Source organism: Lepisosteus oculatus, chromosome 17, assembly GCF_040954835.1.
Source record: "Lepisosteus oculatus isolate fLepOcu1 chromosome 17, fLepOcu1.hap2, whole genome shotgun sequence".
Taxonomy (NCBI): Eukaryota; Metazoa; Chordata; class Actinopteri; order Semionotiformes; family Lepisosteidae; genus Lepisosteus; species Lepisosteus oculatus.
Genome location: NC_090712.1, coordinates 9,281,637 through 9,386,041, shown reverse-complemented (window position 1 = coordinate 9,386,041; position 104,405 = coordinate 9,281,637). Strand labels below are relative to the sequence as shown.

Below are 104,405 nucleotides of genomic sequence, written 5' to 3'. Positions count from 1 at the left end.
GCTCACTTTTGAGAATATTTCTGAAGATTTAAATAAGGTTTCCTTCAATGAGATGCTCTCTGTTCAAGACAAAAACGATGAATCTGCTTTATTCTGCAAGTGCAGGATATTCTACTTTAAATAGCTGGCTATAAACTTTTTTTCTCTTCACTTTTGTATCAAGTTACATCCTTTACAGAAAAGCTGACCATGTACTTCCCTTTGAGTAAACAGCCGCTAGTGACTCTTGTCAGGGTCTAACACGGCCTTGTTTATACTGATCCAAATTGACTTGGGTATGCAGACAATGGGCATTTCCAGAAGCTCCAGTATCCACTAGGTGTCAGTACAGCGAGATCATAAACTCCAGCCTTTGCAGCAGCCAGTAATACAGCAGCAATCAATTTACAACTTCCAGTAACTGCAATTGAAGCAACTGTGATTGGTCCCATATTGCAAGATATTGTGCAATGCTGCAGTTAACATTCATATGAGTCTCTATTTTTTCTGCTTCAGTACGTTTGTATTGTGCAGCATTTCCTCAGTAGCGCTGTTCTAGATGGCTATACTTACTACTTGTTCTGTCATGATTTCTCGGAGTCTATATCATAGTTTACTATACCACTATAAGCTTTACCATATTTTTCTTAAGGCTTTACTGTGATCTATCATTCTTTCTGAATTGCACATCTACATCACACTGGGAAATGCAGAACAATGCAGCTAGTTACACAGGGTCTGTGTTGATTAACCAGCATCCTTTCTGCTCTGCCATTACCAGTGAAGCGCATGCAGAGTACAGAAACAGTCTCAGTAGGTTAAGGAATGGGATACGTCTCTCCTGAACAAAAAGAAATAGTACACATTTCTGAACAGCTGACAATTCATGTAACAAAAAGTATACCACAGGTTCCTTCCAACTTAAAACAGTAAAAACATTTAGAAAAAAAATGAATAAGTGAAGTGCACATGGTAATAAATATTAAAATAAATGCGAGTGCCCTTTATCATAACACATTCTTGATATTTTCTACTATTAACTTTTCATACTCAGAGTGTGCTGATCAGGCCATTTATATTTTCATCCGATTACAGTATTGGAATATAGAATCCATTCAAAGATGTAAAAATCAATTGGTTCCACCATTAAATAAGGATTTTTGATTATCGATCTTTTTCATACTCACAGAAAGATTGCTCCAAGTTTAAGTTATAACCTAATTTTGCAAAATGCTCAACAAATATTCCTTGAGCTGTAATAGAAAACAATGTCAGCAACAAGTATAACCACATACAAGTTTAATTTAGATTGCTGCAACAGGACACAAAATAAAAATGAAACTGCACTTACCAAGCATAGCGAACAGCCAGTATGCACAAAATTACAAGGATTGTAAAAGGGAAACGTAGGCACAACAGAAGTTTTTTTTAAAATGTTTTTTCATAACATATGAATAAATGTTAACCTACACTTATTCTATATAACTTACATTATACAGAATATCCTAAAGTGATCAACATCACCTACTGTTTACATCTACTATATATATATCTATATACATGTTGGGGTGGTGGTGGTTGAGTGCTGTAGAGTCAGTATCAGCTCATGCCAGGTTTTTATCCCTGTGTACATTTCCACCATCACTATCCATAGAGTTTTCATTACAAGATACGGGAGTAGTTTGCCAGGCATTTATTCCGTGCAGATACCACCTCCCCACACTGCTGCTGCCCAGTATGGGTTATTAGAGAGCCTTGCGCCCAGCCCGGGACACAAACCCACTACCCCGAGATTATGAGTCTCATGCTCTACCAACAGAGCTAGTCGGGGCTATATATACATGTAGTACGATTGATTTTTTTTTATCAGGAATGTAACACTAAACAAAAATCAATATAAAATTAGGCCTGTTGTATTTTGGAGCATTCAGGATTTGAATGTATTTGCACTAGGATCTGGTACTTTGCATAAATAAACAGCTTCATCTGAAAATCCTGCATCCTTGTTCCTAATACTGCATGGGATTTCCACTGCCTCATTTTAAGAGGCCAATAACCTCTCATATAATAAGTCTGGCTCTTCCTTGAGGTTACATCACATGCTTCAGTTTTTAGATTTAGTCAGATCCATTTTAATGAAAAGCAGGAAGGGATGGTAAATGAGTTGGCATATTGAGCATTACTTATTCAGAATTACTCCTGACTTTTTGGCTTGTGGCTTGTAGATGTGAAGCCCCATAACTGATTATGTTCTTAATGTCAACTACCTAAATGGATGAACCACAAAGACAACAGAACTTACTCGACAGGGTTCAAAATACAAACCCTGTGACAGAGAAAACAATATAAATTTGTGAAAAATAACATTTTTGGTACAAATTTCAACTCGCCTGCATTTCAATATAGGCAGAGAGATGGAGACACAGGTGATAGCTGTACTGGGTGCAACTTTTAAATACATTTTAAAAACAATCAAGCAACTTCTCTATAATACAGTTTAATAAGAAATTTAGTTCAGTTGAGTTCATTTCCTGTAAATGAGCTGGGTTTTTTTTTTGCTGGTAGTCTGCGCAATCACAAGATACTTTCGGTGGTGAAAGCGCTACGGGTTTTGAGTTACAGGATGCGATCCAAAACGTATCACCTCGATAGCTGCCTGGTCCATTAATAAACAAACCTATTATTAATAATGTTATTAATAGTATTCTCTTCTGCTTCTCGTCTTGGATTGAAGCTAACGGATTCCCACAGACCGGCTATAATGTTAATCGTTCATTTGAAAAGGCGACTGCCGTCCCCCCCCCCTTCTTCTCAACTATAACCCAGCATTGCATTAAGGAGCTGCCTGGACGTTACATTTAACCTTCACTCACATGACACTGTGTTGCGAAAACGGCTCAAAACGTGCGAGTGGCCTCATTGGTTTCATCGTACAACCCCGGCCTTCCTTGACAGGCACAGAAAGGCGCCCTCATTGGCCCAGACAGAGTCGCTTTCGTCCCGATTGGTGAGAGCGGCCGTTCAGTCCGGGATTTCTGTCGGCGGCGATGGCGGCTCCCCTGTCAGTCAAGTCTGCGCCATACTTCCGTTCCTGCTAGGTGTTTGTAATCCGGCTGTAGCCGCGTCTGTGAATCGTGTTTTATGTCGTGTATTTATTATTAAACCAGAACCGGTTTGGGGGGCTGTGATCTCTTGAGACTGAACTTAACTCATAGGCTGAACGTGCTCGTGTTGAGCTTAAAAAAAAAAAACCTTGCCACTGGACTCCCCAGTTGATGAATATTTACATATATTTATTATAAAGAAGGTGGGTATGGCTGTCTGAGAGCATAAAACTTCTGCGCGAATACTTACTCTGTCCAGGAGGCGGATGATGAGTGGCAGCACTTGTAGTCTTTTTTTTTTTTGTTTGCTTTGCGTCGCTTTCCCTTGCCCTGTGTGCGCTGCGGCTTGCGATAACGTCAGGAACAAAAATAGGCTTTTCTTGTAGTTAAAGAATGACAGGGCCCCGCCTTTGATGTGCTTAGTGCTGGCCCTTTTTATGTGTAACTTCTGCATGTCACGTATTGTTCATTCTCCACATGCCTTCACAATGCCTAACGACATTGGGGGCTTATTTCCCGTTTCGCACTCGCCCCATATACCGCTTCTCTCGCCCGGTGTGTGCAGCAGGGTAGCTGGGGAGCCGGGAGGGTTGGGCAGCATAGTGCAAGGAAGTTAAAAAACGGGATTTACGATAAAAAAAGGGGGCGCGGCAGGTTTCCCTTAGTTACTCGAGGGGGTTTCGCCGGCCGAGCCAACCAAGAAATCGTGACGTGGATTATTTATCTGCAAAAGGGGCCGAACTAGGATGTCATAAAAAAATTGTACGGCATTTTTCGCACTGTTAAAATATTCATACGAAATAGCCCAAGAGGGATTGGATTGTTAACTCAAGAGATTTATACGAGGGCCCCGGGGTTGAGCAAAAATTTACCTAATTGGTTGCTAGCGAATGAAAGTGGGAGGAGAAGAGGTGTCTGATTTAAAAGGGTTTCTGTTTTGTGTTTTTTTTAGGAAAATGAGAGAGACCGCGCTTTGGTCTTTAATGAAACGGCTACATAGTATCTAATTTTTCAAGATTTCTGACACGTAATGGCATATTTAAGCATTTAGGATTTACTATTGGTCGGGAGTAAACAAAAGGTTGTGCTTATCTGTGAATTGTACTATATAAATTATTTTTGTTAATAGACTTTTTAACTCTACTAAAAGGAAGAGCTATACTGCTGGATTAAACAATCTCGAGTTTTTATAGTTCAACTATTATAAATCGTAATATATTAAAGTGTATTATAAAACGTACGGATCTGTGAAGATGTCGATTTACATGGAAGGTAAGTTACATTATCTTCACTACTATTTGAATAAGGGCATTAATACAGTTAGGAGAAAGGTATTAATTATCTCCTGTTAAATTTGATAAAATTCTGTACTGTATTCATATTTCAAGAGAAGCTGGCTAGGATTTGTCTAATAAGTTGCTTGTAAGTTTGATACCGGAATAAGCCGTTTTGTAACGGTCTGGCAATTGACTTTGAGTGTCAGTGTCTGTGTGGATTTTTATCTCGTTTGATTGGTGAAATTATGATTTTCTGACACTGAGCCAATCCTTCATTTACCTGGCCTGTTGCGAAGGCTTTTGCCTTTACATTGAAAGGCTTGCGTGATGTTTGTGGGGGAAAGAAAAAAGAACATTTTAAAAAGGCAAGGTCACAGGCAGAGAATAAGTAGAAGTCAGGGGCCACAGGGATCATAGTATTTCATTTGAAAAGTGTCTTCGGCTCTCTGCCTGTTCAGTTCAATGCTGAGCTACAGTATTGAGTCCACATGGAACACGAGTCTAGTACAGCGATTGTGCTTTTATATTGCGGAGAGGTTTACTTTTAAATATTGTTGTACCCCCTTTCCCGTGTCTTTTACTTTTATAATCTTGCCTACAGTGATTGAACTATTGTACAGAACCATAAGCCGAAGTGGAATGGAGCAACTTCATTTCCTACTGTGTATATATTTTTTGAATTGACAGAATTGTGAAGTGTTCAGATCGATACATTTCTACAGCTGTGTTTGTACGCCGTGTCTGAAGTGAAGATGTCACAAGTTAAAACATTTAGTCTGAACTGCGTGTTTAGTTGAGTTTTTCCGATGTTTCGTTTTCTCACTCCCTTCCAATGTGTTTCTTCAAAACCGAGTGTCAAATACTATTTACTTTTTTAGACTTATGACTTATGATGGCTTATTTAATGTTAAAGTTTAAACCTAATCTAATTATCTCATCCCTCTCAAATAACTGCAAATAAAATGCTGAAGTTGTTGACGGCGTTGAAGGTTTAGTTTTGTTTAAAAAGCGAGCTGTTTTCAAGTGCTGTAAAAAACTGGAACAGTTTCACTAGCTTGAAGACAACCCAAAAGACCTAGTATTTTCAAATACTTTTGGTAAACGTTGACTCAGTTGCATCTCATTATGAGCTGTCAAAGCTAAATTTCAGTCTCAATTGTAGTGCTGTTTTTGCCCATTCTTCACTGTACAGTTTGTGTAGTTCCCTTAAAAAAAATAAAACTATGGCTGAAAAGGTTACCTGAGATCGCCAGGTGCAAACCTGTTTGACACTGTGTCAGCTTCATTTTTAATATTTGTACTCTTTAATCCTTTGTGTTTGGAAAGATTAATAAAAACGGCTTTGATTGTGACTCTATGCATAGGGAGTTGGTAACTGGTCCCTTTTCAGAAGTCGCTCCCAATGTAAGGGTCTGGCTGTGTAAGGAGCAGTGTAGTGACTGTCTCTGTCATTATGCTTTATGGACAGGAGAATAATACACTAAAGCTAGGTAACCTTTGCCTGGATGACAGAACCTTTGTGTCTGACACCACCTAACTCTGTCTGTCACGCCTTTACCATTTCTCATCCATATTGGAGCAGTGCTAGGATTGTCAGCAAATCCTGTCCCTTCCTGCCATCCGGTCAACATCTGGGAGTCTGTTCCCTGTTGGCATGGGCACTCTTCAGATCTGCCCTGGAAGGAATTTCCCGCAACAGCAGTGTTGACGGCTTCCTTCAGAGTCAGAGGTTGGATGAACAAAGGTCACATAGCTTGCCAAAGCGGGCATCAGATCATGATTGCTGTTTTATTTTTACTTTTCTCTTGTCCTTCATCCCTTGAAATACTCAGTGTAAAAGTCAAAGGTCTAGATGTCACATTCTGTAAATTTAAAGCTGGTGTGGATTCTCGTGCTTGATTTTTAAATCCCAAACTTGTATTTAAAAAATGTTTCTGCCAATTTGAGAATGTGATGCACAGACGGTACGTAAATTCAGAAGGTACAAATCCTCTTTTAGGAGTTCAGAGGGGATCAAGACAGTTTAGAATGTGCTATAGACTTCTGTGCTCCTGGGCAGATCTAAAATTCTTCATGGGTGGATTGTTACTATTTAATGCTGTTTAAAATGTAATGATTTGGAAATGAAAAGATTCTGTGCAATCATGGAATATAGCACATCAGCTCACTTTAGAAACTGTGGTTATTATCAGCCAGATTCGCTGATAGTCGCATTAAACCTGTGCCAGTGGGGTGATTGTCCTGAAATATCTTGCTGATCCATTAAATTAACATCTTCTTCCAGATATGTTCATCACTGGCTTTTTTTCACATGGGTTGTGTTTTTTGGTTCTGAGTTCTTTCCACACATGTGAGTTTAAGGAATGTATCCTCAGCTTAAATGAAGCCAGCTAATCATTACTAATTAGGATTCTTGACCAGCAAATCAACTAGGACAAACAAGATTGGTAAAAGGAGCACGGCCTGTAGTTACTGCACATTGGAAATAAAAAAAACTCAAGTATATCAAAATCTGTTGCTCCAGAAAAACTTTTAGATTGGCTTCTGACCAGAAATAATTCTTCAGCTTAATGCGCTCAGATTTCAGGAAAATAATGAAGTACTGTGTCATCAGCTTCAGGGTGTTTTCTTGTAGCCTTCCAAGTCTTACTGATGTTTATGTTTCTTGTGTTTTCACTTTGTTTCTGAATTAGTGCTTCCTCTAGGAAGATATGGCTTAGGATGGAAAGTGACCAGATAATGACATCTCTTCCCTCCTCCCCCCCACCATCCCAGATTTTAGCAAGAGGATTTCCAACGGTGGAATGGCGCAGTTTGAAGAAGTAATCCGGCAGGAGCTGGAAAATTCCATGAAGAAGGAGTTGGAGAATCTGCTGGCAACAGCGAGTGGGGCCGATGCAGAGGTGGGTGTAGTGCAGAGGTTTCTCTTCCTAAGCGTGTGGAGCTGATGAGCATATGAAGTATGAAGCCTCTGAGTTTTCATTTGTTTTTGCTCTCTAGCCTTTCCAGATCTTGAATCCCTATCGATGCTGTGAAGACACCAAGGGTCTTTCCCATGTATATGGAGAATAAAAAGTTGATTACTATATTTATGCATGTATTTTTTTTAAGAAGAATAAAAAAATGGATTTGAAATGTTTTGCATTATTATGATTGACCATTGTGACTGTGCTAGTCAAGTGCATAAGCACCATATTGTCTTGTTAGTGAGTGAGCTGATTGGATACAGGTGATGGGGTGATGGAACCTATTGATTGCCAAGCTAAATGAAAATCAAGAAAGACATACGAATGAACCAATATGCACCACTTGTCAAGAGAGCACCACCTTAAAGACAGTGGTAAAGACAGTGGCTGTATGAAGTCAGAAAACCTGCTTTCTGTCTGGGGTGTTCACAACTAGCAGTTAGTTTTTTTGCCTGGCAAGACATTGCATTCTGGAAACTACAAGTTGTGACATTTTGCCAGATTTACCAAATCCAAGCATGATGGTTTTGGCAGGGGTATTTAGTTTCTGCAGAACTCCGCTAGTAATGATTGATGGCAGCTTGACTGCACAGCTACTTTTATCAGCTTCTGGGACCGCCCTTCCTGCATCATCCTGATGTGATAATGTTCCAGCAGGACGGCTCGTTTTCTCCTGCTGCTTGTGTAAGAACGGCTTTCTTACGACATGGGAATGCGACAATAGTGCCATGGACCGTGGCCACCAAACACAAGCCCCGTTGACGTGGGACATCAGGGCTCAGAGACCAGTGACCAGGCACAGGCTTGGTCAGGCTGTACGAGGGACAGGGGGATGGAATCTCACATTCGTGTATGAATGATAGCATCTGCAACCTGGTGTCAAGCATGAGTCTTCCAGTGGTGATTACACATGCTTCAAGCCTTTGACTCTCACAGTACACCCCCTGTTGATCAGCCTGTTGATGGCAAATCAGCATTTTGTATTTTTGTGTTATATCAGTTCAGAGAAATGTCAGTGCACCTGCTACAAAAATAGTTTTCTTAAAACGGCAAAATATTGCCAAAGTTATAAATCATAAGTGACTTATAATGCTAAGTGTAGCTACATTGTTGCTACTCTGAGCATCATAAGGGAATGAATAATAGTTGCCCCTAGCTCCTGTTAGAATGGTCGTTATCCCTTCATGGGTCTAAATTGAGATCATTTTCTGTTCCGTAAAGATCTTTATCCTATTGGCTGCTCGGAGTTGATCCTGCTGCATGAGGTGTCAGGTGTGGTAGAGGTTTCATGAAGCAGACAGATATCCTATTAATTCTTGGATGAGGCTTTCCTGCCCCGATTTTCCCTTGAAAATCGTCTGTCTCTTGCTAGGTTGCACTTAAGCCCCTGCCTTACATATAAAGGACACATCAAATCCACTTTCTTCAGAAAGGTTTTGTGAAGGACCCATATGCTTATAATTGTGCTTACTGGCTATACGTCACTCAAGGAAATGAGACATACTTTGCACTCAGACTAACCATCTGGTCCGACACCCTCTAGAACACCAATCATTTCAGGCTAGCAGCTGCTGTTAAATGCAGCACGTCCTGACCTTTAACAAAAGCAGCCCTGTCTGCAAGCACGTGTTGGAATTGTAACCCTTTTTATAATTACAGCACGATGTCATTATGCACAGCAATGATGTCATATGTTGAAGATTTATTTTTCTGTTCATTTTTTTCCATATGTCAGGGTGCTGCAGATGCTATCTGGTTCTAGGTCTCCTCACCTTTGCCCCATGGAGGGCCTTATAAACACAAGGGATTCAATTACACAGAAGTGTCAGAAGGAGGTTGTTCGGGAGGCTACAGAATTCCTGCACTGCTAATAGACGGTGATATTGAGCATATTTAAACCTGAATTTTAATCCCTCCAGGGGTGATTAAGTCTTGAATCTGGTTGTAATGGCAAAGTTATTTCTTTAATAGTTGAAAAGGAGAATATCTGTGTCTTAATTATGTGAACTCATGGTGGCTATAAAGAAGGAATAAAAATGGTCAGTAACAGTTCTCTACATACTGTTTGTAGATTTCAAGGAAGGACTTTGAAGGATTTAAGAAGCTCTTCCACAGATTTTTGCAAGAGAAGGGGCCTTCTGTGGACTGGGGGAAGATTCAGAGACCTCCAGAGGATTCGGTGAGTTTTAATGTTTTAATAAGTTGTTATACTTCAGCGAATCTACTGCTCCTTCAGAGAACCAGGCTGTAATTTAAAAACTGAACTTTTATATGCCTAAAACAATATAAAATTGCAGCCTTGGTCCTTTTATCTTCACCAGTGGTTTAATTTTATTTTGATAAATTTGAACAATTTTGATTTTAATAGTTTCAACTTAATTCTAGAATTTACTTAAAGCTTTAATTGTCCATCTACTGCTGGGCTCAGCCAGCCTCTCACTAGCAGCATTGAAATATTCTGCCTCTCTTTTCTTTAAGATTTTCCAGGAGAGAGTGGGTTTTCAGACAGTAGTGTAGATATTGGATAGAAGTATAGAGAAGGAAAAAATGTGGAACATAGATCTGGCATTTAATGTATTATCATGTATGTTTTGCATATGCGGTCTTGAGCAACTGTCATATTTCTTAGTAGATAACTTTGACTTCAATACTCAAGGTGATGACATTTCAAATCCATTGAAATGAAGTACTAAAATAACACATCCACTGTGTTCTTCTAAAATAGTGGTATGGCATCTTGCATCTTTAAAGTTGGCCCAGTGTTGAAATGTCAGCAGCAGATTTAGATCTCCTCCAAGCTCACCGAGCAGGCAGACTGGAGGAGTCCTCCGAACGTCTTGTGTAAATGTCCTCAGACTTAGATGTGACTTTGAGAGTGACTATTGGAATGAGACTACCTTTATAATAAAGTGATGAAACGAACCTCTAAGGTATCGGTGCTCGATACTTCCCCTGCGTGTCCAGTGTCTAAAAGGGTGCACACCCCCCCCTTGGGGCCTGGATCTTGTTAAAACAAACTAGCCAGATATTGACATCCAGCTTGTCTGATGGAATGTGACTCCATTTCTCCATTGCAGCTGGGGATGTTCGTATACTGTACCAGCTCACCCCCCTCCCAGTTGTCTTATTTCTTGTTTCATCACCCACCGCTGACCTATTCTCACACATGCGCTCAGAAATTTTCCTTGTGCTCATTTCCTGCTTAAAACATTCAAGAGCTGTTCTCCGCTGAAGGTCAGTCAGCTCTGTACCTTGCAGTGTTCGGCATTTAATGGTTCCAGCTGCACAAAATTAGACTCTCTGTAGTGAAGGCTTTGACTTTGGGTTTATTTTCCTAGAATTTCGTATTGAATCCTGAACTATTCATAGCTATGGCAAATAGCACAGTTATACACTTGAATGATCGATTTATAAAAGGGACAGTTTTGTTTTCCTTGACACCATGCAAATTGTGACGGCAGTTTTGTTTTCTACATGGTATGCGTATGATGACCACATCCTGCTCTTCACTGCTCCTTTATCTGCATGAGTTGAGATCCAAACAGAGAGGCTTGTGTTCGGTTTTCTTAAGAGGTTTTGGGCCCTAAGCCAACTGCTTTCCTGTTCTGGCCAAGCCTGCTAGTGCTTCAGTATTCAGAGCTGGTTTGAAACACGTCAGGTGACGAGCTTGCATGTGTGCAGTGAGAACGCAGGAGATTTGTGAGGTAGAAACTTAACACTGTGCTGGCTGGTGACTTCTGCTGCTGCGTTCCAGGTACGCAGGGGTCAAGGGTTTGCAGCAGAGGTGGTGTCCTGTGACATTTCCACAGCTGAATCTCCTGCTCTCCCTGTAATGTTTCTACTTGCGGAAGGTCACTCTATAAATAGTGTGACCTCTGCAGTACCCACGTCCCCTCTCCTTTTGAGCAGTACTTGGCTGACATTTGCGTTTTCCCAGCCAGCTAATGAAGCTGTCACAGGTCATTTCTCTCAGTGGTTCTCCTCTTGGGAACAAGAGTTGCGCCACTGGACCTGAACACTGTTAAGGTTTTCTGGGATACGACAAGCTGATGATCCAGGAGGCCCTCTGATATCACGTGGCTCAGGGTTAAGGTGTACCCATCGCTGAGTGCAATTAGAGGTGGCCTGGATCTTTTTTGTTAATGCTCATTACCACAATGAGGCTGGAAAAATATCTTCTTCGTGATGGTGTGTAAATGGTCAACTTTGATTAACCCTGTGTATTAAGATGATATAACAGGAGTAGTGTTTTCAGAATGTCCTTGGATATTTTCAAAATATAAGATCAAGTGAGGCGTGCTCTGGGGAAGGACTGCATGTTTAATGACAAGCTGCATCTAGTGCTAAATGCTGTTCATGCTCAGAATCAATACCCTTTTACCAGCTCTTAGATTTATTTCTTATGTTCCACTTGCAACATCAGGCCTGATTTCTGTCCACCTCATTTCATGTTTTAGGCTTTTCTTAAAATGCTGAAAACTGAGGTTCTGCATTGCTTCACAGAAACACCCTTGAATGACTGTTCTTTTATTTTAACAAAACAGCCCCATTGCAATGGAACTGTTTCTTGATGTGTGACTGGGTGTATGTGTTTGTGGATCCAGGAAATTCATGAAAGGAAAAAATTACAACTATGACTTCATGTGAAGTGTCTGATGAGTAAAAGCATTGTCATGCTTTTCTAGTCTTACTTGATTGAGGTGTGTCTTCTCAGCAAAGGCAGAATTAGATGCAATAAAATAATCACTGGCTTATACTGTACATGCTTACACCTATTTCTCTGATTTACCTTTGCTCCACAGTTCAATACCTTGGATAATTTTAACAGCAACTATAAAAACTGTTTCAGCAACTTCCCAGTTTACAAGCATTTGTTGCATTTGTTGCCTCACATCTGAGTGTTAAGGACTTTGTTCCATGCTGCGCTCCAGAGAACTTTAGGCTGGAGTGACTCTCTGGGTGTGCAGAGGTCAGGGCCGAACATGTACATGTGCAGCTGGAGTGACTCTCTGGGTGTGTTGGAGGGAGCTGAGTGACTCTCCGGGTGTGTCGAAGCCAGCACTGGGACATAGACATGTGCTCCCAGAGTGACTCTCCGGGTGTGTCGGAGCCGAGCGGCTGGAGTGACTCTCCGGGTGTGCTGAAGCCAGGGCTGGTACATGCACGTACGCAGCCAGAGTGACTCTCCAGCCGGGGCCTGGACATGCGTGTGTGCACGTGGGTCCTGAGCAAGGGGAGGGGCCAGTGGACCAACTTCCTCGCCAGGGATCTGTGCTAAAGTAGGGGCTGGGGCACTGGCTGCTAGCGCTCACTGGAGCAGGTTTGGCTGATGCGGGGGTGTCCGTGCCCCCCAGCAGGTGCCAGCCTGCAGCCCGAACCCCAAGGCTTGGCTGGGCGTGCCCGTGTGTCCCAGGCTCTGGCAGCCTGACTCCGGCTGCAGTCCCCGGTCCCTCTGTGGATTTCTCCTGTCTGCCTTTGCACAGCTGGTCATGTGCCTTGACCTTAACCAGGGGAAAGTGAGAGGTGTTGCGGGCCCTGCAGAGACCATCATCTGGGCCTGGTTACCTGATGAAGAGCAAACACTCCAGCTGCAGGTCTCAGTAGAGATTTCCCATCTGTCTATCCAGGAGGACCAGGGGTACTTGGCTTCGGCATGACCACCAGAGGCTGCTGGTCGCGGGATCCAAATACCAGCTTATATATACCTAGAACTCCTGCCTCTAGAGAGCAGTGGTTATGCCTGGCAGGGCCGGGCACTGCTGCAGAGCTCAGACATGTTCAGTAGATCACCCCTGTCTTTGCTCATGGAGCGGGCTGGGGTCACGGGCTCGGAGTGCTTTCAGTACTGGGCTCTGGAACATCGCTGCATAGCAAGTTGGTAAAGGAAATCCGGCACTGTCTTCTGAGCAACTTTGTTCTTTTAAAAACAAATTTAAAAGAAAATAGGAAAAAAAAAGAACTTCAGGCTGGGACGTCAGGGAAATAAATGAAAAGGTAGGCTCAAGTAATAAGTTATACCCTAGCCTTGACCACGCATCTCGGTCAGGTTATCCAGAGGCTGGTCTTTTCGTGTGTCTGGAAACTCTCTGCAGGCTGACATGAGACCATCTCTCTGTTTTAGGCAACGAGATGAACAATTAGCAGTGTGAGAACGTAGTCGTGGATCACTCGAGAAAAAAATCAAATTAAATTAAGCCTGTGCTTCAAAAAGAAAAAGCTGTAACAGTATATAGCCTTAGAGAATTAACTTAACTGGCTTCTGGGAATACGGACCCTGGCATGAGTGTGTGTGCATATGTGTATGTGTCAGTGTGTGTCCAGTGATGGACTGGCGTCAGGTCCAGGGTGTATCCTGTTTTGTGCCTGTTGTGTGCTGGGGTAGGCTCTGACCCCCCCATGACCCTGTATTGGATAAAGCAGTTAGATGAAGGATGGGCATTGATATGCACAGCATTTAAAAAGAAACCCATAGAGTGTACACAAATTCAAGTATATTATATGTTGTACAGTAATAAATGACTTCTTTGGAATAAGAAGAAATTAAATATTTTTCTATTATATATTATTTGTATTGCCTGGGAAATATAACCATACCGAGGAGGAAGTACAGTGGCAAAATGACCTGGAACTGTGTTAAACCTCCAGGCACAGAGGAGGGTTGAGTTCTGTCCTGTCTGGGACCTTACTGCGGAGACCGACACAGTCGCCCCCTCTGGACCCAGCTTGTTTTTTCAGGCCTGCGGTCTCGGGTTCCCATTTTAACAGGGTTCATTCCTGCTTTGTCTCTTCCGGTTCTCCATGTTCACCGCGGTCCTTTGGCAGTGCAAAGAATGGATGGCAGGCCACAGAAAACTAGTGTGAATTAGAAATGGGTACTGTTACTTACCACGATATACAGTGATATATTGTCACTCTATTAATATTCAGCATCTTGCCTCTGACCACTTCTCCTTTTGTCATAAGGTGAGCTGGAAAACCGCAAGAAAATGTGAATTGCTTAACTGCTCTGCAAGTCATAAAAGGCAGGCTGCCAATGAGAGCAGAGTATTAAATGCTGTTTTACAAAAGTTGAACCAGTGTTCCAGAGTACCACATCAGCTACTAACAACAGGAGGAAGAAAAACTGAAAACATTTTTCAAAGTAAATTAAGGAGGCAAAATAGAATTTCTGTAGAGAATTTGTTTTTTTAGTACATTGGTGTACATGTGTGTACTCTACCTTTACTTACAAATTGCATTAACGGCCATCACCAGGTTTACAAAGTGCCAGCTTGTCAGCTCCCTAAGGCTAAATCAGAGGGTTAAGTTGTAAAGCAGATTGAAAACCTTTGCTCTGAAAAAATGAATGGATATTAGGTTATATACTGTAACAGCTTTTTTCTTTACGAAGCACAGGTTTAATTTAATTTGATTTTTTTTTTTCTCGAGTGATCTATGACTACATTCCTCAGTAAAGACACGGAGGAAATGAAGCTTTTTTTAGGCAGATTTCATTGTGTCCCTGAAGTAGGTCATGCTGTAAAAAAAAATAAATACTTGGGCCTCCAAGATATCTGTTTATATTTGAAAAGCGTCTTCGTTTGCCCCGTGAAACCGAACCGAGCTAATTCCGAAACCAGCAGTGGAAAACCTCCCAGTCGGTAGCTCGTGTCCCTCGGAGACAGAGGCTTGCCTTGGGAATGGGACAGTGTGGAAGGACGCAGGGGACGCCGCCTGGTCGTGATGCTGTTGTCCCAGCGATGATGTGTTGGAGTCGAGGCCTGCGGCTGCCGAACAGTTGTTTAAAGCCAGCTTAGTAGTGGGGCCCATCAGGTGACCCTACGCTGGCTCCTTCAAGTATTTCATATCAGGGTAATCCGGCATCCCCTAGGGGACTGGGGATCACTTATTTTTCAGTAGGTGACCTGGACCTAGGACACAGTGGCATGGCAGTTAACACTGTTGCCTCACCACACAGTTCTCTTACAGACTAAGGGGTTTCTGTGAGAGAATGAGTCAACACCACTATTTTCATATGGGGTTTATCTGGGTGCTCCTGTTTTCCCCTCCTCTTAAAGACGTACTAGCCACATTTGATGCTGGTGGAAACTCTCACTTCCTCTGTGGATAGAGGGGACTGTAATGGACTGGTGTCCCATTCAGAGTCATGTGAAGCAGTCAAGTGCCTTTTCCCCTTTGCTGTGGCTTTCACCAGGAGAAGTGGCATTCATCTGATAATGGAAGCAGTTGACTCCTTTTCGAAATATGTCCTAACATGTCGGAGCTCAGATGTTTTATAGGATGATTCGGTTCACTGGTTCACTCAATAGAAATAGATCTGGAGGCGTGCCTTTAACATCACAAAGCCTAGCTGGTGTTAAAAGTCTGCTGTACAGAGCAGGTATTTTCCTTTCCTCTGCAAGAGAAAGGAATATTCAGTGCTTCACTTTTTAAGCTGGTAAAATACAAGAGGGCTGAACTTAAAATAGCCTTCCTGTTGCAGGGGTTGAAAGGGGCGACAGAGATTGATTTGATGTTAAACGGCTCAGGAATAAAGTCCTAGTGGAAGGTTAAAGTTAATGTGGGGCGTTTGCGGAGTGACACTGGGGGAGGTGCGCTGTATGGGGGTGGTTGGGGGTCCCGTGGAACGGATCAGGGTGCCATAACGCAGTGTTCCCGAGCGAGGCTTGGACCCCGGTCTCGCAGGCCCCTGGGCGGTGAAGCAGGAAGGGGCAGCACACACAGGCCAGGTGTTAAAGGCAGCCGTACAGTAAATCCCACGGGCTGTGCAGGAGGAGAAAGGCATGCTGCTGTCTGCCGAAGGGGGGCTTTCTTCTCGCAGTCGGAACAGTGCGATTGCAGGGAGAAGTGGTGACCAATGCATGGCCCTTTTGGTCCTCAGCATCTGACATTCCTTTCCTTTCCTGAGGGCTGTGACCAGATGGAAACTTGGTTTTCTTAGTATCACTCAAAGCACTTTCATGTTTTTGTAATGAGCTGCCGGGTCTTTGACAGGTTATTGTAACCATTGTTTTTGATTTTCTTTTTCACTTTCTGGATAGCCCTCGTTCACTTTCTCTTTCGCCCTTGAAGCTGATTAAACTTAATTTTTCAAATGCTGCTGTGTACTGTTACCTTTAAAAGCTATGTAACACAGCACTACTACATGATCGACAGTGGTGTAGTAGTGATGTGTTTTGTGAAAGTAAATTCTGGATAAATGAAATGGACTATGGAATATATCCTTTGATTTCAGACTTTGTGTTGAAGAAGGGAAGCCTTACATCAGCATTTTGCCAGAACAACAAAGTTCCTATTAACATTTTCCTTTCAATGGGACAAGGATTTAATAAGAATTGCAAACTTTTTTAGCATGAGCATGATCATGTTTAGAAACCACTTTCAGATCCCCAAATTGACTGTCACTCTGCTGTTCTCTTTTGGAGCAATAATTGGCCATCATAAAATGCAAGCGCTAGGCTTTCCCTATTGTTTTCTTTTGAGCTGGGAGCTGTTCTAAAAGCTTAGCCATAGTGAAACGAGTTTGTCCTTTTAGAACCGCTTGGTGTTGTAAAAACGCAATAAATATACTATACAGTTTTATATATCCCATAAAAAGGCCATGTGAGTAGATGTTAATACATTCACAAGTAATCTAGTGACCGTTAATCTAGTATGCTTTCTTTATCTTTGAAAGAGTAATAAAGGATAAATAGAGAATGTTTTTATTGAACTTTCGTATAAAATGAAGTGTTTTTTCTTAAGTTGGTGTTCTATGAAATGGCTCACAGTAATGACAGAAGGGACAGACCCCTTTAAAGTGTACATAGAGTATGAGTGAAAACATAAAAGATGATACAAAATGAACAATGAGTAGACTGTAATAAACCCACCCCTCTTGGGGTTTAGTAATGATACATTCACATTCTAGAAAGGTTTGCTTGTGGCTTTGGTGTGAAGTCAACTGCCTTTTCTTAAAATACTTTCACCAGTAAATCCTTGATCATGAGAGCTTTGTTTTTGCAGTTTTCAAGATTGCTCTGCTAAATGTTACACAAAACGTTTTAGTACAATTTCAAAAGCTGAAATCAGGCCATCAATCTAGTTCATGGCACAAATATAAAGTTGGTCATTTTTTCTGGTTAAAACATATTGACAGTTTTATTGCAATGTATTAGGCTGTATGAATGCTTGACATTGTGAAATGCAGACAAGTCTTTTTCACAGCCTTGCGGCCTGACTGCGTGCTTTGAACTGCAGTGAGGTGCAAATGCAAACTATCACAGAAGCAGAATGTAGCACAATAAGTGAGGATTATTGAAAATGTTTCTTGCATTAGAGATTCAGAAATAAAAAGACCATTTTACGCTGTGGAAAAAAGCTGATGTTTTTGCTTGTATAGAACTCCAGGCTTGGAAACTAAATGCAGAGGCAGGGCAAGCTCAGCTGGCATTCTGTTCTGAGATGGCTGCACAGCACGGACTGCGATTATGTATTTGCTCAACGAATAGGAGAAGGAAATCAAGTTTGACCAAAGGCTTAAAACTGAGGCTACTTTTAAAAGAAACTTGCTTTCTGAGGCAGCAAAGAATGAGTAATTGTTAGTGCTTAGAGCTTTTTTTTATCATGCAACTTACCTTGTCTACATGAGCCTAACTTGGATGAACAGACAAGGAGAAGATCTTCATTATGATCTCTTTATATAACGTACTGGGATAAAGACAAGATATTAAATATTTCGTGTTTACCCAGGTGTATGAATTTGACTTTCTTTCATCTTGTGCGTATTCAAGTGCTTTAGATCTGGCTGGGCCAATGAGCTACAGGGAGATTATTGGCACAAAGAAAACTGTGGCTGTTGAGCAAAAGGTTTGTCTTCTGTAGGTTTGATTCCCAAAGTTTTAAAACTTTGGGGAATTGCTTGAAGGTCTGGATTTCCTGCCTTGAACATAGTGTTTGAAGATTTTCGGAACACAATGCTGATACTGGCCTTTTCTGTGAGTTTGTATGTCTTGTGAGTTGGGCAGGCAGGAAGAGGCTTTGGAATAGCCGCAGTACAGTATGTTCCAAACCAGATGCTTGAAAATCTATCAGCTGTTTTCTGTATACATTCAATTAATCGTCATTTAAAAGACATGATGTAGTATATATGCCGTGTCATATCTTTAGAAGCCAATCTGGCTTGATCTGAAACGGATATAATTGGTTTCATCCTTTTCTCTGTTTTTCCTGTTGTCATTGCATACCCTATATGTCATTGCATAACTGTGCAATTGTTTTTGTATAACAATGTTTAAAGATTAGACACACTGGTGATTCATGAGTTGTTCCACAAGTCATTGATTCTGTTCTCGTCTGGAACAGAGTTAATAGGCACACCTGAGTCTCTTAACGTGTACTGGGCCTTTTATGTCAGTGCTTATTTTACCACTCTGAAGGCAGAAAAATGTTTCTGTGAGATGACATGAAAATTGTAGACTTTTATCAACCCAGTGTATTAAGGTTGCATTACAGCAGTTTATGGGAGTACCAGTCTTGGTTATTGTAGTTGCAGATACAAATCTAAAATAAGAGTACAAAAAACATGTGTAATGCATTGTCTTTTCTTTTACCTAACCTCCTTTTGTCTGTTCAGACATTCTTTTTTTTTGCTAAATGGCTACATTCAGTGGTTCTGGTTTGTTTCTAATGCCTCCTTGCTTTTCATGTTCTCATGTGTTCTCGCGTGTATCAGACATTTAAATATCGGAGACCAGATCAATCTGTGCTCCACCTTCTGAGAAGAATCCTGTCTTTCTGCTTTCAGTGATACTACTGCAAAACATTTTAAATGTTGGACTTGGGCCAAAATGTAACTCAATCTGAGGTGGTTCACGTTTTAATGTGCAGCTTGGCATCTTTGTCAAAGAGAGATGAAATAACCACAGTCCAAACCACAGGCTTGGAACAATTTTCTTGTTTGTAGTTTTGGATTAAACAAGTGCAGCGATCATTGTTGCTGACAGTCTTCCCTAAGTCAAATATAATTAAGATTAGGGTTATCGGTCATTTCAGAGCCTCAATGGTAAGTATTTATTCTATTGACAGATTTGTAATCATTTGAAATTCTTTGTGTGAACGTGAAATGTGCTTATTTACTTATTTTTTAAAAAGCTGTAATTGTTTTTTTTAAAAATCTGCAAAAACGGCAAAAAAACAGACATGGAAAACAGTTTGAAAACAGATATGGGTTTTGGTATGGCTGTAGTAATACAACCAAAAAAGGGTTAGATCATCTGAATTGCCTCCTCTGGATTGACAACTCTAACATTCTCCCATTTCCCTGAACCCTCCCTCCTTCAGATCCAGCCCTACGACAAGATCAAGTCCAAGGGCCTGCCAGACAACATCGCCTCCGTGCTGAACAAACTGGTGGTGGTGAAGCTCAATGGCGGCCTGGGAACCAGCATGGGCTGCAAGGGGCCCAAGAGCCTCATCAGCGTGCGGAACGAGAACACGTTCCTGGACCTCACAGTGCAGCAGATTGAGGTACGCGCAATATCTCGCTTCTGTACATTCAGGAAGTTTGTACTTTATTCGTGTGCCTCAGCCCTGTCACACCATGGGTAACAGTGAGTAACAGAGAAGAGGCCTCCAACAACCCTCACTGCTTCAGTCAGGGAAGCCATGTCTCCTGGTTTCTGGACTGGAGTCTAAAATTACAACCACATGCAGTCGTTTCCTTGTGTTCTCAAGGTACAACACAGGCACTGTTCCTGCCAGTGGGAAGTACACAGACTCCTGTGTTTCCAGTAAATGACATCTGCTCATGATTTCACTCGTGAAAGAGAAATTGTTTTTCACTTGCTGGAGGGGCTGCAGGGCTCAATTTAGGCCCCGGAGAAACACTGCTCAGTCTGTTTGGAAGGCACTTTGTTTGCCAGCTAGAAATGCAAATTTTAAGATACTGAACACGCTGATTCAGGCTATGTTCAGATCAAGAATCATGATGTTGCAGCCAACGTACAGTACCTTCGTAATTAGTTCCCCCACCCCACAGTAGAAATAGCTCCCATTGAACTGATGGACTCTGATGCGTACAGAAGCACTAAAATGATCCTGTAACATAAAGAACAAGGTCTTTTCTAAGAGAAATGGAGTGAAATGCTTTCACCTAGTGCAGCAGTATTTAAACCTGGAGTGAATTCTTATTCCGTTTACAATTGCTTCATTTATGTATGTGTTTTGTACGTATAGTCTGGTACAGTCTAGTATAGTCTGTTATAAATATCCTTTTTTTCCTTTCTTCAGCACTTAAATAAAACCTACAACGCAGACGTGCCCTTGGTTTTAATGAACTCTTTCAACACAGACGAAGACACAAAGAAGATTTTACAGAAATACACACACTGCCGGCTGAAAATCCACACCTTTAACCAAAGCAGGTAAAAAAACTGCACAACTCGGCACACTAGCTGAACGATATGACATGGTATTGATTTACCTTTATGCCATGACAATGAAATACCCGCTGAATCGAAGACGCGCTGGTTGTCATGCTCTTCGTTACACAGAATGTTGTCAATTTCTTTCTTTTGTGCACTCATGGCTGCTCCTTATGGGAACACCACGTTACTATACAGTATGTTTGCTTATGAGACAGCCCTGATTATATGAATTAACCATAAAATGCATCAAGATGGCATACTCTTCAACTGATGCTGGCTGCAAGAATGAACATTAAATGTAAGATGAAGATAGCAGGTTTTTTGTGACATTTTCTAATGTATTAAGAAACCGCAGAACTTGCACTTGTAGTTTACAGTTTACCAGTGTTTGCATTACTCAGTGTGCTGACTCTGCATTGTGAAGCGTTTAGAACATTTCATCATCGGACAAATACGGACCTTGTGTGTCAGTATATTGGGAGCTGAAATGCATTAGTAGAGTTTTAATGTGTTTAACCTTCATGAATCAATGCTCTGCTGTTTGAAGGTTGCATGCATTCCCTTGTACTATTCAGGACTGCCCTTAAGTAGAAACCTTGACTCTTAACCGAGTGTTAAATATTAATGAGTGTCTTGTGATAATGTGATGTTTAAAACTTTGGACGTTTTAAAGCAGAAAAAGCTATCTGTAAGAGTTAATTAGCCTTTGTGTTACCTAATTAAAATGTTTTAATATATATTGTTACAATATCAGTCAAAATGTCCCACAAGGTTTGAAGTTGTGGCTTTTATGAATTTAATGTCAACCTGTACATGTGTATGATATGAGGCCGGGGAGTGCTGTAATAGTCCAGTGGGATGGCTTTTAAGAGCACTTACTCTTTTTGTCCTAAGGTAATCTTTGACAGTGTTTCCCACTTTTTTGCACAAGATTCAAAATATACCACAGTATTTCACTAATATTTGGGTATAATTACAGAGGTTTAGGCATTGGTTGACCATTCTGAGGTAGTCATCTAGCTATAGCAATAGATGACACACTGTGCACTTCATAATTCCAAACAAAAACAATGCAAATTATTTCAAGAAGGGCAAAGTGGACATTATAAAATTGAACTTGCTCAGGCTGCAAATAAAACCAGGAAAATATATTATTAGCTCAGTCAGCCTCATTTAAAGATTAATTTGAAAAGGTGTTGCAGACACCTTGCAGTACCAGATCCTGTTGGAGCAGGCAGTTTGGGCCTTAAGTAGCTGTTATTTCTCTTGTGCTTACTGAGAAATCCCTTGAAGTTCCCTTAATCCATTAAAATGCAAGAAATCTAATGGTCTGGTTTTTCCAGTCAGTTTGTTATCATTTCTCCCGAATAGGAGATGGGCAAGCTTTGTAATTCTTCACATACTCCACATACTTGTTCATGAACAGACAGCTCATATAATGGATGTAATGCCAATCAGTAATTGTGGGTGGGGTGGGGGAAGAAGCAAGTGTAATTGTCAGTTTCTCAGTTTGATTGCCTCCCTTTTTTAAGGGTGTGTATAGTGTGAGTACAGTTACAGTTTTAAGTAACCCTTCTTGCATTCACCATGAATTCAAAATCATCATATAGGCTGGATCTCCGCTCTGGTCATGTGTTCTGCTGCCATCTTGAATGGGTTAACTTGCCAAACACTAGCTTTGATCTCAGAGCTCAGTAATTGGATTGGGTAATCATCTTAAGACCTCTGCTAGCTCACCCAGTGCAGATTTATGCTGGGCATTAATTCCTTGGTTTGTATATGAGCCAGAAAACATTAATCCTGAGATAAACTGAAAATCTCCTCGTTTACTTTATTAATCTCATTTACCTTTTGCTGTTTTGTGCTCAAACTTTACGGATCATGCTCAGTTGTCTAATACACTTCGTACACCAGATTTTGTTTTTTAGCAATTTCTCAATATTTACTAGTGGAACAGTGGACTTTGTTTTTCACAAATAATGCCAAGACCTTTCATAAAGCATTTATCTTCTCCACTTCCTCACAGTAGTGGAGGATCATTCACTACAATGTCTAATAGTCCAGATATTAGTTCACAAGTGGGAGGTAAAGGAACTGGAAGATTGACAGAACCATAGAAAATTAAAAATGAAGTTTCTTTTTTTACTCCTAGATATCCAAGGATTAACAAGGAATCTCTCCTTCCGGTAGCGAAGGATGTGTCCAAGACTGGAGAGAATGCCGATGCCTGGTACCCCCCTGGGCATGGTGACATATATGCTAGCTTCTATAACTCCGGGCTGCTGGATCAGTTGATAAATGAGGGAAAGGAGTATATATTTGTGTCCAATATTGATAATCTGGGAGCAACAGTTGATCTTTATATTCTCAATCACCTGATGAGCCAACCTAATGGAAAACGCTGCGAGTTTGTCATGGAAGTCACTGATAAGACAAGAGCAGATGTGAAGGTAAGCCACCTGAAGTTGGTATTCAAGTGAGCACTGCAATTTCAAAAGTCTGCTGAGCTGCACATCTGAGCAGCAGGTCAGTTTTTGCTAGCATGTCTTGTCTTTGTGATTGATATGATTCTTACCTCTTTTCCTATAGATAGCAAGCCTGTCTACACTCTGTGCCTCAAAGCTCTGGAATTATATCCCTAAGGATATCGGAGAATCGCCTTCCCTGAGCTCTTACACAACTGGACTCAAAACATTCATTCTTCTTTAGAAGGGCCTTTATTTAACTGGTTTTGAGTCTGTCCCTTTGCTTCCTTCTGTGTTCCTAACCCTCACTGTCGGATCTCCCACTGTGTATCTTTTTTTCTATAAAGCCAATTGAGAAGCCACTTCTAAAGGTTCTGTATTAAAATAAAGTTTATGATGTTATTGCATGGAAAAGTAGAGATCTCTGGGACATATCTTTCTTGATTTGGCCCCTGTTTGACTGCCAGGAGCCAATCTGTAAATCTTGGATGTTCCAACTACTCCAGGAGTTGTGCAGGGTTCTATGTTAGGACCTTTACTTTGTAGCATTTACCTGTTGCCTCGTGACCAGATTGTTTTACATGATGGATCTGGGATTCCCTTCTGTGATGATGACACGCAGTTTCACTCACAGACCAAATGGCACCCTACTGCTTTAGGTCTGACACGTCACAAGTGTCTTTTGGATTTTAAGATATGTGTGCACCTCTGAGTTAGTCAAGACTGATGTTATGCTCACAGACACAATTTCTAACGTCAGTGTTGCTGAGATCAAATGTTTGATGGAAGTTGGAATCTCTGGTGTTCCTTTTGACTCGTTGTGAAATTTAGTATGGACTTTAAGGTTCAAGGATATCATTTGGAAATGTATGATTTTAAGTGGAACAATAAGAGCTAAATAGGTTTTGTTTGTTTTATAATGACAATATAAAAAAGTTTTTGAACTAGCTTGAGTGTGACAGAATGTATTCTTTCAGCCCATTAAAACATTATAAACTAAGCCGCCAATATTTGTGATCCATTCAGTTACAGTTATGAATTTAAAACTGTAACACATAATTGGCCTATTCATCAATGTGTCTGGGGGTCCATCCCTCAGTTGAGATACAGAGAATAGTAATTTCTCTTTCTGAGTGTCAGTGAAAGCTCTGTCGTGCAGACCCTTGTAGGCATTGTAATTGGTCTTCCTGATCATATACAGTAGTATACAGTAGCTAGGTGCAACAGCTGCAGTGATAGCAGCTCTTGCTCTTGTGTTGGACTGGTAAGCTACAGTGGTGTAACTTGGTCTGCAGGGTGGCACTCTGACACAATACGGAGGCAAGCTGAGGCTTCTAGAGATCGCTCAGGTGCCCAAGGCCCATGTGGACGAGTTCAAGTCAGTCTCCAAGTTCAAGATCTTCAATACCAACAACCTGTGGATCTCGCTGCCGGCCATCAAGAGGCTGCAGGAGCAGAACGCCCTGGATATGGAGATCATTGTGAACCCAAAGGTAAGTTTGGAAATTATACTGAACGCTCACATTAGAAGTGACCACCTGAGCTTTTTTCTAAACATTGAATAGGTAAATGGTTTCTAACTCTATTTGCTTGTGAAAGAACTGACTGTATCCATCCACAGTAAAATATTGTAAAATACAGTAAAAACAAGCCATATTGTTTGACTCAGACTGTTCTGACATTCCTGTCTAATCCCAACCCTCGTAAAACAATATCACACAAAAGATGTGTCAAGTAGATTTTCAGGATATTGCCTCAGTTTCTCAGTAATGCAGTAGAATTTGTTCATGAAGCAAAAGTCCTGCAGAGAGTCCCTCTGGTATCTCAGCAGAGTGTCTTTCTTTGTCCCCATAGGGTGTTTTCTCTCACGGGGCTGCACAGCAGTTATTAAACACTCTTTCCAAGATGTGGGGGCTGACAAGCTGAATAGTCAAGTTGGTGTATGGAGTTTATCACAACGTTAATTGAGAGAGTCCCTTTTTTTAAAATATAAATGTATTTGTTTTAACTGATTACATTTGCACCCTTTTCTAGAGTTCTATACAGATTCTACAATCTCTCCCTGATCAAAAAATCCAAGCACTCATTCAAGTTCAGAACATACTCTTAAAATAATTTTGAAAGGGCATTGTGTTAGAAGTCTGAAAAGTATAGGATTTAAAAAAATGTGAGTCTGCAGTTAAACCTCTACAGCCATTTCTGTCTGTAAACAGATGTCTAGGAGATATAAGGGTTTACTGTGTTCAGATCAAGACCTAACATTTTCCTTAAAATGGAAAGAATAAAAAGCATACTAGCATAAAGTAGCTAACATTTCATTACTATAATGAATGAGGAAAGTAAACATATTCGAACTCATCCAGTGTTTAGTATTGTGTGCTTCCCCTGTATTCCCTTTCTCTGGGAAATGTGAAAACAGCAGACGGTATCATTGATGCGACTTATTGGCAAAGCCCACGGGACACTCCGTCTCTTTGTTTCTGCGTCTCTTAGGGGAGAGGAAGTGAACATACCTTTACTAGTTACAGCACATTAGGCATAACTCTTGCACAGCACCATCCAAAGTACATCACCATTAATAAAAGATGACTGCTGCTTGCAAACTGCTACATCCGACTGCTGTTCCTTCAGTTATTTATTTGTATGGGTAAAGTAGTATACGTTTATTGAGGAAGCTCCCCTAATTTCTCTAATGGGGAGCTACTGTTGTAAGAACAGTCCTGCTGGTAATATAGCGACACAGTGTTCTAGATGGTTCTTGGGAAAATCGCTATGCAGAGCCTGGAAGACAGATCACTGTTTATTTCCAGTTGACCGTATAGCTGATGAGAGAGCTGCTCCTTCACTGCTGTTATTTCTCCCCTCCCAGACTCTGGATGGGGGCCTGAACGTGATCCAGCTGGAGACGGCGGTGGGCGCCGCCATTAAAAGCTTTGACAACGCCCTCGGCATCAACGTGCCCCGGAGCCGCTTCCTGCCCGTGAAGACCACCTCGGACCTCCTCCTGGTGATGTCCAATCTGTACAGCCTCAACGCCGGCTCCCTCACCATGAGCGAGAAGAGAGAGTTCCCCACCGTGCCCCTGGTCAAGCTGGGCAGCTCCTTCACCAAGGTGCGTGTCCAGGGCACAGCTGCCACTCTGCCGTGCTTGCGCCACGAACGCGCTCACCCTCACACTGAGCGTGCGAGAGGAATGAGTGCGTTAGCTTGTGCTTTCTACAGGGTGCGCTTCCTTGTTATGTCAGGGTTGTCTGTGCTCTTAAAGACGGAAGAGGGGGCTTGTGACTGGCTCATCCAGAGTAGAGAAACTTGCTCTGCAAGCGATGGCGCTGGGACATGCCATGTGCTGTATGCAAGTAAGATTCCCCAATTGGCAGAGAGCGCAGGGTTGAATTTGTTTGCCAGTCAGGGCTGTCTTAGTTTCCAGTGCTCCTACAGGCGATGCCAGTCACTGGTGAAGCAGCCTCTCGGGAGGAGTGCATCTCCAGGATATCATTCTCCCACACACTGCTGGAGTCACAGCTGTGTGCTCAGCCTTGAATCAATAGGTGTTTCAGTGTGGGCGTGCAATGATGGGTGATTCCATTTTGCTTTTTAACACAAAGAAAGAAAGGGCTCCAGTGAGTCTGACAGCAGGTAATACTAAATTAACCCTCAGACAAGATTATCCTGCCATCTCTAAAGACCCTGGCAGACGCCTTTTTTGCTAGAATGGTGACTCAACGCAGCAACTAATCTGGACCGAAAACAATAACGAGGTCAGACTGATCTTGTGTCACAGCTTACAAGGGAGGGAGAGCAGGCAACTGGAAACACTGATGACATAATTTCTTTCTTTCACACCCATTTTCATTGAAATAGGAAACATGGCTTTCAGTGGTTGTTCATTATCTCTGACTGGCTTTGACGTTTCTCATTGCTACCCTGCCTTAAGTATGAATGGCTGTTCAGACAGCCTTATCTCTGATGTGCACAGAAGAGTGGCTGTGCCCATGTTAGTAAAGAAAGACACTGAGGATTTAAGATGAGATATGAGATAACCCCTGTCAGATTACACCAAACTGGACTCTGCAGAGCATGCTCTGAGGGGCCCTGTTAAGTGTAGAATAAACCTGGGAAAGCTAATGAGACTTTAAATGAATAGCAACCCTTTTTACACTGAACCAAGATGGGACTGAAATAGGTAATGTGGTTTTATGTATTGTTCTTATTACCTTTATTTACCACCTTTCCTTTCTGTTTTGAGATAGCCTGCGATACTAGATTGACGGGGTTGAGGTTGACGAGCTTTGAAAGAATGCACAGTAGTTCTATAACAGGTCTGACTTGCACATAAGCATTCTTTAATGACCACTTCTTCAACCTGTTTTTCTTACTGTGAATCAACATCCACCCCTGAGCCATTTTGATGAGCATTAAAGAATAGGCATGAATCACGCTTACATTCTTTTTACGTCGTAACTCAGCTGACGTTTTATTTTGAGAATATTATTTGTCATGCAGGTAGTGGCCACAGTAATGGAAACGCCTGCATAAATGAAGGGCATTTCCAAGTCTCTTGAAAGAGATCGCTTCCACACAGGTGTGGCCCAGGCCTTAGGTTAATCTCATCCCATCACTGTCAGGCGTGTAATAAAATGCTGGCCATTGGAATTATGTCTGGCATGGCTGTAAGAGAAGACCTCAGTGGCTGTAAAAGAAGGGTCAATGGCAGGTTTTGACAAAGTGCAATAGGTCTAGTGACAGAGCCCTATTCCTGTATGAAATTTAGTGGTTGCCCATTACAGGAGTCGGAATGGAGGTTCATTGATTGTGTTACCATGACATCTCCTCTGCGAGTGGGCAATCCATTTTCCCTTGGAATGGATCGTTTGGAACGCATTGCTCATTTTTCTCTGCACCACATTCCAAAATCGTGAAAAAGTTTGAGTTGCCAGGCTACAGTGCAGACTTACTTGCGTTCTGACATTTCTGTAACTGCTGCTTTTTTTTAGGTCCAGGAGTACTTGATGAGGTTTGAGAGTATCCCAGACATGCTAGAACTGGATCATCTGACAGTGTCTGGAGATGTTACCTTTGGAAAGAACGTTTGTCTTAAGGTAAGTGACAGCGACCCTGGCAATCGGGTGTGCAGGATCAGATCAAACAAGCCTTGTAGTGGCTTTTAAGTGAGAGCGAGAGTGGCCCTGCAGTTTTTTATGTGGGCTGGTAAAGTCACAGATTATACAGTTAAAGTTATGCTGAGCTCCCTCTGGTGTTTGTGTGGTTGAAGTTTAAAGGAAAAGATGCAGAGGTACTAGACAAGGTCACAATCAAGCTTGTTAATTTTATTACTCTTCACATAGGTCAAAACCTTAAAATAATTGCAGTGCTCTTTACTTCGTAACTCATGTGAATTGGACAAGTCTCTACTACTTGACCGCATCCAAACCCACTGTCCCATGTCCATATCTGAGATCATTTCATTGAAATTTAAAAACGTCTTCTCCTTGACATTGATTTCAGCAGAAGAAAGATAAAATTGATAAATCATGATTCCATATATACACTTTGTAATCTCTTCCTACCTATACAAAGTCTACACAACCTTTCAAAAATAGTATTTTGTAGCCCGGCAGCCTGAAATCAAGATGTATTAAATCAGAATTTATTTTAGTTATTTTCACATTGTAACTCAACCTACAAGTGAAAAAGAAATGCCCATTCTGAAAAGTTACTACAAATGCATAGCTTAAGAATTCTGATGGACATAAAATTCTTAGAATTCAAATTTCTACAGATGTCTTCTGTCATATTTGTCAATGTGATTAAAAACTATTAAATGTGCTCTCCAGGACCTATAGGTATTTAGTCTTGCTCACAGTAAAACCTTTTTTTATATGGAAAGATACATCAGGAACCTTTTCTGTTAAATAACTGCTGTGCCTCAAAAGCTTAGTTAAATGTTGAAGTTGGTACAGGAATTGTGTAAATTAAATTTGCTGCATGGGTGGTACCGCCTAATCAGTAACTGGATTCAGCATAGATCCTCTTCACAGTCTAGAGAAAAAAACGGATGCCTGTTTACCAAAATCCTGAGAGCCACTTAGCACAGATTGTGGGTGTTAAACATAAATCATTTCTAGATTTCATCAGCTCTGTGCATTTTCATACTATAAGGTTAGTAAATAACAGCATCAGCTAACTGGATTCAGTCTAGTATAATAAAATATTTAAGTTACATTTTTTAAAAGGCTCTGAATGATAAAAATGTGAAAATATAAATGTTACTTTTACCAGGTGTTCTTGGAGATACAAGGAGGGAAAATAAATGTGAAAATTAATTCCTTGTTTATTGCCAGTTTGATGTTTGAGAAATTCCTCAGTTTTGATGGGACTTTTTTTTTCTTTTGCAGGGAACAGTGATTATTATTGCTAATCATGGAGATAGGATTGACATACCTGCTGGAGCTTTACTGGAGAACAAGATTGTGTCAGGAAACCTCCGTATTCTTGATCACTGAGGCCCAGTTGCTCATCTATAATTTAGATAATGGTAATGAAGACTGAATGATTAATTCTGGACTGTTACAGAACCAGAGAGTATGTTCTTTCTTCCCCCTTGTTACATGTAATGAAATTTCACTTACTATTCCATTACAGTATGTCATTCACTGTTCTTTTTAAGAATCTTCCCAGTGTTTTTGAGTGGTGCATCCCTTGGATTTTATCATAACTTAAAGCACATAGTCTGTAACTAGAGGTCAGAAAGCAGTGGCTGTTCCTGAAAAGGTTCCAGCTGAAATGCCTGAGCCTTGTCTGAATTCTAGCTCAGTCCCAGACAGTAATTAAAGTGCAATATGAAAACAAAATATGCTTTCTCTCTTTTTTTTTTAAGGGTAAAGATATTGCAAGTTGTACACCTATAAATTAAATACTGTAATAGGGATTAACATAATCCAAACTGTATTGGTTAAAATGTTTAGCAATTTATGATTTGCAGAGGTTATTTATTCAGAATTTCAAAACCATTTCTTTGAACTATCGAGTTTGTTCAAATGAACTAGAATTTTCTGAGCTGCAATTTGCTGTGGAGTCATGCGGAATTCTTCAGGGCACAGATACTTGCACTCTTGCGAGTCATCTTTGACTTTGTCTTGCTGAGGTGTTGCTGTATGAGATGTGGTGAAATTTGGAGGAGCAAAAACATTCACAGCCATTTCTTTTTCTAAACAGGTTATGAAACTGTTTATTTGCATATTCTGGTTTTTTTGTAGATGCATGGCATTGATTTGCAAGTTTCTTTAAATTTCAGCTGCCATGGCTGGTGTTGTGGTTAAAGGGAAACAATTGAAAAGCTTATTACTTGGAAAATGTTTAGGGAGCTGTGCAAGGGAACTAGATTACTTAAATTCACCCAGCTGTAGGCAAAGTAAAACATCTCTAAACACAGAAAGGTAAAAGTAATACCTTACCATAATTGTACTGGATCTATTTGCACTTTTAAATGAAATGGGAATGTAGGAATGAGATAAAATCAAAATATTAGTTACTGTGCATACCTGAAACATTTTAATGTAACTATGCATTCAACAAAAAACACATTTTGCCAAGCTCTTCTAGCAAAGAAGCACCTATATTCGTTTTTTTTTTAATTGTCATCCCTAATCACTTGGTTTTGAATTTTGCAAAGCAGTATTTTTGAGAATAAGTCAACAAGATCAAATTTCACAATTAACCAGGTGTTTTTCTTTTGATATCAGATTTTCCTTTTCCTGTTGGTACGTGTAGATCTATTTAAATGACCATTACACCCACTTTGCACAACTAACTGGGCAGTGGCTTAAGAGGATGTATCTTAACTTTTAACATGATTTAAAAAAATCTTTTAAGGAATCAGTACCAAAAAAGGTACTGATTCCAAGACTGGGTAATCTGGCATAAATTGTTTCCTAATTGTCAGAACATGCGAGACAAACATGAACCTAAATGCTCAAGTTTCAGAAGTCAAGAAAAACATCCAGGTCAGAGGTCCAAGCATGTGATATTTGGTACCAGAGAAGTAAAGCAGTGCTCAAAAACACTAACATACAGAGCTCTCAGTTGCAGTAGTTTTGGGTTTTGAAATAGCCTACACTTCAGGATATGCAAATTCTAAAAATTGCAAATGCAAAAGGGTGCTATGCATAACATTACTTTGCAGGATTAATTTCTTAGAATTTATTGCATGTTATAAAAACTGTTTTTAGCTTTGAATAGGTATGATTTTATTATGGAAATCAACACAAAACCGTATAGGAAAGATAAATCCAGATATTCTTTATAACCCTGTTGCTAAAATGTGGGAATAACTGAATATGCTCCTTGCACAAAACACTCTAATCACTGGGCATGGTACTCATTTATTTAGTGGTTAAAATTTGAATTGAAAATGAACTTCTATTTGTGTTCAAGACCTCCCCTCTGTTCCATTAAAAATAAGTTACGATGATGCTTGTATTTTTACCTTCATCCAAGTCAGCAGTTTACTTCCACGCAAAACATGTAAAAGACAAATTTCTTTAAGATACAAAACAGGAACAAGGTAATTCCATGTTTTATTTAGAAAGTTGTTGGGTTTCAGGACAGTTAAAACTCAGGCATGCTGTTAAAAGGTTTCGTACCTGCCAGTGCAGCAATTAGGGATCATTCCATACTACAGGGCAAACTGTTAGGCACTCAGACAGGAAATATACTGTTGGAAGAAGTCAATATAGTCTTTGATATTTACTTAAAAGTAGGCACTTTATATTTAGCAATGATTGATTAATTAAACAGCACTGTCACTCAAAGATAATATAAAACCCCTCATACACGATGAGGAATGACATTCTTTTGTCTAATACCAACTTCATTATTCAGAATGACAGTATTCTTAAACCTAGGTGATACTTGTTTCAGGGGGAACTCGTATTTCACTACACTAACATACACATATGACCAAAGGAAATGGGAGAGTAAACAGATGTGCAAAGGTCTGTATTTCACCTAATGATTTACCCTCTCCTATTGTATATCCATCTTTTGGTACTAGTCAAAACATGGAACCATTGATACAAGTTTGCATCTGTACTTATACAGTTAGCATGCCACATGAGCTTTTATAAGTACAACAAATGAGGCTATGATTTTTGTAGAAATGTCCTGTTGTCTCTGGGGCTTAGTGACAGTGGTTAACTGCATGGCCAGTGATGTTGGAAGTGGTACTATCCCACAACAGCAAGGCACCAGTATCTGTTCTCCACTGGAGGCCAGACAGGTCTTTGCTGTCTGGCCTTTTCACTGTTACAGGTCTGTTCGTGTTGTAGACTGCACTGATTGTACTTCAGACACTATGCAATGATCCACTGGGACAGCTTTTTCTGAGGTGAGGGCTTTTGGTCATATGCTATATTCCATACATCTTAAAATTTAAAAATCATTTTTACCTACTAGACAATTTCAAACACCCACCTAAAAAAAGTGGGACAGATATACCAGATATTAAGGTCACAAGTGTCAATGAAAATATACCTGGGCCATGTACAGTATACGGTAGGTTAGAAATTTGGCTACAGGAGTGGATTTTAAAGGATGTGTATTTGATTTGGTTTGAGGATCTAAGTATTTACAGCTGCTCCAATGCAATGTCAGAGTATAAAGAGGGGCAGACAAAGGCAAGCAGAAATTACACTTAAAACTCCATCCTTTAAAATGTCTACTAAATAAGCAGATACTGCAAATAAAAGTCCTTCTGCCAAACCAGAAGGTACATGACCAAATTATCACAGAAAATCTTCAAATAAACTCTAGTATTTATACAAATTTCATATAAGAGTTTCATTTAACAATTTTTACATTTACATCAGGTTATTTTACATGTGCACATAAGTAACCATTTCAGGTGTCTGTCACCTTGTCCGTTTTTAACTTTGCTCAGTTAAACGCATACATCTTAAATGCAACAAAATCTAAAAGTAAGATTTTAGAAAGGTCTGTAAAAAAATAAGTTATGAGATAATCATTTTACTATAGTCATATTGTAGGATTTAAAAGCTTCTGTTAGAAATTGTACCACAATTTTGTTTTGAGTCAGTTGCACATGAGATAAAGTCACAGCAGTACAGATGCACAGTGTCATTTTCTTAATGACAGCTCTTCAGCACATCCTCAGCCATGTCACAGCCATATCCAAGCATGGATTTGGACCAGAGAAACCTGAGTCTTTCTAAAGAGTCTTAACACGTCACAGGATAGCTTAGTTCCCATTGTGACCGTGGAGCACTGCCCCTGTCACTGCACCATCAGCCTTCTCGAACAGGCTCAGCTACAGCAGGGCTCTTGGCTGGGAATCCAGTTGCAGGACACAAAGGTCATGAGATTAAAAGTACATCCTGACATGCAAAGAGCAAGTTTCACTCTTCCACCTGATCACCATCACCTCTTTTGTTCCCATATCTCTGCCATGTTTAAGTCTAGGTTTTCAAGTGTCTTCAGTGCTTGGACATTCCCAGTGTAGAAAGCTATATCTACCATAACCAGCCTGCAGGAGGGGAAAAAACAGTTTCGTTCATAAAACCACACACTGGCAAGATGGCTGCTCGTATTAACTTCATCAATAGAAGTACAAATATTTTCTCAGTTTGGTTGTCCTAATTTAAGGAAACATGAATAATGGCAATTGGTCGATAACAGGTTTTGACACGTGGAAAGCATAGAAAAATAATGGGATTCACATACCCATGTTGAGGTCCTCCATCATTTACTACATTGATCCGTGCTAGCTGCCTCTTCAGATGGAGTTTAAAGCTTGCATTTATCCTCAAGAACAACATCTTAAAAAAAAAAGATCACAATCAATTCCCTTTACCAATATCCTTGTTTCACATCAGAAAAGTGAAAACGGACATCATATTTTAACAAAACATGCTTATGTCCACAATTTTTTTTTCCAATTATGTCTCTTTCAATACCACAAACATTTTAATCAGCGAAAAAAAAATCTTGTTCCAGAAAGTCATCTGCCCCACCTGTGTTTGTTCTTCAGGTAGAAGGTCATATATAGCTTCATGCATTTTGGCCATCTGTTTACACACATTTCGGAAACAGGTTGAAGGCATTGGGGCCTTAACTTCATACTGGGAGGAATTAAAGAAAACTTGCGTTATTTTACAGTCCACTTGAACAGAACCACTACACATATGCTTTTAAACTACTTTTAAATGTGAACTTACAAGCTTTAGCTGTTTTTTTCCTCAATTTACACAATCTTTGTGTAAATACTACCAACATCTAAATATCTGCTAAAATTGTAAAAGGTACAGGAATACCTTCTTACCTTGGACAGAACTTTTTCAAACAGGCTATCCATGATTGCTACAAGTTTTGCTGAAATTTCAGCTATATGGTCATTATAATCCTGTAACAGGAAAAAAAAACAACAAAGCATTTAGAATAAGGTCACATTTACAGTTACAAGCAAAATGAGATTTAGATTCTTCTTTCCCAACAAAAGAAATGCATAATGAAGGTCAGGAATATAAGCATTTGAAAATCCCAAAATCAACATATCCATTCTAATTTTGTGATCACAAAACTAAGTTAAATTAAACAGTCAGCAGACATTCTTTTGTAGTACAATTGCATGCATTCTCATAATTGCCACCACACTAGAATTTACTTTGTGTTGATTGCTGGAAATGGATATTAGAGGTGAAAAAAACTAGCATGAACAATTTAAGTGAATCAAACAAAGCATATGCTTTGTGTTCAAAGCAACCAAGAACACACTTTGAAATATTCTTTATCCACAGAGATCTTAAGAAATATGTTCTCTTGGTTTATACAAAAAACGATGAAAACTGACCATTAGAAATAAATGTTCTTCATCTTAAAGATGATGAGTATAGAACACATCAGCAATTGTGCTGCACCTCACCTTGGTGATGTGGTCAAAGTGCCTGAGAATACTGTACTGTTTGGGCTGCAGCCTGGCTTCAAAATGAGCCCTGATGATGGGAATGTAGTGTACAATTAGCTGCAAACAGCGGGATGCAAGAGCTAGAGAAAAAGAATTAGAAACATGTCAGTATGGGTGCTCATAAATTAAAACAGCTACCTGTCTTGCACTTAAATGATAGTGCAGATCTCCTTAGAGCTTACAAAGACCAAATCAGTAAAAATACGAGGCTCTATCTTGAGGTTACACTTTACCTTGTGCACTGTCCGAAAGCTACCTCACATTAGTTCCAGACAGTCAGCAGTGATGAAGGGGATTTTTAATTATTTTGCTCCCTGAAAACATCTGTAAATATGGTGTTTTGTTTTCAGCTGTGAACATGTGAACTGAAAATGGTTTTGAATTAGAGATAACTCTCTGGCAGACTAAGGGACATTGCACAGCAGCAGCTTGTTCAGAAGAGCAATGACTTCTGCACTGTTAAAAAGTAAACAAGCTACAAACATCTAATACTAGATTTCTACAGGCAAGAAACTGACATCAGTTGTAAAGGGATCCATAATCAGAAACTTTAGCAATAACAGATATGAACAGCATCCTTTACACTTTTGTTGTTCAAGACTGCCAAACCTTACCCAGGTTTTTTGTGGTTATTGTCTTCAAACCCACCACCTGTAAAGCCCCTGCCCCTAGAACCAACTGGCAGCACCGGGAGTTGAAATGCTGGAAAAAAAGCACACAAAAAAAAGGATTATGTATCAGTACTTTAGGTAACCATCTCATTTAAAGATGTTAAAATTGATGCGTTATATGATTGGATACATCTGCAGATTTTCAAAGTATATTATCTACTTCAGTAAAATGAAAATTCGATGTTATTAAAATTTAGTTCAATGACACTCAAGGTACACATACTAATATAAAGAGCTCAACTAAAACGAGTTCCGTCACTGTGCTCTGCAATGATTTCACACAGTAAAACATAAAAACATAACTTAATTCTTTCAACGAACCTTTAGTAAATCTGACAGGCGAATGAGCATGTCTGTAGTAATGGAGGGTATGTCATTCACACACTGGCAGTATTCGAGGAAAATTCTTATCAACAGTAACACAGTCCTGCCCATTGAAAGAAAAGCAACTCATTAGTAGATAAAGCATGTAGTCAAGCCGACTAGCTTTGCGTGAGCGAGAGGAAGGAGCTGACAACAGCAAACCCAGACCAAATAGTGGTTCATCTTTTATATACACTACTTTTTAAAAACAAATTAAAGATGCAGTATACAAAATGAACGAAAGTTAAATCATTTATATTTGCAATTTAACTAAACAAGACAGGTAAGACTTGCCCAACAACGGGATACTTCTGGCCATCAACACTTAAGTAATCACTTGGTTTCCGCTCCTCTGCACCTGTGACAAAAAGAAAGTTATTGCCGGTGGTTGTGACCTGATTACCAAACAAAACATGCAAAGCGACAGACTAAACAATATTCCGGCCTTCCATGCATTAACTAAAGTCAATAAATAGTAAGCTTTTTAGAGATAAGAAAAGCACATAAAATTTTCCCTAACGTTCATTTTACAGAACTACTGGGGTGAAGAGCAAATCCGACCGTGTGATAACACATAGGGGATATAAAAGTGCTGAACAGCCCTCTAAATTAGTGTTGAGATAATAATGAGATCTATAGTCATGTTTTTCTTAGCTCAATGTCTTGGAATAAAGCAGCCCCATCACTCATAGTTTTTATAATGAGATACATAAGATTATTTAATTGGAAAAATGAAATACCTGCTATTGGTGCAATCTCAGGTTTAGGATTAACCAATGGACAGTGTAGTCAATGCATGGAATTTGAGAATTCCAAGGATATTGTGTCTATGTCCATTCTTTTTTAGATCAACATTAACACCTCACATATAATTGTTTAAAAGACAGGCAAGACAGTTTCATTTCACATCTACAACTGGAGTGTCCATGCACATACTGTATGCATGAAAGTCTTAAAAATACCATACCAGTTTGTTTCTTATCTGGTAATGTTATCCGTCCATCTGCAATGGAGTTAACCAGATCCTGAAACTCTGCAGGAACTTCAGCCTGCTTCCACCTTTCATTATCAAGCAGAAGACTGCAGGCAAGAAAATAGAGAACATTAAACCAATGATCTGTGGAGGAGAGACAGGCTCCCATAAGGCTGCTTTTCAGCCGGATCAGCCCCATGCAGTTGTCACATAAAAAAGTTTGGATGCAGGGACTTGAGTGGAGGTAAGATTCATTCTTCATTATAGAGAAAGCCTATAAAACAGACAGAGTGGGATAGTGAAGGTAGCTGCAAAATTAACTGTGCACAGCAGCGACAGCTGACAGACATCTATATCAAACAAACAGTTCGGAAGGCCAATATAATCACTGACTTTCATGACCACCCTTTGCCTAGTGATTGTGAGCTCCTTTTATTCCGGTCGTCAATTAAGAGTACAGAGATTTAAGCACAACAGAACTAAGTTATCCTTTATTTTTATGGCTATTAACCTGCTTAATCTGAGCAACCGATTGAATATTTTACTTTAGATATTGTTTCGTCATGCACAAATCTTCTCTCACATCCTGATGACCCAATTTTTTGTTTTATTCTAATTGGTGAAGATTACTTTAGATGCTCATCTGTTATTCTGATCTTATGCATGTATGTACAATATGTTTCTTATTTGTTAAGGCGTTCATCTTGTGTAAAATGTATTGTGTTGTCTTTTACCTGCCTTCAATGAAACTTTCCCATATGGGACAACAGAGGAAGTAAGCAAGTACAATAATGTACAGAACTGAACTGATGGCTTGTGCTTCCAGGTACTAAGCGCTGCCAAAACCACACTTCTAGACGTTGACAGCGAGTACCTCAGCTTGGTTTTGCGCTCCTCGTGGAACCGATTGACAAAGCGGTTGGCTTGGCTTTGCAGCGCCCCCCTGAGGGACATACTCCTCCTGCCACAGAGCTCCTCTGTCTCCTGCACGAACCTCTCCACAGCCTGCGACAATGCCACAAACTCAGATGAGCTCAGCTTCTCCAACGACCCATCCTGGGGGAGAAAAAAAAAAAGGAAAAGAGTTCAAGAGGGCTTCTTCACTGGCTCCTCAGCTCTGGGACTGATGGCAGTAATCCCACAGTCGGTAGGGTGGGATTAGTCTGACTGGACTCCCATAGCTCTCAGCTAAATGTAAAAAACAAATAAAAAAGTGTTAATCAGAAATCCTAGCCAGGTGAGCATCCAGGCTTAAAAAACACTTGTAACCTGCTGAGGGATCAGAGATAGAAAAAAAAAGATCAAGATCAATACAAAGTTCAGAAATACATACTGTAGGTACATATTGGCCTTCTTCCAGAAACAAAAACTCTGTGGAGGAGTTGTTCCTTCCAGAACATTTAGTTAATTTCATGTCCAGTTTCTAAGAATAAGAAATTAAATGTTTACTTTAAAAATAGGGTCCTAATTTGAATCAGTAACAGAACATACAGGATTCTTATGACTAATCTATAATCACACTGCACTGCCTCAATGAACATATGCAATAGGAAAGTAAGAATGGAGAATTTAATTTTGTCTTATACATAGGACAAAGAACGCCAGTTGAAGAGTCTGTTCGTCGCCATCTCATGTTTTACAACAAAATCATACAGCTAATTAGGAAACCTGAAGAAAGAGAACAATGAGATGATTTTAAGACAATGCTGTAGAAAAATTGGATTGTAAGGCCAACATCTCATCTTCTAGAGCTGGGAAACAGGCAGTTAGCTCTGTTACATTCTGTGGATCAAATACTAGTGTGCTGGAAAAATAAAATTCTAGATGATCCTTTAAAAAGCTTTTCACAATTTTTAAATATCAGGAGAAGTAGCCAATAACTGGATGGATTTGCATTCTTAACTAATATACTTATTTTAGTGCTCATTCTTTTACAAAACAGGGTCACCTAACACCTAGGGGTTGATCCATCCCTCCAATAGGCTTGAGTTATTTATTCTTCACAGTATGGTTCATCTGGCCTTCATCTCATATTACCATACAACATCAATTTTAATAGGAGGAAGTCAAATCTCAACTACCCTGAGGAAAGAAAACTAGAAACCATGGAGCCAAAAGCACAGCATCAAAGCATATGGGCACCAGATCTCATACTCATATCACAGCGGGAGTTTATTACCAAACATGTTTGTACTGCTTTTTTCATGTCTATTAGAAAAAAGAAGGCAGGCACTAATGTTCATCTAAGGAGAATGCAGCATACACAAATGAAAAGATGAAGAAAAAAACTTCTTCACTTCTGTAGAAAAACCTATTTCAGTTCCAAGATCCTCTGAGGTGAACTACACTATTCCAGAAGCATGAGGCAAAAGCTGTTCATGAGCATGTCAACAAGGCCTTTGGTGCAAATCTGGGAACAAAGCACTTGCATTTAATGATGTGAACCTTCAAGGAAGCGTGTGCAGAATTTAAAAAAGACACATTTGAAAAGAAGACATTCAAAATAGCCAACTCTAAAAAAAGTTAACAATTCTTCAAAGGCAACCAGCACATTGTAAGGAAGTCCATAAGCCAGGTTTGCCAGAATTTGGTGTGAGCTAATATTTTTTATCTTACTTACTAAATTAACTGTTGCCTTTCCAGTTAACCTTACAATATGCAGCAGTCTGCAACTATCTATAATAACTGAAACAATGGCTTTGTTCACAGTGACAACGTCTTTAGTGCTTATATGCTTCATGGCTTTGATTGTTTTATAGTTTTAAAGTATAAACATACACCACCCACTAATAAGAATGGATAAATATGTAAAATAATATAGTATATTAATACCAAGATGAAGCACTTTTTACCACCTGTGTGGTGCAGAGACAATGATGCATTCCATTCTATTCATATTGACAGAACTAGACAACTATGTGTGTGGCTGTACCAATGATAAAAATATGAAGAAAAAAATAAGTTTGTGAAAAAACATCTCTTGGTAATAATAAAACTCAAAAATATAATTACAGAAACCTCTGGACATTCATTTTTAAGTAAGCAAACTTATATTTTCTAACTTATTATGTTAGCTTAAAAAACATGGAACAGATATCTACAAAACTCTACAAAAGGCGCCTGGCAACAGCACTTCCAGCAGCTCTTAGCACAACATTAGAGGGCTTTTGCAGTGTCACTGAAATCTGGCTTTGTAATCCCACAGCATGCTGCCATTTATCCTCTAACAAATGTATCCTAACAAGCTTTCCTTTCACCAATGACACAAAAATGCTTGTAGTACTACCCGCCTCATGCTGATTTGTTGTCAAAATTTCATATATGACAAAATACACTGAAGGCAGTTACTTCAAAAAGTTAGCAATGTAAAATGTTAATGAGCTTCAAAATGTAGAAGCACAAAATGGTTCCTGAACACTATATTACTAAAGCCTAAATGGATGAAATCAAGGTATGCCCATTTCTAACCCAACACTCACCCATTACCACCCTCACAAACAAGACAGTGGTGAAAAAGATGACCTCCTGCCTCAACCGAAATGTCAAGCCCTGCACATCAAAGTGAAGAACAAAAGGCTCTGATAAGTATCCATCTGTTTAAGCTCACCTTTGCTCTAGCCATGAGGAACTTGACACAGCGGTCGTGGCACACATCAGAGGCGTTGTACAGCAGCTCCTGAATATTATTGGCCACTCGGCCGAGTTCAAGGTCTGTCAACATCATGTCCTCGTTTACCCTTGAAAAAAAGACAAATACAATAAACAGTGCATGCAAAAACAAAAAACCCTGCTGTCCCTGCCTTTTCAAGTACCAACAACCAAACACACATTTACATTATGTTACATGAAAGAGAAGTTACTACTATCAAGTTAATACTATCATGATGTTTGTATACAGTAGTTGGTTCAAAACAGTTATTCAAAGGACACTTCTGACTGAGACTAAGAACTAACATAAGTATAGAATTTTTACATATCTCATTGAGAAGACCTAAAGTCTTCAGTGAATGACTGAAACTGGTGCACTGTGTTTGTGTAAGACCCACACAAACAAGGGGAGAACTGCAAAATTTATACACATAAATATCGGAGACTGGAAGGGAACCCAAGACCTCCCTGCTGTGACATAGAAGCACTAACTACTATGTCACTGTGCTGCCCAAGCTGCTTTCAGTATGGGAATAAAACATTAAAGTAATCACTCAAAGAAGTAAAAGCTGAAGAGCAGCATTTAGATTTCCTAAGGTGGACTATGTGCAGAACTGTTATTTTTAATATATAAAAATTGACATTCATTTCATGGTATTGCAAAGGCAAGATGTTGTATAGCCATTATGGCATAAACGCGGTTCTAGAGTCTATCTAGAGTGGCGATGAACGTACGGTATCTCCACTCCACCCGCAGTAACTGAGGAGGATGTTTTTTCCCTGCTGGAAGAGGACTCTGTGGTGCACTCCTGCTCTGAAGCAGAGTCACTACCGCACAGCTCATTCCGAAGGCAGGAAGTCCTTTGGTTCTTGGTGTCAACTCCAGTGCTGGGCTGCTCCACTTCAGCGAAAGCATCGCTTATAAACCTGCCTTCATAAGTCAGGTAAGCAACTTCCGGGTCCTTAGAGAAATTTTTTCCTGGGTTTCCCTCTGCCAAAGTGCAGTCAGACAGCCTGCTCTTCTGGTTCCCATCTAATACTTTGAGGACAACATTTCTGATGACACTTAACGTTGCCTAGCGGGACAAAATAAAAGAAGGGAGAATTAATAATTTATTTTCATATATGTCACAATGTATCACTTTTCATGAATATTAAAGTCACCCTACCTTTATTCTTTTCAGAAAAAGTATAAAGTTGGCAAATATGTATTTCAGAAGCTCAAACCACTGTGGAAAAGTCATCAGCCTCATCTGATCTGCAAGCCTTTTAAATGCAAAGCAAAAGAAATATGAGAAATTTAGGATATGCGCTCTGACATGAAAGTCACTATTCACTTATGGACCTCTTGAAAGTCACAATTAATTTATACACTTCTTTAAAGTAATGTAAAACAGAAACTGGGAATAATGTAGTCTGAATTTATTTTTTACTAGACCTATGCTGCATAGAAGTAACATTTTAACTTAAAATTCATATTGGAAGAGATAGTAAAGAAACTGCAGGTTCTAGCTCTAAACAGTCTTTAGCTTAACATGCTAAAATAATTAAGATAGTCATTGTCATGAGAGCATAACCACTTATACATCTCAAAGACCTCTATTTTAAAATGAGTATCAGTGTAAACTCTGAGATACAAAATCTATTTTCCTATCATCTGATAAACATTGTCTTTAATGTTTTTTTGCTTTCAAGTACGTTTACTCACTTTACAACAACTTCTGTGTCTATTTCTTCAATTTGTGATACTGTGCTGACAACACACTGTGGGAGAAAATATTTCAAAGTACAAATTAAATTACATTAATAAAAGTAATTAGCAAGAGCATGGTTATGAGAAATAATTCTGTGTATTACCGCATCGCTCAATACCTCTGAGACCACAAGTAGTTTATCATCCTTACAATAAAATCTTCAGCAAGATATAATAAGTAACAACCACACTCAAGTATAAGCACTACACACAAGAGTATAGAGTCCTACCATTAGGTATATAGATAAAATCAATTTTTATTGAAACTACATAAAATATTACAGGTGCGCAAAAAAAAATGTAATATGTATTAATATTTTCATTGCTGTGGCATAGGGCATTAAGTAAATAAGTACTTAATGGGTGATTAACCATATATTAGGATTTATAAGTACAAGAGCAAAAACTTGCTTTTACAGTATCTGTCATTAATAATTACTATGCCTATTCCAGAATGCTTAAATTCCATGGTATGATTCAGAACCACACCAGAAATGGCCTTGGTTGCACACTAAATTTATTCAAATTTGCCATCTATATTACCCACCTGTTTAACAGTGTTCTTTGCAGCAATAATCATTTCTTCACTGTAGATCTCTAAGAAATCAAGTTTTCTCTGCCTCAGTAGTCCAAACACCAAAGACTCAAGCCTATCCTTTAAAGGACAAATAAAAAGTGTTTGCAAAAACCATAAAAATTAACTTACCATCATGGTTAGGGCTTTATTAAAATCTCAAATATTAAATCGAATCTTAAATGAAAGCAGATCCCTAAAAGCTGAACTCTCCTTCTTTTTATTTCATTCTCCTTAAGATGATGGAGGAAGAAAAAGACAATGCTGTCCTCATACCTTTTCCAACACTTGACCTTCATCTTCGAGTGGTCTGTTGAGGTCACTTCTCGCATAGGTGGTGAAATCAGCTATCATCATCTTATCTATTAGCTTTTCCAGTTCACAGAGCTGGGAGCCTAGATGCCTGTAGCATGAAAATTTAATTTAATGCATAACAATAATGCAACAGTGTTATGGTATGACCCACTCAACAGCTTCTATGCAATATAAAAAATACTTTATTCTAGAAAAAAGAAAGGAAAAGTCTCAGCAATATGAGGGTGGTTATAGAGACTGGAAAAGTTTTTAAGTTCACAAGCCAAAGCGAATTAGCCTTGTTTGCACATGTAATCCTAGATGGCAATGAATCTTCTTTTCAGCATTAAGTACACTTACTGCATTCTGAATGATTTTTATTACCTCTGAAAAAACATCTGGACAGAAAACATTAGCATGCCTGCGATGTCCTGCCTCATCCTCTGAAAATGCTTCAGAGATTACACCTCATACTGCCACCATGTGGCTGTAATATGTACAGCTTTCATACAGCTGAACTGAGTGCCAATTACCACTAAAAAAAGTTTCAAGAAGGTAAGATATTTTGTAAAAAGGATCCATTACTGATCTGACATTGCAGGAAAGGAGAATCCACCAAACTGTGTCAGCAATTTGTTCCACAGCCCAGGCAGTAAGAAGATATTATATTTAAAATGTAATATCTAAAACTATCAAGGGGTTTCACTACTTCACAGCTTTGTAAATCTGTGTCTTTTTTTGTAAACCAATATCTAACCTTCATTATTTTTCACTAAATTCACAATGACAACATTCTCACATTCTTTATTTAGTGTAAAAACATATGAATTAGCCCAGAGACTAAATTCAGTGTCATACAATGAACTACAAATCTTCGTACAGAGTTAATTTTGTGGACGACTACTTTTCCAACTCCCACACATTTAAAAATGACTAATATTTTTAATGAAATCTCTGAGAAAAGAATTCAATGTACAACCCCAGCTTTAAGAAATGAAAATGATTTGGGAGCAAAAAGTTTGGGAACTGTTAGCATGGCCCACCAACCTGAAGCTGTGAATACCCTGGAGCTCCTGCTGCAGCACCTCCTGCGTGGTTGCAATCAGCTCCAGAGCCCCCACAAACTCCGAGGTGGAGAGCAATAGCTGCACAGTGGGCTGAGTCTGGTGCACAGTGGCCATAAGCTTCATCTTGTTGTAAAGCTTGACGCAGTTGTTGCGCGTCAGCGCCTGTCTCAGTATGTGCAGGGACCCCTCACACATGACCTTGTCGATCTGAGCCGTTTTCTCCCGCAGCACTTTAACAGCCTGGGAGGTTTTCCTGAGGTAGTCCTGCAGCTCATGCTGAGAGGTCATTGCGTGGAAGAAGGCTTCGGAGCGTAAGGAGATCTGGTGTGCAATATTCACCTCCACCACATCCAGGTAGTGGCTCAACTAGAAGACAAACAAGCAGGTTTTTCAAATCAAACAGCCTTGATGTGTGAAATGACTAAAGCATCGTTTACTTGCTATGAAAATATAACATTCTGCATGCCATCACATCCAGTATCAGCACTGTGGATATATGTATTACAGGTGGGTAAAACAATCTTTGGTTATTCACTTTTATGTATTGAAGTAGTACAGATTTAAAAAAAAAGAAAAATAATTTACAAATGATGCATTTCTAAAAGAATTTAGAAATGACAAGGGGCACATGACAGATCATGAGAATCATTAAGACCCAAAAAAAGATACCAGTTCAGGGAACTACAGGGTCAACCATGCCTTTAACTAAGCCCTCCAAGTGAAAGTCATAAGTTCACCTTCTCTTGAAGTAACCGTGAGGAGGCTACATCACGGCTACCCTTTCCCCCTGCACCACTGAAATGTGACCAAGGTAAAACCGCATTAAACGTTGAGGGGTCATCCAGGGCAAAGTCTGGCTTCAAGAAAATCTGTCGAGTTTAAATAACATAAGAGAATTAATTCATGGGCAACACCCTTTACCTTGAATACATTATTCGACAGAACTCTATGGTCACAAAGTGCTGTACAGTCATTTCTTACCTTGGGTACTTGCTCTAGGTCTGTCCTGGACTTATCTGTAAAAAAAATGTAATACAAAAATAAACAATTTTCAAGCTTTACAAGTACACGCATATTCTCCTACTCTAAAGACGATTAGATTGAAAGTGACAGGAGTAGGGAGAAGAGTAAAATGCCATCATACCATGGTTATTTGTAAGATTGGAGACTGCGCCAAGTTCATCCTTGGTTGGACAGATATTCTTGCATTTTTCATGGATTTTTTCTCGCTTAGAAAGCAAAACATTTAATAACGTTTACATTTGTTGATAGTTTGTGATAAATATAGAAACTGTTAAAAAATAAAGCACAGTGGTATTTGCAAATGGATTTAAAAAAATCATAGATAGCACATTTCTTCCTGATATCTATACATTTCCACACTCCTACAATTTTAATCTTAAAAGTTCTGCACTGCAGCATTACTGTAAAAAACGTTGCCAATATTGTATGAGGATAAGAACCAAAGTATTCAAACTTCTTCAAACTCTGACATTATGCTGCCACACTATTTTATGGAAAGGAGCATTAAGTACTCATCAGCAGCCTGTCTAACTGCATTAACACTGGAGAATACCTGCGTGGTCTCTTGAAGGTAGGATGCAAAGTGTTCCTTTGTGATATTTGGGAGGTAGAAGGAAGGCATAACTTCAGTTTCCACGAAGTCCAGACCCCATGTTTTTGTGAAGAAGTCCGATTCCCTTTTAGCCAGCCGCGGATCATTTAATGCCGCCGGAAGATTGACTTTTGAGTTATAAACAGTCCACCTGTGTTGATCAGCTACAACAGATGGGCCATCACAGACGCTGCGCACACCCCCTGTAAAGTCACATGGGGAAGGAAAAAAAAATTCCGAAAGTGGATCAGCCTTGGAAGGGTGCTGACAGCACTGATATAAAGTCCAGATCGAGACAAGGTGAGCCCCCATCTCATCAGTGCAAAATATATTCAAAAGCATTTTTTATGGGATGCATAGAAGGTAACTGAGTAATTACTTTGGCTAAGAGTCTCTTAACACACAATGTTTACATACAATGATGGTGTTTAATTGGTGATCTTTATTCTAAATCAAAGGTTTGAATACAAAAAGAACACATTATATGAACTGATAACACAGTATAAGAACAAAGTAATTACACATGACAATGCCCCAGCTTGAACATATCCATTGATATCTGCTATCCTACCTGTGGGCTCCTTTGGACAAACATCGGGTAGTGACCGGACAAGCTTATAGTGTTTTGCAGAAGAGTCCCTCTCTTTCTTAAAGACACCATCACTGCTGCTGGAATGAGGCACTGGTGAGGAACTGTGGCTTGAAGCCATTGCATAAGGACACCTCAGGAAGGAGGCGAGCTGTAACAAGAGACCAATAAGATGTTAAGCAGTTCCACTCAATCTGTAAAACACCAAACTGAAAGACAAAAATTAACATAACAGTGCTCATAACAGAAACACCCCGGGCTTATAATGTGGTTTAACATCATGAACAAAAAACTCTTTGGTGCCTGCTTAATGTATTGTCTCTAACTTTGAACAACGACAATATGAAAAAGTTCTCACTTAGCCCCTTGAATTCTCTGTTTAACAACATAGTAAAATAAATTTGCTTACATGTTTGTGATGCTGAATTCCAAAAACTCTCAATTATATATAAATTGACACATCCAAGAATTTGGACTGTTTTTTCCTCATTGGTACAGAAGTTATAATAAGACAGAAGTGAAAGTGCAACTGTTGTCACATGAGTGTGCAATGTATGGGCTTGTTCTCTACTTTCATTTTAACACTTCCACGGAGACTGGAACGGACCACAGTCTTCCAAAAGATCAAAACTAAAAAGCAAAAGCAAACATGAAAGTTGTTTCAAGGTCACATTTTAAATAAACATTACTTTTTAAATAAACACACTGATTATTTAAGTAATGTTATCAGAATGGCACCACTCTACATAAAAATGCACAGACAGAAAATATCTATTTAGCCTGAATATTAAATTATATGCAGGCAATTCATTTTAAAAATACATACGTAATGTAAACATTGTATGCAATGCAAGCTGCCTGGATGAGAGTGTCTGCTAGGCCAATAAACAATACAAAAATAACTAATAAGATCCACCAAAAGCACAAGAGTAATCCAAGAGTGCTTCCATACTGCTTTGGCAGAATGATTAGTAGGTATCAATATCTCTCCTCTTCAGCCAGCCAGCACACATGTTAGTAGATTTAGTGTTGAGGTTGTTTTCAGTAGTACCTAGCTAAGAAGCTAGATCACGGCTCTGAGGTGATGAAAACTATCTACCAAATCAACTTACGACATCTCCATCTGATTTCACATCATAAACTGGTAAGGCGCTAACAAATATAAAATATTGTGAAAATATTTGACAGTTCCCAGAATGATTTGTTTTCCACAAAAGGTAACTATAAGGTTGTTAGGAAAATATTCAAAAAGACCTCCCTGAAATTCTTATAAGACAACACTTCTCTTTTTCCCCAATCATATAGAACGGAGAGGTCTCTATCACATCACTCATCATTCATATGTTAATACTCCCTTTCCTTCATGCTGTGATGTTAATATTGTATAACAAAAAGTTAACTACAATTACAGTAAATGTATATTTACAATTATTATGCCACTTTCCAAATAATATAAATGTATGGTATTAGTAAAGATATCTCCTACAGAAGCAGCTCTGTATTCTCTGCTGTCTTGTGCAAGACTGCACCGAAAAACCACCACCAATGTAGTAAAAAGCAAATTCAGGAATGCTGCAAAAACCCAATTGAATTTGTACTGTAACATTCTGAACTGAAACATCACTCAGGCTTTCAGATAGTATTAGTAGTAAAGTATGATTAAGTGCACAGTACATATGTTTAACTGCATCAAAGGCCATCCAAAAAATTAGACCCGTTTCAAATTGTACAACAAAATACTTTTTTCAATTAATTGTTTTTTGTTAAAAAAAGAACTAAGCATCATAATACTAGAGATGGATACAATTCTAGAACAGGCACATTAGTTGTACTAACAACAGCACTAATGAGAATTGAATCTTGACCTCTTCTGTTTTAAGGCAGGAGTAAGATCTGTGAGAAAAGGTAGTGGTTTTCTGGTAGGTGGCAGGTAGGAGGTGGTGGAGTGATTGAGACAGAAGTTCAGAATACTATGCTCTTGTAATTTGTCATCGGAAACTCCCTTCCATTTTATCAAGAATTAAAAGAACAAAATTCTTGGAAGGCAACGGTTTTTGTTGCTTTTTTTAGCAGATTTTCTGAGCATGTGTAGAGAAAAGAGTCTGAGTGGGACATGAAGGGCTGGCCTACTAAGAGCAAGTACAAAATAAGGAAATGCACATCTCGTCTGAAACCTAGGTCTGTCATGGTTTGGTCCAACTAGCTCCACAGACCTGCTTTAATTTTCACATCCCTATTTAACTACTCAGTTATCATATCCAGGAACCCTTCTATCCAATGGTACTGTATCACCATTTGTAATCTTTCGAATGTTGCACCTATAATGACACCCAGACCAAGCATAATATTCAAATTCTCTATAGAAAGGTAAAGGTCTATACACAGAGAAGGCGGGGTATCCTTATAACCACTCTCGGACACAATTACTGCTTACTAAACATTAAAGACTGCAGTTAAACATGCAGTATAAGTCATAACCTAATGTGGCTCACACATCATCTCTGATACAGGGACACCGCTGACCAGCAGAGTAAGCACACACACAAAAAAAGATCGCATATAAAATAATGTGAATGTGATCTACAGCATAATTCCAGTACTTCTTTTAGGTTTAGAATCCATTTATAGTTTGCAAATGACTGTATCAATATTCAATTAAAAAACCTGCACCTCCGCTTGTGGTGCTGTAGCACACGTCGTGAAAGTCTGAAATATTTACACCTTGATGGAAAAATAACCTGATTTGTCTGAACACGCAGATATATCTCTCTGAACAGGTTACTACTGCTTTATGAGAGCTTACTTGCTAAAAAAAGCCGAGAAAACGTTTCATTTTCCATAAAACGTTTGCCATCTGGTGCTCTGGATATTTCGCCAGCCGCGTACACAAGCCGAACTGAGAAACCCCTCGCCGCTACCGGCGACCCGTACCCGTGCACTCGAGTCCCAAACTAAATCACAAAATACTGAAGGAACTGGGGGCTCCATCACTGTCGCGTCGCCACGACTTTGCGACAGGCTGTGGCTCGGCCAGCCCCGTTCCCCTCCTCGCAGGGGGATCGCTCTCTCTCCGGACATGTTAGACGCCGAGCTCCATTCATACAATCCGCTCAAGCACAACCCGCCCAGGTACAGTACAGTACACCTGGCTGAGGCCTAGCTTCCTGCCAGCTGGATATTCCTGTATTTACACGTAGTAAAGCCTCCGCTGCCGAGACCACTGGAGAGGGACTGGCGTCTGACAGCCTTCATGTATTCCAGCACCGCTTGCCACTGGCGCAGAATTACGCTCAGAGCCTGCTTAACCAGATAGTAAACTCTCGTACGGGTACCTGTCGTATGAAACACAGCAGCTCCAAACTCCGCAAACCCCCCTGTCCACCATCACAGTCATCAGACAACAACAAGGCGACAGCCGGCACCGTGCCCACAATGCACCGCGCGGGGGCGGGGGCGGGGGCCGGGCCTGCCTCTTCCAGTGTCAGAGCGAGCGGAGGGCACGCCGTGGTTCCCAAATCCTTCTGTTTGGTGAGCCTTGGAAGAAGGCTTGTTTGACAACCGAGCCCTCCTGTTCAAAATCAAAGATGTCTTATTTCAAGCCGTTGGTATTAACAATGAAATATTAAAAGGTGGCGTGAAATCCACTGGAACTTAAATTCAGTTACTATTGTTTAATATAACGAATTGCACAGGGATTTCATCTTAGGAGTACTAACTTCCAATGATTAAATAACTGTTTCAAACCTCCAGTTTCGGAACTCTTAATTTAGATTGTTTTTATTAGCGTTATCATCTTCGTGTAACATGAAAAACCAAAACCTGTAGGTACCCTAGTTCCCTTGTAGACTAAGCCATTGCAATTAAAGTAAAAGTGATAACTGAGTCTTAGACTTTAAATGAAGTGTTTTCTGATCTGTATCTGGTGAGCCCCTGGAATATGTCTTTGGTTCTCAGAACCAGCTTCAATAAATGTAGGTTTAATATAGTTGGGCAAAGGGTTTTCAAGACATTCTGTCAAGGAAAACTCTCTCAACAAAGACACCCACTTTAAAACGTTGAAAAAAAAAACACCAAAATAACATAGGATTGTGCAGGTATTGACTTTACATTCACTTGTGTTTAGATAAGCCCATTTCAAAGTTGTTTCTATGGATATGTCTGGAAAGTCTCAGAGTTCCTCAAGTCTGAGCCGAGGCACCTCTGGAACAGTGTATGTGTATCAGTTTAGTGTTTAGTTTGACATAATTATTGTATGTAAACAAACAGCTTCATTACACAACATTTGTGAAAGGGTGGCTGCCATAAAGCAAGAAAATTGAGAAAAAAATGCAGACTGCTTTATTTTTGTGTAAAGCAATCAAAACCTCTAGAAGGTATGGCTAGCTGACCTATAGTCTTGTATTTAAATATCACTGCCATAAGTGGCTCAATATAATAATGTATTTGCCAAACTATTTGTAATTCCCACCAAAAGACATTTAGTCCGCTGCAAATTGGCCTACGTTTTTGCATGGTTTTGCTTACCGTGTCTTCTAGTAGGATTTCAATCAGTGGAGGTTGTGTAAGGGACAGAACAGTTTCTCTTCTGCAGGACTGAAATCTGAGGAGTGCTCTGTCCAGAGAAGGCGAGGAGCTCCATCTTGTTCTCCTCGAGAGAACTATGCAGCACCTGCCAGTCTGAATGTCTCTACATTTGAAAGGGGGTTCCTGTTTCTGTCAGTATGGATAGTCTGTTGCACATAAAGATCAATTTGTGCAACAGCATTAGGAGCAAAAGTAAATGTTTCTGCTCTTTCCAATATTACATCCTTTTCTTGTTCTTCTTTTGTGGACGGCAAATCTTAACATGAAAGCAGTGAACCGAATATAGATCATATTCTTGTTTCATTTGGTAGTCACCCTTTGAATTAAATAGGGTGAAAAGAATACAAAAATATTGTCCAATCTCCCCCACAGGGTGGCAGTATGTAACAGGATTTCTGCAGTGAAACAAGTACTGTACAGGTCAGACTGCCCCAAAAACTCAATGATTTGATTGTGCATTCTGAAGCTCAACAGGACTTTCAGACATATTCGTTGTCAAATCTGGCTCCCTGACTCAAAATGGTGGAGGAGCACTGTTAAAAATGAACTGGATTATCAACCATTACCCATGCTGAAGGACTGTTCTACATGCACTGTCTCTGTGCTAGAAGCTAGGAGACAGCATGTGCATGGAAGTGAGTAATAGAGTCCCCCCCATGCAACCAACTAAAATATCTCGAGACACATATGAACCTCGTCTGGGAAAATTTGATGCTAACACAGTCTGTTGCTAAGTAGATGGTCCTTATTCTTTGGAGCTGGTATATTACCATAGATTTATTGGACAGGACAGAGTGCAACCTGAGAGATGTGTGGAAACATTACACCAAGGCACACTCCCCTCTCCAGTTCCAACTGTGGGGCCCAGGCCAGAGAAAGAGGCTGTTCAGCAGTTAGTTGCACTGTAGCCCTGGGGATACTCTCCGCAGCTTACACCCACCGAGGACTGTTGTTATGATGCGACAATGGCAGTGGGTCGTGCTGCCTTTTGTTCTTTTACAAGAATTCGATTCGAGCTTCATGCGGGGGAAATTTGTTTTGCGGAGCAGTAAAAATACAACAAGGACAGGAAACATTGCCAACAAAGAAGATAGAATAATAGAGTTATCGGAGCTAAAAGAATTATATGACATTGTTTGAGCAGCAGTAGGGATGAAAAAAATTCCAGAGTCTGTTACTTTTACACCTTGAAACATATTTGATGGGAGTAGTGTAAATTAATAATGGACAGGGTGAGACTCTTTAGAGCCCTCTGTTAGTAGAGGATATTTAAGTTGACTTGATCTGAGAAAGACGGCAGACATCAATATGCTGATAGACACTGTAGACTGACTGCTTGTTTAAATACAGGAAGATGGCTCACTTTTTCATGTGCTCTGAACTCCTGCCTGCTGTGGCACTCATAGATGCATTAAACCACATATGAGCACAAGGTACTGTAGGAAGATGGGGAAAAAAAAGCACCAGGTTAATTAATTTGCTGCGTCAGCATGCGTAGGCTGCAAAAGAACAAGTAAAGGTTTATTCCATGCTGAAAAGAGAAGAAAAGAAATGAAATGTTTTGGCTGTGAAGCCTTCACACCGCACACCTGAAGAAGACTCCACAGCCAAAATGCTGTTTCTTTTCTTCTCTTTTCAGCTTGGAACAAACCTATGATTGCAAGATGCTCATTTTGGTAGCACAAAAAACAATCCTGTGAGGTTAAACATATTTCAGTCATTAGAGTTGTGGGGTTAAAACAAACACGAGGGAAAAGCCATTCAGACCATTTCGCTTGTTTGGTTGATGATGGCGTATTGATCCAAGGATGCAGTTCACTTGTTTCTTGAAGGAAGGTGGGTCACATCTTCAGCAACAGGGCAGGCTTGCAGAATCTTACAGCACTTTCTGCAATCCACTGGTTTTTGGTCTTTCCCTTCGCGTCCAGTTGTGCCCATGGGTTCATGTTTCATTGCTGATCCTGAAGAAGTCCATCAGTCAATATCTTTTGAGGATTCTGACCACGTGAATCAAGTCCACCTTGGAAATAGTCTTCCTTGCTCAACACTAAAGAGATTCAGTAATTGTCACCTCCTAAAGTAAGAATTTTTCAACCCCACAAAATACCTGGCTGAGATGCTGTAATACAGGTATATCTTTCTGTGACACTGGTTATCTTCTGACTAGAATTAATTTGGCAAAGTATGGATAACACTCAACTGTGCAGTAAAAAAGACAGACCAGGGAGACTGACATATTATGCATATCTATGTACACACACACTCTTCAAACTTGTTAAAATTTTATTGTTTAAAGTTGGTACAAAACTGTACTTTGCAACAGTTTGCCTTAAAGCATCAGGGAAATTCAGAGCACAGTGGAACAGAAATTGAAGTAATGCTTAGGGACAGAACATGCACAGTATATTGAAAGTTAAAAGCCCTTACTTGTGTTTGTACCAAGTCACGGTTCCTTTAAAAGGTTCGTAGCATAGCTTAATTTCATTATTTAATACTGGATCAAGACAAGACAAAAAGAAAAGAAAAAAAGGAAAGAAAAAACACAGAAACCTGCAGATGAGGCAGCTCTGTCATCTGGTTTCTGATAAAAACCTTGCTGTTTTGAAATGACAGACTTATTCAGAGCACTAGTGACCAGACTGTGGCTTCTCCCTGAGATGTGATTAATGCTGCTTTCAGACCTCCTGTCACATACAGTGGGTGACAACCTCCTTAAGCAAACATACAGAAAAAAACACAGGACATCTACGATAGGCACACAGCTTGGAAAAAGGAAATAAAACACCAATTAATGAACAGTACAAGATTTAAAATTCTCCTGTTCAGGAAAAGTCTCATTGTAGCCACGACAGCAGAAATCCCGAAAATCCCTCTTTTTTTTTTTTTGAATGCTTCAAAAAAAAACTCAGGAACCAAATAAAATCCAGCTTCAGTGAACACTAACCAATATACATTTGAATATTTTATGATTCAGTGTTGTAAACTGTTTAAAGGCTCTGTGCGTCATTTCAAAGATATCTCAATATATCTATCAGGTGTGACCACCTCTGGTCCTGGAAATTGATTTTCATTCCAAAATTAGAGAGTTGGAACCCACAGCTGGTGGTGGAATTAACAGGACTGATTTCCTAGCTTCTCCAGCTCTTCAGGCCCTGCTGCTTTAAAGAGAGCTGGAAAACCTGCAGACACACCAACCCTGCAGGACCAAGACTCCACACCCCTGGAATATATAGTAGCATTGTCCTAACATATGACTAACACAGACAGTTAAAACGGTCACTAACCATCCCAGAGTCTTTTACTCTTGCTACGAATTTTATGAATCAGAGTTTTCAAGTAATACGTGGGCCCTGCAGATCTGCCCTGTGAATTTAATACAATTGGTTATTGGCAGTGACAGTTTTAAAAGTGGAATAGGACGGAGCTGGCCTGAGTTTGTGATTGCTGACACAAAGGGCCACATTCAGAAATGGAAACTGTTTGATTGCAGCTGTACTAGAAAGGCAGAAATTAAGTCAGCGGGGGCTTTTTCGAGAAAGAATTTCAATTTCTGTACAGCTGGCATTACATAAAGGTCCTTTCTGGTACCTTTATGCTTTGAAGTTAATATATTCATGGTAATGCCTTAGAAAAAATATTTGCACACTGCTAATGACTGAAGTGTAAATTTTATGAAGTATCACCAGGTAACATAAGATGATCAAAAAGATCCTCTTGGAACCCCAACAGATGGTAACAAAACAAATACATGTTAGCTAATCCCAAAACTCAATCTACCTTTGTACAGATTAACATTTATATTTAAATTATAAAAGTTACTAATATTAAAGTTAAGCATATTACACAATATAGTGATTTATTAAGAAAGATGGATGTAAATTGCTCTCTATAAACTAATATAGTTTGCATCTCAGAGTGGTATCTTTATTAAGTATAAATAAATCTGTTTTTGTGTTCTTTTCATATTTGGGAAAAGGGGAATAAACCCCCACACAGAACTGTGAATGACATATAAAAGGACATAATGTCAATTACAACCCCATCAACTGTGTTACTTTAGAAATAAGATATTACTTACCTAGAAATAAAACCAAACCTTTCACCCAAGCTGTTCTATGTCTGTATGTGGTGGGGGTCAGAATGATGAATAGAAACTGATTTTTTTTTGTCTGGTTTTTGTTCTCGTAAATATGAAACCGCACTCACTAGAAAGGTCACTTAAAAAAGTTCCAAAAATCTCAAAAAAGGAAAAAAAACAAAAACAAAACTAGCTTATTTTGCATCATAAGCTCAGCTGGATAAGACACCTTACTAGTCCTGGCAGAGGCCTAGTCCACAGGTCCTTGGAATATAAGTCTAATGTAGCCTTGCTCCCCGCTCAGCTGCTGTGCGCAGAAAGGGCAGGCCGCATGGAAAGTGTGAGTGCCGTGTGGGAGGGGGATCTGGGACCAGTAGGCCACTGTCTTTTCAGAGCACACGTGGCCACAGGGGCTGAAGGCGTGAGTCGGGGGCCCGGCGTCCACATAGAAGCCCGCCTCGCAGCCCAGCCACAGGGGCACGTAGGGGCCCCGCGCGCGGCACATGGGGCACTCCCGGTCTTTGCCGTCGCGCTCCTCCTTGTTGCCCCAGTTGTGGTAACCGTGGACGTGGCCGCAGCTGAGGTAGACCCAGGGCTGCTTCTCGTCCACCACCTCCTTCCTCCTCATGCTGGGGAAGGCCAGCGTGTTGAAGCCCACGGGGCACTGGGGCCGCGCCGCGTTGATCTCCTGCCGCAGGGCCTCCAGGTGCTTGAGGGTGGGCGTGCGGGCCAGCCCCTCCGCCGTGCGCCACAGCAGCGTGGCGCCGCACAGGTCGACCAGCGAGCCGTCCACCAGCTCGTGGGTTTCGTTCTCCACCTGCCGCAGAGGAAATAATAATAATTCGAATTAATAGCTTACACTTATATAGCGCTTTTCTGGACACTCTACTCAAATCGCTTTACAGGTAATGGGGACTCCCCTCCACCACCACCAATGTGCAGCATCCACCACGTAGTCAGCCGCGCTGAAGCTGTCTGCTTTCAGTATATCCAGTTCTGCTTTGGAGATGGGGGACTCAAGTACAAACTCTTTATAAGATAGATAAGATAAGATCACTTTGTTGGCCATATACAGTTTCTTGTATTAGGAATTTGTCTTTTCGCATATCCCAACTTCCTCTCTAGGAGACACACAGAAAGGGAGAGAAGCTTGGGGTCAGAGCGCAGGGTCAGGCTTTTATTCGGCGCCCCTGGAGCAGCTGGGGTTAAGGGCCTTGCTCAGGGGCCCAATGGAGTAGGATTGCGGGATACGAGCTGGCAACCTTCCTGCCACAGGCGCAGATCCTTAGCCACAGAGCCACTGCCCTCACTCTTTGCTTCGCCTTAATTAAAAGAACCATTTCTTTCCACTTCTAGCGGAGAGAACGGGTGGCAAAGTGAGGCCCATGCTGTACCAGCGAGAAGCACAGTCACGCTTCTATTCCTCATATTAGGTCTGTTTTTGTAGCATATGTGCGAGTGGGCGTGTAGTAGGGTGAGACAAAAATATTTCATCTAAAAAAAATATGAAAAAAAAAACTTTGGTGTTCACGGAACCCAAGGAAGCAAGATATCTGCCTCCTAGAATAGCTCTCAATTTAAAACAAAAATGTGAGCAGCGAACCACGTATTCAGAATACTGTACTGAGATTTCAACAAGGCAATAGGCCAAAGAGATGACACCTCAGTGCTATTAACACTAAAAATAACACTTTGTAGGTAGTTTCATTTCAAAACACCCTCAACTTGTTTTAACCGATTATTTAAGAATAATTTATGGAACGGAGACAGTGCGGGCAGCTGGACAGGACACTAGCACTATCCCAGCGTGAGCTGATCGGCTTATCGGTTATGTCGTTTCTTTAGAGGAAAGTGCAACCAAATGCTCAGAATGTATCACTGGTGTGCCTTGTCCCATTTCACCTGGCAAACCCAGCAGATTTTAGCACAGCTAAAAAGGGAGAGAAAAAAATCGAAGCAAAAAGACCCGGCACATATTGAAGATAAGAAAGATACCCAAACTAACAGCTCAGACAGTAGTGACATCCACCAATCTTCAATACTACTGTATATACATTTAGATTCTTGTTAAGTGCAGATGAACAATATTACACTCTCTTAACATTGTTATATAGTAGACATTAGCTGGATAGAGTAATAATACCTGCAAGAAAATACTATGAGACATTTAGGACTTTTGTTGCTTAGACAAGAAATGTTGGGTACTTTCATTCTTCTGGTCATTCTTAGACATAGGGAGAGACTGGGACTAGACTATGGAGACAGACAGGAGGTCCACCTGGCTCCAGAGACCTGAACATTGTGCACAGCTCCAATTATAAAAGGGATAGGCGGCCCTGGCCCTCCACAGCCACAGGATCTTTTCCGATTTTCATTTCACTTAAGTTCTGATCTACTTAGCTGAACAGATAATCCGCAAAACTAAAATCAATTAAATACTTTCCTACTTTCAGGCAGGTAGAAATTTAAAAAAGTAACATGAAAGCTGGACTGCAGTGAAATAGCACTCTGGATAGTGTAGCTAATGTAATCCAGAATAGAATCCAGATCAGAACTCAATTAACCCTACCCTTTATGGCTCATTTCATTTCAATTCTGTTTCTCCTGTTCGGTTTGATATGCTGCTGCTATCTTTGATCTGTGTGTCAAATCGCCACTCTTCTGCTGTGCTCTTCAGTATCGCACTACAGTTTATTAACATTTCAGGTTTCCATCTGAGTGGTAGAGCAGACTGTATTATTCATGAAATATTACTTCCCTGAACTGAACACCACTGCTTATATTAAAATGAATCACACACAATTTCACAGGACAAAAGTACATGGGACAGGATATCAGAAAACCTGGAAAAAGTTTCATCTCCATATTTTCAGGAGAAAGGTAAAAATGTTATTTTTTAATTCTACATGATTCATTTATAGCAACTGGACATACAATTAAACATATGCTAGAATTTTCCAATTAAGAATCAAGGCACAAACCTCTGATTATCATAAGACACATGAAATATAATGGCACAGAATGTAACAGAAATCTTAACTCAGGCAGTAGTGATGATAAGGGATATTTAATACTCTGTATAAGTGCTGTATTAATCAAAAATGTCTGAAATAAAATACTGATTGTATTTAAGAAATTAATTTGATAATTAAAACTATTCTTCGAGTTAGCACATTGCAAAGTAAATACTGCTTTTAGAATGGGTGCTAAATTATTTTTGCCTTAACTACAAAATTCTTCACATTGATGCAAACAATTCTGTGGATTCCATCCTTTCGGCATAATCTACGTAAAACAAAAATAAAAATGCTTAATTATGGTAATTCAAGCAAACCTTTGTTTATCTGCACTTGCATCCAGAAAAATACTCAAATTTGGATAAAACAAGAAGATTAAAACAGAAATGAGGAAGTCTCTCTACAAGTAAACAAACAAGCCCCCTGATAATTCTTTAATGGATGGGTTGATAGCACAATTTCAAAGATGGACAATTCCTTATGTTTGTATACAGAAATACCAAACTTTTCCAATAGATGGCGAACAAAACCTTAATAGTACAGTACATGTTCCTGATAACTGCTGTGTCAGGCGGTGAAAGGCATTTAAAGCCACAATGATTTACACAGTCCTCTGCTCAAGCTCAATCTCCCAGTCACTGCAGCACGTTGAGAAATAAAATCTCCCTTAATTTGATTTTCCTGACACAAAACGTTGCTCCTTCCCTCTTCCAATGCGTGAAAGTTGATCAATATTCATTTCTTAAAAACAACACAAAGGGGAACATTTCATTTCAGAAGAAATAGGGTATTTCAATGCAAGTAATTATCGGCTCAGCAGAATTTCTGAGCTGCCTGCAACGTTCTAGGCTCTTTTTCAAATTAACGGATCTAAAAACTCTAAGGGGTGGCCAAGGGGTACACAGTTTTAAGGGGTACACAGCTTCCAAGAAGATTCCGATACAACCAAAGGAGCCGTCAGAAGAGCCAGAAATAGAGAGAACCGAGATATCTTCAATTCTACTGCCTCTGTTAACCTTGTAAACATCACAAGCAAAGGGCATTCAGGGTACAGCCTTCTGCACCTACTGTAACTGACCTTCAAGCTAATTCATGTATTTTCCAATCAGTTCAATTTCAATTTTACAAAACTACTTTTGTCTTTCTCTTCATGGATTCCCATAACCCGGCCGGTGAGGAACTGTTGTCAGACTGGCACTGCAGTGATGCACAGCAGGTCAGACAGAGCCTGTATTGACGTTATAACGCATTGTTCCCAATACAGAAACAGTTCAAACGAGGCCTGCGAGTCTCTGACCTCAGAGAAAAAAAGAGAAAAACAAAAGCAAAGAAACAACAGATGAGAAAGTCAAGGTCACACACTTGGACTTTTACAGGGGTTAAAACTACAAAAATACAAAATATAGGGGTGAAACAGAGGTTTCACAGCAGGGTTGAAAATGTAATGTTTAACTCAGGACTGCATCCTTTTGTTTTTTTAAAAGAAATGTTTATGTAGTCCACTCTAGACATGTTCCTCCCTAGTTTCAGATACTATTTGTTATTTGTGTGATTAATGGAAAAAGGAACAGCGCGTGGGAAAAGGGATCTGCTTTCTGCTGAGAGGACCGTGGTGACGCGAACTCCACCCCATCTGAGCTCTCTGCTACACGAAAACGGCAGACTGCTCCCACAGAATCAGCAGGAGGCTTGTATCGGACATCCCTCTACAAGCGAACAATACAGTTTATATGGAAACGTTTCATGCACCGATCCCAAGGAAAAGGAATCTAACATCACCACTCGGAAGATGTCCTGTGGCTACACAGCTCACCCTCAACAGGGTCTTGTGCTAGGTTCTCTTTTAGTTAAGGGCTTTAGATGTTATTAGATTGGAAGGCTGGACTGTACAACCTACAATTCCAGTGCTCTCCTAAACAGAATGACAAAAATATTTCAATAAAACGTCCAGGCTGAACAATACCCAAATGTAGTCTTCACTTGGACTATTGTGATCTTTGGCGAGGAGCTGCTTACATCAACTTACTAAGTGATTCATAGTAAGCGCCTTTTCTGTGACGGAACTGCAGTAACTAACTCACAGGCAGCCAGTCCTCTTTCCACGGAGAACAGGAAAGAAAACTAGACCCCATTGTGTGCAAAAACCATGGGATTCTCTAGGACAGGAACAGGGCTGTGAAGAAAACAGGAGCAAAACATAAAAACCGACTCAGTCTAAAACATCACCCAGTTATTATGCTGCTGGCTCCGAGAAAAGATAAACTGGTGGATTGTTCTGCAATTCACGTCTTAACCCATTACTGAGTGCAACCTTAAACTTCCACTTGGCAAAACTACCAATCCTTCAAAGCTTATTAAAAACATACAATTTCAAAAATTAAAATCGCACATGTGTATGAGAATCCATATGTGCACTGTTGAAGGGGGTAGTGTCTAAATGAATGATTCAAGCCATAAGAACTACAGGGCCATAAATGTTCTGCAAAAGCGAAAACAAAATCAGGAGCTTCTATTTAGAAACTTTATACTTTTTACTTTATTAACCCTGGGACATGCCGAGTCATTGACATTAATACTTCTTAACAAAAATGAAAAACACAAGTCAAACAGGCTTTTCAAGAGCAAACACAACGTTGTCATACCATTTCCATGCTTTAAGGCTGCCTGAACTCACACGTGCAACGCAAATGAAAAGGTTAAATACTTGAAGCCAAATATGGACTTGGAATTCTTCATCTTAATAACTGTTACCATTTATTCCTCCGGGTCTTTTAAAAAAACACTTCTAAAGCAACGTGGACTAAACTGGAAAAGATTGATAAAAAAAGAACAAAACAAAACAAAAGTAAGAATGAAGTATAAATCAGAATGAAAACTGGAAACGCCTGTAAGCCAGGAAGTCTCAAACTCCCCACTTGCTGGCATCATCAGGCTTTTTGTTCCAACCTGAGGAGTCAATTAAACAATTAACCCAAGTATATTTCTAGCTATATGTGTAGGATTCATCATAAGGTATTTTAAAGTGCAGTACTAAAAAAATTCACATTATTAAAAGGCATAGATGTCCATAAAAATACCCCCAAGTGTTTCACAATATTACTAATATACAGTTAAATAATGAGGAAAAACTAAGTAACACTGATGTAAATGAGAGCTCACTTTCTGGGACTGGGACTGAGTCTGGGACCTCTGCTAAACCATCATCACAGCCTTTCACAAGGTGGTGAAAGCCTTGCCTTAATGAAGTGCTAAAACCCAAATAAAAACAGCTAAACTGCACCAGGAAAAACTGCAGTTCCCTTTATTACTTTTCAATTACGAATTTAGTGGCAGATTTAATGCAGAGGACTTTTGTTGTGTGCCTCCAGTTTAAATTCCAGGCTCTCATAAAACCAAAGCACCCCAGTGAAGACAGAAGGGCTTTTACTGGGCTCCTAGGGTGTCAGTTTCCATTCAGACTGCTGACAGTCTATACAGCCCATGTGCTTAGAGATTAACAGGACTGCTGGAAGTACCAACACAGCCTTTCTGCTGACTTCAAACAAAGGGAATGTTTCAACAACAAGAAGCCAATATCTCGACAGAAATGAGGGTATGTACAGCAAATCTTGAACAATAATTGCTACTTAAGCAGATAATCCCTCATTTGGAAGGACCTGACAGGAATTAGAGCTCTGTGTAAACAGCAGGCAGATATCTGATGCTGCCGTTCCAAGCACATTGTTTTGTAGATTTCTTTCAGGGCTTCAGTCATCAATGTGGAGTTTAATATTTTTCTTTCCAGCATTTTAACGGTGTAAAAAGTTAAAAATCAGTGAAATATTCGGTTGAAGCATTCAAGTTGCGATCAAAAATGTTCGCTTTAAAAAGCTGTGTATACGTCATTTGTAGTTTAATCAAACCGGGACGTCAGTGGAAGGGTTGGAATAGTTTTGAACGGCATAGTAAAGGGTGAAACCAAGTCTTAACAGCTCAGGTACTCTTCACCCAGGCACAGGCTGCACTTCGGCAAGGTGGGGGAAATCCCAAACACGATGCGCGTCTAGAAAAGCCCCGACACTTAACTTTCAAGCAATTCTCTCTTTCCTGGGTCCATCAGGTTTGAAAAATAGGTGTCGGAACAAAAGCCCTGAGTCACGTGTGGCACTGTGGGCACGGCGTCTAAGACGCAACACCCCCTCTTCACCCGCCACCCTTTCATTCTCCCCCTCGGCGCGTGGGGATTTACAACTCAGCGTCTCCTCCACGCGGAACTCCGTGGGCAGCCGGCGCCTACCATTTTGCCTCTCTGTTGCGCCGATCTGGTCTCCCGCAGGGTGAAGACGTTTCCACAGACAGAGATCTCTCTCCACACCCCTGGCTTGGAGTCCTCGCTGAAGCCGTTGCGCGGGTGCATGACAAGGACTCCGTTTGTAGTGAGGCCGTCCATCTGACCGTCTGACATCTTCCACTTGGCGGCCTTTTCCTGCCAGGAAAAACAAGCCGTCGTAAAAGGGCGCCATTGATCCGGGGCCGTGCCTGGGGCCTTCGTTTCTCCCCCCTCCCTCCCTACATAAACAAACGGCCACCTGTGAACCAGGCTCTCAGTCGACTTACCCCGAGGAAAATGTTCTTGGATGAGTCAAAGCCGGCGGCGTAGATCCTGGCGGTGTAGGGGGGGCTCCTCTCGCACATGATCCGGCAGGCGAACCTGGAGATGGTGCTCTGAACGGACTGCGTGTCGGAATTACTCTGGCTGCCAGGGATCGTGTCCGTCACGACGAAGTCAATGGGGCTCTCGGTCGACCGTCCAATCTGGTGCCGGGGCGAAACGACAGAAGCGAGAGTTACAAGAGAGAGAACGCTGAAGGGCCCTTCTGTCTTAGAGTATCACACAGGGAGAAAACAGGTCCTTGCAGAAAGCACCTGTGAATAATTCCTGGACTCCCGCACAGCTTGACTCCTCTAAGTCAAAGGGCAGAGCGCTTAGAAGTAGACTTGGATTAAATATCTGAGGTCCTATGTAGTCCACAGTCTCAGAGAAGTACTTTTTTCTGTACCGAGGTAAAATTCTGCATTGGTATGTCAGACGTGAAGGCCTTGCCATCGGCGGAAGTGTGATGGAGACTCGGCATGTGCCAGCCCCTCAATGGGAGGACTGAGGAGCCCTTCACTGAGATCAGCAGCTGCACCACGAAACAGTACGGGGCTCGTGTCCGAGAGGAGCAAAGCAGCAGGAGGGGGGGCAGTCAGCAGCTCTCTGTTACGCTCTGTGGAAAGGGGGTTCATGCATTCCAGCACACAACCACCCCCTCTTCTCACTATCACAGGGCACTTTTCTAAGGGCGCTTTTAATTAAGTGCAACTGGACAATGAGCGTGTCACTCTCACATTTCAATCAAAACAAGCACTTCCATTTTGCAGTAAGTGTAAAGAGAAATATGATCGATAAAACCTGGAAATAGAAATGAAATTTGTTGCGTGTGCACATCAGATAGCATTGACCTTTGAGCTCTAAATTGCAGTTGATCAAAGCACAAACCAGAGCTACTCAATACCTACAGACAACCACCGAGATGAAACTATAAGATAGTATGGAAACTGCTGAAGATGTCAACCACATGAGCTATTTCAGCCTACCTGAAACATGTCTGTATTGCTGTCGTGTGTGTATTCTACCACCACTGTCTGTGCTCGAGAGAGAGTGTAAGAGATACTGTGCTGGTCCTTGTTGCTTATTGCCTGGAAAGAAAAGAACAGGGTATTTAAAAGAGAAAAACAATAGGATTTCTGTCATTTTGACAACGTGGAAACAAGAATGAAACCTGATCACATCTGAGGAAAACCCCAGCCTTGAAAAGCTGAAAAATGCACCTTCCAGTTCTAAATGCTTTCAGTACTAATATCAGCAAACCCACTCCTGAGAACAGGGCTAAATCACAGCCAGCTGGATACTGTCATTAGAAATTACAACACTTGCCACTTTTGCATCTGGAAAAGATACAAAAGAGGCATTCATCTGTTAAACTTTGTCCAGATGTGTGAAAAGACACTTGCTTTAACTTGTTCACAGCACAGCATCATGATGGATGGAAATTTCATAAGCATCCCACATTCTTAGTTTCGGTACACAATGACAAAGAAACTTCCTGTTTGCTTCAGCTATTTTTTTCTACCGAAAAAAAAAAGCAAAAATAGGTGTCCAAAAAACAGCATTCAAGCTCTGGTGATCTTTGATCTTTCATTTTTCTCTTAAACGTTACCCATTAAAAAAACCACATTTAAAAGATTTTGGCATCATTTTTCATCTGCCTCTGGCCAAGTGTCTGAAATTGCAGTCCCCTCTTTACGAGTACAATTCTGTATCTGCACTAGTGGGGGATTTTATAAGACTACATGAAGGACCAAATAGTAAATTGATCCAGTTTCAATTTGTCTGCACTCCTTCAATTTGCTCTTTCTTCAGAAAGAAAGGTCACAGTAATCTTTTTTAAAAGCAAACAGAGCTGCTGAAATGGGCTTCAACTGCTGGAGAGGTAGCTGCCATATTAACCCCGAAAACATAAAGCAGCAAATCCGCAATTAGAAGAAGAAAAGTAAAAATAAACCAGCACACTTATTCGATATTTTCATTTTGCGGGCCTTCTTCACCTGTCTATAAGCGTTTCCTCTCTGGAGAGAAGAAGTGCTATTTTCTCAGCAACCCTGAGGAGAGGATGGCGTTTTTGGGAGGCGGAACAGGGTGAACGTCCCCAGGCCCTACCTTGGCTGCCTGAGGGGTGCAGGCAACATGCACTGTGCTCGGCTTCACCCCGTTGGCCTTTGGTCTCTTGCATAAAGCAAAGCGGCTTTTACGTCTCCCACGGTCTCCATTGGGGAGGGAGCCATTGTATCTGGAAGGAAATAAAAAAAATATATATTTCCAAATTCAGAAAGAGAAGTGCAAAACAAATAAGAGCACAGCTGCATGGCAAGACCTACAAAAAAGGGAAAATTCATCAACACATATGCAGCAGACAATGGTTCTTAACACTAGTGTCAGCCTTTGACAAAGCCAAAACCAGTTACACATACTGTATACAGAACAGCAGCCTGAGAGATGAGTAATCGGAAGGCTATGCTGTGTTAAAGACAGATGCTAAAACATTTGCCACCAGATTGGTTTTCTATAGATTTCATAATGATGTGCATCTGTGCTGCCTTAAGTCTATTCCACACAGGGGAAGAGCATGTGGAGGAGTGTCGAAATCTTTTTTGGGAAGAACAAACAGAACCAAAATGAGCAGTACGGAATAATGGCTGGATCATACGGCAAACAGCAAGAGGGATACGTCCTGGACAATAGGTCCTTTCAAAATCGAGCAACAGGTCCTCCTTTGTTTACACTCAAAGCTTCCATGAAATGCTGTGAAATCCTCTTATGCTAAACCAGCTGCCTCGAGGTTTTCTTAAATTAATGTCTTCAAACCAGGCCCAGCTCATCAACTCATAAACAAGCGTGAGCGATCGGGATTTCTGGGCTTTCGGCCTCACGCCCAAACGAGGTATTTGAAGCAAGGCCAGAGGGGCGAGGCAGGGCGCGCTGAAGGCGAAATGCCCCGAGTGTGAGGCAGACACGCCCCGTTTCAGAACGGCCTTGGAGACACACGGCCCCGCCCTCGTTAGTGAGCTGCAGGTGGTTCTGCAACATGAGGTCTCCCCCTAGGCAGGTTAACTGAGCCGCCAGGCCTTAACCATGTTTTTATTTTGCAGCAGTAAATGTTTTTGGGAAGTTCAAGCCTCCGCCGCCCCTGCTACAGCACAGCTCATTGTCCTGCCCTGCCCTCGTCTCATCAGGGACACGACTGCCAGCTGTATCCTCTGCCACCAAAGACAATGCGTCGCCCTGAACTCCTGTCCCTGCCCTTCCCTGACCCCCACACCGGAGTCGGACCGCTCCAGTTTCCCCTCCTGCAAGTCAGCCCAAACGGTATTCTAGCAAGTCCGGTTTCCTTTCCGGAATTATCAAAGCATGTGGATCATGCCTCACGCAATTTCTCTCTGTACGGCTTCAGTGCATCAACTCCAATAGTCGGAACATCCGCGCCAAAGGAAAACAGCGGAAACTTTTCCCTCTCCCCGTCTCCACTCTGCATGACCCCCTAGCTGCCACGACCAGTGCACCAGGCGCTATGCTTCTTCAACACTGTATATAGTACTTGACATTATAAGTTTTGTCTGTAGCAGCTCCTTCAATATTCCCCTAAGGTGCCCTAACATTAATTGAGTGAAGGCTATACGCAACAAGGTTTTGGGGTTTATTCAAGCTAAAGAAAAGCTGCCAGGGGGAAAAGCAGACATAGTGTTCATTACTGTTTGCTGATGCTAGCGGGTGAAACACAATGACAGCAGTGAAAGATCAACCAAAAGAGAGACCGTAGACTCTCCGATTGTAGACCTGGTCAGACTGGGTATTTTACAGTACGCGTTCAAGATCTTAAATATTCCGGCGTCTCCTGTAGCCAAGGATACTTCATTGCCATTGTTGTGCTTAGCCTCTAGTTAGCTCATTAACAAGATAAAAAGAAACTGATAAAAGGCAAGCAGGAGGAAGTGTGTGTTGGCAGGACCCACAGGCTACATTTGCGAGTCTGTGATCTTGAGAGTTCATGTAGTGTAGGCTGCTCTAACAAGACATCTTGGTGCATTACATGTACAATTAGTCCTTCGCTATCGAATTTGTGTGCTACAAATGAAGTCGCTAACAAAAAGAAAATACTCCCTTGGTGTACCATCTGAATGTATTTGGCAAATAAAAGATTTACTGTATATTCTGACATGTAAAAAAGCATGCTGTTGCTGTTCTGCATTATGAGACTAAATTCAATGACATCACTTAATTCAATCACAAGGGATAGCGACACTGTGATACACAAAGGTTTGTTGAAGAGGCCTTTAGCAGCCATGCATCAAAATGACGAACTGAGCTGCTGAAACCAAAGCCTGTGAATATTCAAGTTTGTTTTGACACTCATGACAATGTCTTTGGAAAAAGAGGACTCTCAAAAGATAATATTTCTTTTGCAAGTATAAATATTTTACCATTTCAGATTGCCACTCTCTGCTGGGTTTACAGAAGAGGGGGGTCATGTTCAGAAGGGAACTTCTGTCCTGTTTTGAAATGTTTTTCCCGAGTTCCCTTTTGACACTGCAACAGTACAGGACAACTGATGAACTGAATAGCTCTCCACCTCCACTCCACTGAACCTGGAAGGCAGGAGGACCTTGAGTTGCTCATCTAGTCCAAGAGTCCCCTCTGAAATTAATTTTGCAAGTTTCTTCTTTATGTCTACAATTCATGTGTCACTGCACATCGTCCATGGACATAATCATGACCTTCAATAAGCAGAAAATTAAAAAGGACAGTACCACACCTACTCAAGTCGTGTGCCCCAGGCACGCATTAAGCTTTGGCCTGGACATCTCATGTGTGGTCAGGATACTGTCACCAGCCGACTTGGAGCACAACTGGCAGAGCTCCACCAGGACAGTGTTGGAAATGTCATTAAGCAGGCCTCTCAAAGAGCACCTGAAGTTCCCAAGACCTGTCGGGTATCTGCAGACTTGCACTCATGTTAAATTTACTTCAAACGATCTTGAAACTACTCAATTGACCAAATCACCTGCTCAAGTGGTCAAAATGTGTCATTCTTCCAGGTAGTCCATTAAACCCACTGGACTGTGGCTCACCTGCCGTGGATCTAGAGATTCCTATTCTGCCCCAAAGAACCCTCTTCTCCCTTGATGTTACTCAAGGCCATAACTGATCTCAGTTACCGGCAAAAACAAATATACAATTATGCAAAAAAAAAACTTTGTTTAAAACCTTTAAATAAACTGGAAGATTTCTAAGATGTTTTCGTCTTGCATTTCCACAACCTCTCTACACTCTCCCAAAAACACTGATGGAGAAACAGAAAGGTCTTGGCTCAGATTTTAAAAGGCAGCTCAACAAATGGTCCATCCTCGCAGCCATTATTAGCAGCTCGTAGATCAAACATCTAAGTTCCTCAGAAACGGCAAACGGGGCGTAACTCTTGCCTCTATAGATGGGAACTCAAACAGCTCTCTAGGTGAACGTCACTGCTGCCCTGACCTACATTTCCAGGAATATGACGTAGTTCTTCTCAGCATGTTCAGAGCAGTGTCAGGTGTCAAAGATCTACAGTCTCGATAAGTCTCTGCAAGCGTGTGAGACACACGGGGAACGCAAGCCACAGCATGTGTCCCAGCCTACATCGAGCTCAAAACATTCATGGAGCTCAGCAGACAGAGGTCTGAAGGAAGTGGCATCCCACTGAACTTCTCCTTCCCCTCAGTCCACTTGGAACAGGCCTTAACCCCTTTGCTTCATATGAAAACTGCACTGTAGAAAAGGAAAACACTGACAGCAGTATAGGAGCTGCAGTGCTGCTTCGCACAGGGACTCACTTCTGCTCTGCTAGACCAGACAGCTGTTTTTTTGGAAACCAAACAGAAGTGACCTTCCTGGCTTACTGGGAGCAAATCTAATTCTAGGTTTCTGATCAAATTAAAGCAGGGACTGCTGGACTATTCCTGATGCAGCCATGTCTTACACCCCTCTTGAAGAAAGACTTCAAGATCTGATTCGGCATTCAGTAGAAGACTCAAGACAACTAAATAAAAAATCCACATGGACGCCTATTCTCATATGATTTTTTGGAATCATAACCTCCTTAAACGTAATTCTCCATTCTCTTTTCCACACATTGGGTGGCAAACTAATCCACGTTTTAACAGATATTTTTCTTGAGGAGGGGCTTCTCTCATTCCAAGTCTCCAACTGCAATATGGGCTTCTGGGCCCTTCTTTATTTCAGTACTTTCACCCTCGCCACCCAATATGTGCCTCTGATGCCCTCTGGAGAGTAAGCTTGTCTACGCCCTCAATCTGTTCAACCACAGGGGCAAAACAAAGGACTGGCTTTCCAATTTGATGTGTATTTACTGCAGGCTTCAGACTCAGTATTTACCATCTGGAATAACAGGCAAACAAGAAAAGACCTTTTTCCAGACCTTAATCACCTCGGGACACTCCCAAATCTATATAAAAAGATGGCCACAGTGCCCTCCAGACAGACATGCATAGGGAACAAGGAACTAGCACTACAATATACCATCTACAAGAGGGTCAAACACACCAATCAGTGAAAAAAATAGGATTTCAGGGAGCTAAACATTAACCCAGCACATGGGCTCATGTACAACATTCAAATCCCCTCTGCAGACTGGAGTATACCCAGTGCGCAATGAAACAGATCTGGCTGGAACTAGAAGGTTCCTGGCTCTGCCGTGGGAGCCTCCACATTCCCTCCCCGGACCAGGCATCACAGGATCCCGAACGGTCTGGACATTATTTATACGGAGCTCCCGACTGCTAGGACCCATGTGCCCCTGGAGAGGACAGCAGAGGCTTGAAGTGAAGCTCGACTGCACCAGGGCGCCTGTAGCTGTCAGACTGCATTTTAGGGACCCTAGTGCAGGAGATCAGAGGGGGCGCGTACCACTTAGAGGGCCGAGAAATTATTATTTTTAAACTGCCTGGTATTGTATTGTTAGGGAAAAAAATGTTCACGAAAAATATCAGCGGCAGGTCCCTCATTTTTCACCAACGTGCAGACGGCACACTCCGTGTCCAAAAGCTGCTGTAGGGATATTTGACCTGTGGCAGGGAAGCCTGGGTCTTCTTACCCGAGCACAATCAGCTCTCCGAACTTGACGGGCACTTTGGTGGAAGCAGAAATGTTTTCTTGGTCAGGAGAGAACATTAGCCTGGCTGTCCCGAAAGTCTTCCACAGTTAATCCTGGGCTTCAGTGCCTTCTTGTCATTCTCTTGGAAAAGTCTGCCCAACAAGAAGAAAAAGAGCAAGAAAAACATTAGCAGCTGTTGCTTTAAAAGCCCAGTTTGGGTGTCCCTTAGCTCTTGCGTGCAGTTCAGACCTCTGACAGACACAGACTCGGGAGCACAAGTCGGCTACAATCTTAGCTGCTGAAATGACAAATAGCAAAATACATTTCTTCGGCTGGAGATTCCTTGAAACAAACTATCAATCCAAGCAAGAGCATGAAGATGCTTATTCAACCCCAACGCAATCTGTAGTAATGTAGGAATCGGCTAATCCAAAGAGATTGTTTTTGTTTTTAGATGAGACACTGAAGCAATTTTAGTTGTAAGTGAAGCTTAAAAGGGTCATTTCATTGGACAATATGATGATGAAGGAATATCACAGCTTTCCGTTATTAGCAGACACTTCAAATGTACAGACATTCTACACACTTTTACTTAATTGAATAGTTACAAAATTTACCTGCCCTAAATCAAATGGTGCCAGTGATGTAAATAAAGAGTAGACATATGAAGCTAAAACCTTTAATTTCATCGTCTGCAGAATTCGAGATCTTGCAAAGGGAAAAGCAGAATAAACCTGATGTTAAGGCCGACTTTCACGAAGGGACCACTGGAAATAAGCTGCATTTGTAAGGTGCAGGTCACAGAAAGGTCGAGCTGCCCGGTGTGAAAGCAGCCCAATTACGGAGCAGCAGGCACATTCGCTGTCTGTGGAGGATTAAGACAGCTTCACTGAAGAGGATGGCTCAAAATTCACATGATCTGCTAACCTCCTGCTGGACATTGTTTGCAGCTCGGGGTTATTAGTATGGATGATTTGCGGCTTGATGGTTCTCAGGTAGTGTGCACAATCTGCTACCCTGCAGCCACAGCCATATGCTTCACAGATTCAGACCCACACAGGCCACTGACTAAAGCCCTTGGGATACATGGAACTCATTGGCTTTACTTCGTGGCCATATATATTAAATACATTAGTCAGCACAATGTCTAAGAATGGCTTCTCCCCATTGTACCTCAGAGATATTTGACCTAAACAGGTTTTTTCAGAGCAGGCGCACTGATATTCTTTCTGTTCTGGTTGCTTTTATCTTTTTGTGGTACTGGCCCATATCCCTAGTTGTGAAGAATGACCTTTAACAGAATGGTCTAAACTAGCAATTTCCCTCAGGAAGCCTTTATGTGGCATGTGTTTCACTTTGCTTCCTGTAAGGATTATATTCTCAATAGCCCTCGTGTGACAGCAGTATTAACCTGCCACAAAGTGGCCGATACTTCAATTTGTTTTAAAACAAATCCTACGTATGAATGTTTTGCTCTGTTGCCATGAACTTGTTGTGTAGATTTAGTACATTTAGTAGCGAAAGCAAATTCGAGGGATTCAGAATAAATGGCGAACAACGGATGAAGTGCGAGTGGCGCAACAGATAAAGGGGTCAAAACGGTCTGTATTTGTTACTGCCTCTCTGTTTGTGAGAGCGCAGGGTCGCATTGGCCCCAAGACAAAATCACCAGCCGAAGGAAGTGGGCTTCGCTGAGAGAAGGCACGCAATGTGGGTTCTGTTGGCGCCATGGCAACCCACGACTGGAGACGGCAGGTTTGGGTGGGTACGTAACGACTGTAATTGTACTTGCTTTGTGAAATACCTTTATAGTGACCTGCTGCAGAAACGAGAGCTACAGTACTATATCAAACACCAACGCAAATGTCCACCAGCTGCAGATTCACATTCAGCATCCGATTCCTGTTCAACTCAACAGACTCATGCAGCCTCAAATATAATCAAAATCATAACAGGCCCAGTTATGTTAATGAGTCGGTACTGTATCTTGTCAGAAGGCCTGCTCATACTCACAATTCATCTTCATGCTTTATACTTCCTTTTTGTATAAAGCAGGTTGTCACTGTCAAATATAATTAAACGTAGCCAGTTAGTTAGTTCTTTGGTCATTTTCTGTAATAGTCTCAATAGTAAAATGTCCATGAATTATACTCTACCGAGAGGCATTAGAAATGCCACAAACAAGTACTGAAACTAAGATCACGTGTTTTCAATACCCTTCAGTATAACTTTCTTTGTTTATACTGCATGAAGCATTGTCTCAAAGCAAAGGTTTTACAACCAGAAAAAAAGGCACTATAGTATATTTGAGACCTGAAACGTTCGAGTTTTTTGCAGCAATGAAAATAGAAAAAAAGCAATTTTTTATCTTAATAAATTAGGGTCTAACGGTTCAGTTCATTACATAACATACAGCGAAAACTATCAACGAAGAGGGCTGTGTTCACACAGCGTGTAGCTATATTCTTCATATGTCTGTATCTCTTGGAGACTCTGAAAGCGGATCATACATCCCTGCTAATTACCTAGGCAATTCCTGCTATTGTACAGCTCACAAAAAGCCTCCTGCTCAACATCATAGCTGTTACTGGACTCATCTCCCAGGCTAATTAAAAATATTTTGAAGGTCACTGTGCAATTTGTTTTTCAGTTGTACTACAGGTCACACTGATTTATTATGAACTCTAAAAAACAATGCAAACTTTACAACATTATTGCATAAGCACAGAGCCACAGGCCACTTTACAAAATGACAGTTGTGCAACTCATGGCCCTGTGCAGAGGCAGCAGCTTGGTCCCTGTAGATGCATAAGAAAACAAAGCTGAATACAGCTAGAGAGGCCATCCGCCTTAACAATGATGAATGGCTTCCGAGGACGTTACTATGTCATGGAAAGTACAGTTGAAAACTACAGACTAGTTCAACACATGAAAGTGGTTTTGACTGGTGCATAGTACACAGCTCCTGAGAGCACCAGGCACACCCAGCCACTCCCTGTCCACACTGGCCAGACCCTCTCCATTGGCCCCGGACAGACTGCCAAAGCTCGGAGACTCCACCCTATGACAGGGTTTCGCCCCCGAACGCGGGCACAAGATTTCTACTTTCCCAGCAGGAAAACAGACCGGCCTTCCACCTCACTGCTGTTCTCAGGTTCACAAGATGCAAGGTCTTGCACACCAGAGGCAAAACATTTCAATATAACCTTCTCTTGAATAAATCTGCACCCATGTTTAGTTAAAACGAACCACACTGCTTTTCTCTCTCATGAGTTCAACTTAGTCAACAACTGGTAACAGCTGAAACAGAACAAGCTCTGCAAACCATATTAGGTTGCCTGAATAGTAACACCTTTTTTAAATGCCAAGAAGATAAAAGGCTAAAATTGCTTTAGAATCCAAGGAAGGGGGTCGTTTTGTGGTTGTGATGCCACAGAAGCACGGTGGGGATATTTCTGTTACCTCTTCCCTTTTGCATTCAGCAAAACACTGTGTGTTTAAATAAGGAAGTGAGCTAGGAGACTGCAGTTCAAGGCTTACCATGTTTTGAGAAGGCACATTCTTCACAAAGCAAGAGTTCTTCACTTCTGCACACACTGAAGCACTAATTGCACTAAACTGCACCCCCTTTTCTTCCCCAACACTGAAACATGTTTCTTCCCCTACCACTACACTTTAAAAGGCTGGTGAAGATTCTCAGCAGATGGAGCGGTTGATCACAAGCACGTCTTAAGCTGTGCCTTCGAAGCAATTTAGCATGACTTCACACATCCCAGCTCCTGACAGCAGCTCTCCTTACGTCAGCCTTTTTTCTAAGGGAGAAAAAGCAAGACACATGGGTACTGTTTCACATCTACAGCTTTTAACATGGGCCAAATTACTTGAACACCTAATAAAAGTCATCCACAAAAGGCATAACATTCGCTTTCCTTAGCTGGGGACAATGGTGAGAAAATGTCTTTGTGGGACACTGCATTTCCACTGAAGAAAAGTGAGAAAGTGTGGGATCTCTGGCTTTATGTTCAAAATAGCTTTTTCAAAGGAAGAGGAGATCTTATCTTCTAGTTCAGGGTCTTCTTCCAATTCAGGGTTCAATAAGCTGGAGCCTATCACTGCAAGCAACAGGCTCAAGGCAGGGCGCACCCTGGACGGGATGGACAGATACAGACACAGAGAATACACACTCGCATCAGGACCAATTTTCCCAGGAGCCAATTAACCTACCAGTATTTCTTCAGTGTATCTGAGAAGACAGCATGTGCGTGAATTTAAGCCTTCTGCATTTTCCAAAAAATGTAATAGATTGCAGAATACACACGATTACAAACACAAAATCTATGCAAATTTATATCAGGCTGCTGAGAACATGCAAAATTACAAAATTCAAGATGACACTTGATGCTTAAAGCAATGAGAAAATAAACTTTGCTTATGACAAAATGTTTGAGCAAAGGTTTTCTTGACGCTATCAAAAACGAAATGCTGCTTCATTACACAGGGAGCCAAAAGGTAACTGCCGCCACAGGGCGTGTGCGATCAGGCAGAAACTGCTTTTTAAAGCAAATTAAGATTTGAAAAATAAGGAAACTTCCTAAGAAATACAGTGCGTAGCATTGAAATAATGAAAAAAAGCAAACCTTCAGAACCTATTCTAATTCCAATCCCCTTTCTTTTCTGTACCAGACTGACCGGTATGAACTGTGCCCACTCAGCACCACTCCAGCTTTCAGTGGACAGCCTGCCTGCCTGCCACACAGAAATCCTCTCGCCTCAGACAGGTTTCAGGGCGTGTTGCTCTATCATAGAGACGTTGTAAATATTAGAAACGTGAATCACGGTATTGCTAATGCTTTAAAGTTACCGGCTCTCAACTGAAACGAGGTAACATGACACATAGGTTATGGTTGGCAATAGTACAGACTGACTGGATGAACTGAAAAAAACAAGCTCCTTTAAGCAAATACTACCAAGTGCTGTTCTCAATTCGAGAGCATTTCAGCATGCGTTGTGTTTGATTTACGTGCGCATTATTTTTCAGTCTGCCGCTTCTTCAGGTAGTTTCTGGGTCGGCATTTAACTCAAACTGGGGGTGATGGAAGTGCCGGACAGACAGCGCTGTTCCTTATGGTCTCGTTCTGCCCGGCTGCAGTCAGTCAGGGCTCGGTCCACTGACATGTCTTTAAAGTTTTAAGAACGGATGGCTTTTTGGGGAAAAATGGGAGACTCCCCACATGCCCGCCTGCCTGGCAAACCGTTTTTGTTTACTGAGGCCTGAGAGTCCATTTTAGACTGCATTGTCGCGGACCCTTCAGTCCCAAAATACAACATGCAAAAAAAAAAACAGCTTGTTGTTTCAATACTTCAAAACTGTACGGACAGTCAAACACAGACCTGGTGGTGACCTTAAACCAATAAAAACCCAAGTTAGTGTCTCCCATTCCCTCTCACAAACGTTTGGATTCCAGTCTGTCTGACTGGCAGGTTTCATCTATGGTCAGCTAGTCTTTCACTTGGCCTCTGCCTGGTATGTAGCGATAAACAGAAACAGAACAGACAGATGCTGTTGCTGCTGCTGCTGCAGAGAGGGCCGAACCCAGCCGGCGACTCTGATCAACCTGAATCAACAAAGACACCCCTCACAAGCGCAGTAACTGAATCCGGCCCGCAAGCGTTCAAACAAGTCGATGAGAGTCCCCGCTTGTGGAGGGTTGCCATAGCTCGGCTGCTGTTTGTGTGTCGGCACTCAGCCGCAGTGATTCACCTCAGAGGTGTCTGCTCGAGAGGAGGACAGTCTGTAGCCCTCAGGCTGGGAATGCAACCATCTGCTCCAAAACCAGCGAAACGCTTGTTACGCTTTCTAGGAGAAAGGAACTATCACAAGTCCCAATCCATGTCATGTAAATAGAAAACAGGATTCAACTGAATTGGCTGAAGACAAGGGAATTCAGTGATAAAAGTCAAAAATGAAAGATCAAAAGCCAACAGCCCCCATCAGCAGCTGAAACCTGGTAGCAATTAGCAGTAATATCGTACTATTTTAATCACAACACAAACTCTGGTCTAATCTCTTTTCTGTTTCGTGTTTTCTAGGGACAGATTTCTTCGATTAGAAAAGCCAAATTAGCAAAATGATTAATCAGAACTCTAACCCCGCAGTAATAACAAAAGGCTGTCGCCTGTCATTCCCATTATTCTGGGTATTAACCTGTGACAAAGGGACAACAGTACAGAGGAGTTCATAATACAAGGTATCAAAAAACAGGCAGTAGAGAAATTTCACTCTGTTTGTCCCAGTCCAACACCTTCAGAATAAAAAGCATCTGTTTGCGAACAATGATGACCCAATTTTGAGACAGGATGTTAGCTTTTACCAGTTTTATTTTCTGAAGGAAAAAAAAAAGATCTGAAATATGCCTCAGAATAAAGAATTATGACCCTATTTGAAGAATGCTGATGACATAATAACCACAAATGAAGGACTTTAAACCCACACATTGATAACAGACACACTTTGGGCTGTTAATTTCGGAAGTTCCCCTGTACAAGGGTAGTTTTTTTTAATGGAAAAAATAAGAAATAATTCTTGCTAAATATATCAATATATTTTTCAGAAGCCCACCCAAATGACCGAAGTAATGAGGTAACACTGAAGCCATTCGATTGATGTGGGGAAAACATCCCACTGTACCCTATGGGCAGCTGCTGAAATGAGGTTTGTTGTTAATTTGTGTTGTCCAACCCAAAAGGTTTTGAAACGCTCGCGTTACAACAGCAGGAAGTCTACTCACACCTCCCCCCTGCTCCATTTCCACAAAGGGGTCCATCTGCCCTCCTCCTCCTCTGCGCTGAGAGAGGGACCCAGCAAGGACTGAGCTCCACCAGCTCCTTCCGTCCTCCAGCCCCCACAGACTCTGCACGAGTGTGGGCCGCCATGTCAGAAAGGACACTGACTCATTGGGGACAATGTCAGGCACACCAACTCCTTCCTCAATTATATTCCCTCAACGTCTCTGAGGCTCGGGTAAAACACCGACTTGCAACACCCAGCAAGTTTACTGAATAGCGCAAGATTGTAAAGTCAGAGCAGACACAGCAGGTATTGTAAGAGGTGTGTTGCAAAAAAAACAACCCTATTCATTCCCAACTGGCAGTGCTAATTTATCACACTCTTTCGTACAGTACTTATTTGAAAAGTGCTTAAAAAAAATAACACTTTGCTTTTGCAAATTGCTCATAGGAATTGTGAACAGTGAATTTGATGGACTGGATTTTTTTTAAACAGGCATTTATTGAACCCATGACAGCTCAGGTTCCACCTGAAGCTTATAAGTTCATTTCACACGTTTCGACATGAGTACTGTAAGAAACAACATTGAGTCATCTTCCTAATCGATACCCAGCATAAATATCACTTAACATAAACAGATCTTAAAAAAGTGTCCCATTTTCTCCCAACGCTAAACTACACACCTAACAGCAGCAGGCTCAACAACTACGAGCTGTGCACCGAGCAACTCTTCTGCATGCAGTATGTGTGGTTAGCAATCAGCGACAGTCGTGTCAAAACAAAGGTAAAAGAAAGAGAAGGGAAGGGAATAATCACCTCTAAGCGGCGATGCGAGAAATCAATGCTGTCAGGACGAGCAATGCCACAGTGGTTTTAACACAGCCCCTCGAAACAGAATCACAGCGAACGCATGCTGCCTATCCACGCGTCCACGACAGCAGCCAACTAATAGTGACTCAGGTGCGTCACGGGATTTTTAAATAAGGATTCGCTTCTCTGTGGAGAATCAAAAGAGAACACGCTATACACACTTCCGGCCCTGGAACAAGATTATCTGCCCTAGAATTTTCGATTTCTGTTCTCCGTCTCTCCTTACCCTGCGCCCAGTTGAAGGATCTAACAATGACACTTCCTCCCTGCCCCATACCCTCACCACTGCGAGTTTCACATCAGTTACGTCGGACGAGAATACGTCATCTGGGACCGGTGATTTTTCTTACCCTCATCAATATTAGCTTACTAACAATGAGCTGAAGAGGGTCCTAAAGTTAAAAAAGAGAACATAATATAATGGAAGTTTTTAAGGTGTTTTTGTTTTGGCACAGGAGACTTGAATGTACACGAGGACACGAAGAAACTGAAGTACTTCACAGTATTTATGCCGGGCCACTTTAATAATGCTAATCCAGACAAGAAGTCGCACTTCAAGCACGAGGAGAAGGATGCAGAAAGTTATCTGGAGATTATCTTGAAAGCGACACAGGGAAACGTATTTGCAAATCCCTTAGCAATGCTTGCAGATTCACACTCAAGACTCAGAAAAAAGGAACATGTTTAGTGTTAATTCTATTTCCAAAAGTCAAGGTAGAAAATTTTGTTTGGGTGAAGAACAGAAACACAAATCTTTACATAAATGAATCAAAACTCTCACTTCCTTTCTTTAAAGTGCAGCACTGAACATACACGCGTGTATTTTTGGTTTGCTGGCAGTCAGTTAGTTTTAATGGTGGATTATCTTAAGTGCATAGATTCCAACACTAAACTTGAAAAGGAGCATTTAAAAGTTAACCAGACCAAGACTCTTACTTCTCCAAACTTATAAAACAACACATGCAGTCTTTAAAGTGGATGAATTTTAGTCTAGTGAATTTAGGTTTATGGATTTTAATCTCGACACGGTTTTGTATTCAATCCAATTCTCACACCTGTGGGTTGATGTATCACACTACAAGTTGAACTTCCCTCAAGCTAGAATGAGCAAAATCATGAAAGGCAAAAAAAAAGGTTTCCATCAAGCATGCCCAACAATACCTCAGCAAATTCTGCCACTCATCAACGAATCAGGGGACAACAAAATGGATTAGTAGAGGCAGGTATCACGGAGCCCTTCTGCGAAAAAAGGTCTTGTCCAGGCTGAGCTTGCAAAGGAAACGAGAGGAGTGTGTTGTGCCTGGAATATGAAGGGATGGGAAAGCTCACTTCCTACTCAGCAGCACCTGAACAGAAGTTTTTCCACTTTAGTCAGCTGCCAGTCTCCGGAGTTCCTCACACTTCAGAGTTCAACAGACTCAGACAATGTAACAATACCACTGGGCCATAACTGAGCTGCTATCTGCTAATTCCCTTTGGCAAATGGAAGAGGGGGGTTATCTCTCCCCGTTGATTCATAGTGACTCAGCCAAGGTTAACCGGTCAGGAGCAAGATGCCATGACTTCCTCCTGCTAAATACACCTCATAAAGAGACAGAGGTTGTATAAACCCAGGGACACCGAGAGTCTTTTTAGGGGCGGAGCGGTGGCACTGTGGCTAAGGATCTGCTCCTGTGGCTGGAAGGTTGTCCATCTCGAAACCTTGAGTTATCTGATCGCATGATTGTTTTCTGCCTGAGGTCTGTAACAACCAAAACATTGCAAGAGAAACAGTCTGGTCTGTGTCATTGGCACGAACTGGGTGAAAAGGGGGAGAAACTGGGAAAGATTTGGTATGGGTCAAGAATAACACCCTTTCTTTAACACATTTAATGTTTTAAAACAATTCTGTAGCCATCTAGTTAAATCTCATCGAAACACCAATACAAAACATGTTTCAGAAATCAGCCATCTTGATAGTTGTGACACCAGTTCAGCTGTTCCCAAAATGGAAATGACTCCAAGTGCCTCCTACGAATAGTGAAGCATAACTCCTGGCACAGAGCGTCAGAGGATGGCGAAGAAGGATGTCACAGGATGTGCCAGAAACCTGGCATGCTTGGTCCGAACGCAATGAATCGCCAGACGAATGGTTTTGCTAGAGCTCTGCGGGCGAAGGTGGCTACAAAGCCGAGGCAGAAAGCAGCAAAGTGGCTTGGGAAAGACTGACTGACATCACTTCTGGGTTTCAGTTCCATTCAGAGGATCCAAGATGGCAGCACCCACGTCTCAGTGTAGACTGACATATGTGAGCATCTCAAATCCTTTTTCTTCGCCTACCGTATGTTATATGACCAAATTTGTACGACTGTCTTCCTTTTACATCACATCTCGCTGAGGGGGCGTTGAACCATGATCCTTTCCTCTTTTGTGAAGGGTGGTCAGGTTCTTATTTCAGAGGTCTAACACAATCCCCCAACGACAGATAAAAATGAACAAAGTGCAGAACATAAGCTGCCCGGTTCAGGTCTGGCAAACTGACCATCATTTAGTGTCAGTTTATTATAGCAAAATGTAACTTAGTGTCCTGATGTATTTAGCAGAAAGGGCCATTACACACACAAGAAAAAAATTCAAACACTTCTGTGAGCAGTCCTGTGTTAGACGACTAGCACTGTGAACCTCACTTCTAATCTGTGAAACGCAGAATCATTTAAAAACAGTGTTCATAACAGCACCTATTACATTTGATTTCTCCTCCCTCCTCCTCCCAATCAGAGCTTGTGCGATTTCAGAGAAGAGGGTGACAAATGAGCCTTTGGTCTCCAAGAACCTCAAACGTGAAGCTCAAGAACAGGCTCCGGGGTTTGCGAAATCTTGTGTTTCCACTATCAGGAGCACGACTGTGGGGAGGGGTGGGGGTGACTAAAACCGAACTTGTGAAATGACTGTTCTTACAGCAGCTGCAGCAGCACAGAGGGGAGAGGACAGGGGCTCCCACTCGGCCAGGGCTGCTGGGAAGTGTTTCCTGAGCGACAGCACCAGCCCAGCCAAGACCATCCTGCTTAGAAAGCAAATGAGATAAACACAGACTCGAAAAGCCGGCAAAAAGACTCACATGACAGGCAGAGTGTTAATGAGGAGGGAAAATTAATTAATCTAAAAGCCTTACTGAGACTCTCCCTTGAAGTACAGTAACTTCCATACCGGTAAAACTAGGTTTTTAATAGGATTTAGAGATGCCACAAATAATCTGATAAAGTAAAAAAAAAAACAATATGTTTCTATACATAATTTAAGTACCTCCAATCCTAAATGTTTGTGGGGAAAAAAAAAGTTAAAAAAATATTGAAGGATCATGTTGCTGGTCCAGCACCACGACTTAGCAGATGCCCTTATCTTGGGGCATAAGGTCAATGCAAAAAACAATTATTCAAAAACAGTACAAAAAAATCTAGAATTTAGTATAAAGAAAGTAACTGCAAGGATTGCTAATCACAATAGACATTTTGCCTTTTACCCAGAAACCATGAATAGCTAGTGTTCTTTTAATTAGGTCATTAGATTGACAAAAAAAACTGCAGTGGCACACACCCCACAGTCTCTGATAGACGGCCATTACTAATTTATCGCTCCGTGCAAATGCGTCTGGGCGACACCTCTTTAGACCAGATAAAGTGGATACAATAGTGCAACTGTTTTCAGATTTGACACGCTGTGCATTTGGAAGTAGGTACCAGACTCCACTAGCTCTAGTACAGTTCACTGGCTGAAAGGCGCACATGGTTCCAAACAGGGCGCTCATTCTTATCCTCTGACGAATATGTCAGGTTATCAATCCAGTAAGATGACACATTCTCTGTGTGAAGGGAACCATTTTTGTCTCGTCATAAAACTAAGCAAATCCATACAAGGCATCAGTGTGCCGGCGCCCATTGTACACTACTCTCCATTCTGGTGAAAAGAAGACTTGTCTGGATCTCTCATCTAACCTCGGGTTAAAAATCAACCCGCAACCATTAAAATATCCCCCTCCAGGCTAAATTGTGAAACCACAGGACTGAAATGCTAATTAAACGGGCTCTGGGACTACTGATCAGTGTCACCTGCAAACCCTGCTTGAGGGACTGATGAGGCAAAACAGCCAGCACCCACGAAGTAAAGCGACAAGCAGCTTACAATGTTTTGCAATCAGAAAAAAAGGTTCAGCGTTTTTAGATAGGAAACAACTTATGATAAATTTAAAGGGATATCACATGATTTAAAAAAAACAGTCCTACAAACAGCACACATTAAAACTATACAACCTGAATTTTTAATCAAACCACACTTTCTGAATCAATATGACAGACAGATCCTGCTGCACATTTCAATAGTTGGGCAATTCAAAGTAATGGTGTACACTGCTCAAGGGGAAAAAAGCACTGTGTCATCCTCAAAAACTAAGCTAGTTGTCACAGGAAATAAGAATTTAATTGATTTGAAGTCATAAATAGAATAAAAAGTTTGCTGTGCAAGATAAAACCTGCTTTTCTGGTTAAATGTGACTAATTTAAAAGGTTAAGAAAATAAAAAAATCTGATCAGTAAAGAAGGGAGAGCCTTAAGTAGATATAGAGAGTTTAACTTTCCTGATACATTTCTAATTAAATATTTGCTGATAACAGATTGCCTTTCTCCCTGACCAAAGAATTTGAGCAATTAAGTCAAACATTGTCTTGTTAGTGAATCTCAGTGCTGCTGTTGTGCAGATCAGAGAATTTCACTGACACCATGGTTTCATATTTCAATGACTCCTAAATCCTAAAGAAGATGCAGTGTTACACTAGATGCCACCAAACTGCTTCTATTGCTGCACCAACAGGACAACATTTCACTTCAATTGGCAATCACGTTTTCTGCCTTTATTTGAACTAATGAGCAGTGCAAATATGTGCAAAACGTTTAAGCGCAAAGCTTTCATAACGTGCCTCACCTTTAAGAGCTATCAAGAACATTCAATTCTCGTAAAAGCTAGCCAAGCGAGTCAAAGCAAGAAGGAGAAAAAGGAGAAAGAAAGCACTTTATGGAGTGATTAAAAAAAAACGAACTAAAAAATTAAATTTACTCCAATTAACTAAAAAGGTACAGATATACATGGCTATAAATTTATTGGTCTTTATCCACTGATTCACAAATCACACAGACACATTGTTGCTTTACACATTGGTTCACCATTACCCAATGCATTGCAAATCTAACTATCTTTGCATTTTAATCTTTGCAGACATGTGAATGGTTATGTAGACTTATGCAAGTGTCTGGACTGTATTTTGAGTCCCAGAATCAAAACCCCCTCCTTTACATTAATCCTTCTAGAACAAATGTTCATTATCCATTGATTCAATACACTACGCACTTAACTAGAATGCATTCCCAGTAAAGACCAAGTTAATAAACCGTAAGCACATATAAAATTAGATATTAGAAAGTCCAAGAGAAAGAGGAAAAAAATGCAATTGAAGGTAAAATTATAAAAAGGTTTATTCAGTATTACATTAGCAAAAGAACAGTAAAGGATGAAGCCTATCTGAAATCTTTTAGAAGATGAAAGGCACATGGCTACGGTGTTGAATTAATATTTACTTTTGGTGTTCATCAGAGAAGAAAGTGACTCAACTCAAATCTGAATTAAGAATGTTTGATATTAATTACATATATTATTAGGTTTATATAGGTTATGGGAACAGAAATAAAATCAAGGAACCACCTGTATCATAGCAAGATTCTATTCTTAGGTACTGTACATCTTGCTTAAATAAATAGTTCTTTGGAAAATCAACAGGAGGAATCAGTACAAACAAAGTAAACAATGTTATTTTCAGAAGGATTACATTCCTTTATAATTCTCAAATTACAGGCAGCAGGCAGTCATGGTAATGTACAGTATGTATTTGAAGTGGGAACTGATTAATGGATCGAAAAACAGAATACACAGAAAGTGTAAACTGTTGTTTCACACTTACGCTGCTGATTTTTTGAGGAACCCAATGTAACTCATCCTGTTAAGTTCCCATTAAAGGATAAAAGGAAAGTTTGTATCTGCTGCCTCGGTATCCCAAGAGTCTCGCGTCTAACCAGCATCTGCGTTTCTTCAGCTCGCGTGTGGAACAGTATATCTCTTGTTCACAGTATGGTATCTTAAAGTATACGTGCAACCCAGCAATTATTAGTTCCAACCACAGTGTTAGTGTCTAAACATTGATACCACGATAAAATAAAAAAAAATGCTGATTGAAATAGTCCTTGTTACACAGCTCTGTGGGAAAGGATCAGTATCAATGTTCCATCATTGCTGAGGGACTTGAGGCCTGTATCCACTACATTCTGTGTCTGCAAGATCCCCAGTCCTGAATGCACGCCACCTCAAGACCAAAGTGCTTTGATGTAGTTTAAGCTTCTATAACAGCAGATGAAAACGCGCACAGGCTTGTCTGAACTGCTGCAGATAAAGACACCAGGTATCTTTTGCCTGGGGAGGGCAATCATTTATATTTTGCACTACAATAGAAAACCTTTTTTTTGCTGGTCCATTCTGGTACGTCCTTTGCTGTTGATTTTATTCATTCATAAGGGCTATTTGCACCAATTGAATAATTTAACAAAAATGCAATCAGCATCTGAATCTGAATTCCTGCTGATTTTTTGCCCTGTAGGTGTTCAGGTAATGTTTCAGGGTATTGCTGGTCATCAGTGCGGCATAGTTTATTGATATACATAGGAAACGGAGATGAAAGATTTAGAAAGAATGGCTGTTTGACATTTCAAGGATGTGGAGTCCATACCAATTTCTATTTGTTCCAAAACAGACCAAAAATGAAACTGTTTAAATAAAAAACTTGGATCCATCCTCCAATCACAAATGGCGAACCCAGGAATCTATGGCAGTTTTCAATCACATTCAGTTACATGCCTTCCATCCCTGCTGAGTGGATCATGTTCAAAACGCTCCAGCACTTGTCTGGTCAGGGGAAGCAGTGTTCAACACTGTTCTTTCTTCTGGGACCAGTAACTAAGCCTGCTGTGAAATCTAAAGGACTTCTGTATAAATCTGAAAGAGCACTGGCCCCAGTACTGATCTCTGTGGTACTTAACTAATAACATCACCTTGATCTGAGGAATTCATCCCTTACCTGAAACATTTCTTTCCTTTCAAATGAAAGTTTCCTATCATGATCACCGAGATGCTTTATTTTTACAATACTTTTATCATTATGATAGATTTTTTCCAACAAGAAGAACCTCCACAAATCAGACTCGGTAAAATAAAAGTGGCTTGTCCATATGTCATTGTGAATACCTACCAGTCTTTACCAGCTTTTTTAAATAAAAAACAGTTTTTCTGTAACCTTTGCGTCAAAATTATGTGTGTAAATAACACTTTTCTAGCCTGTAAAACTTTGATAACCATTGTTTTTAAGCAAAAACTATCAATAAATCTGAAGTAGAAGATCAGACTAAAACCCATCAGCAACATAAGCCTGTAGTAGGGCCAAATCCCCATCAAATACACTGGAGTTAAAATACTTATGAGGCTTTTCAAAAGGTGTTGTTGATATTTTGATGCCATGGTCAGGCATTTCTGAATATAAAATCTATATGCAATACAAATTCACTGCAACGTCAGTCTAAGATGCCGACTACAAAGCACTGCCACCATCCTCTGAATGGGACCAAGTCATTTACAACAGTCATTTCACACTTCGGTCAAATCACGGGAACACCAGTGTTACATGGACAGCATGATTTCAGTGCACTACAGATTTATTGGATCCCCATGAACCAATTTTGCTGTGTACAGTACCATTAAAATAGGAATATAACAATGTCATTGTGCACGAAACCACAGTATTTTTCAATCTGATGTGTTAATGACCAAAGCCAGAGTACTGAAGAAGCTGGGGAGCTTTATGTATTACACAATTACTAGCAGCTTAAGAAAATAACTTCTTTTCTTACTTCTTTCTCTCAGGGAAACTGACATTGTTTTAATTGTGTTATCCCAGTACTGGGTTAAAAGGGTAAAAACTGAAGTGCTCCTTGACAGAGAAAGGAATGGGACATCTCAACTTTGTCAGTGCGTTTACACCTCACATCACCTCGTGACTACAGACACCTTTTGCAATATTGTACCAGTGATGTTACCTCACTGGGGACACAGAGGTGCCTCTCTGAAGGCCCTTCAACACATGGAGTGGAGGGCTTGCTGCTGCTGGATACACAGGCCCTGTGATTAAGTTGGGCCATATCTGAGCTCCCGTACCTCTCAATGTGAGGATGTCCCTGCTCCGGGACCTCTAAGCCCTGCTTAGCACCTACTAAGAGACGAAAAGGTTAACGTGTATAGCGAATAGAGCTATCCTCCGTCTCTGCTGTCCCTTCAATCCGGTTGCCTGCGGGCTCGAAGTTGCACGACGCTCCTCCCTATAACTCCACCTACGCCACACCAGACCCTCAGCGGACCGCGTTTCACCTGGAGGTGACGTCACCTCTGTAACTCGCTCGCTCTCCAGTCGCACCGAGTCCTGTTCCACATGAGCCGTCACCTTTTAAAATTCATTCAGTTTTGTCTCGTGGACTCCTCAATTACATTTCCACACAAAATCCTCAATTTGCTCACTTTGCGTGAATACCTTAAAACACACTTGTTTTCTGCTTCATCAGAAGAGGCCAAGAGGGGCTTGGGCACTTCCTGCTCTGCCAGCGCAGACCTTCAGGAACTGAGATGGGACTGTTGTTGCATTCTGATGTTCAGACTCTCAGCAGCATTTCCTCAGAAACCAGGGGAAAAGTGTTTGAGAAGATGGGACTGTGTACTTCTGAAATCTGGCTAAAACTAGGTGAACAAAGAACAAAAGTGCTAGCTTATACCTTTTTGCTAATGAAAATGCATTTAAATAATGGTTCAAAGAAAACAATGAAAAAAATAGAATGTTATCCTTAAAAGTATAGATTGTCCGAATGTTTACCCATACTACAGTTGCAACACACGTATTTCTACGTATTTTTAATCAGTGTTGCACTCGGGCTCAGAGCCACACAGCGCAGCTCCGCTGTGCCCAAAGACCTGGTCTTCTGCAGCTGCACAATTCCACACCGTCTCGGTTTCAAAGGGCAACAAGCTTCTGTTAATGCGCTCACTGTACCGAGCCCTGTCACACGTATGGCATAGGCTAGCAGGAGATTATACGGTCCGATTCCAAAACCCTACAGATCCCTTGACAGGTCAGCTCAGCATCAGCGTAGGCCTAATAACCTATGATTCTGGCATTAGAAAACACGGAGTAAAAAAGATTTCAGTTGGTAATTGCACTGTAGTTATAAGTTATGCACGTGTCCAAGCTAAGCACTCCGGTAGCTCTCTTGCCTGCCGTATTTTTGCTCGTCTCTCCCGTTTACATCAAACTCCGGCACCTCATGATTTACAAATTAACGACAGTATCGGCCTACGTGGCCAATAACCCCTTCCACAACTGTTTCATGAGCATATAAGGAGTGCTTCAAGGGCTTGCGTTGGGTTGAAACTTCATTTGTTTCATTTTATTACTTCGGGTCTAAAAAACAAACGTTACGAAAGTACCTACTTTATCTCCAGAAGTAAAAGTGTGCAGGTCCGTGTGAGGCCCAGAGAATCACTGCCGCTGTGATTCGTGAGTAGAATGAAAGGGCTGAGTGACCAAACTCTTCTGCCAACAAATTTCTTGCAGATCTGAATTGCTTTTCATGGCTAGTATGCATCAAGACAGTAACATGTTGCAGACGCTGCAAGAAAAAAATAAGTCCATTTCACACCTTTCTGTCCACAAAGGAACAAACCTTTGTTCCAGAATGGAAGCGTCTTTGCTTTTCAGGGTCTTTGGGTGTGTGCTGTTCAAGTCAAGTTCGGAGTCTGGAGTGTCCCTAACGAGTTCAAGTGTCTAGCAGGTTCGAGTGTCTGAAAGGTGTCTAGGTCTAGCTCTGTGTGTGAGTTTTAAAAGACCAGTCTAATTATTAAAATGTTTGGAAACTGCTGAGTGGTGCAATACTAAGCCTTCTTGTTAAATGCAAGACATGTGTGGTGAAAGTGAACCTAATTGGATCACAGTGAAACCACAATCTGTACAATTTGCTGCCTTCTCAAACAGCTGGAACCAAATTGCTGCATCTTAACGTTTTGCCATCTTTCTTCTTAAAAAATAAAGAAGTTTGAAAGACTTTGCTTTCAAATAACTTGCTGCCTAGCAACCCCGTGGCACAGACAAGGATAGTGGGACACCCTGCCAGGTCATGTGACCGAAACCCCCATATCCAAACACACAGTGTCCTACTGCACATTTACCATTCCCTTTTCCAAGCATAAAATGGATTTCGAGACCTCTTTACAAGAACTAAACGTACCGAAAGATAAACTCACTCCAAATCAGCAGCTGCCATTTATCAAACATTTACATGCATGTCTAAAGGAGTGGCTTACTCTATTACCCAAAAAACAAAAATGCAACAGTTTGTGCGTCTGTGGGAACTAAAATAAAATTGACTGACCGCTTTGTAAAACACATACAAAGCACTCAAATGAATATTACAGCACTTCTAGGTGCCTGACACTTCGGTAGCGATAATCACATTGTTGAAAACATCACCATCTGTGGCGTGAGTCAGTGTTATGGAACTAATGCTTCCTGCAAACAAAGGGAGGGAGAAGAGAAACTGGGGACTTTGGAACCTCTTGTAATGAGCATTCTGTTCTGAAATCACGAAAGCATCACACTCGGACGTTTTTAAAAAGCGTAACCAGAGAGCAGTGCACCTTTCGAAGCAACCAAAGAAGGACGTCAATTCAAAATGTCCTGAAATAAATTGCTTTTTAAAAAAAAATTAATTCTTTAACACCCAGGTTAGGGTGGGAGCAGTTCCAAGGAATGATGGGTATGAATATGAATGATCTCTTCATCCAATCACAACGCTACAGGAGACAACATGTCACGGGTAGGATGAAGTTCGAGTAGTAGCTGCCTCCGCCTTCTCAGCCAAAACGTTATGCCTCTTTTCTTTTTCTTTCAGCATGGAATAGAACTTTACCGTTCCATATCATGGGTATGAATAATAATTAGCTATTGCCATATTACAACAGTTGGGAGTCTTATAACTTTGGACATCAAGTAAGTCATTTTTGTAAGATTTTACATATACGAGCCTACAAAACACTATCAAAACTCCTTCACAAATACTACACAGCACAATAAAATTTCACATGAACATACCAGGACTACTGTTACTTATCTGAAGAAATTCCTAGTCAGCTCTCAAGTCCTTAATAGCACCTTCCATTATTTTAACCTGACTTCTCTCTTCTTGGAGTTCTGCTCTTAGTTTCTTGCTGAAACTCCCTTGCAACCCCCCTGCAAATGACCGTGCACTTGCAATGTCATTTGCACAAATGGTTCTCAAAGATTACACGTCATACGCCATCTTTGTGAAGGAGACAGTATTTTTTAGACCCACTCAAGTAAAGACTCCCAGTTGTTTTACACTACATGCACATACTGTATTCTCATGGACGTGGAGGGTATTTGGAAAGGGGGTTCTGTGGGTAGTACAATCCTGTGAATGAGGGTCAAGCTCAACATATCTACCTGAAGACATGTCTTGAGCAAGTTACAGTTTTGTTTTCTCCCATGACTTCAGTAGGTCATCATCTCTCGGAAGGAAAGACGAAACAGGTTCAGCTAACCACAGTCACTCTTGATGAGAAACACTAGTGTGCTCTGGACGTACAGCTGTATGCTTTCTGCTTAGGCAGGAAAGGCCCAGGCTTTAATTAATAAACCAATTCAATTATTTGCCAATGTATTCATTTACCCATTTAAATCTCAATAAATGGGTCAGTTTATTTATTAAAGGCTGGGCCAAACACATTGTAGCTGAAAATCAGCAGTTGTGCTTCAGAAATAAATGTTTTTTCCCTTCTCCGTGCACTTTTAAGGTCTTAACATACTGAACTTCGTATGCCATATTCTGCAAATGGACAGCACGACAGGACACCAGAAAATTGAGTCTGCTGTTGCGAGACAGAAATGAAGCTGAGCTCTGGCAACCCCATATATAATTTGAGAAGTGGTTTGGATTAGCTACACACAGTATTTTGGATCTGCCTTCTACACCCATTTTCAGTCAGTTCCTGAATGTGTTGTGGGTTATATTAAACAGATTACACTGTAGAGAATGAAAAAGTGACCCAAGCCTTTGCTTCTTGTTTCTCTGCTGAATACCTTTTGATTAAGTGAAAGCCTGCCCACAGTGCTTCTGTGTCTGGACAGTAACAGGGTTCCAGGCGATGCACACCACCCCTGGCAGCACCAAGACCTTTATTAATATTTCAGCAGCCTTGGCAACAAGAGACCTTTTGTTAATTTCAACACAAAATGAAATGCAATGCCTCCTTTTCTTTTTTCTTCTCACAAGACTAATATTTTAAGTGTAATAAAGGAGATTTGCAATTCTCAACCAGATTCACGCACGCAGCACAACAGAGTCTACAGTGTCCTGTTTTAACAAAATGAGCTTGTTGCTGCTTGTTTTTCCTTTCGTGCGACTTCTAAGTGTCTACCCACTACCGTAACACTGCCTTTTCCTTGTCGGTACAGAATGCAGACAGGCACACACGTGGTCTGATCCTTTCCAGAAAATAAACCTGATGGGAAGAAAACTTGGCCAGTTATTATCGTGTCCCCATCATGATTAGTGAACAGGAAGCCAGTCAAATCCCACTGGCATTATGTATTCAGAAGACATTCATAGATAAACACATAGGTCATGCTTACTGCAAGATGGTGATGGATCAAACTCAACTGCGCCCAGGTCTTCCAGCTCGGTGCGAAGGCTCTCTGTGAAACCTGTGAAGTCAACAGAGAAGTTATTCTTATGCGATCTGCAGACGGCTTCAGATCAAAACAACAGGGGCTGGAGATCAAACAAACAAACACCACAGCCTGGCCACTGTCCTTAGCTGACAGTTTCTACAATGCCCAGAAAATTGGACACAAATTTAAATGCATCTCTACTGTAAATATATGATTCTTGAAGTGGGCAGCATGGTACCAATGGTGATTAGTGCTCCAACCCCACAGCTCGTGGGACCCAGGTTTGATTCCTAACTAGAGCACCTTCTCGGCACAGTCTGATGTCATTTTTAATCGTCATGTGGGATCTCTATTGGAGCTTCGGTTTGACAGGGTCTGGGTTAACAGGTGACGATGGTCTGCGTGTGTAATTAATGTTTCTTGTGGCCAGTGTCAGCCAGGTCAGGCTCTGGGCTCAACGCTAAGCAGTTATTGAAAAGGGACAGACAGGCGATTCCTGATATTTTTTCTGATAACTCAAAGTCTTTCCATGCCTCCTGATCCGTGATGACAACAACCCTTCACAAAGAAGGAACGCAACTCTGTCAAATGAAACAGGAAAACAGCTTCCAAACGGAGAAAGGAAAACTTAGAAACATCTGAGGCTTGGCAGCATCTTGCACATCGAGAAGCTCACACCTTCATTGGATTTTATTGGCAGCTGATTAACCTTCAGCCACAGCTGTCAAGGAGCAGAGCTTACAAGGTTAACCGCCAGACAGCAAAAGAGCAAGCCAGATGCAAAACTGAAATCCAAATGCCTCTCCGCCCTGGATCTCAGATGGGCTTCTCTCTTTGTGGTCGATGCTATGTTCTTAAGAGCTGTGTATTTAAAGTACACTGTAAAAAACAACATATGGAGAGAAAGAATTTCATTTAGCTTTATCACCCAAGAACTGCAAATTCAGAAGTCTAAACCTATGGTATGAGGATGTCTGTTAGGTCTGATTATATGAGCCGAAGCCCTTTCGTGCCACTAATGGGATATGTAAAAAGTCAGGGTGCCCATCTGCTGACTCCCTGCACTAAAAGCCAAAGAGGATGGAGAACATCTGACCAATCTGTAGGCATGAGTCCGCTGGGAAGACCAGCAACAATGTCTGGCAAAAAGACTTAACACTTCAGGACTGCGGAGACTGTTTGTGTTTCACTGGAGCGGTACACTGCTCCATGTGCAGAGCTTAAAAGCATATATGCTTTGAAACACAGCACAGCAAGGAAAGACATCGTAAATAACATTGAAACCACAGATGTGAAAAAGCCCAAAAATACAAAAAAGGCTCTTCTCTGTTCCGTTTTTAGACTACTTCTAATCTTCTCTGAAGAGCCTCATTTTTGAACGGCTGTTGGAGTGAAAAACTTTGTCTGATTTCATTAAGTAATGCCGATATCCGAGCATTGCCCGGTTCCAAGTTGATTTATTTTTCATTCTAAACATAGCTGTGTACTGCACTTCTTTACATGGGCTTGGAAAAAAAAAGGGGAAAAAAAAGCTTTGAAATTTGTTTTTTGGGGGAGGAGGATACTCTCCAAGCGGGACCAGTGCTTCACAAAATGAGGCAGCTGCCGAGTTTGTGAAGCTCATCTCTCCAGAGTCATGTACAATCTGATACCATTTACCATGTTTAAACTCCCCAACAGTACTTGATGGAGCTGAAATGAGGTACCAATACCACAGAGACCCACCCCGGGGAGCCAGAATGAAGATTAGGCTGTAGAAGGAAAGCCAAGTGTGTCTCGAGGGCTGCCCACCTCCCCGACCTAAACCGCGCTGTTGTGCGTCTTCAACCCATCCCTAGCGCCCCCACAACAGGTGGCTCCCTAGCATGGTTCATGCTCATGAAGGGTACCGCAAAAAACTGAAGATCAATCAGCACATAATATCAACTGCATCCTGCAGGAACAGATTTATATTTTTGAGGAAGTGCCGTGCTACTGACTGCTTCAGATGCCACGTTCTCCGGATGTTTGAAATAAATTGTTCCAGTACGAAGTGCAGCCTAATTAGCGAGCTGAAGTAAAAAAAAAATCAAGACGAGTCCCAGAAGCAGGGTGGGAGAGAAGGAGGCTGCTTCTCCCTGATGAATCAGCAGTGTATCCCCTAGGACACATTATGAAAACAGAAATGAGAGACAAGGATTCTTTGAAGCAGAGCGAACTCACATGCTTTCAGGTTAAATGTGACCACAAACGGACCAGGACTATACGCCAGGTTTTGAGAGGATAACATTCTCTTCACTGCCATAATATCTCCAAGCCACCATCCACTTGTCTTGAATCAAAGATCGCCGCATGTTTTTCTGTTGTTCTAGTCGTTAAAAACAAGTTCGCAAAGTGAGCAGATTTCAAAATCAGATGAGAAAGGAGAAAACACTTCAGAGTTTTAGTGCAGCCACCATAGAAATTGCACTGTTACTAATCTCTTTTTTTTTCCCCAACTTTTCCTACCTGGTATCACTTTCATAAAACATGGGTGTTGTGGGGCTACAATTTCCAACGATTTCTAAATAGGCATATCAATGTCAAGAATTACACACTCAACAAAAGAAGCCAGAGGCACAGTGTTTGCACTTAAAACATTTATAGACTGCTAAGAAATGGAAGTGGATTATAGCAGAGGTTAACTCCTAAATCTTTTAGCTTTGAGGAGGCAGTTTTATAGGCACCCTGTTACTGGGTCCTGTTAATAGCTTACACACAAGGCCTGGCTTAGGCTTGAAGGAAAACGTATTCCCAACAAGTGAAACAGCTCACAGCTCAGTATTCGGCACGGTTAGGGTTCACTTCCTAATCTGTGCATGGTTTACTCTGAACAGCAAAGCAGCTCAAACCCAATTTACCAGCTATGTACGAGCTGCCCAGAAGGCCTTGAGCTGATAAATTACTAGTGAGGCGGGATCTTTCCGACTGTTTCTCTCCGCACGCATCCTATCAAGCTGGAACATTTCTCGAGTGATCCCCAAGGATGCCAACCAGGAATTCAGGAGGTCGAACAGGAGCAAGCATGCCACCACCTCCACTTCCACTCGGACTTGTCAGATCCCAGGATTGGACCGCCGGGCACTGCCGACTACGATGGCTGAGCCGATCGCCATCCAAGAGCCCCTCCTTCGTAGTGCCAGTTCCATCTGCTTCCCGATCCGATGCCAAGTCCCATCCTCCAGGGGAATGGAGCCCCTCACCCCCCCGCCACAGTGCCCCGATGAAAACGCGCCTGACAGAATGAGACGCGAGGGAGGACAGGAATTTTAGAAGTCATCCAAGTTGGAAACCAAATGAGCTGGTAGCGTGACTGCCCTTCACCTGGTGTAGCCCACTTTCGAGTTGCCAGACTTTTTAAGCCACCTCCCCACCTGGACTACTCCAGGTAAAGGACAGTCACGCACACAATTTTGTTCTGGATTCAAAAGCTCTGACTGACAAGAAAACACAGACTTCATATCCTTCTTCAGAAGCACAAACGCTTTGTCCAAGATTCTTACAGCATTGTATTCTGTATCCCAAAGGGTATGTCCAGTGAGAGAATCTACACAGATGAAGGTATTGAGTTCACTGCCTCCTTGATATACAATGTACTAGCCTGGGGACTGAAAAACCTGAAATGCTCAAGCTTCTATGTTAAGAGAATCTAAATGGCTTCCCACTGCATTTGCATAAAATTGCGTCACAAAGAAAGATTCTGAATGGCTTAGAACTATGCAAACGCTCCATTGTCGAGAGTATAATCGTCAGTGCTCTGAGCAATGGCCAGAGCTCATACACAATCCAGTCCTCCTGCTTCAGTGCCATCCTGGAAGTATGGTTTAGGCATCATGCACTCAGACAATGGGAAAACAGATGTCATGCTGAAGGCTTAACTGCCATTTCCTAGCTGTGCTACTGTCAGTGGATGTTCAAGGCATATTTGAATATCTATAAGTCATTCAAAACTGCAGCCAGGAACTAACATAAGTGACAGGCGCTCCATTTGATAAAGGTCTTTAGCATATAGCTCCACAGCTACCTATCTTAAACACCAGTGTTCCATACAACAGGAAAGATACAGAAGCACACCACTACCATATGGGTGTCAAGAACTCACTCAAAGTGCAGCAGTCCCTCTCCTGTTTAATGTCCGAGTACAGGCAGACGGAGAGTACAAAGAATTGGATGGATTGCAGTCTATTTAATTATTCAGCAACATAAACACATCAGCTACTGCAAAGCAAACAAAGAACTTTGAACAACAATTTAAAAAAAAAAAAAAAGAGTTCACACCTCTGCCTTGTTGTACCTCCCGTCTCACACCTGATTTTCTGAGGTGAACGGACGCAGACGTCCAAGCAGGGACGAAAGGAGTTCTCCTGTTCTCTCTTTGCCAAATGATTTACCTCCCACAATCAGGCACCGTATCTCTCTCTCTTTAAATATACATCTCTAACCCGGACAATAGACGGGAACTGAGCACCACCACCAAACATGTGGCAGGGCAGCAGGAAAACTGCAGAGTTTCACAACAACCGAGAAGCAGAAAAACACAGAGCATTCAAACACGTTGATTTTGCTGTAAGCTGCACCTTCATTTTATGTGGGATCAAGAGGTAAAAAAAATAATGCATCACCATGCAGAGTGTGCAGAAAAAGACCAAGCCACAGCGTCAGTGACAGCGTGTTTTGTAACATATGAAACAGCAGCTGAAGTACTGGGAAGTCTGGAGAATGAAGGTGCAAGGAGAAAAGCAGAGCAACTGGCCTCACACAATAGAAATGCCCATCACAAATGCATTGACTAGCTCCTGATAAATACACAAAACAAAATCGATGGAAACAATTAAATACACCAACGTGGTAATAAAACTCCTTTGCCAACGTTTTCAAATTTCAAAGGCCTTTCTCTTAAAGACCTGCTTAATTACCGGAGGAGACATTTTGGTTTTATGAGAAAAAGCCTCTATAACAAGGGGGATCCCTGAATACCCTCGAGTTTCGGAAGTGAGATCTGTACGACACTGTTTCGTCACACGGCTTGCAGTCTTTGAGCACAGACCACACTGAGGTTGGAGGAAAAAAAACAGGAAACAGATCAGGTTGACACAGTTGGTAGGCACAAAAGGATGGGTTTTTTTTCTGAAGACTTTAAATCTCTTGTGGTCTAGGAAAACAACCTTAGCCTTTAAAATACTTTTAAGTGTTGACAAAAATGATTACTTTAACTTTGCCATCTCTACTTATTTTTTTCCATTGCCACCAAATTTGGAATCACCGACTGTCCATCAACGAGGATCAACACCAATCATCCTTGTTGCTGACCGTGCAGAACTACAGTATTCACTATTTTACCCACAGTGCCATGTAGGACTGCTTTCAGGAATGAGGCACATTGACTCAAACTCACCCATCCTTGAGTCAAGAAATACATTGGTTTGGTCAATTATAACCTGTAGAATCCCAGTCACACATAAGTACTGTACATACACTTCAGGTCCAAGTCAGTGATGTCTGGGCTACAGGACTCAACTTACACTGAGCATTCACCTTCTATTAATCAACTTCTCCACTAATGATGTGTGACTTATGATATACAGTAGCGCTCATGCAACATTCAGTCTCGAGTATATCACATTCTGTCACGAAGAATTGATTAATCAAAGTGATGCCAAAAACAATCAAGATTCAGAAGCTGTGTTTTTCTAAAAACATGCAAGCGGAAACAGGTATAAACGTTTCTTTCACTTTTCTGTATATATACCCAACTTAATCCAGTTCCAGTAACCACTTACCCAAAGAGGGTAACAGTGAGCTAAAAAGTACCCTGGCAAGCTCATGGTACAAAGTGGAACTACACTCTGGATGGGACACTGATGGATATACAGTATTTTACTTTACATTAAGTACAGCAGATTTCCAAAGCCCTTGACTGCTTCTGCTTCCACCTTGAACAAGGGATAAGGAAAACATGCTTCCTAGGAATGCAAAGATTTTATGGGTTTCCTAATCCCGGAAAAATGTTCCGCTGACAACTGGAAACACATGACGCAGAGTAGAACAGACAATGAACAGGCAAGTTTTGACACAACTGGTCCTGTTCATAAAAAAGAAGCCCAACAAAAATTGCAGAGTATAACTAGCTGAATATAAATGCAGGATGTGAGCAGATACCTCATTCAGCATAGAAGAAAAATCTTAAAACTTAAATTCAGGACAGACTTAGCGTTGTTGGAATTTCCACTCCAAATAGCCTTTTCTTTGCAACAATTAAGCTCAATATTTAATAAATATAAACAAATTTACTGACATACTAAGGGTGCAAGCTAGACTGCTGAGCATCCAAATACTGCAGTTTTTCTCAGTGAAGGGCACAACTTTAGAATATTTTAATGTTAAAAAACAAACTATTCAGGCAGCTGTTTAATTTACTTATGGATCCCATACAGCCTCTTACTTCCAGGTGAGTACATTTGAACGATTCTGTGTGCATGGAAGCAAGTTCTGCGATAAAAGAAACAGAAACTACCTTTTATGAAAGAAGTGACATTTTTTCCGCTGAAAACTGCAGTGAGTGCTAACAAACTCGCAGTCTGACCTACTTTTCACAAGCAAGCGTGTTCCTCACAAACTTGACCGTATTTCCCAGTTCTGGTGTCGAAGGCTTGTACAAAGCACTGCACACCAGGGATACGAGAAAAAAATGACAGCACATGCACTTGCAAAGAATTATGTTAAGCTGTCTTTTTCATAAAGAGGTCTAAGAGGAGTAACAGAGGCAAACACAGAACAAGACATAGGCTTTCCGTCCTTTGATGGCTTCAGCCACACACATATAGTGCAATGAAGGCTTCGCTTTAACTAAAAGTACATCATAGAGATGTGCAGGGCTGCAGGGTGAATTGTGATGCTCCTGTGGTTGGATAATTGACTCCATATCTTCTCACAGAAAACAAAATTACCAGGAATTCCATTCGGAATAAAAGACATGACCAGAAGTACTTGTGGAGGGAGTGTTTTTCTGATGCTCTGGAAAAACAAAGCAACTTGATTTCTTCAGATACTGTGGAGATGACAGTCTAGGAACGGGGCCAGAAGACATTGGTTTCTTAATGAAAAACACACAGTGGACAAGAGAAACTCTGCATTAAAGAGTTCTCTAAAAACAAAACATAAAACTAGTCTGAGAAGGTAGGCCAATTTGTACAGACCATGTCAGCAATGTGTCCCGTTCTGCCTGTGTCTTTGTGTACTGCCCCTGGGGTTAACTCACAGCTCCAGAAAGCATATTTTTACTGTAAAGCAGGCAAGACAACATCCCACAGATTACGCAGGAAATACGTCATCATAAAATTCCCAAACCTGACGTTGGAGTGCATCCTGGAGGGGTTTTGTGAAAGAAGGGGGAGGGAGGGCAGTGACATCACAGAGCGTGGTAATAAAACTCCTTTGTGAATCAGCATCCAGGGAACAGAGCCCCTCTGCTAGGGAAACCCAGATGTGTGGGCTTCTTCCTTCAATCCTGACTGATGAACCTACCTTAAGTTTATTTTTTAAAAAAATCAAAAAGATGAAGCAGTGATGCTGCTTCACCACTGTGGCTGAACGACATTCACAAGTGACGTTGATATCAGATAGTGCACAGAGGAGACGTTTTAGAACCTGTTCTTGCTGGAAGGGGAAACTAGCACATTACCCAAGTCAAATTTCGGAATTAGAGAACCAGGATATGCAACGGGTACAAAAGGCCAGTAAATGGAATATCAGGATTGACTTACGTCCACCCGTTTTCATTAAAACACTTAGATCCATATGGGGTCACAGCAAGCCACATCCCAACTCAGGAGAGATGGGTTACACGAAGAACAGGATGCCCCAAAGACAAGAGCTGTGAGGCAGCCACCCCGATGTGCCTCAAGGTCCTCGAGCACAGCCAGTTAACAAACTGGACAGTCGTCCGCAGCACACCAGCAGCACCAGCGCATGGGCAGCAGGCAAGATCAGAGACACGACAAGCGTACTCATTCAGAACCAGCTTTCCGACCCGACTGGATAAGCAAGAGGAATCGTTCTAGGTTTATGTTTTCTCTTCCTACGCACTTGGCTGCAAGACACAAAAACTTCAGATTTTACTCTACAGAAGAATTTCTATCCCCTGTGGTCCAGGCATACAGATATTAAGTTTCTCCAACCCTTGGCAAAACTAAATGTGATCTGCCCTTACATTATCCTCAGACTAATCAGTAGCCTGCAGGCACACATCTGCAACATACTTGTTTTTTTAAACTCTAAACCTACACATTCATATCTACAACACATAGGGGAAAAATGAAATTGAGTCTACCCTCGCTAGACATTTCAGTGAGATCCAATATCCAATATGATCACATGCAGGACTCTTTAACAATGATCACTACGTTGTCTATGCATTTAATTCTATACACTGTACTTGCTTTTTACACAGCTAAGGAAAAACTATGAACCGCCAGGTGTTTAAAGCAATGCCCATTATGGTTATGCAACTGTAGGCACGTACCTATTACCTGGAATGTGTATTTGTTTAAAAAAGGGATGCACTATAGAAACTATTTGAAATGTATCCAAACTGCCAGAGCTTGTGTAACAGCTGATACAGATCGTGTCCGATTAGCAAACCTGCATGCAGCACATGGGAGAGACGGAACCCTAGCTAATGAGCTAATGCCACTGCTTCTGTCCTCATGCTTTTTGACACGAGCATTGGTTCTGCGAGGCTATCTGCTTTGGCAGCAAACTCGTGGCAGAGCCACTGCACTAAAGTACGGCTCTTCAGAACCCCTGTGCGAGAGGCAGCGTACAGGGGTGATCTCTTCCTGGAAGTATCTGGTGAACTTCTTCGCTTAGGGCAGACTGAGTGACACAGACACACACAGACACACACAGACACACACAGACACACACGAGACGGCAGCCCAGACCCAGTGACTTCTCTGTCCTTACAGCACAGCCACTGCCCCTGCTGGTATAACAACTGCCCTGAGCTTTCGCTTCATTGTCACTGCAGTCCTGCTCAGGCCAGACCGTGGGGAACAAGGAAACCCACCTCCATGTGTCCCCTTAGGCACTGCTCTGCCCTACAACCTCCTCTCCTCGCGAGTGCCCGCGTGCAACGCGTCTCCTTTCGGCACAGCTGACAGCACGTGGCCATCTGGACGAGCGGAGATGGGGCCTGCAGGAACCCCTTCTGCACCCCTGAACCCCTCTATCTCTCTCTCTCTCGGCCGCTCCAGGACTCCCAGGTTCTCCCGCCAGTCACGCGACGCCCTACTTTGAGGCGCCTCTCAATCTAACACACGGCTTAAGCGCTCTAAATCTTGACACCGCAGTCCCAGGAAGTATTATTAGTTGGCGATTTCAAGTCTGCCCTCAGCAATCTGATGGCGACGCTTCAACTGCGACAACCTGATACCCTCGTGCAACTCCCTCCTGGCCAACACCCCACCGGCGTCCACTTGTGTGGATCCCTAATCGGCCATCTAACACACCCTCCTTCTGCGAACAAATGGACACGAATAAACTGTCGCCACTGAAAAATGATCCCAGGGAACTTTTTTTTCCAAACCATAAGCTGTATCCAGGCCTATTTGGGGTTCAGGTCTTCCCGTGCGACTGAATAAAAGAGAACACCAGTGACCATTTCTGGCATGGAAACACCAGTGTGCCACCGCAGCTATTAATAACCTGCCAAACACAAAATACAAACAAAAGAGCAGCCTGGCGAAGATTTCACTCAACTCCAGTAAGGGGGTGACCAGAAAAAAAAGAACTACCATTGCTTCCTTATGAACTGACCTTGTGGGGGTCCCCCCCCCCTGTTGAACAAATAAAGTTTCAACGCGCTGACGATTAAGATAAAAATTCAAGACTCTTTAAGGTGCATAATAATTCCAGATCAAAGGTTTGGGTAGGAGCGGTGAACAGACACTCGAAATCCGCGATCCCTGACTTCTGCTGCGAGGGGGGCAAAATGCGATCGGCACGGAACAAAAGAACATCCACAGATGCCCAGCCGGGATGGATGCAAATCAGTTTATCCTTTCGGGGAACAATAGCATCGCGCCTATGTGCCGTGAGACAGCGCCGAGCTGAGCGAACGAAATAAAATAAAATAAAAAAAAACCCCAACAACTTGACAATCGCCCAGTTCGTCGAGATTTAACAGCAAGCGTTTACAATCGCTAATTTCGTCAAATGACGTGCTCACCCACAGCAAAAAAAAAAAAACGCTGGTCGGAAACGAAGCTCGGTTACAGTGCCGAATGCTGAACGTGACAATTGCGCTGTCACCCTGCCCTTCTTGGGCAAGAGCACAAAGAAAAAAAGTTAGCTGTACACAATAGCACGGTGTAATGTGTCTTTTCAGCAATTAAGCAATATAAGCGCTTCCCAGATCTCGTTTCTAAGGGGGGGGTACAAGCGTTTCAAGCCAAATACTAGTAAAAACAGACCGGTTCGCTCTCCACAATAGGAACCGTTACAACGTACAGGACTAAGAAACCCCCTCTCTCCCCTTGGAAGAGTGTGCGGTCATGGTTCACTCCCCGTAAATAATGCCAACGTGAACCACAAGCTAATCGACTCTGTTCATTTGCCAAAGGAAATAAATAATATGGAAATCAAAGCGCCAAGACAAACAAATCAAAACGCTCTTCGGTCTGTGAACGATTCACCCGTGATCACACCGCGCACGGGAACTGGGAAATGTTGGAAAAGTGCACACACGGGCGATTTGGGTTTTTTTTTCACCCTTCGCCTGTGTGTACGGCAGAAGAAACAAAATCACCTTCTGCAGCTTAACGCCTCGCAGGCGGACAGCCCCGTCGAGCTACGGGAAACATCACGCAACCGTCACCGGGCTTTGGGCAGCAGTGAGGACCGCGTTCAAGGGAGCCCTGCATCAAAAGAAACCAGTGCCGGACGGGCGAAGCGCCTCGGTCCCGTCGGCAGGGTTGCGGACTGACAGCGCAGACCCGCTCGGTCCTGTCACTGCTGGAGCAGCAGCTCCTAACAGCGGGCTGCCCGGCGCTCGGTGCCAGGAGAAGCAGGAAGGACAAAAGGAAAGAGTCGCTTTCGTGCTGCTGCTGCTCTTGCTCTCGGACTTACAGCGGCGGTGCGTCGTGACTCCCTCGTCGCTCCTCGACAGCTCGCTGGCTTCTTCTCTGTGAGTCTGTGCGTAGCGGGCGAAAACAATCAAGCACTCCGTCCCAACTTGCTGTGACAAAGGCAAGTGAGCGCAGATCCGCGGCTGGCTGGGAACGAAAACGGGCGCATTGAACTTATAAGCGCGTCTTTTTCCTCTCTGCTCTTTCTTTTTCGCTCTTAAATAATGGATCGATTACACGATCTTAGTGCGGGTAATCGGATCTGACCATCATAAGCAGTGTCTGGCCCCTTTAGGTCAGAGTCACAAATACCTGCCGCGTCACTGATTTTCTTCGCTATGGATTGTGGAAATTGTAGTCGTACCTGCTTTCTCTCGTCGGGACATGGAAACAATTCAGGAAGTCAGCCAATTGGACTACACTACCCATGATGCTTCTCGACGGGAAGCGAAATCAGCTGGTTAGGTCACTTTTACGACCGCGTGCCTGGAGAGGAGCACAGAATTAAGATAGGGGCATCGATTTCATTATCGTTCCCTGTGAAGAGTTTGGAAATTTCTCTGTGTTTTTCAGATTAATAGTAAGTATACATTTTATTTCGAAGCTGTGAGATTATTAAGTTAATTTTAATATCTTATTACGTACTAATATATGCATATTATGTTAATTTCTGTTTATAGATATGTAATACACATTTAAAAATTATCTTTGCATGTTGTTGTCTTTACAGAAATATTTATGTAAAGCATATGTATTACATCCATAACAAAGTACACATACATTGCCTGTTGAGATGTCTTTTTATTGCAGAATATTGCAATATAATTTGATATATTTAAAAAAATATTGCAACGTATAAAAAATATTGGGAAAAACTGTATGCACCTTTAATTTATTTATTTAATAAAAATAATAATTTCTGGCATTTGTATTGTGCTTTTTGTCCTGAAGGATATTACGTGATGGTTTATTACATATAGGAGGGGTCCCACTTCACCCACCACTGAAATGCAGCCCCCACCTGGGCGACAAGAAACAGCAGATCGGGTGGAGAGGCAGGAATTTACTTCATCAGTTGAATGAATGGGGAGCTATATTGTGCTAAACCAGAGTAGAATTTAACCAGGACACATGGGTAACGCCCAACTCTTACAGCCAGGGTCGTTCATCATCAACAAAGCTATGAAGTGACAAACACCAATTTGTACTAAATCTCTCTCATACTAGCGTTTTGGGAAGACTAAATTCCACACCAGCTTTTACAGAATACATCAAAATGAAAGAAATGTATTATTGATAAGAGCACAGTTGCACATTATAATCCATAATTTGTTCTATCAATTAAATCAAAATACATGCACAGGTTGCAGTAAAATTGCTGCACTTTTTTTTGCCAAGAGCAAGATGTTCATTTGAGGCTTTAATAGCAAAATGAGATGGCTTTGACATTTTCTGTCAGCTATTACAAGATGACGTCTGTGACCCTTGTTACACTGCTTTTTAATTCTCTGGGGCTTTCGAAATATGCGTATGGTGATACAGTGTCCAGTTTACCTAACCTTAAAAGGAAGACAGCACTATCACAGTTCTTAAGATGGGAACATTCTTTAAAAAAAAAGCTCTGTGGTCAAGGCTATCAAAAAATACAGACGTTTCCAGTTCTTTAGTGTTTTGCAGTTAGAAAACCAGCCTATCAGCTAATAAGCCAGGCGGATGTTGATGAAAAGAATGTAACACAGAGTAGTTGTAAAAAAAAAAGATAATTCAGAAGGCAGATGTAGTTTTGCTGATATGTGCTGATATCAACACCTTCTTATACAAAAATAGCAAGCGCTCAGAAAAAAAAGGTGCAAATTCATGCTTTTTTTAACTGATGCTGTCATGGAGGGTGGCTCTTGCATCCTTGAAAACATTTAGTCACCACGCTCACCTACCACTCCACTCCCACTGCCTGGTGAGCAGTGACAGGAGACTGGGACAGAGGAGGGCAGGACCAGCACGAACGCCTGCAAATGGAGAATCGATTGGGCTGAATTTATTAGATACCTTGAACGTGTGTTCGGTGCCGGCCCTTTTCCTCTCCGGTGGAATGAGGGAGAGGAAGTCTGACCTTGCCTTGACCTTTGTGAGCCCGATAACTGGCTGCAAATGAAGCAGACACCCCTACTCCCAACCTGGGCCCCCCCAAAACAGGAAGAATACTGCTAACAGCCTCTTCACATTAAGGCTTGTTTTAAACACATTTGTTCCAGAGGAAAAAAAAACTTACATTTTCTTCACTGTGAGGACATCATTGAGTGGTGGGATATGAATCAAGTCCTGTTACTGATCTCAGAAAATCATCTAATAGGCCCACATTTGATTTCACATCTATTTTTCATGGTAACGCATTATTGTTTAACATATGCAATAATGTAGTATGTTGAACAAAATACAGTATAAAATGAAATGTAACTCCACTCCTTGAATGTGCTTTTTTATTTTTATATATTTGCATCCCTGAAACACCATGAGCGCTTTCTGAAATGCGTGTCAGGAGCAGTTGAAGGAAACATCTGGGGTTTTTATTATTCTGCAAACCAGTTCCTTGACTCCTCCATGCCCTTTCCAGATCTGTGC

The 104,405-nt window shown here is 41.3% G+C and overlaps 3 protein-coding genes across 9 annotated transcripts; 1 reads left to right on the top strand and 2 right to left on the bottom strand.

Moving 5' to 3' along the window:
- Positions 1–3,003: 3,003 nt before the first annotated feature.
- Positions 3,004–30,048, top strand: ugp2b (UDP-glucose pyrophosphorylase 2b). 2 transcript variants are annotated; one of them, XM_015362906.2, is made up of 10 exons: positions 3,004–3,286; positions 7,136–7,263; positions 9,398–9,505; positions 19,648–19,833; positions 20,596–20,729; positions 22,885–23,182; positions 24,493–24,690; positions 26,067–26,309; positions 28,192–28,296; positions 29,593–30,048. In XM_015362906.2, the coding sequence occupies exons 2-10, from the start codon at positions 7,165–7,167 to the stop codon at positions 29,698–29,700; spliced, it is 1,479 nt and encodes a 492-aa protein (XP_015218392.1). In that variant the 5' UTR covers positions 3,004–3,286; positions 7,136–7,164; the 3' UTR covers positions 29,701–30,048. The 2 variants fall into 2 exon arrangements, with proteins under 2 accessions (XP_015218392.1, XP_006638668.2); XM_006638605.3 differs by lacking the exon at positions 3,004–3,286 and adding an exon at positions 3,339–4,355.
- A 1,706-nt stretch (positions 30,049–31,754) lies between these two features.
- On the bottom strand, positions 31,755–50,145 carry vps54 (VPS54 subunit of GARP complex). The gene is made up of 23 exons (XM_006638603.3): positions 50,054–50,145; positions 46,704–46,872; positions 46,094–46,335; positions 45,662–45,746; positions 45,499–45,533; positions 45,255–45,386; positions 44,498–44,883; positions 43,433–43,559; positions 43,130–43,237; positions 42,538–42,593; positions 41,999–42,095; positions 41,565–41,905; positions 40,789–40,918; positions 38,056–38,237; positions 37,176–37,288; positions 36,503–36,566; positions 36,167–36,272; positions 35,789–35,876; positions 35,133–35,254; positions 34,533–34,613; positions 34,225–34,332; positions 33,935–34,029; positions 31,755–33,737 (listed from the first exon to the last, which is right to left on the bottom strand). The coding sequence occupies exons 2-23, from the start codon at positions 46,840–46,842 to the stop codon at positions 33,632–33,634; spliced, it is 2,943 nt and encodes a 980-aa protein (XP_006638666.1). The 5' UTR covers positions 46,843–46,872; positions 50,054–50,145; the 3' UTR covers positions 31,755–33,631.
- Positions 50,146–53,570: 3,425 nt separating this feature from the next.
- peli1b (pellino E3 ubiquitin protein ligase 1b) lies at positions 53,571–102,126 on the bottom strand. 6 transcript variants are annotated; one of them, XM_015363219.2, is made up of 9 exons: positions 101,788–102,126; positions 90,604–90,675; positions 87,388–87,565; positions 70,130–70,281; positions 65,143–65,272; positions 64,020–64,121; positions 62,997–63,194; positions 62,677–62,865; positions 53,571–56,200 (listed from the first exon to the last, which is right to left on the bottom strand). In XM_015363219.2, exons 4-9 carry the CDS (start codon positions 70,204–70,206, stop codon positions 55,634–55,636), a joined length of 1,263 nt encoding a protein of 420 aa, XP_015218705.2. In that variant the 5' UTR covers positions 70,207–70,281; positions 87,388–87,565; positions 90,604–90,675; positions 101,788–102,126; the 3' UTR covers positions 53,571–55,633. The 6 variants fall into 6 exon arrangements, with proteins under 6 accessions (XP_015218705.2, XP_015218707.2, XP_015218704.2 ...); XM_015363221.2 differs by lacking the exon at positions 101,788–102,126 and adding an exon at positions 101,468–101,751; XM_015363218.2 differs by lacking the exon at positions 87,388–87,565.
- Between the last annotated feature and the right edge of the window lie 2,279 nt (positions 102,127–104,405).

What these genes read in the sequence shown, in the direction of transcription:
- ugp2b (XM_006638605.3), top strand. An exon ending in CACACCTTTAACCAAAGCAG is followed by an intron (nt 20,730 to 22,884) that starts GTAAAAAAACTG and finishes TTTTACTCCTAG; the next exon opens with ATATCCAAGGATTAACAAGG. An exon ending in AGACAAGAGCAGATGTGAAG is followed by an intron (nt 23,183 to 24,492) that starts GTAAGCCACCTG and finishes CTTGGTCTGCAG; the next exon opens with GGTGGCACTCTGACACAATA.
- vps54 (XM_006638603.3), bottom strand. Translation starts at nt 46,842, where the DNA reads ATGGCTTCAAGCCACAGTTCCTCACCAGTGCCTCATTCCAGCAGCAGT. An exon ending in CAAAGAACACTGTTAAACAG is followed by an intron (nt 42,594 to 43,129) that starts GTGGGTAATATA and finishes TTTCTCCCACAG; the next exon opens with TGTGTTGTCAGCACAGTATC. An exon ending in ACCAGATAAGAAACAAACTG is followed by an intron (nt 36,567 to 37,175) that starts GTATGGTATTTT and finishes TTTTTGTCACAG; the next exon opens with GTGCAGAGGAGCGGAAACCA.
- peli1b (XM_015363219.2), bottom strand. Translation starts at nt 70,206, where the DNA reads ATGTTCTCTCCTGACCAAGAAAACATTTCTGCTTCCACCAAAGTGCCC. An exon ending in GCAATACAGACATGTTTCAG is followed by an intron (nt 63,195 to 64,019) that starts GTAGGCTGAAAT and finishes CCCCGGCACCAG; the next exon opens with ATTGGACGGTCGACCGAGAG. An exon ending in CGCAACAGAGAGGCAAAATG is followed by an intron (nt 56,201 to 62,676) that starts GTAGGCGCCGGC and finishes CCTCTGCGGCAG; the next exon opens with GTGGAGAACGAAACCCACGA.